The sequence below is a fragment of the Arvicanthis niloticus genome, chromosome 24, assembly GCF_011762505.2.
Source record: "Arvicanthis niloticus isolate mArvNil1 chromosome 24, mArvNil1.pat.X, whole genome shotgun sequence".
NCBI classification, from domain to species: domain Eukaryota; kingdom Metazoa; phylum Chordata; class Mammalia; order Rodentia; family Muridae; genus Arvicanthis; species Arvicanthis niloticus.
Window position 1 is genome coordinate 25,057,002 of NC_133432.1, and position 141,659 is coordinate 25,198,660.

At 49.6% G+C, this 141,659-nt stretch overlaps 6 protein-coding genes and 1 pseudogene across 11 annotated transcripts; 1 reads left to right on the forward strand and 6 right to left on the reverse strand.

The window, feature by feature from the left end:
- Nucleotides 1-50,930: 50,930 nt before the first annotated feature.
- Tmem270 (transmembrane protein 270) lies at nt 50,931-72,320 on the reverse strand. Of its 3 annotated transcripts, none has more exons than XM_076923131.1 (3): nt 72,064-72,320; nt 52,196-52,633; nt 50,931-51,353 (listed from the first exon to the last, which is right to left on the reverse strand). In XM_076923131.1, exons 1-3 carry the CDS (start codon nt 72,154-72,156, stop codon nt 51,069-51,071), a joined length of 816 nt encoding a protein of 271 aa, XP_076779246.1. In that variant the 5' UTR covers nt 72,157-72,320; the 3' UTR covers nt 50,931-51,068. The 3 variants fall into 3 exon arrangements, with proteins under 3 accessions (XP_076779246.1, XP_076779247.1, XP_076779248.1); XM_076923132.1 differs by lacking the exon at nt 72,064-72,320 and adding an exon at nt 55,793-55,895 and having other exon boundaries at nt 50,932-51,353; XM_076923133.1 differs by lacking the exon at nt 72,064-72,320 and adding an exon at nt 64,929-65,026 and having other exon boundaries at nt 50,936-51,353.
- LOC143437878 (claudin-13 pseudogene) lies at nt 65,316-66,434 on the reverse strand (annotated as a pseudogene).
- A 108-nt stretch (nt 72,321-72,428) lies between the features above and the next one.
- On the reverse strand, nt 72,429-73,728 carry LOC143437877 (claudin-13-like). Its single transcript, XM_076923134.1, has 2 exons — nt 72,764-73,728; nt 72,429-72,689 (listed from the first exon to the last, which is right to left on the reverse strand). Exons 1-2 carry the CDS (start codon nt 73,395-73,397, stop codon nt 72,682-72,684), a joined length of 642 nt encoding a protein of 213 aa, XP_076779249.1. The 5' UTR covers nt 73,398-73,728; the 3' UTR covers nt 72,429-72,681.
- A 7,143-nt stretch (nt 73,729-80,871) lies between these two features.
- Nucleotides 80,872-82,036, reverse strand: LOC143437879 (claudin-13-like). The gene is made up of 2 exons (XM_076923135.1): nt 81,208-82,036; nt 80,872-81,133 (listed from the first exon to the last, which is right to left on the reverse strand). The coding sequence occupies exons 1-2, from the start codon at nt 81,815-81,817 to the stop codon at nt 81,126-81,128; spliced, it is 618 nt and encodes a 205-aa protein (XP_076779250.1). The 5' UTR covers nt 81,818-82,036; the 3' UTR covers nt 80,872-81,125.
- A 12,732-nt stretch (nt 82,037-94,768) lies between these two features.
- LOC143437880 (claudin-13-like) lies at nt 94,769-95,960 on the reverse strand. The gene is made up of 2 exons (XM_076923136.1): nt 95,109-95,960; nt 94,769-95,034 (listed from the first exon to the last, which is right to left on the reverse strand). The coding sequence occupies exons 1-2, from the start codon at nt 95,740-95,742 to the stop codon at nt 95,027-95,029; spliced, it is 642 nt and encodes a 213-aa protein (XP_076779251.1). The 5' UTR covers nt 95,743-95,960; the 3' UTR covers nt 94,769-95,026.
- Nucleotides 95,961-116,177: 20,217 nt separating this feature from the next.
- On the forward strand, nt 116,178-124,846 carry Mettl27 (methyltransferase like 27). 4 transcript variants are annotated; one of them, XM_076923137.1, is made up of 6 exons: nt 116,178-116,247; nt 116,441-116,672; nt 117,152-117,280; nt 118,013-118,148; nt 119,328-119,420; nt 124,359-124,846. In XM_076923137.1, exons 2-6 carry the CDS (start codon nt 116,550-116,552, stop codon nt 124,631-124,633), a joined length of 756 nt encoding a protein of 251 aa, XP_076779252.1. In that variant the 5' UTR covers nt 116,178-116,247; nt 116,441-116,549; the 3' UTR covers nt 124,634-124,846. The 4 variants fall into 4 exon arrangements, with proteins under 4 accessions (XP_076779252.1, XP_076779253.1, XP_076779255.1 ...); XM_076923138.1 differs by having other exon boundaries at nt 116,187-116,247; nt 116,399-116,672; XM_076923140.1 differs by having other exon boundaries at nt 116,216-116,247; nt 116,546-116,672.
- A 7,009-nt stretch (nt 124,847-131,855) lies between these two features.
- On the reverse strand, nt 131,856-133,729 carry Cldn4 (claudin 4). The gene has a single exon (XM_076923141.1). The coding sequence runs from the start codon at nt 133,500-133,502 to the stop codon at nt 132,870-132,872; it is 633 nt and encodes a 210-aa protein (XP_076779256.1). The 5' UTR covers nt 133,503-133,729; the 3' UTR covers nt 131,856-132,869.
- Nucleotides 133,730-141,659: the final 7,930 nt, after the last annotated feature.

The following is a 141,659-nucleotide window of genomic DNA, read 5'->3' on the forward strand; positions in this document are numbered from 1 at the left end:
CAGTCTTAGGGAGGAGGGGGAGCTTGTAACTCTTTTAGGTTTCAGGAACATCCTGAAACATGTGAGTTGTCTTTACTCCCTAGTTTTATGAGCCTCCCTCCAGGAGGAATGTTTCTATCCAAAAGCAATAGCTATGCATCTAATGCCTTGGTCTTTTCTAGTCACTAACCCTGATCAGGAGATCCAGAAGCCATCTATATCCAGTCTACTAGTTGCATAATTGGTGTGTGTGGGGGGTGGGGGTGGGGGGGGCAACTTCAGGTGTTATTCATCCATTACATCCCACTTTGATTTCAAAATCAGAGTCTCTTGTGAAGTTGGTTAAGCTGGTTGCCCACAGAACCTAGGTTATCCATCTGTCTCTCCTCCACAGCACTGAAATTACAATCAGGTGCTACCATGCCCAGATTTTTTTTATATAGGTCATGGGGATCCAATTCATGTCCGCTTGCTTGCACAGAAAGAGCTTTAAAGTGAAGTTGAGCCATTACTTCATCCCCAAAATATATGTGTCTCGTTGATGCATACATGGGCCAAAAGTACGGTCTTGAGGAACCCAGGCCATTGGGTACAAAGAGATAGACATCTGCCACAAGGCACAGAGAATCCTGTTCTGAACATGTATCAAGGGGGAAAGGTCCGTTCGTCCACCAAACGATACGTGTAGGAATGTTCAGCACAGCTCCAGCCGTAACAACCCCAGACGAAAAACAACCCAAATGTCTGTCAACTGATGAACAGATAAACACACTGCGGTATGTTCGTGCAGTGGAATTGTCTCCGTAATCAACGAGGAATGAGTTTCAGCTACACGGAGTAACGTGGATGAATCCCAAACCAGAAGGTTGAGCCAAGGTTGCCTGACTGAAAAGATGCATTAAATTTATTAAAAGTCCTGTGACGAGTAGGTGGGCTGACATGACCCTATCGTCCCAGCACTGAGGAAGCAGGAAGGTGCTGGGTTTGAGACGGGCCTGGACTATGCAGGAGATACCGTCGCAAAAAAAATAAATAAATAAAGCAAAACCAAATAAAAAGTCCCTCCAATGAAACAAGCATACATTGGCAGAGACTGACTTGGTTGGCTCTTTGGGAGCTTAGGTAACAAATTTGAACTATATAGAGATAGAAAAGGGCTTGAGGAAGGAAAATAGCAGGTTGCAGGCTGTCTGACTTAGAAAATGGCTTGCTTTGCAGTCATGAGGACCTGAATTCTAGCTCCCAAACCCACATAAATTAAGAAATCTGCAGTGGTTGAGGTGCTTTGTAAACTCTGTGCTAGGGAGGTAGAGACAGGAGACCCCCTGGGGCTCGCTTGCCAGCCATTCAAGGCTACTTAGTGCAAATCCACTGAGAGACTCTGTCTCTAAAAACCAAAATAGAACACCCAAGAAATAGTTCAGTGGTTTAGAGCACTCACTGCTCTTCCAGAGGACTTGAGTTCAGTTCCTAGCACCCATATCAGGCAACTCACAACCCCCTGGAACTCCAGTTCCAAGGGATCTGATGCCCTCTTATATGGTTGCCATAGATACCTGCAATGACATGTACATATCCACACATACACATCACACACACATACACATGTGCATATTAAAAGGTTAAGTCTTCAAAGGTAAAGAGGAAGCAGCTGCAGAGATGGTTTGGCAGTTAAGAGCACTTGCTCCTCTCCCAGAGGACCCAAGTTTGCTTCATAGCACCCACACCAGGTGGCTTCAAAACCCTCTGTAACTCTAGCCCCAGGCAATCCTATGGCTTCTTCAGTATTCTACGAGTTTGTGCACTCATATGTGCGTATGCCCACCCACAGCTATACACATATATACATGATTGAAAATGACACTAATCTTTAAAAAAGCCTTTATTAAAGGAGAGAGAGAGAGAGAGAGAGAGAGAGAGAGAGAGAGAGAGCTGGGCAGTAGTGGCACATGCCTTTAATCCCAGCACTAGGAAGGCAGAGATAGGTGTATCTCTGAGATCAAAGCCAGCCTGGTCCACAGAGAAAGTTCTAGGACAGCCAGGGTCACACAGAGAAACTCTGTATCGAAAACAACAATAATAAAGTAGATGCCCCTGAGGAAAAACACCTGCAAAAAAAACCCCAAAAAACAAACAAACAAACACCTCTGGCCTTCATATGCTTGCGCGCGCGCACACACACACACCTGGCCTGAGTTTAGTCACAGAAAACCACCATTTTCAAAGACCTTTTCTTAGCATGGCAACTGCAGTAGGGACTACATTCCTGAGGTGGCTTTTTAGTGACATGAGGCTAATACAACCTTCATTAAAACCCTGTAGTACTGTGTTTTCTTACATAGCAATTTTTTTTTCTAAGTTCAAACATTCCATTCTGGAGAGAGGCTCTTTGAGACTCAGGGAGTAAATGACTGAAGCCTCAGGAAGTCCCTGAAACTGATCAGATTCACAAGGCCTTTTCCCCAAAGGTTATATAAACAGTGAGGACTGTCAGGGAGAGTAGACTCTCCCATGTGTTGAGCTCCCTGCAAGTCACACAGAGAACTCCGGGGTTCTGGCTTTCAGAATCATCACCCACACCGGGCAATCCTTTGGTGAGGTAGCTTCCTTTGAATCATCTCTGCTCCTGTAATTCATCCTTACCCACATTCCTATTATTAACTCCAATAAACTCATTGGTTCGCCAAGCTGGATTGTAGTAGTATCTGACTTTGGTGTGCAACATTTCCTTTTGGGGAACAGTGAATTTGGGATTTTTGTTCACATCTTTCCAGGAGTAGTAGCATACAGCAAATTTGGGCTATCTGGTCAACCTCTGAGGGAGGGATTCAAACACTTGATACCTAGTCCTTCTTCCTCAAGCTGAAGCAAATTTTTTTTAGCTTTATGGTTATCGGTGGAATTAATTAATAAATGTACCATCTTCTCATGATGCAACAAACAGTAGATTCAACAAGTGACAGGCAGAATCCAAAAGCCTCAAAAGGAAGAGAGCAAGAAAGAAACGGACAGAGAATTCAGAAGGGCAATTGTGCAAGCAGTGGGAGCAAGAGTCCAAGGCATGTAATCAGGTTAGGAAATGGCTTCAGAAAGATCCAAGGGGTCCCTAGCCTTCTGTGCCTGCTGGTTTTGTGAGTAGCACACAAGCAGGGAGCATAGGCTGGGGGAGGATTGAATGTGAGCTGGCTAACACTCCCAACTAAGCTATACGACAAGGACCAGGAGTGTATTACCTAGCTTTTGAGACTTGGGGAGATGGTATTGTTCATTTTGGCCTCTGATCTGCAGGGGAATCTCTATGTCATCACTGGTTGACCATTGAGATAATAGAACAGAGAGTCCTATTATTCACAAGGAGCGTAGTCTATGGAAATATTCCGAAAATTCACGGGACAAATAGATGGCTGAAGTCATCAAAAGTCAGCAAAAGGTTGATGAGGTGACTCGGTGGGTAAAGACGCTTTGCCACTAAGGCTGTTGATCTGAGTTTGACCCCTGAAACCCATATAGAATGAGTGGACTCCCACAAGCTGTCCACTGACTATCATATGCCACATGCCATGGCAACCACGCCCCCCCCCCAGAGAGAGAGAGAGAGAGAGAGAGAGCACTTACAAACAAACAAACAAACATAATAAAACAAACTAAAAGAAAATGTCTGAGCTGGATATGGTGGCTCACACCCTTAATCCTAGCACTTGGAAGATAGCTTGATAGACATAGTTCCAAACCTACCCCTCCCCCAAAACAGGAAATAAGAAAAAGAAAACAAATGTTTGGGACACAGCAAGCCTGATCTCTGATCAAGTCACCAAACTATAATATCCAAATGTCTAGCTTTCTAAATTTTGATTTGTAGAGTATCCTGTTGACATGAGAAGTTAGCATTTATACCACAAAGTTAGCATTGTTTTTTTTTTAAAAATTCAAAATATAGAATTTCCACACCACCATCCTCCCACACCTTCACTGAAATAAAAAGCACAAAGGAGATTTATTTGCCTCAGAGGGACAGAGGGCAGGGAATAAGAGACAAAGACCAGAGATAGAGGCTAGGGAACAGGAGAAGGGAACCAGGGAGAGGGGGGAGGGTATTTGTCCAGGAGGGACAAAGGACTGGCTCTATATAGAAAAGAGACAGACATGTCTATAGTCCTATGTCCTATAGGTGGGTACAAAGGTACAAAAGAAAACCTCATATTAGGATGAAGTGTTTAATTTTAATTGGCGACCTTAATTAGGTGAGCCAAAGGAGGCTTTTGATTGCTGGATTTAAATACTTTGATAGCTGAACCTTGGTAGCCTCCTGAGAAGGAGAAAGTGGCCAACACTTTGGGTTTTGGAACAGACCTTGGGGTCTAGCTTTAGGAATATAATCTAAGGATAGCTAGAATCTCTTCCATCACCATAGTATATGTGACTATCATGGTCAGTGGAGAAGAATGACAAATGTCACACCCCTGTCAAGCCATGCTCCAAAGCCATTGTTTGGTTCCTAACCATGACGATGAAGCAGGGCTACATTGACCAGTCTGAAGTCGCTGATGATCACAGAACTAGGGAAATCACTGTGAACCTCACAGGCGGGTTGAACAAGTGTGGAGGAATCAGCCTAGATTTAATGTGCAGCTCAAAAACCTGGAAAAATGGCGGAATAATCTCTTCCTGTCCCATCGGTTTGGCTACCATTCTCCCAGGTTCATCTTCGGCCCGCATCATGGACCATGAAGAAGCAGGGCAAAAACACACAGGGAAAACTCTGGGATTCCTTTTCTAGGGACATAACGCATGTGTATAAAGAAAATGTCTCTGGAGAGCTAGAGAGAAGGATGAGCAAATTCTTATAAAAGTACTACAATATAATGTAAGAGATTTGAGTACTACATTTTTTTGGTTTCTTATCCTGAAACCAAGATATTGAGGAAGGACTGAGAATCGTTCTAGGATTCCCTAGTGAGGAGTCTCAGAGATAAAGCATCTGCCCAGACCCTCCCCCCCCCAAGTAAGGAGCTGGAGGCATAGCTCAGCGGTAGAGTACTTGCCTAGGATACATGAGGGTGTGGGTTCCATCTGTAGCACACACACCCAAAAATGTCTTTCCCTCCAAACTATTATTCAGCCCAAACCCAGGGAGGAGATTGTGGTGGTTGTCGCTAGCTCCTGAGCTATTGGTCCGATGCTGTCCTCCGAAAATGAGAGTAGACAGTGGCCATGACAGGAAGGCCAAGTGGTCCTGGCAGTCAAGGAGTGCACAGGAAGATATGTCGAAGGGCAGAGCCTAGGGTGACATGGAAACACTTCCAAAACAGACAAAGACCACAAGGACTGGCAGAGTGTTTAGAAGAAAACACTGAGCCAAGATTGGCAATGAGATGCTAGAGAAATGGCTCCACAGTTAAAAGCACTTGCTGCTCTTCCAAAAGAGCAAGGTTGAATTCCCAGCCCCCACATTGGAACCATCACATCTGCTACTCACTGTATTTCCAGGGGACCTGATACCTTTGTTCAGCCTCTGTGGGCACCCGCACACATATGGGCGTACCCTACCTACAACAACCCTCCCCCCCCAACATATCTATATAATTTAAAATAAAATTAAATCTTTAATAAAACAGACTAACAGTGTGTGACACATTTCAAGGGAGTCATTTTTGGGCTACAGTTTATGTGTGAACCCTGAGTGTTCATGGTTCAGAAGCTTAATTGGCAATGTGGACATACTGGAAGATTCTAGGACCCATAAATATAGGACACGTTTCTTTCCTTCATGGCCAAGTAACTGATAAGAGAGGAAGAGTCTACTGTGGCCCTGCCCCCTGGCCACACCCAGTGCCACCATCACTAGAAAGCCTCCTGAAGGACTGGTTCACATTCCCACTCTGCTCTCTCCATGATCCATCACTTCTCCAGAGAAGACAAGCAACAATGTATGAAGAAATCACTGAGCTGTGGGTATGAGAAGCCAGCTCTTTGGGCTCTGAGTGGTGACAATCAGGGTCAGAGACTCTGTTTACCCTCTCCTCATCCTGCTCTCATGCAAATACCCTGTGCTGGTTAGTTTTAAATGTCAACTTCCTATAACCTAGAATCATCTAGAAAGGGAGTCTTAATTGAGGAATTAGCAAGTTAGCCTGTGAGCATGTCTGCCATAGAATGTCTGGTTAATTAATTTACCAAGTCCACTATGGGAGGCACCATTCCCTATGTCTAGGTCCTGAAGTGTGTAAAAGTGAAGAAAGCTAGCTGAAAGAAAGCAGGCAAGCATGATGCGCATTTCTCTCTGCTCTTGATAGTTAATGGGAAGTGATCAGATGCTTGAGTGCCTGCCTTGACTTCCTTGAAATAATGACATTAAGTTGAAAATGTAACTTTCCCTTGCTCAGGGTGCTTTCGGTCAGGATGTTTTACCACAGTCCCACACAAGTCTATTCTCAACTGCACACAGCAGTCTTTTGTCCAATGGAGCTCAAAATGTAAATCCCCTCCCCAGAGTCACCACCTCCCTAATCTCAGTGTGGTTCTCCTCACTGGGACACCTGACAGAAATGACTTAAATGTGTGTATGTGTGTGGCGAGGGGTGATTTGGTTCGAGATTTCAGAGGGTTCAGCACTCATGTGTTGGCTAATTTTATGTCAACTTGACACAAGTTAGAGCCACTGGAGAAGAGCAAGAAGACAATTTTAAAAATGCCTCCATAAGAGGCCTTAGTGATTGATGGGAGTGGGGAGCTGGCCTATTATGGGTGGGGTCATCCGCAGTCAGGTTGCCCTGAGTTTTGTAAGAGAGAAGACTGAGCAAGCCATGGGGAGCAAGCAACACTCTTTCATGGCGTCTGCATCAGCTCCTGACTCCAGGTTCCTGCCTTGTTTGAGTTTCTGTCCTGACTTTCTCCAGTGATGGACTATGATGTGGGAAGTGTAAGCCGAATAAACCCTTTCCTCCCTACGTTGCTTTGGCCATGGTGTTTCATCACAGCAAGAGTAACCCTAACTAGGACATCTCGGTTACTCTGGACATTGTGGCTGATAGGCATGGTGGATTAGGCTGCTTGCTTCTTAGCAGCCAGGAAGTAGAGAGGGGGGAAGAGGGGAGAAAGAAGGAGGGGCAAGATCTGCCTTCAAACTCGCACCTCCCGGGACCTGTTCCATCCAAAACCACTCATTCAGCATGGATGGATACATGGGAAGAGCTACCCTTCTTGTGGCCCAGTACCTTCCAGTAGCAGCAGCGGCAGCTGGGAAACAAGCCTTCAATACACACGCTCCAAGGGGACACTTCATACCCAAATCATAATATTCAGGGTTGGGGAAGGGCAGCCATTTCTGAGGAGCTGCTGGTACTACCTTTGATGTGGCCCACCAACTAACAGGCTCTAGGGTTACCATAAGGGTTGTAGAAGTTTGGGGGCCATGCCTAATGATCTCTTAGACAAGAAGGGACTAGGATGTCCCAGCTTAGAAAAGTCATGTGTGGACAGGGCATGCATTTGTGCTCATGTATGGATGTCAGAGGCCAACCTCAGGTGTCGTTCCTTGGCACTTTCATTACATTTGTTGATTGTGTAGGGGAGTGGTGGAGACAGGTGCCTTGGTGTATATATGGAAGTCAGAGGATGATGGGAATTAGTTCTCTCCTAATACCATGTGGGGCCTAGGGACCAAACTCAGGTGGTCCATGCCTTGGTGATAGGCATCTTTAACCACCGAGCCATTTGCTGGTCCTCCACACTCCAAGCCTCTATTTGTGACACAGGCACTCTCAACTGGCCTAGAGCATACTGATTAGACTAGACAGGCTGGCCAGGAAGCCCCGGGATCCACCTGGTTCTGCCTTCTCGGGCTCTGGGATGCCAAGCAGACTAGGTATCAGGCCCAACATTGCTTCACCTGAGTTCCAAGGTTCAAACTGGTGTCCTCGTGTTTACAAGGCAAGTGTTTTGATGACTGTGCTATCTCCCCAGCTCGGCAGTCACCTCCAGAGCACCAGCTGTCCTCGGGGAGATGAACTCATTGAAGCCGCTTGGGTCTCCCACCTCCCTAATGAGGTTCTTGCACATAACTAGAAGGTATGCGATTTGAGCAACAGTGAGCAGGCTGCTTGAGAGAAGGAGAACCCGGACCCAAAATCAGAGAGGAGGGGAACGTCCTGGCGCTCATGCTTGGCCCTGCACTCCCTCCCCGACTGGAGTCTGCAGAACAAGTCTGGACCGGGTGGCAAGAAGAGGGTTCATAGCATGAGCGTCCTCCCCAGGGCACCATCCAAATTAAATTAACATTTTTTCCATTTCCCCTTTATTGCAAACAGATTGAAGGCCGCTGCACAAAAATCTGTCTCCCTCATGGTTTCCACTTTCCTTGTTTCTCAGCTTGGGTTTCCAGGGTGGGCCTGGCCAAAAAATGGGGGAATGGATCTCATCCCCCCGCCCCCTTTCTGGGGCCTCAAAGACCCTGCTGCCCTGTGAGTAGAACCAAGCGCTAATCATAGGTACTGAGTGAATGATCAGCTGACCTGATTCTTTCCATCCCTGGCTCCTCAGCTTGGGTGGTGGCACATACATGTCCCTCCGGTGGCAGAGGCAGGTGGACCTCTGTGAGTTTGAGACAAGCTAGCCTGCCTCAGAGTAAAACAAAATGCTGAGAGTGGTAAATGCGCTCTGGGTTCAGACCTGCTGGGGGCTGGGAACTGAGCTGCAGCCTAGGCACTTGACATCCGCACAGAGGGGTCTCCAGAGATGATCAAGACACCTCGGGGTTGGGGGAGACACTAACTCAGCTGCTGCTCCTCACTTTCCAGATTTTTGCTCTGTTCTGTTCTGATGTGTTTGAGATAAGATCTCCCTATGAAGACCTGAATGACCTGGAGTTCACTCTATAGATCAGGCTGACCTTGAACTCATAACGATCCACCTGCCTCTGCCTCCAGAGAGCTGCCCATTTTGGGTTTTGCTGTTGTTTTGTTTTGGGAGAGGCTCTCTCACCAGTCTGGATCTCACTAAGTAGGCTAGGCTAGGCTGGCTGGCTGGCCAGTGAGACCAATAATCTATCTGCTTCTGTCTCCCCAGTGCTGGGATTATAAGCATGTGACCTGGCTATGGGGGATTGAACTCTGACCTTTATGCTTGCACAAAGTACTTTACCAACTAAGTGAATCATCTCTTCTTGTTGTCACCCAGTAGATTTTGTTGAACACTTGCTCCACTCCAGAGGCTGTGGAAGGATTTGAAGGATGGATAGACTCGCCCAGGCTTTCAGAGGTCTTTAGTCCAGTAAGGTCTCAGTGTGATAGATCAGTCTTAGTACTGAGTGTCACAGGGACAAAGGAGAAATCCTGGAGGGTTTAACCAAGGAGGTGGAGGTGGCTTGTTTTGAGACAGTCTTATGTAGGCCTGGTGGGTTTTGAAATCACAATCACCAGGTTGAGAGTGTAGTTCTGTATTGCCACCATTAGAAAAGAGTTTAAAAACATTTTGAAGGAGGGGTGTGTATGTGTGAGAGAATATGTGTGACGGATGAACCCTTGTGTACAAGGAGGGCAGGGGCATCCTGAGCTAGGGTAGGGGCATCCTGAGCTATCATTGTCCTCCTTAGTGGTTTGAGATGGGCTCTCTCATTGAACCTGGAGCTAGACGGGTAGTCAGCAAACCTCAGAACTCCTCCCGTCTTTGCCCTCTGACATCTCTGGGGTTGCAGGTGCCTGCAGTCACACCTAATGCCTTTCATGGGTGCTGGGGCTTCCGTCAGGTCCTAAGGCTTGTGCAGAGTGCTCTAACCTGGTGAACCATCTCCCAACACCAAGAGAAGACACGTGACTTGGGCAGACCGTCTCAGACAGAGCAAAGGGGAGCACCAGGTAAAAGGTGGGAGACAGTGATAGGCATGGGGTGCAGGGCACAGTGAGCACTTGGATGGCATGTGAGGGAATAGAGGTGTGGGGAGGACTGGAGGATGAGAGGCAGGGTGGGGGAGGGGGAAGGGAAGGGTGTCGGAACCAGAAATGACAGGCAGTGAAGATCTAGTACAGGATGCTAAGCTGCATATGAGGAGAAGTCAAGTTTATACTTGAGGCAATCCCTTCTGGTTCCCTGTGGAGGACCAGACTAGAAAAAGGGCAGAGCCCAGAGACAAGGAGGTAGATGGAGGTAGACGCTACAATAGCAAATGAGATGGGCTCAAGATAAAGGCGAGGGACTGGAGGTGAATCTCAGTAGCAGAGCACCTGCCCAGAATCCCCTGGTGAAGGAATATAGAAGGTGGCTCAATGGTAGAACCCCTGCCTAGAATCCCCAGTGAGGGGCTGGGGGCGTGGCTCAGTGGTAGAACACCTGCCTAGAATCTCCCAGTGAGGGGCTGGGGTCATGGCTCAGTGGTAGAGCCCCTGCCTAGAATCCCCCAGTGAGGGGCTGGGGGCGTGGCTCAGTGGTAGAGCCCTGCCTAGAATCCCCTAGTGAGGGGCTGGGGGCGTGGCTCAGTGGTAGAGCCCCTGCCTAGAATCCCCCAGTGAGGGGCTGGGGGCGTGGCTCAGTGGTAAAGCCCCTGCCTAGAATCTCCCAGTGAGGGGCTGGGGGCGTGGCTCAGTGGTAGAGCCCCTGCCTAGAATCCCCCAGTGAGGGGCTGGGGGCGTGGCTCAATGATAGAATACCATCCTGGAATCTTCCAGTTAGGGTCTTAGAGCAGAGCTCAGTGACTAGTGTGCTGGAGACCTTTGGGTTCCTCTCCAGCACTAAGAATGCAGAATAGACTCATGAGGTAGAGCCAATTGACTAAGGTTGACCAGTAGGACCAAAACTGGGGATGAGAGAGGAAGAGTGGGCTCTCTGCTTGGAACCCCACACTTGAAAGTGAACCCGAGAGAGAAGCAAGGGGCTGAGCCCAGGTCTCAAGTGTGAGGTACCGTAGCTTCTCAATTGAGTGCATCAGGCCTGGTTCCAGGCACACCAGTCTGGAGCCCTGGTAAGGACCTGGCTGGTGAGCCCAGCCTGGTGTGTTTGATACCAAGCCTAGAAGGAGAAGAAACCTGTTCATATAGAAGGACCACAAGAGAAGAGGAGGTGACCCAAAGCTATTCACATGAAAGGATGAGAAGGGAGTCAGAGGGCAGGCTGAGGCTTGGTGGGAGCATCAGCAATGAGTGGCGAGTCGGAAGGGGGTGGGAGAAGAGGAATGGTGGCCGGCATAGGCAGCCCAAGCACCATTTATCCACCTACATGTGAAGAGAGGGGAACACAGCCCCAGAGATCTGGAAGGATCTGTGGTGAGGAAGTTAGGGGTGTGAACACAGCTTTGAAGAAATTTGGTTGTTTACAATGTTCCCGTTAGAACAAGAATATACAGGTAGTGGTTTGGGGAGGGCCAGAGAACACTGGCAGTCTTGGGAGAGTGAGGGCACAGCTGCCCAGGGTGGCCACCATTTCCTGTGGACGTCCAGATGTGGGTAGATGTTTTCTGAACAAGTGACTGGGGGTCAGATAAGACCAGATATCCCTGGGTGCCCTCTAAGATCAGGGATACAGGAAGAAGAGATAGGCAGGTATAGGTATAGCTAGGGAAAGAACACAGATCAACACAATTCGTGAGATACTTATGTGCTTGGAGCAAAGCGGGGAGACAGTGGAGGTCACCCCATGCCAAGCTCTAGAGTGCACTCCACTGGGCACCTCTACAGCACTCAGTGAGTGTGTGTCACAGTCATACAGTAGCTGCAGAGGATGTGTGAGCCCAGGCTGGACCCTCTACCCTCTTGGAGCCTCTACTTCCCCACCTGTAAAGCCAGATGCTTGGCTTCCATAAGCTATATAGGTAGGAGTGTGTGTAGCATTCCACACATCTTGCATTTCATGCTTATGAGACTCAGGAGAGCCAACCGAAGGTCATTTCAGAACCCTAGGACTCTATAACATGGTCTCCATGTTCCCACCAGGGATGGGTGCCACAGACAGTCTCACCCTCTCCAAATTGCTCTGCATCCATCCCAGTTGCCAGCTCAACTTCTCCCTCCCTTCTCCCCCTCCCCTCCCCAGTCCACTCCACTCCCATGCACCCTGGGCACAGCCAGCCCCGAACATATCCCAAGTGAACATTTGGCAGGCGGGGACCCCCATGATTCATGCCCCTTTTTTTATGGCCAGCCCAGCCGGCCAGAGTATGCGAGAGACATTCTTGGCCTCTCGGTGCGCCCAGGATTAGCAGGGTGGGGGTGGCTGGGTGGGAGACTGCAGACTGTGTTCAGCTCTTTCAAGGCAGGGGGTGGTCAGGCACGAGAGCAGTGTCTGAAGTGGCCGCCAAGTTGGCCGGGGAGGGAACATGGCCCCATAAACTGAGGCCACGTCTGGGAACCAGACAGCATAGGCTGGGGTGTGGATGTGAGGGAAAGAAGTTAAACTACCTACTCCGTGTCCAGGGATGGAAAGGGAGCCAGGACACTGAGACAAATGACAAACCCCACAGCAGCTATTTGTCTTCTGTGAGCCCCCCCTTTATACCGCCATGCCGCCTCTGCCCTGACACCAGGTTTGGCTCAGGTCTCTATGCCAGTTGATGAATTAGAAGCGGGGAGTCTCAGCCACTTTCAGCCCCAGGTCCCCACATCACCACCGGGACCGTGTCTTTCCATCCACTGGAGTCTAGGTTTCTGCTCAAACTGGAGATTCCAGGAGGAGGCTGTGTCCCCACACTCTGACCATCATTTCAGAGTAAACTGTATCTCCTTTTAAATCACGTGTCTGATTAAATGCCTGCTGTGGTAGTGTGTGCCTTTAATCCCAGCACTCAGGGAGAAGAAGCAGACTCCATCTCTGTGAGTTTGAGGCCAGTCTAGTCTACACGGCACTCCAGGGCTGAAACAGGAGGATTGGCATGAATTAGGCCAGCCTGGCTGTGGGGCGAGAGCCTGTCATGAAAACAAGACAAAACAACAAAACAAAAGCCAAGTTGTGAGCTCGGGATGTGACTCAGTTGGTAAACTGCTTGTCTGCCGTGCACAGAGCCCTCAGACCTGCTCCCTCAGGACTGTGTAAGCCAGGCATGGTGGGGCACAACTGTCATTCCAGCACTTGGGAAGTGGAGGCAGGAGGACCAGAAATTCAGAGTCAACCTGGGCTACATAAGCCCTTCTCTCTCAAAAAATCAATCAATCAATCAATCAACCAATCAATCAATCAATCTCACAAGCTACAGCTGTGCACACTAATTATGCACGCCTACTTCATGGCACATGTGGCTAGGGTCCTCAGCCTGCCATCTCAGGCCAGACCTGTGCCTCCCATTCAGACCATAATCTTCAAAGCAAGTCTTCTCTTTCCCTTCCCCCCACCACCTCTGTGTGTGTGTGTGTGTGTGTGTGTGTGAGAGAGAGAGAGAGAGAGAGAAAGAGAGAGAGAGAGAGAGAGAGAGAGAGAGAGAGAACAGAAGGGTGGGCAGAAATGAAAATCGAGAGAGAAAAAGGAGATGGGTCCCCACCCACTTTGTGCTCACAAAGTCCCCAGAGAAATTTACTGGGCCAAGAGCAGATGTTAGGAGGTCCCTGTTTGTGGATGGAAAGACAGATTCATGGTTAAGAGCGCTTGCTGCTCTTCCTGACGGTGCAAGGTGAGTTTCTAGTACCCATGTCACATGACTCACAACCACTTGTCACTCTAGCGCTGAGGTCTGAAAGCATCTTCTTGATTCCATTGGTATTGTACACATACTCAAACACACACACATACAAACATACACACACACACACTCAGGCACACACACAAACACACACATATACATTCTTACACACTCACACAAACATACATACACACAAACTCACACACAAACATGCACTCTCACACACTCTCACACACACACAAACACACACATACACACTCACACAAACATACATACTCACAAACACACACACAAACACACATACACACACATGCACACTTATATACACAACACACAGAGAGAGACACGCAATCACACACAAACACACTCACATACACACTCACTCACAGAGAGAGAGAGAGAGAGAGAGAGAGAGAGCTCACTAAAGGAATGATTCAATGGGTAAGTGCAATTGCTGCTCTAACAGAGGACCCAGGCTCAGTTCCCAGTAGCCTGGAACTTTAGCTGCAGAGACCCAACAGCCCTGGCCTCCTTGAGTACCTGCACACACATATGCACACTCACAGAGACATAGACACCTGCATAACTTAATACAAACCAGCCTTTTAAGAAGTAAAACTATTTTTTTTAAAGAAGAGTTCCTTGTTTGTTGGGTGAGAAGGTACATTCCTGCTGTCCCAGGGCTTGGGAAGCTGAGGCAGGAGAACACCAAGTTGAAGGCTAAAGTGAGCTACTCTGCCTTGTTCTTTGTGCTTTGAGACTGAGACATAAAAGGACAGATTTGTGTAGCTTGTAGTGCTGGGGATTGAACCCAGGACTTTGCAAATGCTGCACAAGTGATCTATTATTAAGCCACGCCCCGAGCCCCTCACTGGGGGATTCTAGGCAGGGGCTCTACCACTGAGCCACGCCCCCAGCTCTCCTTTTACTTTTTATCTATAGTCATTGTACCACTAAGTTGTCCAGGCTAGCCTTAAATTTTCAATCTTCCTGCCCTCATCCCCCTAAGTAGCTGGGGTAATATTCCTGTATCATCCTGCCTGGCAAGGAATAGCCTTATATAGATCCAGGAGCAAAGTTTCATTATAAATCTCAGCCTGGCTCTTAACTCAAGGCAAGCCTCTTGTGGTGACTTTAGGTGCGTACTACCACACCCAGCCAGAGGCTGGTTTTTAAATCTTATCTTTCCTCCCAGCTCTAAGGCATTGGGTCCAGTATTTAATTCCTCCCACCATCAATTTCTAAGCATGAAACGGGAAAGACCGCCAGCTCCAGGGAGAGTGGGGAACAGTTTGGGTTAAGGCTGAAAAGCACTTGGCAGTGACACCTGCGCACATTTATGTCACAACCTTCAGGCCACGCTGAGAAGTACCTGGAGACCCCGAGTTCTTGGCCTGGTGCCCCTGCCATGGAAAAGCTGGGGTACTCAACCCCAAGCACACTTTAGCGAGTGGGGGAGCAAAAGATGGGACAAAGACCACCGTGAGCTAGCATACTTCCTGCCCAGACTCAGTCCTGCTGGGAGCTCTGAGACCTGTCCCCACAGGGGGCGCCCAGCCAAGTCCTCACCATGCCTGGGCCAGATCCTGATGACAGTCAGCCCAGGCCAGAGCCCAGGGACTCAGCTCTCTCCCTGTTCGCTCCTTAAAAGTCCACCGGGCAAGCTCAAGGGCTTGCGTGCACAGGACTGCATTCCCAGCATGCCACAGGAGGGGGGATCTGGCTAGAAGGCTAGAAGGAAAAAAAAAAAATGCCTGGCTCTGGAACATTCCCTGGGAAAAGGCCACCACACCAAGACCTGGAACAGGGTGACAGCTGGCCACCCAATACTCAGCGTTCTGCTATGTGGGGTTCATGGAGAAGGGGCTTCCCAAGAAGCGGGGACTCAGAAGGAGGGAGACAAAAAGAGGAAAGACATAAGAACAGCCCAACATTGACCTTTTCAATGGGGCGACTCAGGCCCTCCCTCACTCCCTGGTCTCGTGTCCTTGTTCACAGGCCCTGTCACACACACCAAACTCTACCCTCCAGCCTCCCACCCGGGGCCCAGTCAGTCTATCTTGCCCTTCTTTCCCCAGGCCTCAGTGGACTCCAGGACAAAATAATCCGAGGCTGGACCTCACTGAGGACATCTTAAACACTTCTGGATGATTGAGCCAGGTAGGTGTGAACAGTAGGCTCTGTTTGGGCTCTCACACCATGAGGCAGGGCCATGGGGTCTCCTTTGAAAAGGCGAGTTCAGAGTAGCAGTGGGCTTGTGAGAACTCTGAGTACAAACTGGCCATGTGGGGTAGTGTGAACTGGTGTGAGCTGTCCCCTCGAGACGGTAGTCAACAGTGGGTGTTCAGTCCTTGTGTGGCATGGCCCAGTGGTACAGTGGTTATTGTGCCTTTGTGCACTGGTCCATGGGACGATAGTCAACCCTGGCGCAAGCCAGCCCTTTAAGACAGTGGCCAGTTGGAGTGTAAGTCAACCTTATGGGACAGTGCTCAGCCCACGGATTAGCTGACCTGGTGGGACAGTGGTGTGAACTGGTACCATGGGGCAGTGGTGAGTCCTGGGTGTGAGCTGACCTGCCCCTCGAGACAGTGGTGTGAACTGGTATAAACTGGGTCCATTTCGAGCTCTGATGTGAACTGGATCCACCAACTTTGGTCAACTTTAGTGTGAGCTCTCCTTGTATAATGATCGCCTGTCTGTCTGTCTGTCTGTCTGTCTATCTGTCTGTCTTCTGTCCTCTGTCTGTCTGTCTGTCTGTCTGTCATCCCAAGAAGGCTTCCTGCAGGAGGAAGCATGGCACTCTCACTGGATTTAAACAGAGACCAGGCCAGGCAGTGGTGGTGCACGCCTTTAATCCCAGCACTTGGGAGGCAGAGGCAGGAGGATTTCTGAGTTCAAAGCCTGCCTGGTCTACAGAGTGAGTTCCACGACAGCCAGGGCTACACAGAGAAACCTTGTCTCAGAAAAAAAAAAAAAAAAAAAAGCAAAGACCAGAAGGGATGTAGCAATGGGGTACATGGAAGTATCTGTGTTCCGAGTAGGAGCTGTGGCAGGGTCAGGGCAAGGCGTACGTCTTCGTGGAATGCCATGATCTACAGAGTCAGTCCTGCAGGCAGAGGGAAGATATAGACAGAGGCTTGCAGTCAGGTGAGAGGCTGTCGGGGACAGGATCCCAGCATTAGTAAGAAAGGGATCCTTGGGAACTGCTCTGTCTTTCAAGCTATGGAAACTTCTAGACTAAACTCTGCTCCACCCACCACACCCAAACACATGCATACTTCATGTAGAAGGGCCAGTGGGTTCCTGAAGCCCTCTTCGGGCTCCACCCGAGTCCAACCACAAGGGTAAAGGCAGCTTGCAGACTTCACATCCCATAAACCGAGGCACTGCAGGTCTCCAGGGAGGTTCCAAGTTGGATGAGTCCCTTCCCAGCCCCCTCACTACCCACCCCTCACCCCCCCCCCAAGGAAGGCAGTGTCCCTGGGAACACTGGTTAGACACAAACACTTCCCTACAAAGTAGACCACTTTCTGGGGATTCCAGGGACACAGGAAGACCCCACTTCTCAGCTCCCAAGTATGTCGTGTCACTGAGGAAGAGAAAGGAGAGCTGACCATCAAAATGGTAGGTTTGACCCTGCAATCTGGATCCAACCTGTCTGACTTTCTTTACCCTCAATTTCCCCATCTGTACGACAGACCCCATCATCTCTATTTTTAAGATTATTTAAATTATTTTATTGCATTTTGCTTATTTGTGTGTAAGAGAGAGAAAGAGATTCAAAGAGAGGCACAGAGAGAGAGAGGGAGAGAGAGAGAGAGAGAGAGAGAGAGAGAGAGAGAGAGAGAGAACTGCAAAGCATATGTAAGGTCAGGGGACAACTTGCAGATTGTCCACTGGTTCCCCGTTTCCATTGTGTAGGTCCCGGTGATTGAACTCGGGTCTCTAGGCTTGTCTGAATCCGCCTTTACAGTCTGAGCCCTCTTGTCAGCCCAGATCCATTTTCTTAACTTATTTGATCGAAGACTTTCAACTTTCATGTTCTCCAGCATAGACAAGCCCTCTCCTAGGGAAAGGATGAGGGGTTTTGAGGTCTTTTCTGTTTGGCCCCTCAAAGAAGCCCCTCTGTGCAATCTACGTGTAAAGGAGAAGTTGATGTGTCCTACGGGGATGCCATCAGGGGTACGGTGGGGCCAAACTAAGGAGACAACTGGGAAAGGCAGGGTGGGGAGGAACTTGGAAATTTTTAGAGTCTTGACAGCCCCAGATGGAAGTGATTAGGCACTGGCGGGCGACACGGGTGGGGGTGGGGTGGAGAAAGGACGGTTGCTGTAGCTCAGAGCTCTAAGCTCCATGGTCAGACCCTGAAATGCCTGGACTTGTGACATGGGGACGTGCACAGCCTGTCTCGAGAGTCCAGAGTTGTCACAGAAGCTAAGGCAACAAAAGGCCATCTGCAGACCCTGCCCAGAGTGCCACTGGTCAGGCGTCCCTACAGTTCAGATCTGCACTGCACTAAAACATGATCTGTGCTTCCCCAGCCTTTTTCTGGCTCCACGGATCCCCCCCAGCTTCTCCTCCACATCAACTCCACTCGGTCCTTTGGCAAATTTCCGGTTTGGTTGTATTTCCTTTAGTTTGCAGTGGGAGTGATGGTCAAAGGACCTGTCCTCAGGAGCCTTCACCTCTCATTTGAGATGGGTTTTCTCATTGACCTGGAACTTCAACACATTGGCCGGGCTAGTTTCCAGGAATCCTCCTGGTGTCCCCAACTCAGGCCCCCATCCCCCATCCCCCAAGTCTGTCGCACTTGGATTGTTGGCACATGCTACTACACACCCAGTTTCTTTCTATGCTTGTGTCCTCAGTTTACCAACTAAACTGTCTCCCCAGACCTATTCACATGTTTTGATACAGGGTCTCCTGGCCTTGAACTAACTGTGTTTGCCAAAGAAAAATGTGATTTTCTGACTCTCCTGTCTCCACCTCCGAAGTACTGGGATTGCAAGCATACAATAATGCGTTACTGGTTTATGCATAGTCTAGGGTTCGAACCATTGGCCTTGTGCATGTTAGACAAGCTACCTGCAAGCCACATCCCCAGGCAGCAGAGAGGGTGTGCATCACTTTGACAGCCTGTGATTGTTTAAGCGAGGGGTTGGTGGGTAAAGAAGAAGGGACAGGTCCAGAGGGAAGGAGGAAGTAGCTTGGGTAGGATTTGACAAAGAGGAAGAGGAGGGTAAGCAGTGGGAGGGAAGCAGCTGGGATCCTGTGGAGAGAAGATGGAGGTGCTAGGAAAAGCTGTGGAGACGATAGAGACTGGGCTGGACCAGAGCAATGGCTGATCTCCCTCATACCTGACTGTACAGCAGATTTAGGACACATTGGTATAAAGGGCTTCTTGGCACAGAGCTGGCAGCTGAAGTCTTTAATAAGAATGGAGGTTTTGCCAGGAGGTGCGGGAGGGAGGGGCATGCCTTTAATCCCAACACTCAGGAGGCAGCAGCAGGGAGAGCTCTTGAGTTTGAGGCCAGCCTGATCTACAGAGCAAGTTCCAGGACAGCTCTGGAGAAAACCTGTTTTGAAATATCAAAAAAAGAAAGAAACAAACAAAAAAGAGAAGAAAGAAAAGAGAGGGGGGAGAAAGAAAGAAAGAAAGAAAGAAAGAAGAAAAAGACTAAAGACTGAGGTAGTAACAATAATTTAGGGGCTAGGGAAATAGCCCAGTTGGTCACATGCTTGCCATGCAAGTGTAAGAACCCAAGTTCAGGTCCCTAACACATGGAAGCACAGGGCACACTCGTGTATGCATTTGAATTCCCAGCCCTGGGAAATGGAGTCAGACTGATCCTAGGTGTTTTCTGGGCAGCCAGTCCAACCAAGTGGGCAAGCCCCAGGTTCAATGAGACACTGTCTCAAAGACATAGGGGCATGGGAAGATGGTTCAAGTGGGTAGGAGTGCTCACTGTGAAGAAAACCAAGGGCCTGAGCTTGAGTCCTCCACGCCCCTGTGAGAAGCCAGGGGAGAGCACACACACTTTGTAACCCCAGTGGTGGTCGAGGTGGTCGAAGAGAAGACAGGAAGATTTCTGAGGCTTGCTGGTGGCCCAGCCAGCACCAGGTTCAGTGAGACCTGTCATAGGGAATGAGGAAGAGAGAGGCAGAGGAGGACTCTAGACAGTCTCCTCTGGACTCTGTGTGTGCATGGACATACTCACCCCCCAACATATTCAATCTCTCTCTCTCTCTCTCTCTCTCTCTCTCTCTCTCTCTCTCTCTCTCTCTCTCTCTCTGTGTGTGTGTGTGTGTGTGTCTGTCTTTCTCTGTGTCTCTGTCTCTCTCTGTCTGTGTGTGTGTCTGTCTCCCTTTCTGTCTCTGTCTCTATGTGTCTGTATATTTCTGTCTGTCTGTCTGTCTGTCTGTCTGTCTGCAGACACAGAGACACAAGAAAAAAGAAGAGAAAGATGAAATTTGATAAAGGTATATACCCTCTGTTAACCTATAGCCACCATACATGTATGTGCAAATGAGTGCACCCGCCCCACACACAGACATACAGCACACATGTGTAAAGAGGCCTAGATGTTTTTCAGTTTTTCCATAGATGAGACGTGACAGCATGAGCTGCATGAAACCCTAATGTCAAAAAATATTGTACATAATTTCACAAGAAATAATTTTATTGTGACATTTTCATATTTGCAGATATTATATGCCTGATCATATTTATATCATAGGTGTGATATGTGAAGACCATAAGCCTGTCGGACCCCCACTTCCTCTCCCCAAACAGTCTCTCTTCTGCTTTCGTGCCTTGCTTTTGAGGTAACAGCGCAGGCAGCCCAGGCTCACTGTCAGCTGAGGATGATCTAGAACTTAGCAATCCTCCTGCCTCCACGTCCCAGGCACTGAGACTGCAGCCTCCACATCCTGAGACACGTGCCCCACATCCAGCATCAAAACAGGTTTGATTTACATTTCTTTGGTGACTGATGATGTCAAACATGAAATCTTGTTTTAAATTACTCAGATCAGAAGGAGAAGAAAAGGGGGGGGATGGGAAATAACTGAAAACGTTTACTTGTATTTGCATCAAAAAAAAAAAAAAAAAAAAAAAAAAAAAAAACACCTAGGGGAAAACTGAATGAATTTGTATACCAAAAACTAAGTATCACTGAAGGAATATGATGTCTAAATACATGGGAAGGTACCCTATGTTCGTGGAGAGGGAGATTGCGTACTGTCACTATGGCAACTGTGTCCAAGGCCAGTCCGTGGCCGCGCTGATGAAAATAACTTCCGCAGTCTCCAGCAAATCCAAGTGTGTTGTCTTTAGAGGTGGAAGAAGAAAGGGCTGGGGGAACCAAACCTAAAAATGATTTCTTAAAGATTGTTTTTATTTTTCTCATATGCACATGTGTGTGTACATGTATATGACAAAACCGTATTAATCAAGACAGCCTGTTAGCAGGTGTAAGAACAGACAAGCCAATTGAATAAAGTCAGAAAGCAAGTATTGCTATTGCAGTCGATGGAGTTTGCACAGGGGGTCCAAACTACTCAGTGTGGGAAAGGATGCTTTTGTTTTGTGGTTTAAACAGGTAGGCTGGGACAGCTGGATTTTCACATGTGAGGAAGAAACTTGGGACCTTGGGGCTCAGTTGGTTGAATGCTTGAGGTAGAATCCTCATCTAGCATGCACGAGGCCCCAAGCACCTCCCCAGCACCGCAGAAACTAGGCACGATAGCTCACACCTGCGGCAAGATGCAGAGGCCCATTGCTACAAGTTCAAGGTTAAGCCTGCAATAATACAGTGAGTTGCAAGCCAGCACGGGCTATGTGGCAAGACCTGGTCTTGGGAAGAGAGCAAGAGAGACGGAGAGAGAGAAAGAGAGAGAGAGAGCGAGAGAGTGAGAGAGAGAACAATGATTTGCAGATATTTCTCTCGTTCTACAGTGTCTTTTAATTTATTTTTATTTAGGCCGTGTGTGTCTGGCCGAGTGTATACATCAGTCCGTCTGTCTGTCTGTGCATGTGAGTTTGGGTGCCTGCAGAGGTTCAAACAGATCAGAAACATCCCCTGGAGCTGGAGTTACGGGTGGAGGTGAACCACGCCACACAGGCGCTATCAACATTCCTCCACAGGAGCAGCGCTTGCTCTAACCACTGAACCATCTCTCCGGCCGTTATCTCTTCGTTTTCTAGACAGAGTCCTTTAAAGATTTTAATTTGGGTAAAGCCCAGTACAGCTCGGTCAGTAAAGTGTTTGCTGAGCCCAATTACACACAAATTGTATTTTATTATGTATTTATCTTTTTATTTGTGTGTGTGTCTGTGTGTGTGTGTGTGTGTGTGTGTGTGTAAGTGGATGCTGAGGATCCAAACTCAGCTCCTCATCCTTGTACAGAAAGTACTTTACTGACTAAGCCATCTCTTCAGCCCTACAGATCATATTTGAAATGACTTAAGAGACACTGCCTCTGAGAGATTTCAGGGATGAAGGCTGCAGAGATGGCTCAGTGGTGAAAAGCACTTGCTGCTTTTGCACACGACCCTCGGGCTCCCAACATCAGCACCACATGACTCTCACCACCACTTATAATTCTAGCTCCAGAGGATCTGACACCCCTGCCTGCTTTCTACAGGCATACACACACACACACACACACACACACACACACACACACTTGTGTGTATGTGTGCACACATATGCATGCATGTAAAATAAGAGTTTTTTTTTAAAGAGAGACTTGGAAACGATAGTAGTGTGGAAGAGAGAGACCCCACTGCATATAGTTTGCCCAGTGGGGACTGAAATAATTGAGAGAAAGCAGGGACCCTGTCCCTGGGGCAGCTATAGCTGTCTGGGAACTCACTCTTGAATTCTCTAAATTCCCTCATCTTAATTTTAGAACTAGTGCTTGGCGCCAGTCAGGGCAGCTCCCAGTGAGGGGACAACATGAGGCAGAGGTTGTCAGCCTTGGCTCAATCTCCAGGCTAGCCCTTTTCCCTGGGAAGTATATAAGAAGTATGAACTGAGGCCAAGGTCTGTGCAGGGCATGGGGCCATGGGCCAGGAGGTCACAAAGCCCAAGGCTTCGGTTCCCACTGACATCCATGTAGGTGTCAGGAGACCTGAATCATCCAGGCTGTGGCCAGCCCCCTCCTGGGGGAGAAAAGACATAGCAAATGCATGAGACAGTACCCAAGCCCAGGCAAGCAGCCCCAGGCTGGGCTGAACACAGGCTGTTTTCTCAAACTGGCCAGTGGGACCCACCGCAGGGGAAGAGAAAGATGTCATCATCTTGGTTTCTAACAAGCCCCCCCCCCCCCCCATGATTCACAAAATTAATTTCAATGGCTACAGAAAGGAGTCTGTCTCGGGGCCAAGGGGTCATAAACACAGGGAATATTAACAGCCTCAGCCAGACTGCCAGGGGTATGGGGGGGTGGGGAGGGAGATAGGAAGCTTCCAGAAAGACGGACTTATTTAGGCTTCTCATTAACCAAGTGGAAAGAGGAGAGTTAGCCCAAGCCTGGGGCGGAACCTGACCTACATCTAGGCAGGAATTTCCCAAGAGGTCCGGCCACGGGACCATCCTAAGCTGTGGTCCCATCCACATTCACTACCACCCAAGGAGGTACCCTCATCCCACTACAGTTAATAAATAGACCAACTGGGACATCCCAGCCAGGTGGATACAACGCTGGCACAGGTCATCTGTCCATGCATGATAGTCAGGTAGAGAACTGGCCAGGGTAGGAGAGATTTATTCCAGAACCCACACATGTTGTGTTGGGATACCATCTATACACGCATATGTTTTTACATCTCTGACCACAATGTTGTCTCTGTCTCCCTTTTCTCCAGCCAGGTGGACCCCAAGTTGGGGTGCAGAGTCTTGCCCTACCCCATGAGGGAGTATACTAAAGGTTTAAATTGACCAGATGAGAGCGGGGTGTGCTTGGGAAGTGGAGGCAGAAGGGTCAGGAGTTCAAAGTCAGCCTTGACTACATAGTAAATTGGAAGCTAGTCTGAGCTGCCTGCGACCTTTTCACAAAGACAATAAGCAGAAAAGGTGAAAATTAAGTAGGTCTGGGGCACACACCTATCATTCTAGCACTGGGACTAGAGGCAAGAGGATCTGGAGTTCGAGGCCATCCTTAGTCACGTAGCAGGTTCAAAGGCTGGCTTGTGTTAAGTGAGACCCTGTCTCAAAAACACAATTGTAATGGACCAGGTGAGCCGAGCTGTTTCCTGATGTTCTCATAAGCTGTCCCTCCCAATACTGTGATGTCATTAGTGAGCCCCACAGGTCACCCCCAAAGTCAGGAGATATTTTAAGCTTGCAGCAGGGGCTGGGGAAGAAAGTACAAAGCACGCACGTGCAAGGATCGTTCTATGTCTTGGACACCAGTTCTGCCACACGCTGAGCAGAGGCCCCACCCTGTGCAGTCTGTCCCACTAAAGAGGACAGAAATGAGGGCATCTGGCAAAGTCTAGCCTGTCCCAAGTCTCCAAGGTCCTGAGAACATGGTTTCCCGAAGACCTCAGACCCCCAGAATGGCAGGGGTGGGGGTTGGTGGGGTGAGAGGAATGAGTTGGGGGGGGGTCACATTCGAAGGAGCTGGTGATGAAGGGCAGCTGGGAAAGGGCTGGTCCAGTTTGAAAAGGCTTGCCCAGGGCCCACGCAGCAAACCGGCTGGAGGAGGCTCCCCTGGGAAGCCCTTCTCTCCCAGCTGCAGGCTTGTGGCTGCCAGAGGCAGGACAGACACAGACGAGCTGGGCCTGGCCGAGGCTGGGAGCTGGGAGCCTGCCGAGTCCCGGAGCTGGAATGAAGGAGAAAACCTGTCCAGCAATGAGATCAAGGCGATGGCACCAGTGTCCCCCCCAGGGAGCAGAGCTCTGTGTCCCAGGACATTCCAAACTCTTCGAACAAAACATGGGGTGGGAGGCCAGCCAGGCTGGGATAGTGCCAATCAGTCTTCCCCCTAACCCCTCACACACACACACACACACACACACACACACACACACACACACACACACACATCCCATCAGTAGAGGGAGGTATTATGACCTCCTCCAAGGCTCAGGGGCTGTCCCAGCTGACAGTGGGACCGGCTGGGAACACAGCATGAACTGCTGGGAACTCTGCCACACAAGTCGCCTGGGGACGTTTGTCCAGACACCTGCCATGTTCCCTAGGCAAGACACTGCACGAGGTCAGTGGATCAAGCCTGGCGCTGTGTGTGGTACTCTGGGCAATTGTTTCAGAGCATCCACCTGGTTGGCAGCAGCCAAGACAGATTAGACTGAACAACCTCAGTGGGGGAGGCAGGTCTGGCCTGTTTCCCCGACTTGGTAGGTAACTGAGCTCATTACAGGATTTGCTTGAGACTAAATAGTTACTGTGCTCTGATGCAGGATTCTCACACAGGACTGCTGTTCCTGGTTCTTTCCATTACACTCTGTGCTGATAACTGGGGGATTACTGAGAACCTGGGCTCAGCGGGTCTGTCTGGACTCACAGTAGTACCTCAAAAGATAGTAGTACTATCAAGTTTAGCCAGATGTGGTGGCTTACATCAGGACTTGGGAGTCTGTGGCCGTGAGTTCAAGACCAGCCTGGGCTACAGAGTGAGATTCTGTCAGAAAAAAAAAAAAAAAAAAAAAAAAAACTGAAGGAAGGAAATAGGGAAGAAGAGAAGGAGGGGGAATAGGACGATGGCTCCATCGGTAAAGTGAGTTGTTGCCTTGGCAACATGAGGACCGACGTTCAGATCCTCCAAACTCATGTAACAAGCCATGTGTGGTCATGGACCCCAATAACCCCAGCACTGGGGACGCAGAGACAAAAGATCCATGGGGCTGATTCAACAGCCGGTGTGGTTGAATCTTTGAGCTGGTCCAAGTTCAGTGAGAGACTTTGTCAGAAACGAAGGTGAAGAAAATAGGTGCTGGTGGCAGTGGTAGCGCACACCTTTGATCTCAGCACTCAGGAAGCAGAGGCAGGCAGATCTCTGTGAGTTCAAGGCCAGCTTGGTCTACAGAGAGAGTTCCAGAAAAAAAAAAAACCATCATTAATAATAATAACAACAACACCAACATCAGCAACAGCAATAAGTGGACAGGGCTGGAGAGATGGCTTAGCAGGTAAGAACATTGGCTGCTCTTCCAGAAGACCTGGGTTAGATTCCCAGCACCCACGTGGTAGTTCACAATCTGTAACTCCAGTCCCAGGGGACCTTATGTCCTCTTTTGGCCTCTCCTCAGGCACTGCACACACATGATACATAGACATACATGCAGGCAAAACACCCATCACATAAAATAATAATGATAAAATCAAAGTGGCAAGCTATTGAGGAAGACATCTGATACCAACCTCTGGCCTGCACACACACACACACACACACACACACACACACACACACACACACTCACATGTGGATACAGACATACACACTGCACACACAGCAAGGAAGGAAAGGAGAGAAGGAAGGAAGGCAAGTTCAATGCATTCATAAACTGGACCCAGAATTGGCCAGGGCTCATCCACAATCCCAGAAAAGCCAGGATGGAGACAAAATTTAGCATCAGACTTCTAAGAATGGCACTCAGAAGTCCAGCTGACATCCTAACATAAGAAAGAAAGAAAGAAAGAAAGAAAGAAAGAAAGAAAGAAAGAAAGAAAGAAAAGAAAAGAAAAGAAAGAAAGAAAAGAAAGAAAAGAAAAGAAAGATAAAACCAGCAGCTGGTATTTCTGACCTGTGGGGTTTGGGGGTGGGGGTGGGGAATCCTGATTGCTTCCTGGAAGCAGTGTTCTTCCCAAGAGACAAGTCCTCTCTAACCCTAACCCTCACTGAAGAGACAGTGACTCTAGGGAGGGAGGGCACCAGATCAACAAAAGGAAAACTATAGCGACTCACACCCACCAGTCGTCACACCACCTGGGGTCTCTGTGAGACACCGCTGGGAAGTGGGCCTGGGGGCTGGAGCTGTGGCTGTGCTGGCAGAGCCTACTACTCATGATGCCCCAGGTCCCATCCTCTTGTCCATATACATGGGCCATAGAGGTACCTGCCTGTAATCCCAGCACATGAGAGGCAGAGGCAGGAGGACCAGAGGTTTCAGGTCATCCTTGATCCACATAGGAAGCTTGAGGGTATCCTGGAGCAGCAGGCACGTTGCTGCTAGCTGAGTAGGGATGTGGCATCTGCAGAGGGGCTGGGAGAAAGCTACAGACACAATTGTGCTGGGGAGGAGCCATGGATGGACAGTGGGGAAGGAGCGTGGGAGAGGGAGCAGGGGTGTGCGCGGACAGTGGTGATAGCTTGCAGAACAGTTCGTGTCAGATCGCAGTCCATAATGACAGGACATCACAGTCAGAGACATAGAGTCCAGACAGGGGGTGGTGAAGCCATGTGTCCCAGCAGAGCTTTAGAAGGCTCAAGATGAAAGGCTGAAATGTGGAGTACTTGCCTAGCATGCGTAAATACCCGTGTTCAGTCCCAACATCACACAAAAGGGACGTGGCGGCACATGCCAGTAATCCCAGCACTCTGGGAGCAGAAGCAAGGAGGATGGAGAGTCCAAAGTCACTCCCAGCTACACAGCAAGTTTGAGGCTAGCCAGGGCTACATGAGACCATCTGTAGATAGATGATAGATAGATAGATAGATAGATAGATAGATAGATAGATAGATAGATAGATAGATAGACACACATATGCATACACACACATACATACATAGGCTCTAAACAAGAAGAGTGGCTCAATCTTTTTCTCCCCATCCATTCTAGACAACTGTAGGTCCCTTGAGGGCAAGAGAGCAGGCTGGTCCTCAGAGGCAGCATCAAGAAGAAAAGCAAGGAGCTGGAGAGATGGCTCAAGGTGTTACGAGCAGCAGCCCTTGCAGAGGTCCTGAGTTCAATTCCCGGCACCCAAAAGGTGCTCACGGCCACGTAACTATAGTCCTGTGGGATCTGGTGTCCTCTTCTAGTCTGTAGACATACATGCAGACAAAACACCTATACACATAAATAAATAAATAAATAAATAAATAAATAAATAAATAAATCCTAAACATTAAAAAAAAATGGAAGGAGGAGGAGGAGGAAGTGGCAGAGGAAGAGAAGGAGGGATGAGCTGCTGACCATGTGCTGACCCTGGTCAAACCTGATGACTGCAGCCCTCTTCATGGACGAAGAGTCCATCCAACGTGGCTGGACCAGGTCATGTTGACCGAGTTCATCACCGACAGTCAGCCCGTATCCAGGAGCAGCGTCATCTGGCTTCCCTGTGCTCCTCGAAGCCTCTTCAATAGTGACGGGGGAGGGGAGCCTCACAGAAATCAGTGACTCGGTGCTGGGTGGGGATGTCTGAATCAGGAAAACGCTTGCCTTGAGTCAATCCCCTGGAACATGTGTGGAAAAAGCCAGGCTTGGTGGTTTGAGCTTGTAATCCCAGCACTGGGGCACACCGAGACACAAGCGTCCCGGGGGTTCCCCAGCCAGACAGCCTAGAAGAATCATTGAGCTCCAGGTTCATTGAGAGACTCTGTCTTCCCAAACAAGGTGAAGTCCGTCTTCTGAGGAACGACTGCCAATGTTATCTCTGGCCTCCACGTGCATATGTGTACCGGAACATACATTTGAACACATATACACATGCAAAGAAATTAGCGATTCAGATGTCCACGGGAAGTGAAGGTAATACATGAGCAACAGAGACAGAAAGACAATCCAGTCATTCTCACCCACAGATGTTTAACTGAGCATTTACTATGTGTTAGACTGTGTACTGTGTCATGGGCCACAGAGGAGAAAGGAAGGATCTGGGGGAAACCCAGGTGAGGGACTTCCAGGGCAGCAAGAAGACAGAAAAAAGGGTCTTCAAGAATGAAGGCTGGTAAGAGACCCCAGAAACCCCAGAGTGTACCCAGACAGGTTTTGTGTGTCATGGATGTCCAGGTGCATCTGGAGGCCAGAGGACACCTTGGATATTGTTCTTCAAGCACTGTGTACCTGTTTTTGAGGGACGGTCTCTTACTGGACTGGAGTTTACCAAATAGTTCTAGATGGCTGGTCGGGAAGCCCCAGGAGGCCCCAGGAAAACCCCGTCTCTGCTTTCCCGGCACTGAACTTAGAAACACACCTCCTGGGATTACACATACCACCTAGTTTAGGAATTGAACTCAGGTCTTCATGCATTCAAGGCAGGTCCTTTACCAACTGAGCCATCTCCCCAGCCCTTAACCAGGTTTAGAAACAGAATCAAGTCTGTGGCCTATTTTCACCTTTTAAAAACCACAGACATCCGACGCCTGGGCACCAGAGCCAAATTTCTGGGAGAGACCGAGGTCCTGTGGGCACTTCCCCTGACGTCAATACGGGTTTGTCTTCTGTGTCTGCGGCTTTGACAGGAGAGGGGCAGATTAGGGAGCTGAGCTGAGAGGGTGGGCAGAGAATCAGTTAAGTGCCATCAGCTCATCTGACCTAAGATGCTCCTGTTTGGGGTGGTTCATGGACCCTGAGGGTAGCACAGGTGTCAGGACAGGTTGGGAGCATCTCAAGGCTTGCACAAAGCACACAAAATGACCCCTTGCCGAGTCCCACCTCCAAGCCTCAAAAGAGAGGTCCCTTAGCTACTAAGGGACAGTAGATGTCTCTGTGACTCTTTCAGGGAGGTCTATCTCCCCTCCTCTGTACCCGCCTTCAACCAACTATCTCTAAGTCCCTGGTTCTTGTGTGGTCCCCAACTGCCCTCGAGTCTCTAATCCTCTTTTGGTTTAGGGGGCAGTTTTGTTTGTTTTCTTTTTGAGACAAGGTCTCGTTTAGCCTAGACTGGCCTGGAACTTCCTAGGTAACTGAGGATAAACTTGAATTTCTTTTTCTCTTGACTCCAACTCCAGAGTGTAGGGTTACAGGCAGGTGTCCCTATGTCCAGTTTATACAGAAGTAGGGTTGGAACTACACGCAGAGCAAACGCTGTGACAACTGAGCCACATCCCCAAGCCCCCAGTCCTCAAGCTGATGGAGCAACTATCCCAGGTTTCTAGGACACAGCCATCCCCAAAGCCTGAGACTCTCAGATGGGGAAACTGAAGCCAGGAGAGAGTGCCAAGAAGAAATCTGGTCCGCTTCTCTAGCCACCAAACCCAGTTATGTTCCTCGTCTTGCCTCTTAAGCTTTGGAAGTCAGGGAACAGGGGGTTGTGGGCTGAGGGTCAGGCACAGATGTGTGGGAGACCACAGGGACCCCCTTCAGTATGTACCCACTCTGTCAGCTCCTCACACTAAGTGCCTGTTTGGACACAGTCTGAGCCTTAACCCATACCCCGGTGAGCTCAACTCATCCACCAGACTTAACCCACGCTGAGCACCAGCCATGGGCAGTAACCTCAGGCTGCATCTGTCCTTGACTCTTGCCTGGATCTGACCTTGACCAAGACTGTCTATTGTTGACGAAGACTTAGCCTGAGCTTGACCACAGACAAAAGGCTAACACCCTGGACTGAATCCTGACTCTAATTTGCCTTAAAACCCAAAACTAAACTCCAGGCATGGCCCCACACTGAGCCCCAATCTAATCTAAGCTACCATACCAACCCCAGACCTCTAATTCTGGCCTCAAACTGTTTCTGATCTTAACCTTAGACTGAGCCTAGCTCTTGCCCTAGGTAATCCTTAAGCCTGTTTACAGACTGAATCCCAATTCTACTCCCCCCTGAAAAGATAGGCTGAACCCAGAACCCAACAGAACGGCTCTAATCCCAGGGTCAAACTGAACCCTGATTCTCATCCCAGCCCCAGACTGAATTTAACTCCAAGACACGGCCTTAACCCAGCTCACAGAGACCAAGAAAGACCTGGAAGTTATGCATGGCAGCGCCATTACTGTCATCTGGCAGGCAGGTGACTCAGTGAGTAGAGTTCACCAGCAAAGCCTGGCAGTCTCAGTTTGATCCATAGAAGAGACCTTGTAGCCAGGCTTTGGCTACTTTGTGGGTTCCTTTTTCTCCCACCCTTTCAAGCCCCTAGTACTACACAGGAGAGAAGAAAGGCTAGAGGGGAAAGAGGGAGATGTTACCGTTAGACTGCTTCCTGCTGATCAGGGGCATCAAGTTCCTCGGAGCGAGTTTGACCTTCAGTGTCGGGATATCTAATTTCTTCTTTCTTCCTTGTGCATGATTACTTAACAAACTGCAACCAACAGCAACCAATAACAACCAACCAACAACCTGCAGCAACCAACAACAACCCACACTGCCTCTAGGGGCCTCTAGCATTTATATACCTACCCTCTGAAGAGCCCCCCAGAGTCCCAAACATCACAGAATCGCAGAAACTACCTGCCACTGGCAAAATCACACCTCAGCTAGAGCACGAGGCAAATCACAGTCACCTGCTGTGGACAGTCTGAAGCAGCCACATCTCCCACACCTGGGATTAAAACAAAAATATATTATTGTAATGTTTCTGTGTTTTTATGAGGAAACCAAAATTCTTACTACAAGAACTGACTCCCACAAGTCTTCCTCTGACTTCCATGTGTGTGCTGTGGCACGCGCACTATACACACACATGTGCACACACACAAACACACACAGAGAGACAGAGGCACAGAGAGAGGCGGGGAGAGTGAATTATAACAAAAATAACTTTAAGCTGGGAGCACATCTTTAATCCCAGCACTCGAGGCAGAGGCAGGTGGATCAACATGAATTTGAGTCTAGCCTGGGCTACATAGTGAGATCCTATCTCAAAATAAATAAATTAATTAATAATTTTTTTTTAAAAAATTATAGGCCAGGTATGGTGGCACACACCTTTAACCTCAGCACTTGGGAGTCAAAGGCAGGCAGATTTCTGAGTTTGAAACTATGCTGGTCTGCATGAGTTCCAAGCCAGTCAGGGCTGTTTAGTGAGACAGTGAGACCCTGTCTCAAAAATAAACAAATAAACAAACAAATAAATAAATGATGAAGCTGAAGGGATGGCTCTGTGTTTTGTAATATATGTTGCTCTTACACAGGATCCACATCAATGACCAGCATCTCCATGACAACCCACATCAATGACCACCATTTCCATGGCAACTCACAACATCCTATCCAGTACCAGGGGATCTGATGCCCAGTTCTGACCTCCTCTGGCACTGGGCACATAGATATGTAACAGTAAAACACTCATACTCTTAAAACTAGATAAATCACTTTTAAAAGAATTTACTGGTTAACTTTATGTGAAAGAAATACACTGTTCCAATTCATTAGCTACATATCAAATTTAAGGTTAGCCTAGGCTATGTGAATTTAAGGTTAGCCTAGGCTATGTGAATTTAAGGTTAGCCTAGGCTATGTGAATTTAAGGTTAGCCTAGGCTATGTGAATTTAAGGTTAGCCTAGGCTATGTGAATTTAAGGTTAGCCTAGGCTATGTGAATTTAAGGTTAGCCTAGGCTATGTGAGACCCTATCTCAAAGGGCAGGGGGCATTGGCAATATAAGGACAAGGGACACAAATCCTGATCCCTTTGCTACTGGGTCAGTGGCTGTTCCTCAGAATGGTAGAGCCACCCAGGTCCTAGGAAGGAGAGTCAGGCCACTGACAAACTGTGTGTCCCTGGCCAGTCGCACCCCTCTCAGCCTGGGGTCAAGAAGCTGGGCATGGACGTGTATACCTACACAAGCCTTTAGGAAGTTTAACCAGGAGGATCAGAAGCTTTGAGGCAGTCTGGGCTCCATAGCAAGACCCTGTTCAGCTACCAAATAAAAACCAGGTCTGTGGGACTGGTATGCTAGCAGCCTTCCTGCTTCTGATTTAGATGACCGGAGAGGGGCCAGGCAGAGATGTCCTGGTGAGACAGTGAACACTTATGTCCCCTACATCAGCTCTTGTAGGCAAAGGGGACAGACTCAGTGCGGAGGGAAGACTCACCCAAGATTGGACCAGGAAAAACCCAACACTGGGTCAACACCTCCGTGAGGACAGGAGCAGCCCTCTGCACGTGCCTGGCTGATGTAGCCATTCATGGTCACAGAGAGGAGGAGCCCCACAGCATAAGAAACAAGCAACAAGGTGACTCCTGTTCCTCTCAAATACCCTCAAGAGTCCAGGGCCCCAGAAGCCTCACGGAGCACCCCCACTCTTGAACATCACCCCAGTCCCTGGTCCACACATCCTGCCTCACTGTGAGAATGTATGATCACAGCCACCGAGAAGAAATCAGTCTGGAGGAAAGCAGTTGTCCAGGGCCAGCAGCTGGGGATGCACGCTGGAGAGAGAGCGGGAAAGAACTTGGGAAGACAGAGCCCACATGTCCTAAGGCAGCCAGCCAGGCAGTACCGGCTTAGCCATTGTTCCCAGCCCCAGGGTCAGGTGCACTGGGCTCTGTCCCAATCCCAGCATGGCTCCAGACTTCCCGAGGCCTGCCTGCCTCCCATCTGTTCCAGACCTTCATGTCTGCCCACGCCCCCGCCCCCCAGCCTGGATCAGAAAAAAGACAACACTTAACCTCCTTGGCTCCCAACTGGCTCTGTGAACCTGGTTCTGCCTCTTGCAACATGGCCCCTCTTAACCCCACGTTCCAAGCCCTTCCACAAGCCTTACTCTGCGTAAGTTTCTCCTGTGAATCGAAGCTTTGGATTCAATGTGGTTGCTAATTGCTGAGCATAGCCAATACCTGTCATTATCAAAGTGTGGTCCCCGGGACCCACATCATCAATGTCCCCTAGATGCTCGCTTAAAAGGCACATCGACTCTGGCTGGGCATGGTGGCTCACATCTGGAATCCCAGCGCTTAGGAGACATAAGCTGGAGGCCAGCCTGAACTACATAGCAAGCCTGTGTCTCCAAAATAGAAAGCCTGGAGACTGGAGGGATGGCTTCGTGGGTAAAGTACTTGACAAAGCATGACAACCTGAGTTTGCATTCCCATCACCCACATGAAAAGTTGACTGTGAGATGGGGTGTCTGTCACCCCTGTGCTGGAACCCAGAGACATGGGAGTTACTGGCCAGCCAGACTAGCCAAAACAACGAACTTCAGATTCACTAAGAGACTCTGTCTCAAAAAAACATAAGATAGTGGGCTGGTGAGGTGACACAGCGGTTAAGAGCATATATTATTCTTGCAAAGGGTCCAAGTTTGTTCCCAGCATTGCAGTTGAGTGGCTCACAAGGGATTCTGCACCTCTGGTCCCTTGGGGCACTGCTCTCATATGCACCTCTGGACACACACACACATACACACACACACACACATACACACACACACACACACAATTTAAAGTGATGCTAATTCTTTTTTTAAGGTGAAAATGCCAGCTGAGCAAGACATTCCAGTGTCAACCTCCAGGCTTCATACGTGTCTACAAAGGCAAATGGACCCACCCAGACAGGTGACAGGTGCATATGCATGCATGTGTGCATGTACACACACACAGAGAGAGAGAGAGAGAGAGAGAGAGAGAGAGAGAGAGAGAGAGAGGAATGCAAGGGTAGGTGGATGATGTAGGTCTGTAAAGGTACCTGGGAGGTTGGACCAGGATGACAGAAAGTTTATAGACTCAAAGAAGGGAATGTAGGGACAGGGAGGGGAGGGGAGAGGAAGGGAAAGAAAATTCTTTTTTTTTTTTTTAAATTTAGAAATTGCATTATAGCCGGGCAATGGTGGCGTACACCTTTAAGCACTTGGGAGGCAGAGGCAGGCAGATTTCTGAGTTCAAGGCCAACCTGGTCTATAGAGTGAGTTCCAGGACAGCCAGGACTACACAGAGAAACCCTGTCTTGAAAAACAAAAACAAAAACAAACAAAAAAAAAGAGAGAGAGAAAGAAAAGAAATTGCATTATATTTAGGATGCTGTCTTTAAAAAAAAAAAAAAATTGAAATTAAATGTAATTACTTTATTGTGTTGGTTTGTATGAGAACAGCCCCCAGAGGCTCATTCATATATTTGAATGCTTAGTCACCTGGGAGTGGAATTGTTTGAGAAGGATTAGGATTGGGAGGTGTGAACTAGTTGGAGTAGGTGTGAGCTTTTTGGAGGATGTGTGTCACTGGAGTGAGCCCTGAGATTTCAAAAGCCTGCACCAGACCCAGTGTCCATCCCTCTCTGCCTGCACCAGACCCTGTGTCTCAGGATGTAAAGCTCTCAGCTACGCTCTAGCTCCATGCCTGCTGGCTCTCCGCAGTGACTATTATGGACTAAGCCTCCGACACTGTAAGCAAGCCCCCAGATAAGTGCCTTTTACTTTAATGAGTTGCCTTGGTCATGCTGTCTCCTCACAGCAGGGGAACAGGAGCTAAGACAGGTATTTGCCCTCTTCCAACCCCTCTCCAGTGCCCTGTGCCCTCTCTCAAATCGATGGCCTCCAGCCCCTTTTTCTTCACTTGCTGTTGTGTAAGTAGGTAACTATGAGCTGCTCAGGCTGGATGATGTCGTTCATATGTGTATGATCTCAGGATTGAGTACTTAGTCATCTAATTGAGTGTGTGTGTGTTGGGGGAGTGTCCTTAAGATCTATTCCACTCCAACTGGATCACAACCTATTGAATAAACCTTTAAGAGAATCTGATGCACGCTCAAGTTCATGTTCAGGGGTTGCTAATCTAAACACAATCTGATCAACTGAGGCAACACTGATAGAGATGCCAGGTCATTGAATGACTGACTGAGCAAGAGTGGGTACTTCCGCAGGGCCTGAGGTGGAGAGGGTGACCTCAGTTTGTAACCTGCTTGATATGGTAGCAGAAGGGCCTGAGTCTGATTCCTAACACCCACTTTATTTTGTTGTTGTTGTTGTTTTGCACCTTTTTTAAAAAAAAAACAAAGTTTCTCTGACTGTCCAAAGTAGCCCTGACTGTCCTGAAACTCACTCACTCTGATAGACCAGGCTGGCCTGGAACTCAGAGATCTGCCTGCCTCTTCCTCCTGAGTGCTGGGACTTAAAGCATGGGGTTAAAGCCACACCCAGGCTTCTTCTTGATGTTGTTTTTTAAAGCTGTGAACTTATAATCTCAGCACTAGGGAGATATAGGGCTTTGCTAGCCGGCTTAACCGACCTATTTGATGAGCTCTGGGCCAGTGAGAGACCCTGCCTTTAAAAAAAAAAAAAAAAAAAAAAAAGGTGGAGATTATCTAAGAAATGACACCCAAGATCTCTTCTACACACACACACACACACACACACACACACACACACACACACGGGGGGGGGGGGCGCTGGCTATCATCTCAGGCGCCAGTCAAATGGTTCCTACATACCCAGTTGGTGCTAAGGCGGAAGGAAGGATGGCAGGGAAGTCTTCAGAGTCCTACATGAGGCAGGAGGGTCTCTAGCACACAGGGAAGACGCTGGCCAAGGAAGAACAAACAAGAGGGGTTTGAGTGGAAAGCTGAATCTCTGTCAGTTGAACTGGGACACCAACTTGGATGGCAGTCCTATGAGCACCAAACTAACTTGTTTATAAACCCTCTGTGAAAGCTAGGCATGGTAGGGCACGACTGTAACACCAGTGGGAAGGTCAAACAGTTCAAGGCCAGCCTAAGCTGCATTTTAAAACCCTGTCTCCAGAATAAAAACAAGCAAGCAAAAATCTGTTTCAATAGAAACCCCCCCTTAATGAAACTTAGATTGTGTCCCAGAGTCTCTAAAGTGATCTTAGCACTGGGGAGGCTGAAGCAGAAGGATCTCAAGCATGGGCTACACAAGAACCAAGTCTAAAACGTAAGCAAAAAGAAAGGCAACCCATAACAATGACAAAACCAAAAAGCATCAACCTAGTTTAAAGCCATCACAGTTACTAGACACATTGTTATTTCACATCCGCAATCCTTGAGGCACCCACTCAATCTGTAGTATCCAGGGTATCTCCTGCCTGTCCTGAAAAGAGGGGGGAAACCTATGAAGGGAAAATGACTCAGATGTCAAGGACTCTTTCTCAGAAGATTAAAAGCTCTATGAACATTTAGACTCTGGGAAGTCCTGCGTGCAAGGCATGTGTCTGACACAACACTAGTTACATCTAGTGTTTTCTCCCCAGTGAAGGTTCGTGAACACACATCCAAAACATAGAGGGGCTTTCCAGAGTTCCAGGGTGAGAAAGAAGAGTCAGGGGAGCGCCTTCTTAAAATGTCTGAGGCAGGGGACTTAAAGAGACGCAAAGACTCAACATGGACACCCCGCTGTCATTCTCTTGGAGCCCCTGTCTTTGCTGACTTGAATATATAGAGCCACTAAAACCCACAGGAGATTCTCAACTCTCAACTCTGCCTGGCCGCCTTTCTTGACTCCATCTCAGTCTTTCTGCAGCCTCGAGGACCTGCAGCTGCTGGCAAGAAGGCTTTTGTCCTCCTTAGAGGTGGAGGGCAGACAAATCCACCACAGCTCCCTCCTCCCTGTGGTCTCTTGGCTGTCTTGGGAAACGGGACAATACAGGGAAATGTTTGCGCCCAAACAGCTCTGCAGCTCCAGGAACTGTGACCCTGCCCAGGAAAGCCACCTCCGGGAGCCCCACCCTGCGGCTGCCTCTGTCTGCTTGCTGGATGGGACAGCTCAGCAGAGGGTCACCAGAGCAAATGGCAGTCACGGCGCCCTAATGTGGGAGAAAGGAGAGCTCAGGAATGGCCTTTCTTGCAGTGGACCTGCCTTGTGCATCGGGACAGGGCAAAATGGAGTCCCTGTCATCTCAGCACTGGGGAGACTGAGGCCAGAGGACAAGTTCCAGGCCAGCCTGGGCTACAGAGTAAATTTAAGGTCACCCTGGCTCAGAAAACACAGAGAGAGATAGCCACAGAAAGGGAGAAACAGAGACAGAGATGGGAGAGACAGAGATGGGAGAGGCAGAGATGGGAGAGACAGAGATGGGAGAGGCAGAGACAGAGATGGGCGAGAGACACAAAGATGGAGTGAGAGAGATGAGGGAGAGAAGTCGGTTTCAATAGCAAATGTGGCCGCAGCTGAATTGCCAATATTTATCTAGAAAACCATGGCCCTGGGTTAATCTGGCCTACAAACCATAAAAATAGCACTTTGACTTGACTTGAAAAATGCATTAATTCATTCAACAAGCATTCTGCACCCTTGGACCCAGCTGGGCACTGGAGATCCTGGGTGGACCAGTCCCACCCTGTCCTGGAAAGACCTACAGTGTAAGGAGGGGGTAGCGGGGGATGGAGACAGACGTGTGTATGTGGACTCGGAGGGCTCTTGTCTGTCCCCAGCTGATTCCTCCTGAGAAATGCCAAGCTTCTATTGGCTAAGGACCCCATCGATGAACACACAGAAGGGTGGAGTAGGCTGAGAACGGGGAGTTGCCAATGTCTCCAGAGATGAAATTCAGGTCTAGCCAGTAGCTTACAAAGTTGTAGGTATCTTTCCCCATGTGTCATGTCATGTCACACACACACACGCACACATGCACACACACACACACACACACGCACACATGCACACTTACACACATTCTAATGCACATGCACACACATGTGCATATGCACACATGCATGCACACATGCACACTTGCACACACACTCATGCACACAAAGTTGTATCTGTCCTCATGTGTCATGTCATGTGCCCACCACACACACACACATGCACACATGCACACATGAACACTTGCAGACACACTCATGCACACACACATGCATACACACACGTGCATATGGACACATGCATGCATGCATGCACACACAGAGGCACACTCCACTCTATAGTGTTTTGAGCAAAAGTCTCCTATAACCCAGGCCTGAAGTACTCAACATAGCCAAGGATGCCTTGAGCTTCTGATTCTCCTCTATATCCAGTTTATATGGTGCTGAGAAGAGAACTCAGGGCTTCATGTGTGTTAGGCAAACATTCTACCTACTCAGCTCCCAACCTCATCCAGGGCTAGGAAGATGGCTCAGCAAGTAAGATCACTTGCTGTCCAAGCCTAAGGGCCTGAGTTCAAATCCCCAGCACCCATGTAAAAAGCTGGGCACAGTGCAGGGCATGCCTGTAATCCCAGTGTTGTACAAGGCAGATAATGAGGGTCTCTGGAACTCACTGGCCATTAACCTAGCTCCAGGTTTATGTGACTCAGGTGTCCATTTGACACCTGATGTCCTCAGTCATTCACACATTTGCAGACATGTAGATTACACACACACACACACACACACACCACAAATAAGTAGATTCTCATGCCTTTGGGTAGTTCTTCTTTCTTCTGCCCTTCCCATGATCCTCTCTGATTTGAGCTTTGGTAATCTTGCCCTTAGGTGACAAACATCAGGTGTAAGCCAAAAAAACATGAAAAACAGAATAATTTTGACCCTTCAGGCACCCATAATCCCAGCATTCAAGTATTGGAAGCAGAGGAATGGACCGTTCCAGGCCAGTCTGGGCTATAGTGTGAAACCTTGTCTCAATAATAATAAAAGAAAGCTGAGCGGTGGGCAGGTGCCTGCAATCACCTGAGAGACTGAGGCAGGAGGAGGTTACTGGGAATTTGAGGTCTGTCCCAGCTACAGTTTGAGACCAGGTCTCAAAAGATAAAGGACTGGGGATGTAGCTTGGTAGAGGGCTTGCCTGGCACCCACAAAGTCCGCGGTTGGGTTCCTGGGTACTATACAAACTAGACGTGATGAGGCACACCCATAACCCCAGCACTTGGGAGATGGAGGAACGAGGATTAGAAGTTGGAGGTTATGCTTAATTATCAGTCTCAAAAAAACAAAGAGAAAGAGGAGAAGGAGAGGGCTGGGTGCTCACAGCTCTTGAAGAAGATGCAGGTTTGGTTCCCAGCACTGACACGGAACAGCTCATAACCACCTGGTACTACAGTTCCAGGGGATCTGGCGCCCTCCTCTGGGCTCTGACGGTTTGAGCACACACATGATACACATAAGTAGGCACACACAGGTGCATATAAAATAACGAAGAAGTAATATTTTAAAAGGAAAGAGGGGGATGAAAATTGGAGGGGAGGGGAAAGAAGGGGAGGGGAGAGAAGGTGAGGGGAGAGAAGGAAGAAAGAGAGAAGAGGAGAGGAGAAGAGAGGAGAGGAGAAAACAGGAGAAGAGGGAGAGGGAAGGGAGGAGAAGAGAGGAGAGGAGAGGAAGGGGAGGGAGGGGAGGGGGAGGGAGGGAGGAGAAGAGAGGGGTGGAGGGGAGGGGCGAAGTAGGGGAAGGAGGAATCTTCCTTGACTTCACGATGCCAACAGGTCCATGTGTGACATGTAACACATGTGACCCCGGACATTCCCGTACACAAACCTGGGCATGTCCACTTCCCATTTCCAGGAGTCCCAAGGTAGAAAGGAAAAAGCTGGTGGCCCCAGGGTCCCTTCTCAGCCCTGCCAGGACTTGGACAGATGCCTGTTTCTTCTTGCCTTTGGGGACACAGGGACGGGAATGGAAGGAGCCAAGGAGATGGAGGGACAGCCAGCCAGGGGCCAGATGAGGTCAAGGCAGCCAGCCTGCTTGTCACAGCCCCTCACACCCACCTCGCCTGCCAGCAACTGTATGTTTTCATCTTTTCCTTGGGGCGGGGGGTCTGCACGGAGCCTTGAGTGCTGAATTAGGTGACGATGAATTTGAACCACATGCAGCCCCGGCTTAAGGGGGAAAAGTGTTCGGGTCAGACAAAGAAAGAGTTTCATCAGCCCCCACTCCCACCCCCACCCCCAGACAAAAATAGTTCCGGCCCAGGCAGGCTATGACCCACAGGCTTGGCTGCGTGTCATGGCCCCCTGTCCTGGAAAGATACTTCTGGTGGCCTCTTTCCCTGGATGTGGGTTTTGCAATCCTCCCTTATTTTGGTGGCCTCTTTTTGGACTGGCCTGGTTTGTCTGGGAGAATTAGCTGGGTCTTGAGGAGAGAAAACCCACAGGGATCCTTTCTCTCTGTTTGTTTGTTTGTTTGTTTGTTTGAGATAGGGTCTCATAGCCCAGGCTGGCTTTGAACATACTTATGTAGCCAAGGATGACCCAGAATCCATGACCTCCCTGCCTTCGTCTCCCAGAGGCTGGGGTGACAGATGTGTACTACTGTGACTGGTTTATGAAGAGCTGGGTACAGAACCCAGGTCTTTGTGCTTGCTGGGCTGCATGGGGAACCTGAGAAATTGAGGAAACACATCCTCTCATGACACCAGCCAAAGCATGGAGATGCAGAGATACCCAGTCCCAGGGACCAGAAACAGCTCAGAGCAAGCATCCCATAACCAGTGCTGGACATGCACTGGGCGTGCACTGGGACTTTGGCAAGGGACAGCAGGAGGGCTCTGGGTTTGCAGGCAACTGGATCTTGCTCACTGGGACTCAGGGAGATTCCTTGTTGATGCTGCTGCAGACACAGGGTCTCACTCGAATTTGCAGTGTGGCAGAGGCCAGCTTGGGCACTCTTTGTCCTCACCGTGCCCCCTGTTCTAGAGACCCCAGGACCCAGCCCGTCTGGGACACCATGTAGCCTGGCCTCCTTCCCCATGCTGGCTTCCTAAAGGGTTTCCGTTCTTTTCTTTCCTATTGTTCTCCCAGATGCCCGCCCGATTTTGCTTCTGCGGGCCCTGACCTACCCCCGCAGGCCAGGCTGGGAGGGGCGTAGGCCAGCCAGCTCTGCTAGAAGTGGGGGCACAAAGCTGGGCTCCAGCTTTTTTATTATTGTTGTTGATGATGTTGTTGTTTGACACAGTCTTGGGCTGTGGGTGTGGCTCAGCTGGGAGTGTGCTTGCCCAGCATGCTCCTCAGCTGTATAAACCAGGTGTGGCAGTGCTAGCCTGCAATCCCAGTGCTTGAGAGGTAGACGCAGGAGGATCAGGAGTTCAAATCCATCCTTGACTATAGAGAGAGTTCGAGGCTAGCCTCGGGTACAGGAGACCCTTAAAAAGAAAAGTTGGCCAAGGTCTTGTTACATATCACAAACTGTTGTCAAATTTTTGATCCTCCTGCCTCAGCTTCACTTCAGGTTAATAATTCCCACTACAGAAGGAACATGGGAAGGGAGAGGATATGAGGAGGAGAGGGGGCCTCCTCCCATCCCTCTTGATAGTGAGGGCTAAGTAGGAACTCTCTCAGACGGCTCGACCGGACCTGTATCTCTACCCTGGCTGGGACACTTGTCAGCCATGTGAGCAAATGATTGCTTCTCCCGAGCCTCAATTTCCTTAACCAGAAAATAGGAGTGATTAGTGACTCTCCTGCCAGAGGCGTTGGAGGCAGTGTGTGGGAGATGACGTTATAGATCCTAGTTCCTGGGTGTGGTGGCTCGTGTCTGTAATCTCAGCACTTGGCAGAGAGAATGCTAGCTAGCACTCTGGAGGCAGAAACAGGGGATGTCTCCAAGGTAAGTTGGCTAGTTAGGCTTAGCCAAACCCTTAAGATCTGGGTTCTAGTGGGATGCCCAGTTTTGTTCAAGGTATATTTGGTTTTTTTATTTTATTTTATTTTATTTTATTTTATTTTATGTGTATGGACATTTTGCTGCACGAAATTCTGTGCACCATATGTGTGCAGTACCAGTGGAGGCCAGAAGAGGGCGTCAGATGTCCTTGGAACTGGAGTTAACAACCATCAGGAGCCATCTTGTGGGTGCTGAGAATTGAACCCAGGTCCTCTGGAAGAGCAACCAGCGCTTTTAACTGGTGAGCCATCTCTCCAGCCCCCAGGGGATGATACCCCATCTTAACACACAAAGTGAAAAGCAGTTGCAGAAAAATCTTGACATCAACACACATGTACCCAACTACATGTGTGTGCCCACCATCTGCCCAAAAAAAATGCATACCATACATGCATACACATGAAAGATAGATGAATTAAAATAAAAATCTTTGCCCATGTCCGTTATTATTCACAATTGTCTCCAGCTCATGTGTTGGTTAGCTCACATTTTCCGTGGCCAGGGAGGGGCAAGAGAAGGCTTTTTGCTCTCAGCTGCTTGCTGCTCCAGGGCCCCAGGCTAGAGGCTGCAGCTGTAAAGAATTCCTTTCAATCGGAGCCAGTGATGCTGTGATAAAGCCTGGACCACAGTGTGCAGTATCACCAGGCTCGGAGAACACATCTCAGGCTGAGGATGCTGTAAGCCAGTACCAGAGCAGAGGCCGCTCAAAGCAGGCAGGCTCTGGACTCTGGGGCAGGGGGTCAGTAGGGTAGTCTTTTTTTTTTTTTTTTTTTTTTTTTTTTTTTTGCTGTCTTCCCTGTGCCTATTCACTCATCCACCCTTTACATCAAACATCTGCCCCCACCCATGGTTGCATGCACGCACAGACACACACGTGTGTGCATGAACGTGCACATGCACGCACACCCTCCCTCCTTTGACAGGACTCTCAGAATGAACGCTCCAAAGCTTGACCTTTAAAAGTTGTCTAATATCCTGGGTTCCCTGAAAGAGTAACCTTTGCCTGTTGGATGCTTGGTCCAAAATAAGACGATAGTATCAACAGGCTCAGGAGAGGATGGAAGAGCCGGAGGACAGTATACAGTGCTCTGAGATGCTGTCCTCCAGCCGTGTCGTGATTGTTACACTTCTGAACTCACCTGCACAAGACCAGGCCTTCACACCTTCCGTCAAAGGTGTGGGAGGGACCCACAAGTCCCAGCCCGCTCCAAAGATCTAAAAGCAGTGAATGGTTACTGGGGGAAGGGAGAGAGATTCTCCTAGGTGTCGCAGTCACTGGTAGTTGCCTCCACTCTGGTATCTAACCAGGCTCCTGCAAGCAACTCTAATTAAACTCACTGAGACACACACACACACACACACACACACACACACACGAGATGGGAAAAGAGAAGAGGGACCAGTTGTGATCAGAAGGGGATCACCAGGAGTGGGAGGGGGGCAAGAAACAGTGTTGGGGGTGACTTTAATCAAAATGTATTACACATACATATGAAAATGCCCTAATGAAACTTATTACTATGGATTTAATAGATGCTAATACAAAACATAACATCTGCCACATTCCTGACAGAGAAGCTTGGATCCATCCCTCTGTGATGGAAGTCACGTGACTTTGGAGTCCCAAGCACGTTAGCTCTTGATGGTTGTATATCCTGATGTCCAAAGAGTTAGGACCCAAGCACGGTGGCTCAGCAGCTAAAGTCGCCTGCTGCCAAGCCTGATAACCTGAGTTTGATCCCCGGGACCCATGTGGAGGAAGGAGAGAACTGACTCCCAAAAGCTAGCCTCTGATTCCACACGTGCATATGCATTACACACACACACACACACACACACACACACACTAAATAAATGTAATTTTTAAAAGTAGTCAGTTAAGGGGCTGGGGAGGATGCGTCTCCTTAATACACAGGAGGATCAGCTACATAAGGAATTTGAGGCCAGCCTGGGCTACATGAGAGAGACCCTTCTCATTGAAAAAAAAAAAAAAAAAATCCAGTCATGCAATGTTAGTCCCTGCTCAGGAGGTTTCTTACCTCTTGGGTAGTCATCTTTTCCACAGGCTAGCCCAGTTCCCGCTAGTTGTCTTTTTTCCCAGGCTGTCCTCATGTGAGTCTCAGGGTTCTCAGAAGACCACCTGCTCCCTCTAGCCAAGCATGGAAGTTAACATAGAGGGCTAGCCTCAGGGTTGTTCCCGTGAAGTGGGCTCCAAGGCAGAGAGCCAGGACTGTATGTACCCTTGCCTTCCTGTTGGTGTATCCCTAAGAGAGGGCAAGCAAACAGGCAATCCAGTGGTCCCAGAGGCTCTTTTAAGTGATGCCAACAGCCTCCCTCGGGTGGGCTGGTGTAGAGTGGTAGCTGTCACCAATCTGGGACAAGGGACATGTGTACAGAGTATGTTAAGATGAATCTGTTGCCAAGGTAAGCCCCTCAGGCAAAACCGAGAGATCAGAGCCTTATAGAAAGTCTGGGGAACTCTCTGAATACAGGCCCCCTAACTCAGGGCAAGGACCTCAAGCAGACAGGGGTGATGGTGGTAGACACAGCTCCTGACCCAGCTGGACACGGGCTCCAGCCCTCCAGATGTGCAGCCAGCATTCCGCTGTGGAGACGGGGCGGAGCAGCAGCAAGGGGCCCAGATGGGCCGTGTTAACCCAGAAACAGCTCTTCATGTCCAGATGCTCTGTGTTTAGCCAGCAAGCCAGCTTTGGTCTCCAGATGTGAGCCTGGGATGGGGGCGGGGTGAGGAGTACATCACCCCAGATGTGCACACTGTGAACAAGAATGGCTGCAGGATCCAGCTGCTGCATCAGGGACCTGAAGGCTGGGCTTGAATTTCTCTATTCTATTTAGACTAGGGGCATCCCTTCCAGAACCCCTAATCCCAGCATGCTGATCCTTGGTTCAAGAAAGCTTAGAGATTCACAAATACTAAGTTGCAGATGTTAACAGAACCATGTGGTGGAGATAAGACCCAAGACTGAGCTGTCCAGGGCTACATAAACCAGAGACTGGCCAAAAATGAGTCCCAGTGGAGAGGAAGGCTCTGTGGTCCCTCAGAGTGCAGGTAACTTAAACTGAGGATGTACCTCAGATGGCAGAGCGCTTGCCTGGCATGCTTGAAGCACTAGGGTTGGTCCCCAGCACTGTGTACACTATTTCTCCTCGTAGCTCATGCTTGTAATCCCAGCATTTGAGGATTGGAAGCAGGAGGGTTAGAAGTTCAAGGTCATCCTCAGCTACAGAATAAATTCAAGACCAGCTTCACACACACACACACACACACACACACACACACACACACACACGCACACGCACACACAGATTGAATGCAGTAGTGCAGTGGAAACAGAGAGGAGTGGGGAAGGTTCTAAGAAGGAACTCCAGGAAGTTTCCAAAAAGGTCTCTAAAAGGAACCCCAGGGTCAAACTGCAGAGATAACCAGGAACTGCTGCTAACAGTAGCCCTGGGGCCTGAACCTGCCTGGGGCCCTGCAGCTATTCTCTCCCCACAAGCCAGACCCCCCCCCCAACCCCCCATAGCAAGGACTGCCCCAGGGCTGGGGAGATGGCTCAGCAGGTAAAGCGCCTGCTGCCAAGACTGAAGACCAGAGTTTGAGAACCAAGGAGCCCACATGGTTCGAGGTGAGAGCTGACTCCTGAAAGTTGTAGGCTGGCCTCTGACCTTCATATGCGTGCAATGGCACTTGAGTATGTGCCCACACGCACGCGCGAGCACACACAAACACAGCCAATGAATAAATGCATGCCTGTATGTCTGTGCACCACATGTGTGCCTGCTACCAGCAAACATCAAAAAAGGGTATCTGATCCCCAGGAACTGGAGTTACAGATCATTGTGGGTTGCCATGAGGTTGCCAGGATTTGAACCCAGGTCCTCTAGAAAAGCAGTCAGTGCTCTTAACCGCAGAGCCATCTCTCCAGCCCCTCAATCTAATTTTTCTTTTTAACTTTTAAGAATCGCCCAAGCAGAGCCTCCCAGCCCCAATCTCCTACCAGGTGCAGAAATTGAAAAGCGAGGGTAAAAAGAGAAGAGGGAAACCCCATCCTCTCCTGACTCTGAGGCAGGAAGGTATGGCGGCCATAGGAGGCAGAGGTCAAAGGTCAAGCCTATTCAACCACAAGGCAATTGAGGCCAGTCCCTAAGTCTTGCTGAGGAAGAAATCTGAAGCAGAAGCTATAGGGCATACAGGGGGCTCTTTACAACCTGCTGGGGACAACAGGGTTGGCATCTTGTAGCTTAGGGTGGAGAGTCTGGCGAGGGAGCCTTCCGGCTGAGGCGTGAAGTTCTAACAGGTTGTGTCAGGCCAGAGCTCTGGGGAGGGGGCCGCGCCTCTCGGCTCTGGCAAGCCCTACCTGGGGCCAAGCCCAGAGCTGGGGCTGGAGAGGGACTGGCAGTTCTGAGTTTGGAGTATGAGGGCCCCAGGGGGTGGGGGAGGCAGTCCACAGCTGAGCCCCCCAACTTCTGCCAAGCCTAGGACAAAGGGGAGATAAGGTGGGGAGTGTTCTCGTGGGCTGAGGGTGGGGGACAGTCACAGGTGGAAAGTTACCCAGGCTTGGGTAGGCTTAATGGGAAGCTAATCTCTGGAGATCCCAGCCCCATGCTTAATAACCAAAATAACCAGGATTCCATCCCTAAACTGGGGGACCTTGGTCACTTATCCCTACCCCCCAAAAAAAAATCTATTGTTCAGGCTAGGGTGCTCATCCCCAGTCACCCATCTATATAACTCCTAAAATCGTTGCCTTATTTGGGGTCAGATGGGGTAAGGACCAGGGACACTGGGAGAAGCTAAACACCCTTCACCCAAGCTACGGCCCCAGAGAGAAGAGAAAGTTGGGAGCCGGTGCTAGCAAGGTCAGTGAAGGGCCAGAGTCTGGGGATGGGGGCCCTCTCGCAATCACGACGAGACAGCCAAGGGCCCTGTGTGTCTTGGCTGAGCGAGACCCCTAGGCCGCCAGGTATGTAACAATTCTAGCCGTTTCCTGTAGTAATAATGAGAAAGGGGTTGGTATAAATATACGCGCGGCATAAATAAATACAGGCCGGGCCGAGGCTGCATAGCAGACAGATTGCGTGGAGCTGCCGGCCAGCCTGCTCCCCCCGCCCGAGGCCTCCCCCCTTTCTTCACTGCTCCCCCACTTGCTTTCTTCCAGCAAGCCAGAGACCACTCCACACTCCCAGGCCTGAGAAAGATGAACTGGTGAACCTCGGCCACAGGGCCTCGGAATCCCTATCAGGCTGTTCCCCCCCACCCCCCCACCCCCAAGCCAGTGAGTCTGGAAGAGATAGCCAGGGGTAGTGGGGCCAGCTGAGAACATCATCGTGACACAAGCATAGACTACACAACAGCCCTGTGAAGCCGGGGGGGGGGGGGGGTGCAGGGGGAGCTGTTGCTGATCATAAATGGGGAAACTGAGGCCTGCAGAGTTAACTTTGCGCAGCCATTTCACACAGCCAAGGTTGCCTAGACTTCAGACTCCAGGGCTAAGGCTCCAATCCAAGATGGCCTCACTCCGGGGCCTCTGCTCTGTGCATTGTTATGGGGCCACTGAAGGGCTGAGGATATGGCTCGCTGGATAAAGTGCTTGCCACAAAAGCACGAGGACCTGAGTTCAAATCCCCAGGACCCACATACAGTTGGGTGCAGTGGCTCCCGGAATGAGACATGGTGGGGACGTGAGACTCTCTCGGCCAACTAAAGTGGGGAGTGTGTGTCTGTCTGGAGTGAGGGAGGAGCCAAGGATTCACACCAGAGAGTGTCCTCTGACCGTTATACATGTGCTGTGGTTCACACGCACGCCTACACTCACACACCGATGTGTGTTGCTAAAAATCCCTTCCATGGAGGAGTGTCAACATCTCTTCCTCTCTTCCTCTTCTCCTCTCCTCCCCTCCTCCCCTCCTCCCCTCCTCCCCTCCTCCCCTCCTCCCCTCTTCCCCTCTTCCCCTCTTCCCAAGGTTCCACTGACAAACCAAAGTTCCTCCCAGAGAACTAATAAGTAAGTGTATTAGGCTTTCCTACACAGTTTGAGTGAAGGATTGTGGGCTCACAAGAATGGGTGAGCGACCCCAAAGCAGCTACCCTGGAAGGTCTGCAAGCAGCATGACGATGACTCCCTTGTGGCCGAAGGGTACCTTGTGGTACCCCTTCCCAAACTGTGTACCCCAGCCCTCCCAAAGCCATGTGCTGTTAGGGTCAGACTGAAATCAAATGGCTGGAAGGGAGGGCTGGGAAATCAGGTGAGAGGACCCGCTGAGCCTTCCCTGCCCTCCCAGCAGCGAGGGAACCCAGCGTGAACCAGGCCAGCTATGAGAATCTTTTGCAAGCAGACACAAAAGATGGCTGGTTAGTAAGTCATGAGCTGGGGGAGGTATGGGGGGCGGGGAGTAGAGGTGGGAGCAGCAACAGGAAAGATACTCTAATCCTTTCTCCCAAATCCTGGCCCCAGGCCACCAGGGTCTTTAAAGGGCTGGGATATTTATCTCCAAGGCTCTAAAGCAAAAACAATATCCTGGGGCCAGAGAACCAGGGGTCAGGCAGGCTCCACGCAGCTTATGTGAAGGTCCAGTGGCCAGGGCTGTATACAGGGAGCCTACCTAACCAGTCGGCAGGTAGACTAGCTACCAGATGGGGCATTTGAGAGCAAAGACTGATGGGTCAGCCTTCATCGTGATCTATACACAGGGAAACTGAGGCTGAGACCAGGGCAAGAACTTCCTCCAAGGCCTCATGGGAAGAAGGCAAGAGCAGAGAGTCATAGGACCCAAGTACCTGTCTTCCAGGCCAGAACTATGGCCCAATCCAAGAAGGGACACACACACACCCCAAACCTGCAATTAGGTTTCTCTTGTTCAGCTCCCCAGACTGATCACTTCCTGAAGGGGCTTCCAGAGCTGGGCTTGGTGGGACAGGCCTGTTATCCCAGCTATTTGGGATAATGAGAAAGGACTGCAGTTTCAGGGCCAGCATGTACCAGTTGGTGAGACTTTATCTCAAAGTAAAAAGATCCGGGAGTGATGGCACACCCCTTTAATCCTAGTGCTGAGGAGGCTGAGGCAGGCGGGTCTCTGTCTACACTGTGGGTTCCCAACCAGCCAGGGCTATGTCTTCTTGAAAAACAAACAACAACAACAATAAAAACAGAGGTCTGGAGATGTAGATGGCCAGCCGGTCTGACACAATCAGCGACCTTCAGATGCAATGAGAGAGGTGGGAAGTAATAGAGAAGACACCCAGGTCAACCGCTTGTAGTCCCTACATGTCTGCACATGTGCACACATAATGAACTCATGCCACACAGGGGCGGGAGCTAAAAAAAAAAAAAAAAAAAAAAAAACAAAAACAAACAAACAAACAAACAAAAAAAACCGTCAGTACCACATAGACAGTCTCACCTCAGTTCAATGCCAGGGCTGATTCCTTCCCAGTCCCCAGCCCTGCCCTGCTTACATTGTGTGCCCCTGCTCAGACCTTTGTCACCTTCCTCTCCCTTCTTGGGCTTTGAACTCCTCTCCACCTGTGTTTTGCTTTGCTGCTGTCTAGATGCCCTACCCTGATCCCAGGCAGCTCAAGCTCTTCGTGGGTCTGGTCCCCAGGTTCCCCCCCCCCCCCCAGCAAGTCGTGGGTGCTCCAGAGCTCAGAAGAGGCCGCCCTTTAATCCGGAGCCTGTAGGTCATTTCACACTCTCCAGCATCGGTGCCATCTTGAGCAAAAAGAACCCACTCTGAGGTCTCTCGAAGGCGGGTGAGTTGCTTCTTGTATTTGGAGGAAGAGCATGGAAGACACATCTAGCCTCCATCATTTATAGCCCTAGGGAAGGCACGAGCTGCCCCAAAGATGAGGAACAGGGTGAGGTGGGGGACGTAGGTTCTCTGAACCTCCCCACAGGCACATGGATGCCAGGTCTTGAGCCAGGGAAAGGGGTGAGAGGTAAGGCTGACTCTTGGAAACCCAGCCCCTCCTCTTTCCTCATAAGCATCACTCACCTAAGGCCAGGGCCAGAGCCTGGGCTAGCCCGTGTCTGAAGGAGCCTGCCTTTGCCAGTGAGAGGCTGAGGAGACTGGATAAATCTTCTCATGCTGGAGGAGACTGATAGTCTGTGATGTGACATTTTTTTGGAAATAGAAAAGAACAAACTAATGGATCTGGATCTGTGAAAGAGTGAAGGGCAGGATGGGTAGATGCATCTGGGGGTGAAGAGATGAATTGGGGTGAAGGGATGGAAGAGTGAATTTGGGGGTGGATGGGTTGATGGATGGTGGATTGTGGATGGTGAGTGGGTGGCTGAAGTTTTGGATGGACAGAAGGATAGAGGGATGAATTTGAGATGTTTGGAAGGATGGATAAATGAATGAATTTTGAGTGGATGGAGGGATGGAGGGAGGGAGGGAGGGAGGGAGGGAGGGAGGGGGCTGAGGGAAGGAGGGAGAGAAAGGGGGAGGGAGGAGAAAGGGAAGGACAGATAGAAGAGAGGGAAAGGCAGAAAGGGAGGGAGGAGAGGGGGTCCTCTAGATAATTAGGGGTGTGTACATTCAATGGTGAGCATGTAGACCCATTCCTATGTGTGGGCAAGTGGATAAGTGACTTTCAGACTTTAGGAGAGCTACTCCAAAGTTTTGTCTACATCTCTAAACTGTGAGGTCCTGGCACCCCCAAGAGGCCAGAGTCTCTAACTGCCCAGCTCCCTTTAAATCCCTGGAGAGCTAAGAACCAGGGACATAGATTTAAACTCAGCAGTCTGGGAAACAAAGCCATCTGGAAACCTGAGCCAATTCTGAAACATTCCATGACCTTGGAAATGTCTGATCTCCAAGGCCCAGTTTTCTTGTGTGGAAAATGACAATCAAGCCAGATGCTAAGGTTGCTAGGAGACGGACCAAACGATGTAAAGTGTCTGAGGCACTTGATGAGTGACACCTGAGAGGCACTTGAGGAATGTGATTTCCTTCCCAGAAGTGCCTGAGCCTGGGATTTCACCCCTGTGTGATCATAAGCACGGGTACACAGATGCCACAGAATAGCCTCCCAGTCCATCGAGATAAAGATGGGGAGTCCGAAGTGCAGGTAGGGACACATTTATTCTCTGGGGGATTCAGGCTGGGGTGGGAGGGGTCCAGACTCAGTGGTGGAGGATTCTGGAACTAAGAACTCAGGTGAGGGCCCTGAGGGCTCCTGGGATTTGGCCTCTTGGGCCTGGGCTAGTTGGGCTGTGTGTTCAAAGGCAGCCTGAAGCAGGTGAAAAGCAAGGCAGGTTATCCAAGTGACAAGATAGGCCAGGTTCCAGGAAGTGATTGTGGTCCTGTGCTCCACCCACAGGTAGAGGCGCCTCAGCAGGGCCAGGGCTTCCAGCATCACAGACTTCTGCAGGAGAGTCCCAGCAGGCAATAGCGTTGGTAAGGACTGGACGGATGGCTCAGGCAAGCCGAGTTTGAGCCCCAGCCCCCATATGGTGGAAGAAAAGAAACAAACCCCATCGTTCTCTGGCACCCACTTGTGTGCAACATGCAAATTCATTTAAGTAACACTCTATGAGCCTGGTGGTGGTGGTGCACACCTTCGATTCCCAGCACTTGAGAGGCAGAGGCAGGCAGAGCTTTAAGAGTTCAAGGCCAGCCGGGCAGTGGTGGCGCATGCCTTTAATCCCAGCACTTGGGAGGCAGAGGCAGGCGGATTTCTGAGTTCAAGGCTAGCCTGGTCTACAGAGTGAGTTCCAGGACAGCCAGGGCTACACAGAGAAACCCTGTCAAAAAAAAAAAAAAAAGAGTTCAAGGTCAGCCTGGTCTACAGATCGAGTTCTGGGAAAGCCAAGGCTTCCTAGAGAGACCCTGTCTGAAAAAAAAAAAAAAAAGTTAAAAGTAATGTACAGGGCCATAGAGATGGGTTTGTGGCTAAGAGCAAGTACTGCTCTCATAGAGGATTCTAGTTTGGTCTTTATTACCCACATTAGGTAATGTAGGTACAAGCTCACTACTGCCTGTAGCTCCAGATCCAGAGGGTCTGATGCCCTCTCCTGACTTCTGAGAACACCTGCGCGCACACACACACATGGGGGGGGGTACACTTTGAAAATAAGAATAATTTGAGAGAGACAGAGAGAGAGAGTGGTCCCCAGGAACTTCCCATGGCCAGTACTGACCAGCTGTGGCGACACCCAGAGTCCCCCAGACTCATCAGCATCCCCAGCCTGCATCCCTGTCACTCACCTGGCTGGACAGCCAGCCCAGACTAAAGTGATGGGCTTTCTGCACCAGCTTCCAGGTTAGAAGCATCATCAGCAAAGCCACCAGCATGAGGCTATGCAGGCAGGAGAGAAACAGGTCCCTGAGGGTGGCTGGAGACAGACACAGAAGCTCACAGGCACAGAGGTGCCCCAAGGCCAGCCTCACAGTGTGGGTACAGCACAGCCCGACTCTGTACGCCAGCCTGGGTCCCCAGAGCAGCAGCCACATGGGGAACCACAGCAAGGCCAGTCCAGCTCGAAGGACCAAGCCCAGAGCACGGGTTATGATGACTTCTGGAAGCAGGCGGGCCTGGTCACTGCCGGACCCTCGGGCTTCCTGGGCCAGCCCCAACACCCAGTGCTGAAAGATGGCCATCTTCAGGAGCAGAAGGCGGTACAAGTGAGCGCGGTTCTGGATCAGCTGTAGGAAGATGAGGACACCAGTGTCACCAACCTGGGGTGGAACCCAACCAGTGCTTTAGAGACATGGGCTGCCCGGTCATTGGGAGCTAAGTCTCAGTTTACTTGTGATGCACTAGTCTCTCATTCATTCGTTCATTTATTTGATTTTGGTTTCTTTCGAGACATGGTCTCTCAAGGTAATCCTGACTGTTCTGGAGATCACTGTGTAGACAAGGCTGGCCTTGAACTCACAGAGATCCTCCTGCCTTTACCTCTTGAGTGCTAAAATTAAAGGCATATGCCACCATGCCCTGCCTATAATCATTTTTTCCCCTCTGTGTAGCCCTGGCTGTCCCAGAACTCGATCTATAGACCAGGCTGGCCCTGAACTCAGAGATGTGCCTGCTTCTACCTCCCAAGATTTTTTTTTAAAGAGTGACTTTTTAAAAAAAATGTATGTGAGCATGATGTCACAGATCAGATCCCATTACAGATGGTTGTGAGCCACCTTGTGGTTGCTGGGAATTGAACTCAGGACCTCTGAAAGAACAGTCAATGCTTAATCCCTGAGCCATCTCTGCAGCCCTGTAAGAGGGACCTTTAAGCATGGGGATGGAACTCAGCTGTGGTGTGCTTCCTAACATGCACGAAACCCTGGGTTCAAATCCCAGCTCTCCCTAAAACCAGGAGAGGTGGTGCATGCCTGTAATCTCAGCAGTCTGGAGGTAGGAGCAGAAGGATCTGGTGTTCAAGGTCCTCTGTCTACATAGAAAGTTCAAAACTAGTTTAATCTACATGAAACTAAATAAAAGAACAAACAGACTGTTCACTGGTTCAAGCTCTTTCCCCACAAGCCTGGTGACCCCAGTTTGATCCCAGAACCCATGGAAAGGGGAGAGGAGAGAACCAACTCCCCTAAATCATCCTCTGACTTCCACACAGGTGCTATGACAAGCAATCACCCACCACACACAACAATAATGGTTAACAAAAAATTAAAACTAATAAGTAGCGATGACCTCCCCTCTAAGTAACTCTGTGGGATTCGAACACAGGGCTGGCTGACTTCCCCCAAATACCTGGGCTTGCATAGAACCATGGGGGAAGCTGGGCATAAAGGTATCATCAGGGACAGAGAGACGTAGACATGGGAGAGGGGTGGCAGCTTTAATCAGCGACCTACTGTGAGAGGTGCAGGAGGAGAGACGGGAGATTTCCAGGTCTCTCATCTGAGTGGCAGGTTGTTCCAGGGTGTCTTCTATTCACCAGGAAGTGGGATTAATGGTGTGTGGGAGGGTAAGGTTGTAATTGGGAATTTCTCAATGAAGAGCATCCGCTCTGGTAGAGAAGCCTCCAGCCCATAGGTAACAGAGATGATCAACCTGGGCCGACCCCCTAATACCCTATATCCATGGGACTACGGGGTCTAAAAACTGTGGGTTCTGAAGGACCAGGATAGGAAGCCAGGCATGGGACTCATGCCTGCTGCTGCACAGAGTCAGGAGTTCAAGGCCAGCCTGGGCTATACAGTGAGTTTTGGAACTAGCCTGGGCTACATTGTGAGTTTGAGGCCAACCTGGACCACATAGTAAGATAGCAGGGGAGGTGAAGAGGAGGAAGAGGAGAAAGAAGAGGAAGAGGAAGAAGAGGAGGAAGAGGAGGAAGAGGAGGAAGAGGAGGAAGAGGAGGAAGAGGAGGAAGAGGAGGAAGAGGAGGAGGAGGAGGAAGAGGAGGAGAATAGAGTGTTTGCTGCTGAAGCATAAGGATTAGAGCAGAGTTGTGGTCTCAGCACCCACATAATAAGACAGAGCAGGCATGGCCCAGTGCACACATGGCCCAGTGCATGTATGATCCAGTGCATGTATGATCCAGTGCATGTATGATCCAGTGCATGTATGATCCAGTGCATGTATGGCCCAGTGCACACATGGCCCAGTGCATGTATGATCCAGTGCATGTATGATCCAGTGCATGTATGATCCAGTGCATGTATGGCCCAGTGCATGTATGATCCAGTGCATGTATGATCCAGTGCATGTATGATCCAGTGCATGTATGGCCCAGTGCATGTATGGCCCACTGCATGTATGATCCAGTGCATGTATGATCTAGTGCATGTATGGCCCAGTGCATGTATGGCCCACTGCATGTATGGCCCAGTGCATGTATGATCCAGTGCATGTATGATCCAGTGCATGTATGATCCAGTGCATGTATGATCCAGTGCATGTATGGCCCAGTGCATGTATGATCCAGTGCATGTATGATCCAGTGCATGTATGATCCAGTGCATGTATGGCCCAGTGCACGCATGGCCCAGTGCACACATGGCCCAGTGCATGCATGCAACCCCAGTACTGAAGGTATTGTTGAAGACAGGAGGATCTCTGGGACTTGCAAAGCTGCTAGACAAAATAAAATTAATAAACAAATGTATCAGCTCCAAGTTACAGGGATCAAAGAAATAAGGGGGGGGGCCTCCTCTGGCTTCCATGTGCACACACAGGCATTTGCACACATGTACATACATCATACCCACAACCACACACAAACACACTAGAAAGAAGAGAGAAAGAAAGGGAGGAGGCAGAGAAGGAGAAGGGGAAGGGAAGGGGAAAGGAAAGGGACAGTAAGCCAATGAGATGCCTCAGCAGGTAAAGGAGCTTGCTGCCAAGCCTAACGACCTGGGGTTCGATCCCCAGGACCCGCATAGTGGAAGTTGAGAACTGGCTCCCAACACACACAAACGCACACACAGAGAGAGAGAGAGAGAGAGAGAGAGAGAGAGAGAGAGAGAGAGAGAGAATATAATTTTTTAAGGGAAAAAAGGAAGGACCAGGTATAATAATGTAAGTCTTTAGTCTCAGCACAGGGGAGGTTGAGGCAGGCAGATCTCTATGAGTTCAAGGTCAGCCTGGTCTATACGTAAGTACCAGGACACCAGGGCTACATAATAGGACCTTATCTCAAACACACACACACACACACACACACACACACACACACGTATGTGGGGAAGAGAGGAAAGAAAGAAGGGGGAGGGGAGGGGAAGGAAGAAAGACTGCTGATAGCCATGCCACACTACTTTGGAGATGGGGCTTTCAGGAGTTTGCTGTTTATTCCCTGGTGACTGGAAATGGCTGAATCTCTATAGGTCCCCTCCCTGTGCCATGCTTACCAGCGCAGAGAGCCTCCCAACCTGCAGCAGAATTCTGAGAAGGCTGGATCTGACCCGGGGAGCGGCCTCCATGTCTGGCCTCCATCCATTCCTCCAGCCAGGAGAGGCAGGGTGACCTCACAGATGCCACAGGGTGGGGGTCCAGTTGCCATGGGGACCCACATGAAACACTACCTTTTTCCATAGATCCCCTTAACCTGCTCCTCTGAGCTCAAGTCTGGCTACAAGTTCCTCACAGACCAATGGCTGATTCCCTAAGATCAATTCTATATCTACTCCGGGAAAAACCTCAGAACCCACTTCAGAATCAGCTTAGTTTACCTGCCAAAAATTGGGGGGTGGAAAGGTAGGGAGCTAGGGATGTGGAGAAAAAAAGACGAAACGAAGGAGGGACGGAATGAGGAGGAGATGGAATCTGTATGGCCTTACCTTCCAGGTCGGACCCTGAGGGTAGTAGATTTGCCGTAGGAGGAACCCCAGTTTAACTTCCTCAACTGAGACCCCTCCGTCCTCATCCCCAGGCCTCCCGCCCTGTTCCTTCTCTCTCCCCATTAGTTTCAGGCTAGAGTGTGAAGTCTTGGAGTTTCTCCAGTCAGAGGACCAGGGATGAAGATATCAGTGTATACCGCCTTGCACCACGCCAGGGGGCGCCATTTCGCTTTCCTCCCTGGAGAAGCACCGCCAGAACAAGACCTAAGAGCTTCGAGCGGATGCAGTGCCGCGATGCGGTCGCGTGGGGGCAGAAGACACCACAGGGCCGAGCAGGGCGCTTGGCAGGCATGAGAAAGTTTCTCATTTTTGCAAGGCCAACTTCCTGGTAACAACCTCCTTGAGGCACCTGCGAGAACTCCTGGTGCGTTTCCTGTCAGTGCCTGGGTTACAAGAAGGGACCCACCCCGAGATAATGAGACTCAGAGTCTTCCCTTTACTCAATCCTCTCATTGTATGTGCAGAACTGGGAACTGAAGACAGGGCTTTGCAAGCTGTGCTCCCCTCCTGGCCTCCATTTCCCTGTGTATCCGAGGCTAACTTCTGAGTCTTCTGCCCCGCGTCCTGCTAGTTCAAGGTTTTTTTTAAGTGATTTTTTTTTAAATTTATGTGGCTTGGAAAGAGCCATTTTTAGCAAGAAAAAAATACAAGTTTGCATACGAATACCAACACTTGGGAGGCACGAGGCAACTTTGGGTTCGCGGCCAGCCTGGTCTACATAGTGAGTTCCAGGACAGCCAGGGCTATGCAGAGAAACCCTGTCTTGAGAAAAAAAAAAAGAGAGAGGGGGGGAGAGGGGGGGAGAGGGGGGGAGGGGGGGAGGGGGAGAGGGGGAGAGGGGAGAGGGGGGAGGGGGAGAGGGGGAGAGGGGGAGAGGGGGAGAGGGGGAGAGGGGGAGAGGGGGAGAGGGGGAGAGGGGGAGAGGGGAGAGGGGGAGAGGGGGGAGAGGGAGAGAGAGGGGGAGAGAGAGGGGGAGAGGGGGAAAGAGAGGAGGAGAGGAGAAGGAGAGGGGGAGATGGGGAGAGGGGGAGAGGGGGAGAGGGGGAGAGGGGGAGAGGGGGAGAGGGGGAGAGGGGGAGAGGGGGAGAGGGGGAGAGGGGGAGGCAGAGTCGGAGAGGCAGAGGAAGAGAGAGACCCTGTCTCAGAAAGAAAGAAAGAAAGAAAGAAAGAAAGAAAGAAAGAAAGAAAGAAAGAAAGAAAGAAAGAATCAAATAACAGGCCAGTAGGTAAAGTACTTGCTGTCAAGACTATTGACTTGCGTTTGATCCCAGACCGGATACACACACAGTATAAGGAGAGAACCAACTGCTGAAATTTGGAGGTGGTGAAGTACTGAGTTCCACTCCCAACAAGGAAAAAAGAAAAGAAAAGAAAAGAAAAGAAAAGAAAAGAAAAGAAAAGAAAAGGACCAGAGGTGGAGGTTAAAGTACTTAACACCAACCCTGATCACTTTAGCTCCACCCCCAGAACCCACATGGTAGAAAACAGAAACTACTGCCCCAAGGTGTCTTCTGACTTCCACAGGCGAGACCCTTGTCATGGGTACACCCACAACACAGGAAGAAAGAAGAAAGATGAAAAGAAAGGAGGGAGGGGAAGGGGAAGGAGGAGAAGAAAGGGGGAGGAGGGACAAAGAAAGGAAGGAAGGAAGGAAGGAAGGAAGGAAGGAAGGAAGGAAGGAAGGAAAGAGAGAAAGAAAGAAAGAAAGAAAGAAAGAAAGAAAGAAAGAAAGAAAAAGAAAGGCTTAACTTTTTTTTTAATCTAAGGACCTGATGAAGCGTGGAAACAAAGGCAATTAACAACAAAAGGAACCAAAAGAACCATGAGGTTTGTGCAGATAGTCCAGTCTCATTAGTAACCAGGGGGAAACGTGAATCAAAGACACTCTGAGATGCTATCTCCCCTTCCTTGGCAAAAACGAAAGAGTCAGGGGTACATCATGCACCAGTGACTTTATGGGGCAAATAGGAATTCATGCAGAGCCCAGAGCCTGATGCAAGATCTCAAAGATCCATACAGGAAGTGATCCTGCACAGCTGCCCATGGGCAGCGAAAACTAGAAATAAACTAGAAATAGATGGAAAGCTGAATGTTTGGCTCAGTGGTAGAGCCCTTGCCTAGAATCCCCCAGTGAGGGTCTGGGGGCGTGGCTCAGTGGTAGAGCCCCTGCCTAGAATCCCCCAGTGAGGGTCTGGGGGCGTGGCTCAGTGGTAGAGCCCCTGCTGAGAATCACCCAGTGAGGGGCTGGGGGCGTGGCTCAGTGGTAGAGCCCCTGCCTAGAATCCCTCAGTGAGTGGCTGGGGGTGTGGCTCAGTGGTAGAGCCCCTGCCTAGAATCCCCCAGTGAGGGTCTGGGGGCGTGGCTCAGTGGTAGAGCCCCTGCCCAGAATCCCCCAGTGAGGGTCTGGGGGTGTGGCTCAGTGGTAGAGCCCCTGCCTAGAATCCTCCAGTGAGGGGGACAGAAGACTCAACCTACCACTTAATGCTCTAATTTCTACTGATCCTACTTCACAACTCCCATCGGCAAAAGGAATGCTTACTGAAACATCTACTCATGAATAAAGGTGAGTGCAGAACTGCAGACTAGTCTTCCCATCAGTAAAGAGATGGATAAATAAAGTTGGAAACTCCTTGGAGGGATGACTCAAGGTTGGCTGGAATAAATGGAATCTGTATGGGCTGATGGGGTCTGGAAAAGAAGGTTAAGGGAAAAGAGAAAGCTCCAGGGAGCTATCTGTAGCATGACAGCTTTAATATATGTTTCCCAGGCCCAGGGGACACAGGAACTCCCACCCAGCCGGGGATACAATCCTTCTGGTTTGCATCTGTACCCAGGCGTGGACCCTGCTCCCCAGCCCAATCACGCCCAGAGACAGCTTGACCCCCACGAATTCTGACACACCTAGGCTCACAGAAAATACAGGGACAAAAAAATGGAGCAGAGACTGAAGGAAAGGCCATCCAGAGCCTGCCCCACCTAGGGATCCATCCTATCTGCAGACACCAAACCCCAACACTATTGTTAATGCCAAGAAGTGCTTGCTGACAGGAGCCTGGTGTGGCTGTACTCTGAGAGGCTCTGCCAAAACCTGACCAATACAGATGCAGATACTCACAGCCAACCATTGGACTGAGCCCAGGGACCCCAATGGAAGAGTTAGGGGAAGGACTGAAGGAGTTGAAGGGGTTTGCAACCCCATAGGAACAGCAACAATATCAACTAACCTGACTACCTAGAGCTCCCAGAGACCAAACCAGCAACCAAAGAGTACACATGGAGGGGACCTATGGCTCCAGCTACATATGAAGCCGAGGATGGCCTTGTCGGGTGTCAATGGGAGGAGAGGCCCTTGGTCCTGTGGAGGCTTGATACCCCAGTGTAAGGGAGTGCTGGAGTGATGAGATGGGAATTGAGGGGTGTGGAGCACCCTTATAGAGGCAAAGGGGAGGGGGATGGAATAGGGGGCTTGCAGAGAGGGAACCGGGAAGGGAGACAACATTTGAAATGTAAACAAATAAAATAACCAAATAAGTGTGTGTGTGTGTGTGTGTGTGTGTGTGTGTGTGTGTGTGTGTTTCCGAAATCGCTATGAAATACTATGTATATCGTTCTGGACATGCAATGTATATGGTAAATATATTAAAGACTTAGCCGAATGTGATGGTGTATACCTGTGATACCAGCCCCCAAGAGGCTGCGGCAAGGGGATTGGTGAGTTCCCAGCCAGACTGGGCTGCCCTGAACATCCTGTTAATATCTTTTTTTTAAATTTTTATTTATTAGGATATGTCTTAGTTACTGTTCTATTGCTTGAAGAGATGCCATGACCAAGGCAGCTTATGCCAGAAAGCTTTTAATTAGGGGTTTGCTTATAGTTTCAGAGGATTACTGTATTAACCATCATACCAGGGAGTATGGTGGGTGGTAAGCAGGCATGGTGCTAGAGTTATGTCTGACCTGCAGGCAGCAGACAGAGAGTCACACTGGGCCGGCCACAGGCTTTTGAAACTTCAGAGTCCATCTCAAGTGACACGCCCGCTCCGACAAGGCCACCTCTCCTAATCCTTCCCAAACAGTTCCACTAACTGGGAACCGACCACTGAAACCTCTTAGCTTATGGGGACCATTCTCCTCCAAACCACCAGAGTCCATTTATGTGGTCAGAAAGAGAGTGCTCAGGGGTCCACAGAGGACGCCTTTGTGGAGCTGATGTTACCCATAAGGCATCTCACTTGGCCTCCCCATCAAAATTTATTTTCAAAGATAGCTTAGTGTTAGAGCACCTGCCTGGCATATGCAGGTCTCAGTTTAGTCACTAGTACAAGAAGGGAAGAAAAGATGGAAGGAAGGAAAGAAGGGAGAGAGGAGGGAGGAAGGAAGAAGGGAAGGAGGAGGGAGGGAGAAAGGGAAAGAGGGGGAGGGAGGAAGGAAGGGAGGAATAGGGAGGAATGTGTGTGTGAGAGAGAGTGAGAGAGAGGGAAAGGGAGAGGGGGGAGGAAAGGTTAAAATTTAGACTAAGGGTGTGACTCAGTAAAATGATTGCCTAGCCTGCACAAAGCTCTGGGCTTTGGTCCTTGGGCCTGTATAAACCAGATGTTGTGGCAAAGTTTGTAATTCCTGCACACACTCAAGAGACAGAGGACAGAGAGTTCAAAGTCATCACTGACTACGCAGTGAGTCTGAGGTCAGCCTGGGCAACATGAGACCACCCAGAGGGTGAGACGAAAAGTCAGTGGGGGACGGAGGGAAAGAGACCCAGGCAGAGGGGAAACAGATCAGGAAGCAGGCAAGAGAAGACAAGCCAGAGGAAGGATGCCTGTCTCAATGCCCACCATGCCAACACCAGCCTGCACCAAGATTCCCTCTCTTCACTGCCTCCTCCCTACTCTGCTCTGGAACAGCCCTGTCCACAATGACTGCCTGGTCCGGATAAAAGCAGTTCAACATGTCCCCTACCCAGCTTCTTCTGGAACTGATCCTGTAACCTCCAAATCAGACTGTTCAACATATAACTCACTCAGGGTTCATGCTGGCCCATTTCGTGTCAACTTGACACAAGCTCGAGTTGTCTTTGGGAAGAGGGAACCTCAATTGGGAAAAATGCTCACACCGGAACGGAACTGTTCGGGAAGGATGAGGAGAGGTGGCTTTGTTGGAGTGGGCGTGTCACTTAGGATAGACTCTGAAGTTTCAAAAACCTGTGACAGGCCCAGTCTGGCTCTCTGCTGATGTGGGAGGGCCCAGCTCACTGTGGGCGGTGCCACCTCTGGGCTGGTCCTCCTGCTGTAACAAAACAGGCTGAGCACACCATAAGAGCAAGCCAATACACAAGTATTTCTCCATGGCCTCTGCATCAGCTCCTGCTTCCAGGTCCCTGTCTTGAGTTCCTGCCCTAATTGCCCTGGATGATGGACTATAAGCTGTAAACTGAAATAAACTGCCTTAGGGTTTCCATGTGTGTGAAGAGACACCATGACCATGGCAACTCTTATAAAAGAAAAGCATTTCATTGGGACTGGCTTACAGTTTCAGAGGTTTAGTCCATTAGCGTCCTGGCGGGAAGCATGGCAATGTGCAGGGACACATGATGCTGGAGAAGGAACTAAGAGTTCTACATTTTGATCGGCAAGCAATAGAAGTTACTGTGTGCAACACTGGGCATGGCTTGAGCATATGAAACCTTAAAGCCCGCCCCCAGGTGACGCACTTCCTCCAATAAGACCACGAGTCCTAATAGTGCCCCTCCCTCTGAGCCAAGCATTCAAACACATGCGTCTATGGGGGCTTTATCTATTCAGACTACCACAGAAACTCTTTTTCTCCTAGAGTTTGGTCATGGTGTTTTGTCAAAACACCAGAAACTCTAAGACAGAGTCTAAAATGGACCTGCAGCTTGGAGCCACAAAGCCTGGTGACTTTGGAACTGTTCTAAGAACAAGCCCAAGTGTCCAATACAGCAACTACAGAGGCATGGCTCCACATTGTTGCTGGACGCCACCGGATGAGTTCCTGTAATCTTTTAGTGATGTCTACTCAGGTAGCCAGCTCCTTGGCTCCACAACTGAAGAATTTTAAGCCAGGCATGGTGCAGCGAGGTAAGCTGGCAGGCTATGCTAAAGAGATAGAAGCAGGAGGATCACAAATTCTAGGCCAGCCTTTGTCTTGCTTTGTGCTGGTGAGATGGCTCAGTGAACCAAGAAGCTTGCCACCAACCTTGATGTACTAAGTTCAAATCCCCAAGGCACAGGGGAGAACAGACCCCTATGGCCTGCACACAATACACATTGAAATAAACTTTAAAACATTCTAAACTGTTTAAAGGAACTTCACAATCAAGGGTTTTTTTAATTATACACTAGATAAACAAATGAATAAAGAAATTATTTTTAAAGGGAAAATTGTGGTGAAAGGGAAAGAATCCCTTCACCTGCTGAGTATCTGGAATTCAGATACAGTTTACTCCAGCTTTAAGGCCTTTCTCCTTTTCCACATGCAAGCCTGCAGTTTTTGAAGAATCTAACAAGAGATTCCATTTAGAGCAAACACCGCATCCTAACCACTGCTTTGTGCATTCACAGGGGCTTTCTCAGATTGCTATCCAACTTGAGGACCCTCCAGAGCCATTCTATAGTCTCAGTAAGCTGAATAGAGGAGGGACATTTCTGAGCAGCTGGAAGATGTAACTCATGAGCCACCAGAATGGTGTAGGTGTTTCTGTGTCTACTGCAAAGAAACCTAGGTAGACTCTTGGGGCAGCACATTCATGCTCATGCTCGCTGCTGTATCTTAGTTTCTTCCCAAGATCCTCCATTTCCTCTTAACTCTTGTGTTTAAAAGTACATATGTGTGGTAGTTTGTATAGGAATGGTCCCCATTTGTGTGTTTGAATGCTTGGCCCAGAGGGAGTGGCACTATTAAGAGGCATGGCCTTGTTGGAGGAAATGTGTCACTAGTAGTGCCACTCCCCTGGGCCAAGCATATTCGAACCACCACAGCCCCCACATCTGTTATTGGACCAATAGTGGGTCAGAGAAGCCATGCATGATGTGTATTGTCCAGGAATCCAGCGGCAGCAGGCTGGCTCCCAGGAACAGCTAAACCACCCCATCACAATCTTGACCCTGATTCTTTAATTCTGCCTCCACTCGCTGAATTTGTCCCCAGTTCCTCACAGAAGAAAACTGGAGCCTGTTACACCTATGCAGAGGGCCATGACCTGTTACAAAGATGCAGAGGGCCATGACCTGTTACACCCATGCAGAGGACCATGACCTGTTACAATGATGCAGAGGACCATGACCTGTTACAATGATGCAGAGGACCATGAGAGCCATGAGCATCCTATGGCAGCACTGTCTGGAAGGCATGCACCTGCACTGCATCCAGCCACACCCTTGAACCTCTCAGATCTTCCACAAGCCCTCCCAAACACGGACATCTTGTCTTCCAAATGTTTCACCTCTCACTACACAAGCAGCGCACAGGATCAATTAGCCAGCCCAGTGTGGCCAGAGAGATGCTGACTAGCTACAGTTCCAGGGGAGCCATGGCTCAGAGCCCATTGGAGACAGGACAGGGAAACTGGGTGGGGGTGAGGGGCGGCCAGGAGATCAGCTCCCTGAGATGCCAGATTCTAAGAGCTGATGGTGCCCTCTAGACAGATGCTGAGAAAGCCTTCCCTGTGAGGTCAAAGCCAGTCAGAGACTCCACTAACACGAGAGTCTGTGTAAAGTCTGAGTTGACAAGTGTGGTCACAGAAGTTGACCCAGGGATCCAGTGATACTGATCTTCTATGTGGTTCTGGCAGAGGGAAGGGCAGAGAGGGAAGCTTCAGTCCCTGGCCACATATCAGATCCTCTCTCCTTCCTCCTCTCCTCTTTCTCCGCCTCCTCATGTTCCTCCTTCTCTTCCTCTTTCTCCTCCTCTTCCTCCTCCTCCTCCTCCTCCTCCTCCTCCTCCTCCTCCTCCTCCTCCTTCTTCTTGAAAGAGTTTCTCTGTGTGGCCCTGACTGTCCTGGACTCACTCTACAGACCAGGCTTACCTTGAACCAAGAAGGCTTACCTTGAACCCAGAGAGCTGCCTGCTTCTGTCTCCCTAGTGCTGGGATTAAAGGCATGGGCCACCACCTCCCCCACTATAAACCCTTCCTTAAAGAACCTTTAGTCAGGTGTCTGCTCAGAGCAACTAGAAGGATAAGAAAGGCATCTATGTTCACAAGGGTCACCAAGTCACATGAGGAACACCCACCCCTACACTTCCACACATGCAACCCTCCTCCTCTTCCTCCTCCTCCTCCTGTACAACCTCTTCCTCCACCACCCAATTCTCCTTACCATATAGCTCAAAACTTCTGAAGAAAGGGAATAAGCCTGGGGACCTGAGTTCAGAGCCCAACACCCATGTAAAGGCCGCACATGGAGGCCCACACCTGCAATCCTAGCACTGAGGAAGCACAGACAAGAGGCCCTGGAGCTTGGAGAAGGGCCAGCAAGTCTAGATGATTCCATCAGTTCAAGATTCAGTGACTGAATCTCTCTCAGAAATCTGGCAGAGAAAGGATTGACAAAGACACCTCACTCTGGCCTCCACACATGTTTTCTCACCATCACACACGTGGACAAAGCACACATACATATAAGACACATACTTGATGTTTGGGACCAGGCTGGACTCTCCTGTGAGCTGGCATATGTGCTGCCCGAGTGACTGTCAGCCAGGAGCAAGTGGTTATCAATACCAGCGATTACCTTCTGCAAGCCAGTGGCAGAGGTGCCAGGAGAAAGGTTATCAGTAATTTCAGAGTTGAGCCTGGTGACAAGACCTTCAGGAAGGTGTCACGGAGGGCCAGGATGACACCAGGCTGGCTTTGTCTCTTCTTGCCCATTCCCCAACAACCAGCAAGCCCTGGTATTACTATTCTGGGGTCCGCTGTTTCCCTTTTTCTCTATTTCCAGTCACCCAAATTGAGAGAACAACCAGAGACCAAAGAAACAGCTCCATCCAAGTCCAGCTTGAAGGAACAATGACTTTATTGGGGTCCCTTAGAGTATCACAGGTGACACGGGCAGCTTCACCACCAAGAAGCCCACCTCAGCATGGTGCCGACTCAGAGAGCTGCATCCACAGAGTCCCCTGCTCAGACCTGTCTTTTCTCCCTCCAGTTTTGTGATTCTAGAACCTGGAGAGAGGCCTCTTGAGGAAGCTTTCCAGAATTCTACCTACTCCAAGATTGAGTGTGTTGGCCATCAGACATCTGTAGAATAGGGTCATAAGATGATCTGAGGTCAGTCTAGAAATAAGCAACTCAAAAGGTAGAGAGATACCTACCTGAGGTAGTGCTGTTTGGTCCCAAAGATTTGTCTTCGGGGGGGTCACTGAATAATTTGATGTCGACACAGAGTAGGAAGCCTCCGACCAATAGCAGCACGAAGCTGGTCCAGGCCAGGTAGAGTGAAACTCCCATCTCTGCCTTCTTCGAGTCACCCAACAATGGGTTGAAGAAGCCATGCATGATGTTGTGTGTTACCCAGGACAGGGGTATCAGCATCAGAAGGCCAGCACTAAGGAACATGCCACCAGCTACATTCAAGACTATGGCTGCATGACTTAAATTTTTCAAAATATTGATGCGACCATCTCCAACCATGCACAGCAGCAATCCCAGCCAGGTTCCAATGGCGCAGAGGACCATTAAGACTCGAGACACCTTTATGTCCTGTGCTACTGGTCTCCGGGTATCATACCCTGTACATTGTATCCAATTGTTTCCCTGAACCTGGCACATGTGCCACAGACCCTCCCAAATGCCGGCATCTGGGTTTGTCTCATCATCGGTTCGTGTCACCCTCCAAACAGGCAGCACACAGCTCACGATGGCACTGAGCCAACTCAGCGTTGTCACAATGAAGCTAATGGCCTCTTGTTTCTTGAAGACCATGGCTCAGAGTCTGATAATGGCAGGACCAGGAAGAGAGTCAGGGGTCCAGCTCTAGACATGCAGGATTCCAAGTGCCAAGGATGGAATTTTCAAGTATCAGGGGCCAGCGTATCCCCTCTCATGCAGAGTGACACAGAGCAAGTATGAGATGCCACTGTCACCAACGATGATCTTGGTAGTCAAATGGCAAGCTCCAGCAAGTGTGACCACAGCAGTTGACACAGAACTTTATCTGGTGAAACAGACTGAGCTTCCAGGCTGCTCTGGCAGAGGGTGGGGCAGAGGGAGGAGCTTCTGTTTCTGCTGCTTCCCCAGACTAGATCCCTGTGTTTCTTTTTCTTTCTTCCTTTTATAATGAGTGCGTGTGCACCTGAGCATGCTTGTTAAATGCATGTTCATGTGTGCATGCATGTATGTGTGTGCACCTGTGTGTTGGGGTTGCATTAGCCTGGAGCTCACTAGTGAGGCTAGACAGGCTGGCTACTGAGCCTAGAAGTGCCTCATGTCTCCACCTCACTGACTTGGACTTACCAGCAAACACTACCTCATCCAACATTTTTATGTGGGTTCTGGGAATTGGACTTGGGTCCTCTGATCTATACCCCCAACTCTGGATCTGTGAACTTCTTAACCCAGACTCAGCAAAGTCACCTTAAAACCTCAATTCTGAGCAAGAGTTTACATCTAATACTAAGAATTCCCCTTTTCTCTCTACATGGGTACCCACAGTCACACACACATACCACATACACTCACTCATAGACATTAATAAAAATTAATTTAAATATAATTTAAAGGGAAAAAAGCTTCTTCCTGCTCTTGTTTAATTGGTCTAAGTAGGGTACCAGGCAGCAGAAATGGCAGAGTCTGGCCCCAGCTTCCCTTCTTGATTCACTGCCAGGAATCGGCTAAGCATGAATTGTCCAGGATGCCCCTCTCTGGCCAAAGGAATGAACCTAAAGGTTCAGCATGGAGGATTCCAGATAGAACAAGATTCTCTTTGTAGTGCTGTCTGTCCTTCTTAACTTTCCCATCCCTCATTAGAAAAGGGAACTCCTCCTCATTGTTTTGCTTTGTGTTTAGAGACAGAGTCTATCTGTGTAGCCCTGGCTATCATGGAACTGACTGTGTACACCAAGCTAGCATCAAACTTGGACATGCTCCTGCCTCTGTCTTCTGAGTTCTGGGGTCAAAGATGGGTGACACCACAGCCTAGTACTGGGAAGGATCTCAGACCTCAGAACTCAGAGACAAGCAGAGGTTTTGAGTTCGAGGACAGCCTAGTTGTCATTCCTGCCCCCATTAATTTATTTATTTACTTTATGTCCTCCTCATAGCCCCTCCTCCTCTCAGTCCCCTCCTCATGTGTTCCCTCCCCACATGTTTCCTTCCCCATCGCTTTTGAGAAGGGGGAAATGCCCCCTGGGTATCAACCCTCCCTTCCTCCTCAAGTCATTGCAAGACTAGGTACATCCTTTCTCACTGAGGCCACATAAGGCAGCCCAGTTAGAGGAGCAGGCTCCACAAGCTGACAACAGAGTCAGGATAAGACCCCGTTCTAGTTGTTGGGAGACCCACATGAAGACCAAGCTGCACATCTGCTCCATGTGTGCAGGGTGCCTAGGTCCAGCCCATGTAGGCTCTTTGGTTGATGGTCTAGTCTCTAGAAGCCTCCAAGAGTACAGGTTAGTTGACTCTGTTGGTCTTCTTGTGGGGTCCCTATCCTCTCTGGGTCCCTCAATCCTTCTCCTTGCTCTCCCACAAGATTCCCTGAGCTCCATCTAATATTTAGCTGTGGCTCTCTGCATCTGGTTTGGTTAGCTGCTGGGTGGAGCCTCTCAGAGGACAATTATGCAAGGCTCCTCTCTGCAAGCACAACAGAGTACCATTAATAGTGTCAGGGATTGGTGCTTGCCCATGGGATGGGTCTCTAGTTGAGCAAGGAAACATGTCCAAAGGCAACTTACACAAGAAAGACTTTAACTGGGGTTACAGCTTCAGAGGTTATACTTCATGATGGTTTCAGGGCAAAGACATGGTAGCAGGAACCGTGGGACCTCACACCTTGATCAGGGAGTGAGAAGCAGAAAGAGCACACTACAAATGGTGCCAGTCCACTCAAAGCAGAAAACCCACCAGAGGGACACATCTTCTCCAACAAGGCCACACCTGATCCTTCCCAAACAATTCCACCAATCTGGAACTAAGTCTGAGATTACATGAGCCATCCCCAATCAAACACACGCACTGGGGGCTGGAGGGCTACATAGCAAGTTCCAGGTGGGCCAGGGCCAGTGAGATATAATGAGGCCCTGTCTGAAAAAAGAAAGAAAGAAAACCAGATGCCTAGCACCTGAAGAGAAACAAGTTGATCTCTGGACTCCATATGAGTGTGCACACACCTGCCTATGTACCTGGACAATCATGCATACACCAACACACAAATACAGACACACATTGTCTTAATTACCATCCTCTTGCTGTGAAGAAACACCAGCCCAAGACAACTCTTAAGAAAGAATGCATTTTATTGGGGCTGGCTTACAGTTTCAGAGGCTTAGTCCATTACCATCATGGCAGGAGCATTAAGTTAGATCAGTAAGTACATCCTGATCCCCATGGGGAAAGAGCATGGCCCTGGCTTGGGCATTTGAAACCCCAAAGCCCATCCCCAGTGACACACTTCCTCCAACAAGGCCACACCTCCTAATCCTTCAGAAGCCCATCAGAGGAGTCTAATTCCAGGTCACATGCCTGTGACAGGATGGCAGATGTAGCCATTGCTACAGCCTGAGGACCTGAGTTCAGATGCTACACCTGTGCAGGCTCACACTCAGATAATCCAAACTCTGTAGGGAACACTCAGCTGGGTCCTGCAGCCGGTTGACTGGCCACACAGGTGATTGCTTACCAGAGCAACTGGCAGCCAGGTGGTTATCAAGACCCAGGATTATCTTCTCCAGACCAGCAGCAGAAGTGTCAGGGCCACAGACTATCAGTAACTTCAGAGTTGAGCTCAGTGACATGCAGACCTTCGGGAGTGTTTCAAGATCTGGCCAGGCTGGCACCAGGCTGGCTCAGTCCCTGCTTGTCCATTCCCCAACTGGCAGCCCCTCTGGCATTAACATCCCGGGTGTCGGCTCTGTTCCTTTCAGTCTGATCATAGTCACCCCAGATGGTAACCAGATGGTAACCATAGGATGACTCCATCCAAGTCCAGGTTAGGGGACCAGTAACTTCATTGGGGCCACAAGTTCCTAGGACACCCAGAGCTGTATCCCCGGGAATCCAACCAGAACACTGCTGATCATGACAGCTACATCCGGGGAGTTCCACGGAAGTGTTTCCCCTCTCCTGTATCCCCAGCAGTGCTTTACCAATATAGAGCCTGAGGAAGGGACCCCTAAGTTATAGGGAAACATAAAACATAAAGTCACAAGATGACCAGAGCTGCCTACAGATAAACAAATCCAAAACAGAGAGGGGCCTCCCTCATACATTTGTGTTTTCCAAGGCAGGGATGTTCATGACGCCCTCAGAGGGACTGGGCTGGTCCTTGCTAGTTGGACACTTGCACCACAACAAGGCTCCTCCCAGCAGAAGCAGAAAAAAAGCTGGTCCAGTCCAGGTTTAGAGTGAGTCACCCATCTCTGGTTTCCATGTCAAGACCAGCTAAGGTCGTTGTGCCTTGACCTTGTGTGTCAAGATGTGTCTCTGTGTCTACTGCAAAGAAACCTAGGTAGACTCTCGGGGCAGCACATTCACGCTTATGCTCTCTGCTCTATCTTAGATTCTTCCCAAGATCCTCCCTTTTCTTTTAACTCTTATGTTTAAAAGTATGTATGTGTGGTGGTTTGTATAGGAATGGCCCCCATTCATGTGTTTGAATGCTTGGCCAGAGGGAGTGGCACTATTAGGAGGCATGGCCTTGTTGGAGGAAGTGTGTCACTTATAGTGCCACTCCCCTGGGCCAAGCATATTCAAACCACCACAGCCCCCACATCTGTTATTGGACCAATAGTGGGTCAGAGAAGCCATGGATGATGTGTATTGTCCAGGACACGGGTACCAGAACCAGCAGGCTGGCTCGAGAGAGCAGCTAAACAACTCCATAATGATCCTGACCCTGATTTTCTCATTCTGCCTCCACTCACTGAACTTGTCCAAAGTTCCCCACAGAAGAAAACTGGAGCCTGTTACACCCATGCAGAGGGCCATGACCTGTTACAATGACACAGAGGGCCATGACCTGTTACAGTCATGCAGAGGACCATGACCTGTTACAATGACACAGAGGACCATGAGAGCCATGAGCATCTAAGGCAGCACTGTCTGGAAGGCATGCACCTGCACTGCATCCAGCCACACCCTTGAACCTCTCAGATCTTCCACAAGCCCTCCCAAACACAGACATCTTCTCTTCCAAATGTTTCACCTCTAACCACCTAAGCAGCGCACAGGAGCAATTAGCCAGCCCAGTGTGGGCAGAGAGATGCTGACTGGCTACAGTTCCAGGGGAGCCATGGCTCATTGGAGCCCATTGGAGCCCATTGGAGACAGGACAGGGAAACTGGGGGGGGGGGTGAGGGGTGGCTGGGAGATCAGCTCTGAGATGCTGGATTCTAAGAGCTGATGGTGCCCTCTAGACAGATGCTGAGAAAGCCTTCCCTGTGAGGTCAAAGCCAGTCAGAGACTCCACTAACACCAGTATCTGTGTAAAGTCTGAGTTGGCAAGTGTGGTCACAGAAGTTGACCCAGGGATCCAGTGATACTGATCTTCTATGTGGTTCTGGCAGAGGGTAGGGCAGAGAGGGAAGCTTCAGTCCCTGGCCACAAATCATCAGATCCTCTCTCCTTCCTCCTCTCCTCTTTCTCCCCCTCCTCCTGTTCCTGCTTCTCTTCCTCCTTCTCATCTTTTTCTTCTTCCTCCTCCTCCTCCTCCTCCTCCTCCTCCTCCTTCTCCTCTTCCTCCTCCTTCTCCTCCTCCTTCTCCTTCTCCTCCTCCTCCTCATTCTTCTTCTTCGAAAGAGTTTGTCTGTGTGGTCCTGACTGTCCTGGACTCACTCTATAGACCAGGCTTACCTTGAACCCAGAGAGCTGCCTGCTTCTGTCTCCCTAGTGCTGGGATTAAAGGCATGGGCCACCACCTCTCCCACTATAAACCCTTCCTTAAAGTGCCTTTTGTCAGGTGTTTGCTCAGAGTAACTAGAAGGATAAGAAAGACATCTAGGTTCAGAAGAGTCACCAAGCCACATGAGGAACACCCACCCCTACCCTTACACACATACAACCCTCCTCCTCCTCCTTCTCTTCTTCCAATCCCTCCTCCTCCCCCATATACAGCTCAAAACTTCTGAAGAAAGGGAATAAGCCTGGGGACCTGAGTTCAGAGCCCAACACCCATGTAAAAGGCCACATTTGGAGACACACACCTGCAATCCTAGCACTGAGGAAGCACAGACAAGAGGCCCTGGATCTTGTAGAAGGGCCAGCAAGTCTAGATGATTCCATCAGTTCAAGATTCAGTGACTGAGGCCGGACAGTGGTGATGGAGGCCTATAATCCCAGCACTTGGGAGGCAGAGGCAGGAGGATTTCTGAGTTTGAGGCCAGCCTGGTCTACAGAGTGAGTTCCAGGACATCGAGTGCTACACAGAGAAACCCTGTCTCAAAAAAAAAAAAAAAAAAAAAAAAAAAAAAAAAAAAAAAAGATTCAGTGACTAAATGAATCTCTGTCAAAGATCTGGCAGAGAAAGGATTGACAAAGACACCTCACTCTGGCTTCCACACATGTTTTCTCACCATCACACGTGTGGACAAAGCACACATACATATAAGACACATACTTGATGTTTGGGACCAGGCTGGAGTCTCCTGTGAGCTGGCATATGTGCTGCCCGAGTGACTGCCAGCCAGGAGCAGCTGGTTATCAATACCATCGATTACCTTCTGCAAGCCAGTGCAGAGGTGCCAGGAGAAAGGTTATCAGTAATTTCAGAGTTGAGCCTGGTGACAAGACCTTCAGGAAGGTGTCACAGTGGGCCAGGATGACACCAGGCTGGCTCTGTCTCTTCTTGACAATTCCCCCAACAACCAGCAATCCCTGGTATTACTATTCTGGGGTCCGCTGTTTCCCTTTTTCTCTATTTCCAGTCACCCCATATTGAGAGAGCAACCAGAGACCAAAGAACCAGCTCCATCCAAGTCCAGCTTGAAGGAACAATGACTTTATTGGGGTCCCTTAGAGTATCACAGGTGACACGGGCAGCTTCACCCCCAAGAAGCCAACCTCAGCATGGTGCCAACTCAGCTAGCTGCATCCACAGAGTCCCCTGCACAGCTTGTGGGCAGGTCCATAGACTGCCTTTTCTCCCTCCAGTTCGGTGATTCTAGATCCTGGAGAGAGGCCTCTTGAGGAAGCTTTCCAGAACTCTCTCCTACTCCAAGATTGAGTGTGTTGGCCATCAGACATCTGTAGAATAGGGTCATAAGATGATCTGAGGTCAGTCTAGAAATAAGCAACTCAAAAGGTAGAGAGATACCTACCTGAGGTATTGCTGTTTGATTCTGAAGAACTGTAATCCGGGATGTCACTGAATAATTTGATGTCGACACAGAGCAAGATGCCTCCCAACAATAGCAGCACAGAGCTGGTCCAGGCCAGGTAGAGTGAAACACCCATCTCTGCCTTCTTCAAGTCACCCAACAATGGGTTGAAGAAGCCATGCATGATGTTGTGTGTTACCCAGGACAGGGGTATCAGCATCAGAAGGCCAGCACTAAGGAACATGCCACCGGCTACATTCAAGACTTTGAAATTGAAACCACTGAAAAGATTGATGTTACAAATGGATATTCTCCACACATACATATAATCACCCCCAACCATGCACAGCAGCAGTCCCAGCCAGGTTCCAATGGCGCAGAAGACCATAAAGACTCGAGACACCTTTAGGTCCTGTGTTACTAGTATCCGGGTACCATACCAAGTACACTGTATCTGGCCGTTTCCCTGATCCTGGCACATGTGCCACAGACCCTCCCAAATGCTGGCATCTGGGTTTGTCTCATCATCTGTAAGTATCACCCTCCAAACAGGCAGCACACAGCTCATGATTGTACTCAGCCAACCCAATGTCGTTATGACGTAGCTGATGGCATCTTGTTTCTTTAAGACCATGGCTCAGAGTCTGATAATGGCAGGACCAGGAAGAGAGTCGGGGTCCAGCTCTAGAGATGCAGGATTCCAAGTGCCAAGGATAGAATTTTAAAGTATCAGGGGCCAGCCTATCCCCTGTGATGCAGAGTGACACAGAGCAAGTATGAGATGCAACTGTCACCAACGATGATCTAGGTAGTCAAATGTCAAGTTCCAGCAAGTGTGACCACAGCAGTTGACACAGAACTTTATCTGGTGAAACAGACTGAGCTTCCAGGCTGCTCTGGCAGAGGGTGGAGCAGAGGGAGGGGCTTCTGTTTCTGATGCTTTCCCAGATTAGAGCTCAGTGTTTCTTTTTCTTCCTTCCTTCCTTCCTTTCTTTCTTTCTTTCTTTCTTTCTTTCTTTCTTTCTTTATTTATTTATTTATTTATAATGAGTGTGTGTGCACCTGAGCATGCTTCTTGAATGCATGTTCATGTGTGCATGCATGTATGTGTGTGCACCTGCGTGTTGGGGATTGCATTAGGCTGGAGCTCACTAGTAAGGCTAGACTAGCTGGCTACTGAGCCTTGAAGGGCGTCATGTCTCCACTTCACTGACTTGGGCTTACCAGCAAGCACTACCACATCCAATATTTTTATGTGGGTTCTGGGAATTGAACTTGGGTCCTGTATACCCCCAAATCAGGATGTAAGGACTTCTGAACTCAGACCCAGCAAAGTCACCTTAAAACCTCAATTCTGAGCAAGAGTTTCCATCTAATACTAAGAAATCCCATTTCTCTCTACATGGGTACCCACAGTCACACACAAATACCATATACACTCACTCCTAGACATTAATAAAAAACTAATTTAAATATAATTTAAAGGGAAAGAAAGTTCCTTTCTGCTCTTGTTTAATTGGTCTAAGTAGGGTACCAGGCAGCAGAAACGGCAGAGTCTCGCCCCAGCTTCCCTTCTTGATTCACTGCCAGGAATCGGCTAAGCATGAATTGGCCAGGATGCCCCTCTCTGGCCAAAGGAATGAACCTCAAGGTTCAACATGGAGGATTCCAGATAGGACAAGATTCTCTTTGTGGTGCTGTCTGTCCTTAACTGTCCCTCCCCTCGTTAGAAAAGGGAACTCCTCACATTGTTTTGTTTTGTGTTTAGGGACAGAGTCTATGTATGTAGCCCTATCATGGAACTGACTTTGTACACCAAGCTACCATCAAACTAGGAGATGCTCCCGCCTCTGTCATCTGAGTGCTGGCATGAAAGATAGGTGCCACCACAGCCCAGTACTGGGAAGGATCCCAGACCTCAGAATACAGAGACAAGCAGATATTTTGAGTTCGAGGACAACCTAGTCATCTTTCCTGCCCCCATTGATTTATTTATTTACTTTATGTCCTCCTCATAGCCCCTCCTCCTCTCAGTCCCCTCCTCATGTGTTCCCTCCCCACCACCATGTTTCCTTCCCCATTACCTTTGAGAAGGGGGAAATGCCCCCTGGGTATCAACCCACCCTGCCTCCTCAAGTCATTGCAAGACTAGGTACATCCTTTCTCACTGAGGCCACATAAGGCAGCCCAGTTAAAGGAGCAGGCTCCACAAGCTGACAACAGAGTCAGGATAAGACCCCGTTCTAGTTGTTGGGAGACCCACATGAAGACCAAGCTGCACATCTGCTCCATGTGTGCAGGGTGCCTAGGTCCAGCCCATGTAGGCTCTTTGGTTGATCATCCAGTCTCTAGAAGCCTCCAAGAGTACAGGTTAGTTGACTCTGTTGGTCTTCTTGTGGGGTCCCTATCCCCTCTGGGTCCCTCAATCCTTTTCCTTGCTCTCCCACAAGACTCCCTGAGCTCCATCTAATGTTCAGCTGTGGCTGTCTGCATCTGTTTTGGTTAGCTGCTGGGTGGAACCTCTCAGAGGACAGTTATGCTAGGCTCCTCTCTGCAAGCACAACAGAGTACCATTAATAGTGTCAGGGATTGGTGCTTGCCCATGGGATGGGTCTCAGTTGAGCAAGGAAACATGTCCAAAGGCAACTTATACAAGAAAGACTTTAACTGGGGTTACAGCTTCAGAGGTTAGAGTTCATGATGGTTTCAGGGCAAAGACATGGTAGCAGGAACAGTGGGACCTCACACCTTGATCAGGGAGTGAGAAGCAGAAAGAGCACACTGCAAATGGTACCAGTCCACTCAAAGTGGAAAATCTACCAGAGGGACACATCTTCTCCAACAAGGCCACACTTCCTAATGCTTCCCAAACAGTTCCACCAATCTGAAACTAAGTCTGAACTTATAGGAGCCATTCCCATTCAAACACACACACTGGGAGGTGTGAGTGGGGGCGCTACATAGCAAGTTCAGGGGGGCCAGGGCCAGTGGGATATAATGAGGCCCTGTCTGAAAAAGAAAGAAAATCAGATACCTAGCACCTGAAGAGAAACAAGTTGATCTCTGGACTCCATATGAGTGTGCACACACCTGCCTATGTACCTGGACAACCATGCATACACCAACACACAAATACAGACACACATTGTCTTAATTACCATCCTCTTGCTGTGAAGAAACACCATGACCAAGGCAATTCTTAGGAAAGAATGCATTTTATTGGGGCTGGCTTACAGTTTCAGAGGCTTAGTCCATTACCACCATGGCAGGAGCATAAAGTTAGAGCAGTAACTACATCCTGATCCCCAGGGGGAAAGAGCCTGGGCCTGGCTTGGGCATTTAAAACCCCAAAGCCCATCCCCAGTGACACACTTCATCCAACAAGGCCACACCTCCTAATCCTTCTGATCCTTTCAAAGATTTCCACTCCCTGGTGACTAAGCATTCAAATGCATGAGCTGGGGGGCGGGGTGTAGTTCCTATTCAAATCACCACATATACTTACACATACAATTAAAACTCCAAAGGAGAAAAAATTACTGCTTACAACAGATCTGATAGTAATTTATTAAACCTATAACCCCAAATCTCACTGCTCACACAATGAAAGTCTGTTTTTTTTCCTTCCTGCCACAGGGGAGTGGCACTGAGGAGGAGAAGGAGGCCACCAGGAGCCATCATTCTGGGAAGAGGAGGAGGCCACCATGAGCCACCATTCTGCTTCACACAGTCAGCAGCATCTGCTCCACAATGTGACAGGTAGATGGAGATCCAGACAGCATCAGGAATGAGACCTGTAGGGTCTGGTCCCCGGGGATTGTAGTCCTGTTCTCTGGCCAAAAGCCCCAGTGGCCACGCCCACATTCTGAGCATGCTCAGAGACCATGGTCCAGGCTCTGGTTCTCTGTTCTCTTGATGGCGCCATTACAGCCTGTGGAGCCCTTAGCCTTCTACTCTGTCTTTCACACATTGTTCTTTTTACCTCTTGATAAGCTGTGTTTTTCTCCAGGACACGAGGTGCTGCACTTCCTGGCCTACTGAGCAGTTATAGGGGTCCTCGCCCTCTATCCCGAGCGTTCCTGGGCCTTTTCCATCCACTTGGCACAGGCCCATTGGATCCTGACATTAAGAGCACAGTCACACTCAGCCCCCCTCCGTCTATCCCAGGCTGACCTCTATCCTGAGTACAAGGATCAGCTCCCCAAGGGACCCACAGAGAGGTGGGGTTGTGACTCAATTGATAGTTATTAACCTAACATGAAAAGGCTGGGTCCTATCCCCAGCACCTCATAACCCAGACCCACAACCCAAGGTGGGTCACCTCTGTCATGCCAGCAGTCTAGAGGCAAGAGAAACAGAAGTTCAAGGTCATCCCCAAAGGAACTAGTTCAGGCCAGCATGAAATCCTGTCTTAAAAACTAAAACCAAAACCCCTCAGAGTGAGCAGGAGAACACCCAGCTCAGCCACCTTTCCACAGCCAGCCCTACCCTGCTCCAGAGCACCCCCAGGTGGGATCCTCTGGGGAAAGAGAGGGCCAGCACCTAGGAAAAGCATTTTTGCAGAAAAGCATTAACTGGAGGGGAGAGATAAGAGGAGGATGGGCAGAAGCCCATCAGAGGAGTCTAATTCCAGGTCACATGCCTCTGACAGGATGGCAGATGTAGCCATTGCTACAGCCTGAGGACCTGAGTTCAGATGCTACACCTGTGCAGGCTCACACTCAGATAATCCAAACTCTGTAGGGAACACACAGCTGGGTCCTGCAGCCGGTTGACTGGCCACACTGGACTAACTGGTGAGTGCTTACCAGAGCGACTGGCAGCCAGGTGGTTATCAAGACCCAGAATTATCTTCTCCAGACCAGCAGCAAAAGTGCCAGGGCCACAGACTATCAGTAACTTCAGAGTTGAGCTCAGTGACATGAAGACCTTCGGGAGTGTTTCAAGATCTGGCCATGCTGGCACCAGGCTGGCTCAGTCCCTGCTTGCCCATTCCCCAACTGGCAGAGCCTCTGGCATTAACATCCTGGGTGTCAGCTCTGTTCCTTTCAGTCTGATCCTAGTCAGTCACCCCAGATACAGGTGGTAACTGTAGACCATGGGATGACTCCATCTAAGTCCTGGTTAGGGGACCAGTGACTTCATTGGGGACCCAAGTTCCTAGGAGACTCAGAGCTGTATCCCCGGGAATCAAACAGAACACTGCTGATCATGACAGCTGTATCCGAGGAGCTTCATAAAAGTGTTTTCCCTCTCCTGTATCCCCAGCAGTGCTTTACCAATATAGAGCCTGAGGAAGGGACCCCTAAGCTATAGGGAAACATAAAACATAAAGTCACAAAATGGTCTGAGTTGCCTACAGATAAACTAATCCAAAACAGAGAGGGGCCTCCCTCATGCATTTGTGTTGTCTGAGGGAGGGTTGTGCACGAGGCCCTCAGAGGGACTGGGCTGGTCCTTGCTAGTTGGACACTTGCACCACAACAAGGCTCCTCCCAGCAGAAGGAAGCCCAGGTTTAGAGCAAGGAACCCATCTCTGGTTTCCATATCAAGACCAGCTGAGGTCGTTGTGTGTTGACCTTGTGTGTCAAGATGTGTCTCTGTGTCTACTGCAAAGAAACCTAGGTAGACTCTTGGGGCAGCACATTCATGCTCATGCTTGCGGCTGTATCTTAGTTTCTTCCCAAGATCCTCCCTTTCCTCTTAACTCTTATGTTTAAAGGTATGTATGTGTCATGGTTTGTATAGGAATGGCCCCCATTCATGTGTTTGAATGCTTGACCCAGAGAAAGTGGCACTATTAGGAGGCATGGCCTTGTTGGAGGAAGTGTGTCACTAACCACTCCACTGGGCCAAGCATATTCAAACCACCACAGCCCCCACATCTGTTATTGGACCAGTAGTGGCTCCAAGTAGCCATTGATGATGTGTATTATCTAGGACTCAGATACCAGCACCAGCAGGCTGGCTCCCGAGAGCAGCTAAACAACTCCATAATGATCCTGACCCTGATTTTCTCATTCTGCCTCCACTCACTGAACTTGTCCAAAGTTCCTCACAGAAGAAAACTAGAGCCTGTTACACCCATGCAGAGGGCCATGACCTGTTACAATGACACAGAGGGTCATGACCTGTTACAATGATGCAGAGGACCATGACCTGTTACAATGATGCAGAGGACCATGACCTGTTACAATGATGCAGAGGACCATGAGAGCCATGAGCATCTAAGGCAGCACTGTCTGGAAGGCATGCACCTGCACTGCATCCAGCCACACCCTTGAACCTCTCAGATCTTCCACAAGCCCTCCCAAACACAGACATCTTCTCTTCCAAATGTTTCACCTCTCACCACCTAAGCAGCGCACAGGAGCAATTAGCCAACCCAGTGTGGCCAGAGAGATGCTGACTGGCTACAGTTCCAGGGGAGCCATGGCTCAGAGCCCATTGGAATCAGGACAGGGAAACTGGGTGGGAGTGAGGGGTGGCCAGGAGATCAGCTCTGAGATGCCAGATTCTAGGAGCTGATGGTGTCCTCTAGACAGATGCTGACAAATACTTCCCTGTGAGTTCAAAGCCAGTCAGAGACTCCACTAACACCAGTATCTGTGTAAAGTCTGAGTTGGCAAGTGTGGTCACAGAAGTTGACCCAGGGATCCAGTGATACTGATCTTCTATGTGGTTCTGGCAGAGGGAAGGGCAGAGAGGAAAGCTTCAGTCCCTGGCCACATATCAGATCCTCTCCTCCTCCCTCTTCTCCTCCTGCTCCTCCTCCTCCTCTGGCTCTTCCTCTTTCTTTTCTCCTCTTCCTCTCCCTACTCCTGTTCCTACTTCTTTTCTTCCTTCTCATCCTCTTCTCCTCCTCTTCCTCCTCCTCCTCCTCCTCCTCCTCCTCCTCCTCCTCCTCCTCCTCCTCCTCCTCCTCCTCCTCCTCCTCCTCCTCCTCCTCCTTCTTCTTCTTCTTCTTCTTCTTCTTCTTCTTCTTCTTCTTCTTCTTCTTCTTCTTCAAGACTGAGTTTCCCTGTGTAACCCCTGAATGTCCTGGAGATACTCTGTAGACCAGGCTTACCTTGAACCAAGAAGGATTACCTTGAACCCAGAGAGCTGCCTGCTTCTGTCTCCCTAGTGCTGGGATTAAAGGCATGGGCCACCACCTCCCCCACTATAAACTCTTCCTTAAAGTACCTTTAGTCAGGTGTCTGCTCAGAGCAACTAGAAGGATAAGAAAGACATCTAGGTTCACAAGGGTCACCAAGTCACATGAGGAACACCCACCCCTACTCTTCCTACACATACAACCCTCCTCCTCCTCCTTCTCCTCCTCTTCCTCTTCCTCCTTCTTGTCCTTGTCCTCCTCTTCTTCTTCTTACTAATCCTCCTCCTCCTTCTCTTCTTCCACCCCTTCCTCCTCCACCACCCCCTCCTCTTCACCATACAGCTCAGAACGTCTGAAGAAAGGGAATAAGCCTGGGGACCTGAGTTCAGAGCCCAACATCCATGTAAACAGACACACATGGAGGCCCACACCTGCAATCCTAGCATTGAGGAAGCACAGACAAGAGGCCCTGGAGCTTGTAGAAGGGCCACCAAGTCTGGATGATTCCATCAGTTCAAGATTGAGTGACTGAATCTCTGTCAAATATCTGGCAGAGAAAGGATTGACAAAGACTCACTCTGGCCTCCACACATGTTTTCTCACCATCACACATGTGGAGAAAGCACACATACATATAAAACACATAGTTGATGTCTGAAACCAGGCTGGACTCTCCTGTGAGCTGGCATATGTGCTGCCCGAGTGACTGCCAGCCAGGAGCAGCTGGTTATCAATACCAGCGATTACCTTCTGCAAGCCAGTGGCAGAGGTGCCAGGAGAAAGGTTATCAGTAATTTCAGAGTTGAGCCTGGTGACAAGACCTTCAGGAAGGTGTCACAGTGGACCAGGATGACACCCAGCTGGCTTTGTCTCTTCTTGCCCATTCCCCAACAACCAGCAATCCCTGGTATTACTATTCTGGGGTCCGCTGTTTCCCTTTTTCTCTATTTCCAGTCACCCCAAATTGAGAGAACAACCAGAGACCAAAGAAACAGCTCCATCCAAGTCCAGCTTGAAGGAACAATGACTTTATTGGAGTCCCTTAGAGTATCATAGGTGACACGGGCAGCTTCACCATCAAGAAGCCCACCTCAGCATGGTGCCGACTCAGCTAGCTGCATCCACATAGTCCCCTGCACAGCTTGTGGGCAGGTCCATAGACCTGTCTTTTCTCCCTCCAGTTTTGTGATTCTAGATCCTGGAGAGAGGCCTCTTGAGGAAGCTTTCCAGAACTCTCTCCTACTCCAAGATTGAGTGTGTTGGCCATCAGACATCTGTAGAATAGGGTCATAAGATGATCTGAGGTCAGTCTAGAAATAAGCAACTCAAAAGGCAGAGAGATACCTACCTGAGGTATTGCTGTTTGATTCTGAAGAACTGTAACCCGAGCGGTATCTGTCTAATCGGATGTCCACACAGAGCAAGATGCCTCCCAACAATAGCAGCACGAAGCTGGTCCAGGCCAGGTAGAGTGAAACACCCATCTCTGCCTTCTTCGAGTCACCCAACAATGGGTTAGAGAAGCCATGCATGATGTTGTGTGTTACCCAGGACAGGGGTATCAGCATCAGAAGGCCAGCACTAAGGAAGATGCCACCGGCTACATTCAAAACTATGGTTCCATTACTTAAAATTTTCAAAATATTGATGCGACGATCTCCAACCATGCACAGCAGCAGTCCCAGCCAGGTTCCAATGGCGCAGAGGACCATTAAGGCTCGAGACACCTTTAGGTCCTGTGCTACTGGTATCTGGGTATCATACCCTGTACATTGTATCCAATTGTTTCTCTGAACCTGGCACATGTGCCACAGACCCTCCCAAATGCTGGCATCTGGGTTTGTCTCATCATCTGGAAATGTCATCCTCCAAACAGGCAGCACACAGCTCACTATGGCACTCAGCCAACCCAGTGTCGTCATGCAGTAGCTGATGGCCTCTTGTTTCTTGAAGACCATGGCTCAGAGTCTGATAATGGCAGAACCAGGAAGAGAGTCAGGGGTCCAGCTCTAGAAATGCAGGATTCCAAGTGCCAAGGATAGAATTTTCAAGTATCAGGGGCCAGCCTATCCCCTGTGATGCAGAGTGACACAGAGCAAGTATGAGACGCCACTGTCACCAAGGATGATCTAGGTAGTCAAATGGCAAGCTCCAGCAAGTGTGACCACAGCAGTTGACACAGAACTTTATCTGGTGAAACAGACTGAGTTTCCAGGCTGCTCTGGCAGAGGGTGGGGCAAAGGGAGGGGCTTCTGTTCCTGATGCTTCCCCATATTAGAGCCCAGTGTTTTTCTTTCTTTCTTTCTTTCTTTCTTTCTTTCTTTCTTTCTTTCTTTCTTTCTTTCTTTTCTTTCTTTTATAATGAGTGTGTGTGCACCTGAGCATGCTTCTTAAATGCATGTGCATGTTCATGTGTCCATGCATGTATGTGTGTGCACCTGCGTGTCGGGGTTGCATTAGCCTGGAGCTCACTAGTGAGGCTAGACTAGCTGGCTACTGAGCCTAGAAGTGCCTCATGTCTCCACCTCACTTTCTTGGGCTTACCAGCAAACACTACTACCACATCCAACATTTTTATGTGGGTTCTGGGGATTGAACTTGGGTCCTCCAATCTATACCTCCAACTCTGGATCTGTGGACTTCTGAACTCAAACCCAGCAAAGTCACCTTAAAACCTCAATTCTGAGCAAGAATTTCCATATAATACTAAAAAATCCCTTCTCTCTACATGGTTATCCACAGTCACACAAACATACCACATACACTCACTCATAGATATTAATAAAAAATTAATTTGTATATAATTTAAAGGGAAATAAAGCTTCTTTCTGCTCTTGTTAAATTGGTATAAGTAGGGTACCAGGCAGCAGAAATGGCAGAGTCTGGCCCCAGCTTCCCTTTCTTGGTTCACTGCCAGGAATCAGCTAGTCATGAATTGGCCAGGATGCCCCTCTCTGGCCAAAGGAGTGAACGTAAAGGTTCAGCATGGAGGATTCCAGATAGGACAAGATTCTCTTGGTAGTGTTGTCTGTCCTTCTTAACTGTCCCTCACCTCATTAGAAAAGGGAACTCTTCCCATTGTTTTGCTTTGTGTTTAGAGACAGAGTCTATGTGTGTAGCCCTGGCTATCATGGAACTGACTTTGTAGCCCAAGCTTGTCTCAAACTGGGAAATGCTCCTGCCTCTGCCTTCTGAGTTCTGGGGTCAAAGATAGATGCCACCACAGCCCAGTACTTGGAAGGATCCCAGATATCAGAATACAGAGACAAGCAGATATTTTGAGTTCGAGGACAGCCTAGTTGTCTTTCCTGACCCCATTAGTTTATTTATTTACTTTATGTCCTCCTCATAGCCCCTCCTCCTCTCAGCCCGCTACTTATCTGTTCCCTCCCCACCACCATGTTTCCTTCCCCACCACCTTTGAGAAGGGGGAAATGCCCCCTGGGTATCAACCCACCTTGCCTCCTCAAGTCATTGCAAGACTAGGTACATCGTTTCTCACTGAGGCCAGATAAGACAGCCCAGTTAGGGGCATAGGCTCCACAAGCTGACAACAGAGTCAGGATAAGACCCCGTTCAGTTGTTGAGAGACCCACATGAAGACCCAGCTGCACATCTGCTCCCTGTGTGCAGGGTGCCTAGGTCCAGCCCATGTAGGCTCTCTGGTTGATCGTCCAGTCTCTAGAAGCCTCCAAGAGTACAGGTTAGTTGACTCTGTTGGTCTTCTTATGGGGTTCTGTGAGGTCCCTATCCCCTCTGGGTCCCTCAGTCCTTCTCCTTGCTCTCCCACAAGATTCCCTGAGCTCCATCTAATGTTTAGCTGTGGCTGTCTGCATCTGTTTTGGTTAGCTGCTGGGTGGAGCCTCTCAGAGGACAGTTATGCTAGGCTCCTCTCTGCAGGCACAACAGACTACCATTAATAGTGTCAGGGATTGGTGCTTGCCCATGGGATGGGTCTCTAGTTAAGCAAGGAAACGTGTCCAAAGGCAACTTACACAAGGAAGACTTTAACTGGGGTTACAGCTTCAGAGGTTAGACTTCATGATGGTTTCAGGGCAAAGACATGGTAGCAGGAACAGTGAGACCTTACACCTTGATCAGGAAGTTAGAAGCAGAGAGAGCACAGTGCAAATGGTGCCAGTCCACTCAAAGTGGAAAACCCACCAGAGGGACACATCTTCTCCAAAAAGACCACACCTCCTAATCCTTCCCAAACAGTTCCACCAATCTGAAACTAAGTCTGAACTTATAGGAGCCATTCCCATTCAAACACACACTGGTCAGGGGGCTACATAGCAAGTTCCAGGTGGGCCAGGGCCAGTGAGATACAATGAGGCCCTGTCTGAAAAAGAAAGAAAACCAGATGCCTAGCACCTGAAGAGAAACAAGTTGATCTCTGGACTCCATATGAGTGTGCACACACCTGCCTATGTACCTGGACAACCATGCATACACAAACACACAAATACAGACACACATTGTCTTAATTACCATCCTCGTGCTGTGAAGAAACACCATGACCAAGGCAACTCTTATGAAAGAATGCATTTTATTGGGGCAGCTTACAGTTTCAGAGCTTAGTCCATTACCATCATGGCAGGAGCATAAAGTTACAGCAGTAATTACATCCTGATCCCCAGGGGGAAAGAGCCTGGGCCTGGCTTGGGCATTTGAAACAGCTAAGTCCATCCCCAGTGACACACTTCCTCCAACAAGGCCGCACCTCCTAATCCTTCTGATCTTTCAAAGATTTCCACTCCCTGGTGACTAAGCATTCAAATGCTTGAGCACCGGTGGTGGTGGGTGGGTGGGTGGGTGGGGGGTAGTCATTCCTATTCAAACCACCACATATACTTACACATACAATTAAACACACAAAGAAGAAAGGATTACTGCGTACAACAGATCTGACAGTGATTTATTAAAGAAATAAACCCAAATCTCACTGCTCACACAATAAAAGTGTTTTTTTCTTCCTGCTACAGGGCAGTGGCACTGAGGAAGAGGAGGAGGCCACCATGAGCCACCATTTGGCTTCACAGTCAGCAGGATCAGCTCCACAATTTGACAGGTAGATGGCACCATCTCCAGAGAGCATCAGGAATGAGATCTGTAGATCTGGTCCATGGGGATTGTAGTCCTGTTCTCTGTCCAAAAGCTCCAGTGGCCACGCCCACATTCTGAGCATGCTCAGAGACTATGGATCCAGGCTCTGGTTCTCTGTTCTCTTGACTGCACCCTACAGCCTGTAGAGCCCTTAGCCTTCCACTCTGTCTTTCACACATTGTTCTTTTTACCTCTTGATAAGCTGTGTTTTTCTCCAGGACACGAGGTGCTGCACTTCCTGGCCTACTGAGCAGTTATAGGGGTCCTTACCCTCTATCCTGAACCCTCCTGGGCCTTTTCCATCCACTTGGCACAGGCCCATTGGCTCCTGACATTAAGGGCACAGTCAAGCTCAGCCCCCCGATGTCTATCCCAGGCTGACCTCTATCCTGAGTACAAGGATCAGCTCTCCAAGAGACCCACAGAGAGGTGGGGTTGTGACTCAATTGGTAGTTATTAACCTAACATGAAAAGGCTGGGTCCCATCCCCAGCACCTCATAACCCAGATCCATGACGCAAGGTGGGTCACATCTGTCATGCCGGCAGTCTAGAGGCAAGAGAACCAGAAGTTCAAGGTCATCCCCAAAGGAACTAGTTCAGGGCCAACATGAGATCCTATCTTAAAAACTAAAACCAAAACCCCTCACAGTGAGCAGGGCTGGTTGCCACCCATCACTCCACCCCCAGGCTGACCTCACCTTCCAGGACAGCCTGGGATTCCATAGGATGTCCCCATCATGAAGAAAGCAAAAGAAAATGGAAGGACAGAGGATAACGTTCTGTTCCTCAACACCAGCCACGGTTCAGGTGCTCAGAGGCAGATGGCTCAAGGTGTCCCACACTGAGCAGGGCTCCCAAAAGCTCAGGGAGGCTACAACTTCTACACCTTCTCAGCCACTGTGGCCTAGGGTGTGAGCTTCTGCACAGACCTAGAAGCCCTTCCACATCCATGGAATAACCTCAGGCCACCCTTCCCCAACTTCTCACAGACAGAGTCCATTCTCTGCCCAGCTGAGCGCTCATTAATCCCTCTCTGCCCCCTGCGCAGGGCCTAGACCTCACTCTGTCTTCTGCATGGGATCAAGATACTAGAAATACAGGAGGAAGAGGCAGGTGTGGTGGGGGCTGACTTTTAGCAGAAAGTGGCTATCAGCTTTGCAGCCATCATGAGCCATATACCCTGACATGAGACTTGGATTACAATAGCCTACAACAGCTGAGTACACTCTGATAATCTTGGTTTAGATACCTTGGGTGTGTGAGATTAAAGGTGTGTGACTTAAGAGTGTGACCTAGAGATCAGATTTAGAGACAAGATCTAAGGGCGTGATTAAAGGTGTGACCAAAAGGCATGGCTTCGAAGTGAGACATATAAAAGGCGGAGGCAGACAGAAGAGAATGAGACACTTAGAGGAAATATACTCTTTAGGGAGACTCTTTAGAGAGTACAGCTAGACTTGGGACTTGGACTAGGAAGAGAGACTGAAGAATAAACGTGATTGAATCACACTCTGTCTGGTCTCCATTCTTCGAGTCCGTCCTTACTCTCTCTCTTGCTGAACCCCGAGAGCGGCAGCTTGGGCCAGGATACAATGTCCGCCAAAGGCAGGGCAGCCTGGGCCTCAACATTTTGCTCGGGGCGAGACATTTTTGGCCACCCGAACGTAGGGCTAGTGCAGTTCTCAACACAGGTGAATCTCTGTGAGCTCAGGGCCAGCATGGTCTACAAAAACATCAACCAGTGACACACAGTGAAACCTTGTCTGAATCCCACCTCTCTGCCCTCTCCCCTAGCCTCTGGCCCCTCCTCCACCCTCTGCAGAAGCCCAAGGCCCCTCCGCCCCTGACCCTGACCCTGACCCTGACCCCGCCCCTTCACCATATCCCCTAACAAGCCTCTCAGCCCCATCTGATATCAAACCCTACATGGACCCAAACCCAAACACCAAAATAGATAAATAAATAATTAAACAAACAAGCAAATAAATAAATAAAAGGAGAAGCCAGCTGAACTCCAACACCCATCCCCCTCTGCTTTCTGACTGCAGACAGAATATGACCAGCACCCAGTCTCATGCTCCTGTTCCCTGGCTGTCACTGTCCTATTCTCAATTATGAGTCACAATGAACCCTTGCTTCCCTCTTTAAGTAGCCTCTGTCAGGCATTTTGTCCCATCAGTGGGAAGAGGAACAAGCCCCACCACCCCGAGTTCACAGGAGTCACCAAACCACAGGAGGAACACCCAGCTCGGCCACCTTTCCACACCCAGCCCTCCCCTGCTCCAGAGCACACCAGCTGGGAGCCTCTGGGGAAAGGGAGAGCAACACAACACTGCCCTATCAGACCAGCACCTAAGGAAAGCATTTTTGCAGAAAAGCATTAACTGGAGGGGAGAGATAACAGGAGGATGGGCCAAAGCCAATCAGAGGAGTCTAATTCCAGGTCACATGCCTCTGACAGGATGGCAGATGTAGCCATTGCTACAGCATGAGGATCTGTGTTTCAGATGCTACACCTCCACGGGGCTCACACCCAGATAATCCAAACTCTGTAGGGAACACACAGCTGGGTCCTGCAGTCTGTTAGTTGGCCATGCAGGACTAACTGGTGAGTGCTTACCTGAGTGACTGGCAGCCAGGTGGTTATCAAGACCCAGGATTATCTTCTCCAGACCAGCTGCAGAAGTGCCAGGGCCACAGACTATCAGTAACTTCAGAGTTGAGTTCAGTGACATGAAAACCTTCAGGAGTGTTTCAAGATATGGCCAGACTGGCACCAGGCTGGCTCAGTCCCTGCTTGCCCATTCCCCAACTGGCAGCCCATCTGGCATTAACATCCCCATGTCAGCTCTGTTCCCTTCAGTCTGATCCTAGTCAGTCACCCCAGATACAGGTGGTAACTGTAGACCATGGGATGACTCCATCAAAGTCCAGGTTAGGGGACCAGTGACTTCATTGGGGCCACAAGTTCCTAGGAGACTCAGAGCTGTGTCCCCAGGAATCCAACCAGAACACTGCTGATCATGACAGCTGCATCCAGGGAGCTCCACAGAAGTGTTTTCCCTCTCCTGTATCCCAAGCAGTGCTTTACCACTTTAGAGCCTGAGGAAGGGACCCCTAAGCTATAGGGAAACATAAAACATAAAGTCACAAGCTGGCCTGAGCTGCCTACAGATAAACTAATCCAAAACAGAGAGGGGCCTCCCTCATGCATTTGTGTTGTCTGAGGCAGGGTTGTACACGAGGCCCTCAGAGGGACTGGGCTGGTCCTTGCTAGTTGGACACTTGCACCACAACAAGGCTCCTCCCAGCAGAAGCAGAAAAAAAGCTGGTCCAGTCCAGGTTTAGAGTGAGTCACCCATCTCTGGTTTCCATGTCAAGACCAGCTGAGGTCATTGTGTGTTGACCTTGTGTGTCAAGATGTGTCTCTGTGTCTACTGCAAAGAAACCTAGGTAGACTCTTGGGACAGTACATTCATGCTCATGCTCGAGGCTGTATCTTAGCTTCTTCCCAAGATCCTCCATTTCCTCTTAACTCTTATGTTTAAAAGTATGTATGTGTGGTGGTTTGTATAGGAATGGCCCCCATTCATGTGTTTGAATGATTGGCCCAGAGAGAGTGGCACTATTAGGAGGCATGGCCTTGTTGGAGGAAGTGTGTCACTAACCACTCCACTGGGCCAAGCATATTCAAACCACCACAGGCCCCACATCTGTTATTGGACCAATAGTGGGTCAGAGAGGCCATGGATGATGTGTATTATCCAGGACACGGATACCAATGGCAGCAGGCTGGCTCCCGAGAGCAGCTAAACTACTCCATAAAGATCTTGACCCTGATTTTCTCATTCTGCCTCCACTCACTAAACTTGTCACAGAGGCAAACTGGAACCTGTTACAAATGCAGAGGAATGACCTGTTACAACCATGCAGAGGGCCATGACCTGTTACAATGATGCAGAGGACCATGATCTGTTACAATGATGCAGATGCCCATGACCTGTTATAATGATGCAGAGGACCATGACCTGTTACAATGATGCAGATGCCCATGACCTGTTACAATGACACAGAGGACCATGACCTGTTACAATGATGCAGAGGACCATGAGAGCCATGAGCATCTAAGGCAGCACTGTCTGGAAGGCATGCACCTGCACTGCATCCAGCCACACCCTTGAACCTCTCAGATCTTCCACAAGCCCTCCCAAACACAGACATCTTCTCTTCCAAATGTTTCATCTTTCGCACACAGGATCAATTAGCCAGCCCAGTGTGGCCAGAGAGATGCTGACTGGCTACAGTTCCAGGGGAGCCATAGCTCAGAGCCCATTGGAGTCAGGACAGGGAAACTGGGTGGGGGTGAGGGGTGGCTGGGAGATCAGCTCTGAGATGCTAGATTCTAAGAGCTGATGGTGCCCTCTAGACAGATGCTGACAAAGCCTTCATTGTGAGGTCAAAGCCAGCCAGAGACTCCACTAACACCAGTGTCTGTGTAAAGTCTGAGTTGGCAAGTGGGGTCACAGAAGTTGACCCAGGGATCCAGTGATGCTGATCATCTATGTGGTTCTGGCACAGGGTAGGGCAGAGAGGGAAGCTTCAGTCCCTGGCCACATATCAGATCCTCCTCCTCCACTTCTTCCTCCTCCTCTTCCTCCTCCTTTTCCTTCCCCTTCTCTTTCTCCTTCTCCTTCTCCTTCTCCTTCTCCTTCTCCTTCTCCTTCTCCTTCTCCTTCTCCTTCTCCTTTACCTTCTCCTTCTCCTTCTCCTGTAGAGTGAAAAGTTATGAAGACCATTTTATGAAATATATATAGGCTTTTTCTTTACCCTAGACCTGAGCCAAAGAATGCAGGTTCCAGAAGGCAGAACTGAATGTAAGATTTCAGACCCTCAAGCCTCAGGGAAAAGAACCCTCCTGTGGGTGGGGAAGGCCCAAAGCATGAAGACACACATTCTTGACCACAAATAAAGATGCAAATCATCTGGGTGGTTCCAAGAACTAGCTAACTTTCCACTGTTCTTGGTTACCCCATCCCCCCCCCTTGAGGTCTTCCTAGTGTTACAGCCTACTGATGTTCAAAATTTGTAAAGCAACCAATCATGTGTAACTGCGTGAAAATTCCTCCTTTTCCCCACCCCATGCTATAAAAGACCCCTTAGCCCTCCACTCGGGGTCAATTCAACTCCTGCGGAGGGGAACCAAACTGACCTTGGCTAGCCAATTCTCCCCAATAAACCTCTGCTGATTGCATCCAGGTATAGTATCTGGTGATTTTGGAGTGACCATGATTTCCCGAGACTTGAGTAAGGGTCTCCCAAGTTTGGAGGTCTTCACTCCTTCCCCTTCCCCTTCCCCTTCCCCTTCCCCTTCCCCTTCCCCTTCCCCTCCCCCTCCCCCTCCCCCTCCCCCTCCCCCTCCCCCTCCCCCTCCCCCTCCCCCTCCCCCTCCCCTTCCCCCTCCCCTTCCCCTTCCCCTTCCCCTTCCCCTTCCCCTTCCCCTTCCCCTTCTCCTCCTTCTCCTTCTCCTTCTCTTCTTCCTCCTTCTCCTCCTCCTCCTGCTCCTCCTCCTCCTCCTCTTCTTCCTCCTCCTCCTTCTCCTTCTCCTTCTTCTACTTCTTCTTCTTCGACAGAGTATCTCTGTGTAGCCCTGACTGTCAGGAGTGAGATCTGTAGATCTGGTCCATGGGGATTGTAGTACTGTTCTCTGTCCAAAAGCCACAGTGGTCATGCCCACATTCTGAGCATGCTTAGAGACCACAGATCCAGGCTGAGCTTCTCTGTTCTCTTGACAGTGCCTCTACAGCCTGTGGAGCCCTTAGCCTCCCACTCTGTCTTTACACATTATTATTTTTACCTCTTGATAAGCTGTGTTTTTCTCCAGGACTCAAGGTGCTGCTCTTCCTGGCCTACTGAGCAGTTATAGGGGTCCTCGTCCTCTATCCTGAACCCTCCTGGGCCTTTTACATCCACTTGGCACAGGCCCATTGGCTCCTGACATTAAGGGCACAGTCACGCTCAGCCCCCCTCTGTCTATCCCAGGCTGACCTCTATCCTGAATACAAGGATCAGCTCCCCAAGGGACCCACGGAGAGCTGGGGTTGTAACTCAATTGGTAGACTTATTAACCTAACATAAAAAGGCTGGGTCCCATCCTCAGCACCTCATAACCCAGACGCACAACCCAAGGTGGGTCACCTCTGTCATGCCAGCAGTCTAGAGGCAGGAGAACCAGAAGTTCAAGGTCATCCCCAAAGGAACTAGTTCAAGGCCAGCATGAGATCCTGTCTTAAAAACTAAAACCTAAACCCCTCAGAGTGAGCAGGAGGAACACCCAGCTCAGCCACCTTTCCACACCCAGCCCTCCCCTGCTCCAGAGCACCCCAGCTGGGAGCCTCTGGGGAAAGGGAGAGCAACACAACACTGCCCTATCAGACCAGCACCTAAGGAAAGCATTTTTGCAGACAAGCATTAACTAGAGGGCAGAGATAAGAGGAGGATGGGCCAAAGCCAATCAGAGGAGTCTAATTCCAGGTCACATGCCTCTGCCAGGATGGCAGATGTAGCCATTGCTACAGCCTGAGGACCTGAGTTCAGATGCTACACCTCCACGGGGCTCACACCCAGATAATCCAAACTCTGTAGGGAACACACAGCTGGGTCCTGCAGTCTGTTAGTTGGCCATGCAGGACTAACTGGTGAGTGCTTACCTGAGTGACTGGCAGCCAGGTGGTTATCAAGACCCAGGATTATCTTCTCCAGACCAGCTGCAGAAGTGCCAGGGCCACAGACTATCAGTAACTTCAGAGTTGAGCTCACTGACATGAAAACCTTCGGGAGAGTTTCAAGATATGGCCATGCTGGCACCAGGCTGGCTCAGTCCCTGCTTGCCCATCCCCCAACTAGCAGCCCCTCTGGAATTAACATCCCTCCTGTTGGCTCTGTTCCTTTCAGTTTGATCCTAGTCAGTCACCCCAGATACAGGTGGTAACTGTAAACCATGGGATGACTCCATCAAAGTCCAGGTTAGGGGACCAGTAACTTCATTGGGGCCCCAAGTTCCTAGGACACCCAGAGCTATATCCCCGGGAATCCAACCAGAACACTGCTGATCATGACAGCTGCATCCAGGGAGCTTCATAAAAGTGTTTTCTCTCTCCTATATCCCCAGCAGTACTTTACCAGTATAGAGCCTGAGGAAGGGACCCCTAAGTTATAGGGAAACATAAGACATAAAGTCACAAGATGACCAGAGCTGCCTACAGATAAACTAATCCAAAACAGAGCGGGGCCTCCCTCATGCATTTGTGTTGTCTGAGGCAGGGTTGTGCATGAGGCCCTCAGAGGGACTGGGAGGGTCCTTGCTAGTTGGACACTTGCACCACAACAAGGTCCCTCCCAGCAGAAGCAGAAGGAAGCTGGGTCAGCTCAGGTTTAGAGCGAGGAACCCATCTCTGGTTTCCATGTCAAGACCAGCTGAGGTCATTGTATGTTGACCTTGTGTGTCAAGATGTGTCTCTGTGTCTACTGCAAAGAAACCTAGGTAGACTCTTGGGGCAGCACATTCACACTTATGCTTACTGTTGTATCTTAGTTTCTTCCCAAGATCCTCCCTTTCCTCTTAACTCTTATGTTTAAACGTATATATGTGTGGTGGTTTGTATAGGAATGGCCCCATTCATGTGTTTGAATGCTTAGCCCAGAGAGAGTGGCACTATTAGGAGGCATGGCCTTGTTGGAGGAAGTGTGTCACTAACCACTCCCTGGGCCAAGCATATTCAAACCACCACAGGCCCCACATCTGTTATTGGACCAATAGTGGGTCAGAGAGGCCATGGATGATGTGTATTATCCAGGACACAGATACCAGAATCAGCAGGCTGGCTCGCGAGAGCAGCTAAACTACTCCATAAGGATCCTGACCCTGATTATCTCATTCTGCCTCCACTCACTGAACTTGTGCCCAGTTCCACACAGAGGCAAACTGTAGCCTTTTACAACCATGCAGAGTGCCATGACCTGTTACAATGATGCAGAGGACCATGACCTGTTACAATGACACAGAGGACCATGACCTGTTACAATGATACAGAGGACCATGACCTGTTACAATGATGCAGAGGACCATGACCTGTTACAATGATGCAGAGGACCATGAGAGCCATGAGCATCTAAGGCAGCACTGTCTGGAAGGCATGCACCTGCACTGCATCCAGCCACACCCTTGAACCTCTCAGATCTTCCACAAGCCCTCCCAAACACAGACATCTTCTCTTCCAAATGTTTCATCTCTCACCACATAAGCAGCACACAGGATCAATTAGCCAGCCCAGTGTGGCAGAGAGATGCTGACTGGCTACAGTTCCAGGGGAGCCATAGCTCAGAGCCCATTGGAGTCAGGACAGGGAAACTGGGTGGGGGTGAGGGGTGGCTGGGAGATCAGCTCTGAGATGCTGGATTCTAAGAGCTGATGGTGCCCTCTAGACAGATGCTGAGAAAGCCTTCCCTGTGAGGTCAAAGCCAGTCAGAGACTCCACTAACACCAGTGTCTGTGTAAAGTCTGAGTTGGCAAGTGTGGTCACAGAAGTTGACAAGGGATCCAGTGATACTGATTTTCTATGTGCTTCTGGCAGAGAGTAGGGAAGATATGAAAGCTTCAGTCTCTGGACACAAATCATCAGATCCTCTCTCTCCTTCCTTCTCCTCCTCCTCCTCCCCTTAATTCCACCTTCCTCCTCCTCCTCCTCCTCCTCTATTCCTCCTCCTCTTCTTCCTCCTTCTCTTCCTCCTCCTCCTCCTTCTTTTCCTTCTTCTTCTATGAAAGAGTTTCTCAGTGTGGCCCTGACTGTCCTGGACTCACTCTATAGACCAGGCTTACCTTGACTCAGAGAACTGCCTGCTTCTGTCTCCCTAGTGCTGGGATTAAAGGCATGGGCCACCACCTCCCCCACTATAAACCCTTCCTTAAAGAACCTTTAGTCAGGTGTTTGCTCAGAGTAACTAGAAGGATAAGGAAGACATCTAGGTTCACAAGGGTCACCAAGTCACATGAGGAACACCCACCCCTACCCTTCCACTCATACAACCCTCCTCCTCCTGCTCCTTCTCTTCTTCCAACCCCTCCTCCTCCCCCACATACAGCTCAGAACTTCTGAAGAAAGAGAATAAGCCAGGGAACTTTGTTTAGAACCGAACACCCATGGAAAAGGCCACACATGAAGGCGCACACCTGCAATCCTAGCACTGAGGAAGCACAGACAAGAGGCCCTGGAGCTTGTAGAAGGGCCAGCAAGTCTAGAAGATTCCATCAGTTCAAGATTCACTGACTGAATCTCTCTCAAAGATCTGGCAGAGAAAGGATTGACAAAGACACCTCACTCTGGCCTCCACACATGTTTTCTCACCATCACACACGTGGACAAAGCACACACACATATAAGACACATATTTGATGTATGGGAACAGGCTGGACTCTCCTGTGAGCTGGCATATGTGCTGCCCGAGTGACTGCCAGCCAGGAACAGGTGGTTATCAATACCAGCGATTACCTTCTGCAAGCCAGTGCAGAGGTGCCAGGAGAAAGGTTATCAGTAATTTCAGAGTTGAGCCTGGTGACAAGACCTTCAGGAAGGTATCACGGAGGACCAGGATGACACCAGGCTGGCTCTGTCTCTTCTTGCCCGTTCCCCCAACAACCAGCAAGCCCTGGTATTACTATTCTCGGGTCTGCTGTTTCCCTTTTTCTCTATTTCCAGTCACCGCATATAGAGAGCAACCAGAGACAAAAGAACCAGCTCCATCCAAGTCCAGCTTGAAGGAACAATGATTTATTGGGGTCCCTTAGAGTATCACAGGTGACTCAGTCAGCTTCACCACCAAGAGGCCCACCTCAGCATGGTGCCAACTCAGCTAGCTGCATCCACAGAGTCCCCTGCACAGCTTGTGGGCAGGTCCATAGACTGTCTTTTCTCCCTCCAGTTCGGTGATTCTAGATCCTGGAGAGAGGCCTCTTGAGGAAGCTTTCCAGAACTCTCTCCTACTCCAAGATTGAGCGTGATGGCCATCAGACATCTGTAGAATAGGGTCATAAGATGATCTGAGGTCAGTCTAGAAATAAGCAACTCAAAAGGTAGAGAGATACCTACCTGAGGTAGTGGTGTGTGCTCCCGAAGATTTGTCTTCGGGGGGGTCACTGAATAAGTGGATGTCGACACAGAGCAGGAAGCCTCCTACCAATAGCAGCACGAAGCTGGTCCAGGCCAGGTAGAGTGAAACACCCATCTCTGCCTTCTTCAAGTCACCCAACAATGGGTTAAAGAAGCCATGCATGATGTTGTGTGTTACCCAGGACAGGGGTATCAGCATCAGAAGGCCAGCACTAAGGAACATGCCACCGGCTAACTTCAAAACTTCGAAATTGGAACCATTCAAAAGATTCATGCGACAAATATAGATTCTCCAAAAAGAGTCATAACGATCCCCAACCATGCACAGCAGCAGTCCCAGCCAGGTTCCAATGGTGCAGAGGACCATAAAGACTCGAGACACCTTTAGGTCCTGTGTTACTGGTATCTGGGTACCATACCAAGTACACTGTATCTGGTGGTTTTCCTGAACTTGGCACATGTGCCACAGACCCTCCCAAATGCTGGCGTCTGGGTTTGTCTCATCATCTGTAAGTATCACCCTCCAAATGGGCAGCACACAGCTCACAATGGCACTAAGCCAACCCAAAGTAGTCATGAAGTAGCTGATGGCCTCTTGTTTCTGTAAGTCCATGGCTCAGAGTCTGATAATGGCAGGACCAGGAAGAGAGTCGGGGTCCAGATCTAGACATGCAGGATTCCAAGTGCCAAGGACGGAATTTTCAAGTATCAGGGGCCAGCCTATCCCCTGTGTTGCAGAGTGACACAGAGCAAGTATGAGACGCCACTGTCACCAACGATGATCTAGGTAGTCAAATGGCAAGCTCCAGCAAGTGTGACCACAGCAGTTGACACAGAACTTTATCTGGTGAAACAGACTGAGCTTCCAGGCTGCTCTGGCAGAGGGTGGGGCAGAGGGAGGGGCTTCTGTTCCTGATGCTTCCCCAGATTAGAGCAAAGTGTTTCTTTTTCTTTATTTCTTTTATAATGAGTGTGTGTGCACCTGAGCATGCTTGTTAAATGCATGTTCATGTGTGCATGCATGTATGTCTATGCACCTGCGTGTCGGGGTTGCATTAGCCTGGAGCTCACTAGTGAGGCTAGACTAGCTGGCTACTGAGCCTAGAAGTGCCTCATGTCTCCACCTCACTGACTTGGACTTATCAGCAAACACTACCTCATCCAACATTTTTATGTGGGTTCTGGGAATTGAACTTGGGTCCTCCGATCTATACCCCCAACTCTGGATCTGTGGACTTCTGAACTCAAACCCAGCAAAGTCACCTTAAAACCTCAATTCTGAGCAAGAGTTTCCATATAATACTCAGAAATCCCATTTCTCTCTACATGGGTACCCACAGTCACACACACATACCACATACACTCACTCATAGACATTAATAAAAAATTAATTTAAATATAATTTCAATGAAATAAAGGTTCTTTCTGCTCTTGTTAAATTGGTATATAAGTAGGGTACCAGGCAGCAGAAATGGCAGAGTCTGGCCCCAGCTTCCCTTCTTGATTCACTGCCAGGAATCTGCTAGGCATGAATTGGCCAGGATACCCCTCTCTGTCCAAAGGAATGCACCTAAAGGTTCAGCATGGAGGTTTCCAGATAGGACAAGATTCTCTTTGTAGTGCTGTCTGTCCTTCTTAACTGTCCCTCCCCTCATTAGAAAAGGGAACTCTTCCCATTGTTTTGCTTTGTGTTTAGAGACAAAGTCTCTCTGTGTAGCCCTGGCTATCATGGAACTGACTGTGTACACCAAGCTAGTGTCAAACTAGGAGATCCTCCTGCCTCTGCCATCTGAGTGCTGGGGTCAAAGATGGGTGCCACCACAGCCCAGCACTGGGAAGGATCCCAGACCTCAGAGTGCAGAGACAAGCAGAGGTTTTGAGTTCGAGGACAGCCTAGTTGTCTTTCCTGCCCCCATTAGTTTATTTATTTACTTTATGTCCTCCTCATAGCCCCTCCTCCTCTCAGTCTCCTACTCATGTGTTCCCTCCCCCCATGTCTCCTTCCCCACAACTTTTGAGACAGGCAAATGCCCCCTGGGTATCAACCCACCCTGGCTCCTCAAGTCATTGCAAGACTAGGTACACCCTTTCCCACTGAGGCCAGATAAGACAGCCCAGTTAGAGTAGCAGGCTCCACAAGCTGACAACAGAGTCAGAATAAGACCCCGTTCTAGTTGTTGGGAGACCCACATGAAGACCAAGCTGCACATCTGCTCCATGTGTGCAGGGTGCCTAGGTCCAGCCTATGTAGGCTCTTTGGTTGATCATCCAGTCCCTGGAAGCCCCAAAGAGTTCAGGTTAGTTGACTCTGTTGGTCTTCTTGTGGGGTCCCTATCCCTTCTGGGTCCCTCAGTCCTTCTCCTTGCTCTCCCACAAGATTCCCTGAGCTCCATCTAACGTTTACCTGTGGCTCTCTGCATCTGTTTTGGTTAGATGCTGGGTGGAGCCTCTCAGAGGACAGTTATGCTATGTTCCGTGCACCTCCCAAATCCCTTTTCACCCGCGAATAAGGACAGGAGGCAATAATCGGGTATACTGCAAACGAGGATTTACTTCTTGTCACGCGGAAAGACGGAAGAAACCGGAAGCGGCCTAGCTTAAATACACCCTAGAGTGACGTATTCACTTCTGATTGGCTGTTCGCTCACCACCCAATATTATGCCTCGGGATTGGCCAGTGACTTGGCAGTCTTTCTGCCTAGCAGCTGCGCAGTTAATTGTTTACAAGTGGGAAGACACGAGGCCAGCGCCATCTTGGAATGGAAACCACTGACTCCGGCTTCCTACAATGCTAGGCTCCTCTCTGCAAGCACAACAGAGTACCATTAATAGTGTCAGGGATTGGTGCTTGCCCATGGGATGGGTCTTGAGTTGAACAAGAAAACATGTCCAAAGGCAACTTACACAAGAAAAACTAACTGGGGTTACAGCTTCAGAGGTTAGAGTTCATGATGGTTTCAGGGCAAAGACATGGTAGTGGGAGCAGTGGGACCTCACACCTTGATCAGGGAGTGAGAAGCAGAGAGAACATACTGCAAATGGTGCCAGTCCACTCAAAGGAGAAACCCCAACGGAAAGACACATCTTCTCCAACAAGGCCACACCTCCTGATCCTTCCCAAACAGTTCCACCAATCTGCAACCAAGTCTGAGCTTATAGGAACCATTCCCATTCAAACACACACTGGGGGGAGTGGGGGTACATAGCAAGTTCCAGGCGGGCCAGGGCCTGTGAGGTGTAATGAAGCCCTGTCTGAAAAAGAAAGAAAACCAGATGCCTAGCACCTGAAGAGAAACAAGTTGATCTCTGGACTCCATAAGAGTGTGCACGGCAGAGCGGTGGTGGCACACGCCTTTAATCCCAGCACTTGGGAGGCAGAGGCAGGCAGATTTCTGAGTTCGAGGCCAGCCTGGTCTACAGAGTTAGTTCCAGGACAGCCAGGGCTACACAGAGAAACCCTGTCTCAAAAAAAATCAAAAAAAAAAAAAAAAAAAGTGTGCACACACCTGCCTATCTACCTGGACAACCATGCATACACAAACACACAAATACAGACACACATTGTCTAATTACCATCCTATTGCTGTGAAGAAACACCAGCCCAAGGCAACTCTTATGAAAGAATGCATTTTATTGGGGCAGCTTACAGTTTCAGAGGCTTAGTCCATTACCATCATGGCAGGAGCATAAAGTTACAGCAGTAACTACATCCTGATCCCCAGGGGGAAAGAGCCTGGGCCTGGCTTGGGCATTTGAAACCCCAAAGCCCATCCCCAGTGACACACTTCCTCCAACAAGGCCACACCTCCTAATCCTTCTGATCCTTTCAAAGATTTCCACTCCCTGGTGACTAAGCATTCAAATGCATGAGCACCAGTGGTGGTGGGTGGGTGGGTGGGTGGGGGGTAGTCATTCCTATTCAAACCACCACATATACTTACACATACAATTAAAACTACAAAGGAGAAAGGATTACTACATACAACAGATCTGATAGTAATTTATTAAACAAATAAAGCCAAATCTCACTGGTCACACAATGAAAGGCTGTTTTTTGTTTTGTTTTTTTTTCCTACCATAGGGCAGTGGCACTGAGGAGGAGAAGGAGGCCACCAGGAGCCATCATTCTGGGAAGAGGAGGAGGCTACCATGAGCCACCATTTTGCTTCACACAGTCAGAGGCATCGGCACCACAATTTGACAGGTAGATGGAGCCATCTCCAGACAGCATCAGGAATGAGACCTGTAGGGATTGTAGTCCTGTTCTCTGTCCAAAAGCCACAGTGGCCACACCAACATTCTGAGCATGCTCAGAGACCATGGTCCAGGCTCTGGTTCTCTGTTCTCTTGATGGCGCCCCTACAGCCTATGGAGCCCTTAGCTTCCCACTCTGTCTTTCACAGATTGTTCTTTTTACCTCTTGATAAGCTGTGTTTTTCTCCAGGACACGAGGTACTACACTTCCTGGCCTACTGAGCAGTTATAGGGGTCCTTACCCTCTATCCTGAACCCTCCTGGGCCTTTTCCATGCACTTGGCACAGGCCCATTGGCTCCTGACATTAAGGGCACAGTCACGCTCAGCCCCCCTCTGTCTATCCCAGGCTGACCTCTATCCTGAGTACAAGGATCAGCTCTCCAAGAGACCCACGGAGAGGTGGGGTTGTAACTCAATTGGTAGAGTTATTAACCTAACATGAAAAGGCTGGGTCCCATCCTCAGCACCTCATAACCAAGACCCACAACCCAAGGTGGCTCACATGTGTCATGCCAGCAGTCTAGAGGCAGGAGAACCAGAAGTTCAAGGTCATCCCCAAAGGAACTAGTTCAAGGCCAGCATGAGATCCTGTCTTAAAAACTAAAACCCAAACCCCTCAGAGTGAGCAGGCCTGGTTGTCACCCATCACTCCAGCCCCAGGCTGACCTCACCTTCCAGGACAGCCTGGGATTCCATAGGATGTCTCCATCATGAAGAAAGCAAAAGAAAATGGAAGGACAGAGGATAACGTTCTGTTCCTCAACACCAGCCACGGTCCAGGTGCTCAGCAGCAGATGGCTCAAGGTGTCCCACACTGAGCAGGGCTCCCAAAAGCTCAGGGAGGCTACAACTTCTACATCTTCTCAGCCGCTGTGGCCTGGGATGTGAGCTTCTGCACAGACCTAGAAGCCCTTCCACATCCATGGAATAACCTCAGGCCACCCTTCCCCAACTTCTCACAGACAGAGTCCATTCTCTGCCCAGCTGAGCGCTCATTAATCCCTCTCTGCCCCCTGCCCAGGGCCTAGACCTCACTCTGTCTTCTGCATGGGATCAAGATACTAGAAATACAGGGGGGAGAGGCAGGTGGATCTCTGTGAGCTCAGGGCCAGCTTGGTCTACAAAAACATCAACCAGAGCCACACAGTGAAACCCTGTCTCAATCCAGCCCCTCTGTGCCCGCCCTCCAGGCATGCCTCTGCCCTCTCCCCTAGCCTCTGGCCCCTCCTCCTCCACCCTCTGTCCTTCTGCCCCTGACCCCGCCCCTTCGTCCTCATCCCAACCCCACCTCTCTGCCCCATCTGATCCCCAACCGGAACCTGACCCTCCCCCCACCAGCACAAAAAAAAAAAAAAAAAAAAAAAAAAAAAAAAAAATCAACCAAGAAGGGAGCATAACACCAGCACCCATCCCCCTCTGCTTCCTGAGTGCAGACAGAACATGACCAGCAGCCAGTCTCATGCTCCTGTTCCCTGGCTGTCACTGTCCTTGCCTCAGTTATGAGTCACAATGAACCCTTGCTTCCCTCTTTAAGTATCCTCTGTCAGGCATTTTGTCCCATCAGTGGGAAGAGGAACAAGCCCCACCACCCCGAGTTCACAGGAGTCACTGAACCACAGAAGGAACACCCAGCTAGGCCACCTTTCCACACCCAGCCCTCCCCTGCTCCAGAGCACCCCCAGCTGAGAGCACCTGGGGAAAGGGAGAGCAACACAACACTGCCCTATCAGACCAGCACCTAAGGAAAGCATTTTTGCAGAAAAGCATTAACTGGAAGGGAGAGATAACAGGAGGATTGGCCTAAGCCAATCAGAGGAGTCTAATTCCAGGTCACATGTGTCTGACAGGGTGGCAGATGTAGCCATTGCTACAGCCTGAGGACCTGAGTTCAGATGCTACACCTCTGCAGGCTCACACTCAGATAATCCAAACTCTGTAGGGAACACACAGCTGGGTCCTGCAGCTGGTTGACTGGCCACACAGGACTAACTGGTGAGTGCTTACCAGAGCAACTGGCAGCCAGGTGGTTATCAAGACCCAGGATTATCTTCTCCAGACCAGCAGCAGAAGTGTCAGGGCCACAGACTATCAGTAACTTCAGAGTTGAGCTCAGTGACATGAAGACCTTCAGGAGTGTTTCAAGATCTGGCCAGGCTGGCACCAGGCTGGCTCAGTCCCTGCTTGCCCATTCCCCAACTGGCAGCCCATCTGGCATTAACATCCCCATGTCAGCTCTGTTCCCTTCAGTCTGATCCTAGTCAGTCACCCCAGATACAGGTGGTAACTGTAGACCATGGGATGACTCCATCAAAGTCAGGTTAGGGGACCAGTGAAGTCACTGGGGCCACAAGTTCCTAGGAGACTCAGAGCTGTGTCCCTGGGAATCCAACCAGAACACTGCTGATCATGACAGCTGCATCCTGGGAGTTCCATGGAAGTGTTTTCCCTCTCCTGTATCCCCAGCAGTGCTTTACCACTTTAGAGCCTGAGGAAGGGACCCCTAAGCTATAGGGAAACATAAAACATAAAGTCCCAAGCTGGCCTGAGCTGCCTACAGATAAACTAATCCAAAACAGAGAGGGGCCTCCCTCATGCATTTGTGTTGTCTGAGGCAGGGTTGTGCCCGAGGCCCTCAGAGGGACTGGGGTGGTCCTTGCTAGTTGGACACTTGCACCACAACAAGGCCCCTCCCAGCAGAAGGAACCTGGGCCAGGCCAGGTTCAGAGTGAGGTACCCATCTCTGGTTTCCATGTCAAGACCAGCTGAGGTCATTGTGTGTTGACATTGTGTGTCACCCAGAACACAGACACTAGCAGCAGCAGGTCAACTCCCCCGAACAACCCCCTGACCACCATCACAATCATTTCTGCAGCTGTTCTATTCAGCACACGTGTGATGCGGTCATCCAGGACGGACTGTGTACAGCAGCAAACCCAGTCACGTTGTAATGACACAGATGACCACGTGAACTAGAGACACCTGCCGGTCCTGTGGTTGTACTGGACATGAGATGTCCATGCTGATGTCTTCAGAAATATTCTTCACACGGCAGATGGGCAGGCCACAGCTCACAATGGTGCCTATCCGGCCCAGCATGGCTAGAGAGAAGATGGCAGCATTCGGTTCTGGGCTAGCCATGGCTCACTGTCTGCTGGACTCAGAACAGAAGAGACTGGGTATCTGACTCACAACTGCAAGATTCTAAGGGCTGAAGATGGACTTTCAACAAGGAGACCTGAAAGCCAGCACCAGGAACAAGTGTCTCTACAGAGTCAGACATGCTGCCAGCCGGTATGACATCAGCAGCTGATACAGGGACCTGGTGAAGTAGATTAAACTTATACCCGGTTTGGCAGAGGAAGGAGTTTCAGTGTAAAGGCCTCCTGTGATCATATCTCTGTTGAAAGGAAATGTATCAGCTCAGGACCCCCAAGACCAAGTTCTCAGCACAAAGGAGATTTATTTGCCCCAGAGGGACAGAAGACAGAGAATATGAGACAAAGACAGGAAATAGAGGCTGAAGGAGAAGGAGAAGGGAACAAGGGAGGGGGGGAAGAGTATTTGTCCAGAGGGACAAAGGACTGACACTGGATAGAAAGGAGACAGCCGTGTCCCATAGGCAGGTACAAAGGTACAAAGGGAAACCTCGTGTTAGGATGAGATGTTAAATTTTAATTGGTCATGTTAATTAGGTGAGGCAAAGTGGGGGGGTTGATTGCGGGACTTAATACTTTGATAGCTGGACCTTGGTCATCAAACTCAGGAGGAGGAAGTGGCCAAAGAAGGGAACAGACCTTGGTGGCTAGCTTTAGAAATGTGATCCTGCCGGGCGGTGGTGGCGCACGCCTTTAATCCCAGCACTTGGGAGGCAGAGGCAGGCGGATTTCTGAGTTCGAGGCCAGCCTGGTCTACAGAGTGAGTTCCAGGACAGCCAAGGCTATACAGAGAAACCCTGTCTCGAAAAACCAAAACAAACCAAAACAAAACAAACAAAAAACATGTGTATATGTATGTGTGTGTGTGCATGTAATATGTGTGGCTTTATGTTTATATGTATGTTCATGTATGTATCTGCAGAGATGGCATGATACACCTCATCCCAACCCTGGTCCATCACTGGTACTAGATTCAAGGAGGATCCGAGACCACAACATCTAAAGGGACCATCCTCCTCCTCCACCCCACACATAGGGACCATGAAGTCCTGTTGGTGGGTACCTCAGGGACAGCCAGGTCACCTACAGTGCTCTACCCAGGGGGCTGTTAATTTTGTTAACTCCATAGAATTTAGAATCACTATGGACACAAACCTCTTTGTATGCCTGTAAGGGAGTTTCTGTGGTAACTTAAGTGAGGTGGGAAGACCCACCCTGACTGTGCTCCACACATAGGGCTGGGTCCCAGACTGAATACAGAGGAGACCATGAGCTGAGCCAGCATCCATCTCTCTCTGACTGTGGATGCCGTGTAACCAGCTACCTCACACTCCTGCTGCCTTGCCTTCCCCGCTATTACAGACTGTGCCCTGGAACTATGAGCTGAATAAACCCTCCCTCCCTCCCTTCCTTCCTTCCTTCCTTCCTTCCTTCCTTCCTTCCTTCCTTCCTTCCTTCCTTAAATTGCTTTGTCAAGTATTCTGTCACAGCGGAGAGAACAGTAACAAAGACACCTGCATTCATGAGAGTCACCCAGATGCCAGGGACAGTCCATCCTGCCTTCCATGAGTACCTCTCCCCTCTCCATACCAGTTGCAGCTCATGACTTTCCCAGACAAGGACTAGTAGAACTTTCCAGCTCAGCTAAACATATCAGCCAGCAAGCAATTTTGCAAATGACATTTATTTAGAGGGTAGCCCGATGTAAAGAGCAGTGCATTGAAGTTCATCAAGACCTTGGAATTCCGTTCAAGGCCAGCCTGGTCTACAGAGTGAGTTCCAGGACAGCCAGGGCTACACAGAGAAACCCTGTCTTGAAAAACCAAAAAAAAAGAAAAGAAAGAAAGAAAGACCTTGGAATTCCCAGGGTCATAGAGCACCCAAGCCATAACCAAGCAGCCCAGAGTCTCCTTGTGGGTTGAGGTTCCTGGTCCTCACATGATCAGTAACTGAATAGTTTTCTAGGACAACAGCTCTCTGTGACTTTCGGTGACAACTGAAAGCCTTAGGAAGGTGTCAAAATAAGTCAAAAAAAAAAAAAAAAAAGCAAGCCCTAGGGCTGCCATCCCAGCCAGGCCCAGTCAGTGATCTTGGCAAGACCATCCTGAAGGGTCGGCCACAGATATGCTGAGGTCGACCAAGACCCCCCAAAAGACAGAAGATGCCTGGCTTACAGATAGTTATAGGCCAGTGGTTCTCATGGGTCATGACCCCTTTGACAAACTTCTATCTCCAAAAATAGTCACATTATGGCTCATGAAACTAGCAAAACTATAGTTATGAAATAGCAACACAAATAATTTTATGGTTGGGGGGGTCACCACCACATGAGGTATTAGAGGGTCGCAGCTTTAGGAAGGTTGAAGCCACTGTTATGGACGATGCTGGAGCTGGCAACATGGTACCTGGCTGAGTGATGACAGTCAGTGAGGGGTGGGCAGTTGCAGAAGAGCAGGGGCCCTCCTAGAAGCAGTAATCCAGAGCTGGCCCAACCGACATAGCGTGCAGTACCCATCCTTCCCTTCTGCACAGAGGGTACCAGCTGGCTGGAGAGTTCTTGCATGATGTCCTGGGTTACCCAGGACACACACACCATCACTAGCAGAGCAGCCAGCAGGCACGCTGCCCCTGACCCCATCCTGATCTTGACTTCGGTGCTCTCCTTCTCCACACACTTCAAACACTTGCACCCTAACACGCGCAGAAGCAAACCCAGTCCAACCACGATGACACACATGACCATAAGGACCCGAGACTTCTGCCAAGATGCAGGAAGGCCCAGCAGGGAGTCATATGCTTTACACCGAGTCTGGTGACTATGTCAACACAGGACTGCCATAGTCCCTTCCAGAGAGTTGACACTCTGATGATATCACTGCCGGATAATTCCATCACCTGTCAGCTGGGCAGAAGACAGCTCAGTATGGCACACACCCAGCCCTTTGTGACCAGAAAGACACCCACCGCCTGCCGCCATTGGGAAGCCATAGCACAGTTTGTGCTGAGTCTCGGAAGTCCAAGTCCCTCTGAGCTGCTGCTGCCACCACGAGGAGTCTCCAGAGACTGAAATGAACAGGGCAACAAATTTCCCCACAGAACCTCCTTCCTGCCAGGCAAGTGGATCTCAGTTTGAAGCCAGCCTGATCTACAGAGTGAGTTTCAGGACAACCAGGTCTCAAAAACCAAGGAGAAAAAAAAAAGAACTTCCTTCCTGTGAGCAGGGGCCAGGATGGAGGCAGGAGTTTCATTTCTCTTGCCAACCACCAGCATGCTAACCTTTCTTTGATTATCTGAATCCAAGCCAACACAAACTTTCCAAGGTCTATTGGCAAGAGTCACTATCCAGTGTCAAGAATCGTCTCTTGGTGCCAGGGATGTGGTTCAGTGGGTAGAGCACTTTCCTAGCATGGACCTAAAGCTCTTACCTTATCCCCGGCATGCGTAACCAGCTGTGGTGGCTAAGCCCTGTCGTGCCAGCATTCAGGGGGTGAAGCTGAGGGATCCGGAGTTTAAAGTCATCCTTAGGTACATAAAGAGAGTAAGGCCACGCTGGGCCACATAACACTGTCTCAGGAGAGAGAAGACAGAAAGAGAGGGGGCTCTGTAGGAGAGGATGGCAGACAGGCTGGTAGGTTTCTTTCTCATAGTGAACTCAAACCAGGAATGAACACTCCAGACATCTCCAGATGCTCACATGTGGGGTGAAAAGTTGGGGTCAGAACATCTCAGCCAGGTTCAGGACTTAAGACAAGGGTCAGCATTCTCTCATTCCCCATCATCATAGGCTTCACTAGAAAGAAACATGGAATCAGGTGATGGTGGCGAACACCTTTAATCCCAGTGCTTGGGAGGCAGAGGCAGGTGGATCTCTGAGTTCCAAGCTAGCCTACAGAGTGAGTTCTAGGATAGCCAGGACTACACAGAGAAACCCTGTCTAAAAAAAAAAAAGAAAGAAAAGAAAGAGAGAGAGAGAGAGAGAGAGAGAGAGAGAGAGAGAGAGAGAGGAAGAAGAAGAAGAGGAGGAGGAGGAGGAGGAGGAGGAGGAGGAGGAGGAGGAGGAGAAGGAGGAGGAGGAGGAGGAGGAGGAGGAGACATAGAGCCTTGAAGACTTGCAGGAGACTCTGAGGACACAGGCTTTTGATCCTGAACAAATAGGCTCCAATATCTATCTGCTGGCAGGTAAGTGCAAGCAGGTAAAGAAGAGTGAGCCTTCCTTTTTCCATCGTCTTTATGTAGGTGTCCAGCAGAAGGCATGGCCCAGATTAAAGGTGTGCACCACCATGCCTGGACCTCAGCAATTCGTTACTTGGAACTTGCTCTGTCCCAGGCTGGCCTTGAACTAAGAGATCTGCTTGCCTCGGTCTCCTGGGGTTAAAGGCGTGTACCCCCTTGCCTGAGCCTAAGCTTTTTATGGCCACTGTGTTTCAAGATCCCAATCAAAAGCCTGTGTCCTCCAGCCTCAAGATCTGGATCACAGGTGTGCCCTCCATTTCTGGATTGTGCTTCATTCCAGACACAGTCAAGTTGACAACTAGGAATGGTCATTACAGTGACCTAAGGTCAGGAAACCACTTCCTTCTCTGTGGCAAGATGACAGGGCAACAACTTCCCAGTTTGAGACAGACATAGAGAGAGGAATTTGACAATGGTCCATGACACGCACAGTGAGAGATGAGGAAGAGAAGGAGGGAGGGGGTTTGTGGAGAAAAAAGAGCACAAGCCCTTCTCTGCCCTGCATCCATGTGTCAGGCCATGTATGGCTCAGAGGCTCACCCCAGCCTAGAATCCATGCTCACACCCTGCGTGCCTTACCCTGACCCCAACAGCCTAGCAAACAGACAGTCACAGTGTTCTTCCCGCTGAAGCATCCTTCTGTCTTGGCTTGGGAACGGTGTTCCTGGGGTCAGGGAGGCTGTGTGGGGGTAGATGAGGTCACCAAGCCATGCTGGTCACCAAGCCATGCTGATCTAGCATGGCCCTTGACATCATGTCTTCTGAGGACACAAATCCTAAAGCTGGGACAGCTATTATTCAGTTAAAGTTACTTCTCCCCAACTGAAAGGCATTTATTTATTTATTTATTTATTTATTTATTTATTTATTTATATAATTTGAGATGGTCTCATCATGTAGTTCTGGCTGTTTTGAAATTCCCTATTCAGATCAGGCTGGCCTCAAACTCACAGATATCCATATGCCTCTGTCCCCCAAATGCTGGGATTTAAGGCATATGTGCCAACATGGCCCTGCACCTGGCTGATTTTTTAATTATATTTTATTTACTCATTGATTCAGAGTGTGTGTGTGTGTGTGTGTGTGTGTGTGTGTGTGTGTGTGTGTGTAGGTCAGAAAACATCCTTCAGGAGTTAACTCCTGCCTACTATGTGAGTCCCAGGGATAGAGCTCTGGCTGTCAGGATTGGCTACAAGCACCTTCACCTCCTAAGCCACTTCAGCAACACTTTAAATTCTTGACTTTATTTTACAGACAGATCTCATGTAGCCCAGGCTGGCCTAAAACTTCCAGAGCAGCTCTGGGGATAGCATACACATCAGCCTTCTGACTTAGCCCTAATGAAACCCAGATCCCAGAGCTGCTCTGGGTGAGGTACCCTTGGGTTGTGAACTTCCTTCTTCTCCATCATTAGCCACAGAGTGAAATGTCCTGCGTGCTCCTCATCTGCTCCTCCCAGTGGAGTGTGAGACAGCAGAAGCAGCACGGGCAGGGGGCTGGGAAGATGGCTCTGTTTGTAAATGTCAACATGAGAAGTAAAATTTGGATCTCCTGGGCCCATGTAAAGGCTGGGGAAAGGTAGCCAGGCAGACCTTTGAGAGACAGAGACAGGGGAGTTGGGAAATGGGCTGGTTGGTTGGATTCACTGAATCAGTGATCTCTGGGCTCAGCCAGAGAGCCTGCCTCAGTAAAGAAGTGGAGAGTGATGGGGCAGAAAACAGATGTTAGCCTCTGGGCTCTATGCATACCTGTGTATATATGCACTTGCACACATGTGTGCCCACAGACCTACAGAGACATGTACACACACACACACACACACACACACACACACACACTACAAAACAAGAAATGAAAAAGTAAAAATCAACTGTATCATGTGGCTTTCAGCATCCTTCCCCAGCTGACTGCAGGCAACTGGCCAGGTACGGCTGAGTAAGCCCTTTCTAGCCAATGGGATAAAGCAGAAATCTCAGGGTTGCACTTCCCAGATGGGACTAGATTATACTAGACCAGGTTTTCTGTCCCTCAATGGCTCACTAACACACACACACACACCCCACATTTGTTTCATGTATTGGTTTGGGTTTGGGTTTTTGAGAGAGTCTCACTATGTAGCTCCAGCTGTCCTGGAACTCACTCTGTAGACCAGGACAATATCAAACTCACAGAGATCCACCTATCTCTGTCTCCGGGGTGACTTTTGAGACAGGGCACTGGTTGGCACAAACTTCTCTCTATGTAGACCAGGCTGGCTTCAAACTAGAGATTAAAGATTAAAAGCAAAAGCATGCAAGCATGCAAGCATGCACGGACACATCAAGATAAGTTTAGAAAGAAAGAAAGAAAGAAAGAGAGAGAGAGAGAGAAGAGAAGAGAAGAGAAGAGAAGAGAAGAGAAGAGAAGAGAAGAGAAGAGAAGAGAAGAGAGCTGGGCGGTGGTGGCGTACGCCTTCAACCCCAGCACTTGGGAGGCAGAGGCAGGCAGATTTCTGAGTTCGAGGCCAGCCTGGTCTACAGAGTGAGTTCCAGGACAGCCAGGACTACACAGAGAAACCCTGTCTCAAAAAACCAAAAAAAAAAAAAAAAAAAAAAAAAATTGTAATTGGTGGCTGGAGAGATGGCTCAGTGGTTAAGAGCACTGACTGCTCTTCCAGAGGGGCTGGGTTCAATTCCCAGCAACAACATGGCAGCTCACAACTGTCCGGAACTCCAGATTCACACAGACATTAATGCAGACAAAACACCAATGCCATTAAACAAAATATAAAATTTTTATTGTATGTATGTAGCATGTGTGTGTGGTATGTGGTGTGTGGTGTGGTGTGTGTTTGAGTGTGTGTGTGTGTGTGTGTGTGTGTGTGTGTGTGTGTGTGGTATGTGTGTGTGATGTGTATGATGTGTGTGTGATGTGTATGATGTGTGTGTGTGTGGTGTGTGGTGTGTGTGGTATGTGGTGTGTGTGTGTGTGTGGTGTGTGGTGTGTGTATGTGTGTGGTGTGTGTGTGGTGTGTGTGGTGTGGTATGTGTGTGTGTGGTGTGTGTGTGGTGTGTGTGTGGTGTGTGGTATGTGTATGTGTGTGGTGTGTGTGTGTGGTATGTGTGGTGTGTGGTGTGGTATGTGTGTGTGTGGTGTGTGTGTTGTGTGTGGTGTGTATATGTGTGTTGTGTGTGTGTGTGGTATGTGTGGTGTGTGGTGTGGTATGTGTGTGTGTGGTGTGTGTATGTGTGTATGTGTGTGTGTGATATGTGTGTATGTGTGTGTGTGTGTGCATGTGTGAGTGTGTGCATGTGCATGTTCCCCAAGGCAAATGTGTAGAGGTTGAGGACAACTTTCAGGAGTTAGTTCTTCCTTGCACCACATGGGTTGTGGGACTTCCACTCCGGTCACCAAGCATCCTTACTTACACCAAGATCCCACTGAGCCATCTTATTTTCTGCCCTCCCCCAACACACACACACACTTTTTCAAGACAGGGTTTCATGTGGCCTAGGCTAACTTGAAACTTCCGTGTAGCCAAAGATAACCTTGACCTTCTGACCCCCCTGCCCCCACTACAGAGTTCTGGGATTTTGAGTGTGCCCCACCACACAGGTGAGATTCTCAGGCTTTGACAGGCAAGTGCTCTCCCAACCGAGCCACATCCCAGCGCCAGCCCTGGAAACTCATATTGCACATAAGCCTCCCTCCTTGTTTAGGGGATTGTGGGTCTCCATGTCCTCATGGACCACGGGCCGATACAGCCCACAGGGACAGAGGGAACAGAGATGGTGAGCTGAGGGTTCAGAAGCCCTGTGAGTACGTGAATGACCACACCAGGACCGCTTGTCAGGAGGCAGATCAACTTCACTTAGGGTGATTGACGTTTATAAAGCTTTAGGGACTGAGGGCAGGGTCATCCAGGGTGAGCAGAGGTCAGTGGCTCAGGGCTTAGGGTACCTGGCAAACCTCATTAGCATGGGGAAGCATTTCAGAAATTTCAGGTGCTGGCTAAACAGGTTTTGTCAGGAGAAAGGAAATTGATCCCATAAACTAATTAAGGCTATTTGACATTCCTCAGGTAGAGGCAAGTGTGGGGGCTTAGAATTCCCGCACAAGGTCAGAGGAGAAACTCCGGTAACCAAGGGAATGCCCCATTGCACGCCAAGCCCCAGAGCCAATGGTAGAATTCGACCTTAATTAACAGAGTTCTCCCACAAGGGGTCCAACCTGCAGACATTCTGCCATCAGTAGCTGCACCAACAGTGTTCGGTGTTCGTCTCTGCTCACCTTTTGCAAGGGTTTGGGGCAGGTGGATTTGGGTTCTGAAGTCAACCTGAAAACAGATCGCCTCAAAGGTGATCAGGATAATTTTTTTTTTTCCTGGAGCCAAACATGTGTGACCATGGCCCAGGAGCACTGGTTCTTATGAAGTTTTTGTCATAACAGAACAAAAAAAAAAAAAGTTGTAAATCAAAAAGGCTTCCAAATGCATTGGTGAGAGCTGTCAAGGTGGCTCAGAAATAAGGGCTCTTCCTGCCAGGACTGACGACCTGATTTCAATCCCTGGAACAGATAGAAAGAAAGACTTGAGTCCTCTGTTCTCTACACAAATGCATGGCATGTGCATGCACACACATACAGAGAGAGAGAGAGAGAGAGAGAGAGAGAGAGAGAGAGAGAGAGAGAGAGAGAGAGATGCATAAATAAGATATGTAACTTCATTTTTTGTTTGTTTGTTTGTTTGTTTTGAGATAGGGTTTCCCTGTAGCCCTGGCTGTCCCAAAACTCACTATGTAGACTAGACTGGTCTCCAACTCAGCGATCCACCTGCCTCTGCCTCCCAAGTGCTGGGAATAAAGGCATGTGCCACCACCACTTGACTTTGTAATTTTTTTAAAGGATTTTTAAAATTTATTTTATATATGTGACTACACTGTCACTCTCTTCAGACTCACCAGAAGAGGGCAACAGACCCCATTACAGATGGTTGTGAGCCACCATGTGGTTGCTGGAAATTGAACTCAGGACCTCTGGAAGAGCAGTCAGTGCTCTTAACCACTGAGCCATCTCTCCAGCCCCTGTAAATTTTTTTTAAATATATTTGTGGGTACACCAGGTAGACAAGTTAAATCTAATCTCTGCGCCAGGCCTCTGGGAACATTCCTGCTTTGGGTTGGTAGATGATAGGGTCTGTTTATACATTCCCAGAGGTTTCATGTGGCAGTCACAAGAATGTTAGGTCACTCACAGAGATGGGCAATAAATGCCTATTTAGGAGGCTAAGACTGGATCTGCAGCATTCCAACTCTCCAAAACTTGTCAATCAGCCTTGTGGAGTGTCCAAGGTGGGTATGGCTTATTTCTGGGAATTTTCATTAAAGCACTGAAATCCGAGGTTCCCCACTACTTGTAGTTCCACATCCATTACCAAAAGCACCCAAAACATAGGGCAAGGTGTCTCTTAGAGAAAAGTACTCTCCTAGCATGAATAAATCCACAGGCTCCATCCCCAACACAACCAAAAATAACGACTATCCTAGTGGTCTATGGTGGATGTGACGGTTCTGTCAAACCCCACAGTCTAAGCCTTTACCTTATTCTAGAATGTCGCTGGTGGGTGTAGACGGCCCTGCCTCACACAAGCACTGGGGAATCCAAGCCCCTTCATCTGGTGACCCCACCGTCTTTGGAGTTTCGGGGGCCTTTCCAAGAAAGGGCACAGACATTCATGCTCTAGGTCTGCTCACAGACATCCGATTTCTGTTCTCACAGCCACGCCTACATGCAGGGAGTCTGCCATAACTCCGAACCCTTGCTCAGTTCTCAGTTCTGTAGCATTTTTTTTTTACATTGTGTGTGTGTGTGTGTGTGTGTGTGTGTGTGTGTGTGTGTGTGTGTGTGTGTGACAGAGAGGGGGGGCACTGCAGGAATCAGTTCTCCCCTCTCACCCACCCATGGATGCCAGGGGTGGCGCTCAGGCTGACACTTGGCCACAAGCGCCTTCATCCACTGAGCAGTCCCCACGACCCTCGGCTCTCAGTTTTTCCCTCTTCTGCAACATGAGGCCAGATCTGCCTCTGGATTTTTCTAAAATGTGATGTGTGCGTGCATGTGTGCACACGCGTGTGTGTGCGTGTCCTCCCTGACTTTACTTTCCACTAGCACTCCAGTTTCCCCTGTCCTTTTATTTTCCAGGCATGGCCTTAGATAGCACAGGTTATCCTCAAACTTGTTACATAGCTCAAGATAACATTGGACTTTTTGTTTTGTTTTTTTTTTTAATTTTTAATTAAAAATAAACCAGCCTGGACTTGAACTCGTGGAGATGCCTTTGCTTTTCAAGTGTTTTGCTTCCCAAGTGCTTTGATCAAAGGTGTGCACCACCACAGCCAGGCTAACGTTAAAATTCTCATCTTCTTGACGTGGTGCTGGGGATGGTCCCCGGGGCTTCACACGTGGTAAGCAAGCACTCCACACCCCAGTCCCACAATGCTCCCTTCGAATGTCCCATGAAGTACTGAGGGTCCTTGCCTGGATCCTGAGCCCCTCTGGACCCTCAGTGTGTCCCCAGCTTGGTTTCACTTCTGAGCTAAGGTCTGGATTCCAAGAGCCTCATGGTATCTGACACCTGCAATCCTACCACTCCGGTGGTTAAAGATGGAGGATTTAAAACCAGACAGGCAACGGTGGTGCACATCTTTAATCCCAGTATTTGGGAGGCAGAAACAGGAGGATCTCCATGAGTTCAAGAACAGCCTGGCTATAGAGTGAGTTTCAGGACAGTCAGGGCTACACAAAGAGGTCCAGTCAAAAAAAGGGGTGGGGGGATTTGGATGCCTGAGCCAGCCTGGGCTACAGAGTAACATGTCCCAATAATAAAACAAAACCAAAGGACCTCCCTGCCACTTTAATAGTCTCCTTGATGCAAAAGATCACAGAAACTTCAAACTTAAAAAAGAAAAAAAAAGCCGGGCGGTGGTGGCACATGCCTTTAATCCCAGCACTTGGGAGGCAGAGGCAGGTGGATTTCTGAGTTCAAGGCCAGCCTGGTCTACAGAGTGAGTTCCAGGACAGCCAGGGCTCCACAGAGAAACCCTGTCTCAAAAAACCAAAAAAAAAAAAAAAAAAAAAAAAAAAAAAAAAAAAAATTATTTTATATATGTGAGTACACTGTTGCAGTCTTCAGACACACCAGAAGAGGGCAACAGACCCCATTACAGATGGTTATGAGCCACCATGTGGTTGCTGGGAATCGAACTCAGGACCTCTGGAAGTGCTCTTAACCGCTGAGCCATCTCTCCAGTCCCAAACCCTCAAATTTAGCATCCTGAAATTATCCTCACATCCTCCTCCAACCACCCCGGCCTCACTCCTTGGTTTCCTGTGTAGAATGACCTCATCTGCAGCAGCCTGAGTTTGAGCAGAAGGCCAGGGACAGGGAATGACCATGAGCTCCTGGTTCTGCTACCCCACCTGTCAACTGTACCACAACACCCAGAGCCGTGTCCCCGTGGGACGAACACTCAACCAACTGAGCTATAGCCCCAGCCTTGGTTTCTGGTTGAAACTGTCCCATCCAAGAAGGTAGCCACTACCCAAGATAGCTATGTAAATTATGAATACTGCTGGGCACAGTGGCTCATGCCTTTAGTCCCAGCATTTGGGAGGCAGAGGCATGAGAATCTGAGTGAGTTTGAGACCAGCCTGATCTACATAGTGAGTTCTAGGACAGCCAGCTGTTCTAGGACAGATCTATACAGAGAGATCCTATCTAAAGAAGATACATTAATTAATTAATTAATTATACAAAATTATGAATACAAGTTAACATTAAAGTTCAGTTTTTCCCATGCATTAAACAATTTGGGATTCTCAATACCCATGCGTGGCTATATCTAACCTCTGATGAACAGTACAGATTATAAATATTTCCTGCAAAAAAACAATTAAGAATTAATTCATTAAGCCGGCCAGTGGTGGCGCATGCCTTTAATCCCAGCCAAAAAAAAAAAAAAAGGAATTAATTAATTAAAAAATTAAAAAAATAAAAAAATAATTAATTAATTAAAATGAAATACTTCTGAGAACTGGGGATATAGTTCAGTCCAGAGAGTGTTTGTCTAGCATACATTAAATCCTGAGTTCAATGCCCAGAACCACATAAATCAGGCATGCATGGTGGTACACACGTGGACTCTCAACACTTGGGATGTAGAGGCAGGAGAATGAGAGGTTGAGGGACATCCTTGGCTATATAAAACGTTTAAAGCCAACTTGAGCTATGTGAAACTGATGGGATCAAACAAATGAGTCTTATCCTAAGTACTGTCATTTTGTTTTCAGACTCCATTTTGATCATAAGGAGAAATGAAGATCAAGTTCCCAGGCTCTAGGGGAGCTGAGGACTTCCTGGATGGCTAGCCAACTTCCTCATTTTTTTTGTCCCCCAAAACATAATGATTGTTCCTAATTATGAAAGAATGAATGATTCTGAACTGTGACTGATATTTGTACAGGTTTTTGAGGTTAAGACCTCAGTACCATTCTGGCTCTGAAGGGGAGTCCAATTTCCAAGTCTGTTCTTCGGCCCTGATCCATCAGCAACAGTCTTGAGTACAATTAAATTTTGCCAGCTGCTCAAACATGAAAACGAACGTTGGAAGACACAGTCCCAAGTCGGTGCTGTCGTTCCTGCCTGGTCACTCTCCGTGTCTGAAACAAATAAAGCTCTTGCTCCGCATGGACTCTTGTGTCTGCATGGGATTTTCAGACCCTAACAAACTGTACAAATATTAAAAATCGGGACCAATGAGATGGCTCAGCAGCTAAAATCACTTGCTGCCAAGCTTGAGAGTCTGAGTCCCATGCCTGGAAATCACATGGTAGAAGGAAAGATAAGACTCCACAAACTCCACAAAGTGGTTCTCCGGCTGCTACATATGATCCCCAAATATTTTTTTTTTTTTTTTAATATTGTAGCCGGGCGCAGTAGCACAGGGCTTAAATCCCAGTTCCTGGGAGGCAGGGGTCCACCTGTCTATATTCAGGAGTTCCAAGTCATCCAGGGCTACATAGTAAGACCTTGTCTCTCTCTCTCTCTCTCTCTCTCTCTCTCTCTCTCTCTCTCTCTCTCTCTCTCTCTCTCTCTCTCTCTCTCTCTCTCTCTCTCACACACACACACAGACACACCACACACACACACAGACACACACACACACACACAAGAAAAGAAACTTTTTTATGTGGGGAAAAAACAAAAACAAATCCTCCTAGGAGTGTTTGAGATCTCAGGCAATAGGATTACAGCATTACGCTGATTGGCTCGTAGTAAGGGGCGGACTGTCATTTTTAATTTTGATTGGCTGTTTTTCTTTGATTGGCTGTTTTCTCTCAATTGTTCCCAATTGTCTCTTTGTGCTGGAGGCGGGGCCAGGCTCTCAGAGACGCCCCTCCACTTCCCGCACGTCTGCCTGCAGAAGGGGGTTCCTTGTGGTGAGTTCTGAGCCTTCACCTCCTTGGGGACCCTTGTGGTGAGGAAGAACCCCTGCCCCTGATCCACCTCCGGGAATGATGGGCTGAGGCGTAGTGCTCCCTCCCTGCGCGGGAGTACCCCCTCTCTACCAACCCCTCCCCCTACAAACAGTGCCACGATGTAGACGGCAGCTCCTTCCATCTCCCACGCAAGGTCTTGTTTGTGACTTGGGACGGCATTGGAGCACTGATAACCTCCTCCACCGGGTGAGGGAAGACTGTGGCGGACCTCATCACTGGGTGGACCCTGTCCCCACAGGAGGATGACTCGGGAGGAGGCTGGGAGGCTGCCCCAAGTACTGGCCCGGGTCGGGGCCTCCCACGGTATCACCGACCTGGCCCGCAAGCTCCGCTTCTATGACGACTGGGCTCCGGAGTATGACCAGGTGAAAGAAAGCACGTGGGTCCTCGATTTTTGTGTTTTTATGAGCAAGGCGAGAATAGTACCCATGCATCTCAGAGAAGCTGGGTGTTAAAGAGACCTGGGAGACTTGCTCCTTAGCGACCTGCCCCCTACTGACCTGTAAGCACCCCTCTAACTCTGGATTAGACCTATTTGAGCTAAGAATGATTCCCTTTAATAAATCCTGCAACCCAGACAGAGAGATTGCCTGCAGGGGGCGCTATTGAGACATCACTCGATATAGACAGACCAGCTAAGAGCTGCCACAGGCAGTAGCCAGCCAGCTTGATCCCCACTAGTGTTGGGTACCTTGACAGTAAGACACCTCAAGTCCGGGTCTTCTGTTACTGGGGTCCCAGAAAGATCCAAACTCTAACACACACCAGCTCAAACTGGCAGATCTTGAGGACCCCACAAAGGGGTCGTTCAAACACTATGTTGGGCTAAGTGCTATCTCCTCAGGATGTGGCTGCTTTGAAGTACCGAGCCCCACGCCTTGCTGTGGATTGTCTCAGTCGAGCTCTTCGGGACCCACCCCACGATGCCCTCATCCTGGATGTGGCCTGTGGCACTGGCCTGGTAGCTGTGGAGGTAAGATCTGATAAGATGCCCTGCCTTCCCTTCAGCACCCAGGACCTCCAACAGGCTACTGCTCAATCAACCCTCAGGCCCTGGATAGTAAATTCTAGGCAGGTGCTCTACCACTGAGCCACGCCCCCAGCCCCTCACTGGGGGATTCTAGGCAGGGGCTCTACCACTGAGCCACGCCCCCAGCCCCTCACTGGGGGATTCTAGGCAGGGGCTCTACCACTGAGCCACGCCCCCAGCCCCTCCCTGGGGGATTCTAGACAGGGGCTCTACCACTGAGCCACGCCCCAGCCCCTCACTGGGGGATTCTAGGCAAGGGCTCTACCACTGAGCCACGCCCCCAGCCCCTCACTGGGGGATTCTAGACAGGGGCTCTACCACTGAGCCACGCCCCCAGCCCCTCACTGGGGGATTCTAGGCAAGGGCTCTACCACTGAGCCACACCTTCAGCCCTTCAGCTTGCTTTTTATTTAAAAACACAGTCAATCTCAAGGCTGGCCTTGAACTCACTCTATAACCCAGGCAAGCTTTGACCTTGGGATTTTTCAGCCTCCAGAGTAGCTAAGAAGACAGGTCTACGCCACCACACCTAGCTCCCGGCTGCTCAAATTCCCCACCAATCCTAGACCAGAACCTCATCCTCTGCCTCAGGCTCACTGACCCCAAGATCCAAGGGAGGATCCAGCTGAACCACAGCAGGGGATGAACCCTGACTGATGCCACCTTCTCTCCCAGCTGCAGGCTCAGGGCTTCCTCCGGGTGCAGGGGGTGGATGGAAGCCCAGAAATGCTGAAGCAGGCCCAGGCACGTGGTCTGTACCACCATCTTAGCCTCTGTACCCTGGGCCAGGAGCCACTGCCCAACCCTGAAGGTACTTCCCGTTCCACTCCACCCTCACCCACCTTCCCAAGAATAGCTTCCCCTACCAGTCCTGTGTGAGCCCTCTTACTGTGTCCTCTCCTCCAATCTAGAGTCTGACGTCACCTCATCTCATGCACAAGGTTGGGGTCCTACTACATACACCCCATATAGGACAACTTTGCTTGACCAGGCTGGCCTCCCGAACAAGTTCTAGGACAGCCAAAGCTACACAGAGAAACATTCAGAAAACAAACACATTATCTTCATGCATCTTAAGAGGGTTGGAAAAATGGCTCCCTGGGTAAAAGCACATGCCATTCTTACAGAGGACCTGAGTTTGGATCTCAGCACCCAAATCAAGTGATTCACAACTCCCTGTAACTCCAATCCCAGGGAGATAGGATGCCTCTGGCCTCTGTGGCATCTGCACCCACAGAGAGACACACGTGCATACACTGGGCTGGGGAAGTGACCCAGGAGTTAAAATTCAAGCTCTGATCCCAGCACCTTCTGATCAGGCAACTTCAAGGGATCCAGTGCCCTCTTCTGGATCCCAAGGGCATTACAGGCATGCACACGTATCCATACATATATACACATATACACATACACACATAATTAAAAATAAAATGAGGTAGAGATAGCTCGACAATTAAGAACACTTGGTGACTTTGCAGAGGACCTGGATTCACTTCCCAGCACCCACATAGCAGCTCACAGCCTTCTGTAACTCCAGTTCTAAGGGATGTCTGGTGCCCTCCTCTGGCCTCCTTGGGTACTGCATGCAGGTGATGCACAAACACACATGGAGACAAAACACCCTTACACATAAAATAAAAAAATAAATTAAAATTAATTAATTAAAAATAAAATCATTTAAAAGTGACTTACGGGACGAAGGGTGTATTATGGCTCACAATTTGAAGGTACAATCCATCCTGGTGGGGTCTTCACGGCGGCAGAAGTAGTGGAGAGATAGATGCTAGTATTCAACCCGCTTTCTCCGTTTTCTTTAGTCTAGGATCTGAGCCATGGGATGGTGCCATCCGCCATCAGCGCAGGTCTTCCCTCCTAAATGAGCTCAGTCTAGAGACTCCCTTACAGACAAGCTCAGAGATTTGTCTCCCAGATCCTGTGAAGTTAACAAACAATAGTAACCATTACACATCTCCACCCGCCCCACACGCAGGGACCTTTGATGCAGTGATCATCGTGGGTGCCCTCAGTGAGGGACAGGTGCCCTGCAGTGCCATACCTGAGTTATTAAGAGTCACCAAGCCGGGTGAGTCACAACCCACCCCACCCCTCAGGCACCCTTTCCCCTCTCCACATCACTCAGGCTGAAGAAGGGCGGGACATTGCATAGGGGTACCCGCCCCAGACCAGTGTCCCAGTTCACCATCTGCCACTTCAGTGCTCCACCCTGGCTGGCCAGCTCAGCTGCTAGCCATGGCAACCAGGAGCATCTCCACCCTTCTGCCCTTTGTCCTCTATCTTATAATAAATGGCTTTGTCCCTAGGGTCCCTTCCCCATCAGACTACAGTGACAGTTGGGTACAGTCATGTCTGTGAGGCTTTTGCTTCAGCCCTGGTACCGGATAGAGGTCAGCTGAGCCCCATTTTCCCATCTTCCTTATTGACCTGGGACTGCCCTTCCTTAAATATTTTTGATAGTTCTCTTTTCCTGACATGGGTCCAGGTCTGTTCATTCAAGATGACAATGGGATCAGCTTGGGCCAACTCCACACACTGAGGGGTGGAGCAGACTAGGGCTTTCCTTTTCCCATGGTGCTGAAATGGAACTCAGAGCCTCAGGCAGGCTATGTACCCCCAAACCACTCACTCTGCACTCCTAGGAAGAAGCTCGCTCTGGACCATGCTCCCAGCCCCCATTGAGATTCTATACAGGAGCTCTACCACTGAGCCACGCCCCCAGCCCCTCACTGGGGGATTCTAGGCAGGGGCTCTACCACTGAGCCACGCCCCCAGCCCCTCACTGGGAGATTCTAGGCAAGGGCTCTACCACTGAGCCACGCCCCCAGCTCCTCTCTGGAGGATTCTAGGCAGGGGCTCTACCACTGAGCCACGCCCCCAGCCCCTCACTGGGGGATTCTAGGCAGGGGCTCTACCACTGAGCCACGCCCCCAGCCCCTCACTGGGAGATTCTAGGCAAGGGCTCTACCACTGAGCCACGCCCCCAGCCCTTCTCTGGTAGGATTTCATGGAAGGCAGGGAAGATCAGTACTCTCAGAATGAAGTTGCATTTTCAAGGGTTAGGAGCAAGGCAATCACAGAAGATGAGGTAGGGAGTTGCCTGGAAGAAGTCAGAACCTCAGGAGACTAGAATGATCCAGAAGAGGGTCTACCCTGCCTAAGGACAGAATGAGGAAGTTGGAAGATAAAAATACTTCCTCTCCCAAGTCCTACTCCTGGAGCTAAGCCTCCGCATGTCTGGGCAGGATTCTGTTCCAGAGAGGCCAGCAGAAGCTAGGGCATCGGTAGGGTCATCAGCAGTGGCATGGGTTGGGCTCAGAACCACCTGAAATGCCCGTTGCATGAACCTAAACAAAACAGACTCTCCAGTTCCAGCCTGAGCCCCTCACCTTCCTCACCCCATCTGCCAGAAACCAGCCATACTGGCTACACTAAAGCTACTTGGACAGAGTCTGTCATCCCCCGCAGCCAGGGCTTCTTGACTTGGCCAGGCTTTATTTTATATTTTAGGCAAGGATTGTGGAACCCTCGTTGATCTTAGACTCAGCGATCTACCTACCTCTGCCTCAGCCTCCTGGGTGCTAGAATTAAAATTTCTGCATTGGGTTGGAGAGATGGCTCAGACTTGATAAGTTATTTCTCTGCTGGTGAAATGAGACAGTTCAAGCCATATTAAATTATTAAATGCAGGTTTACTGGAAAGTTGCTCTCATGCAAGTTCACTGGCCCCAGGGAAGGAGGCCAGGGAAGTCATCATGGGAAAGGAGAAAGAGAAGGAGTGCGTGCATGCAGAGAAAGAGAAGAAGGAGAGAGAGGGGAGACCAAAATGTCTACGTTATATAGGAAAGAACCTCTGGGGAAGAGACTCCAGAGTGGAGGATGGTTGGGGTCAGGGCATGCCAGGGTCAGGACTGAGGGGTGCTGGGAGAACCTGGAGGCCAGGTCTGCTTTGGTATGTAAAATATGCACCTCAGTCCCTTGGGGTCTGAACCCAAACAAGGGTTAAGATCACTTGCTGCTGTTGCAAAGGATCCAGGTTCAATTCCCAGGTAAGCACCCACATGGTAGCTTACAACTATGTGTAACTCGAATTCCAGGGGATCCAATACCCTTTTCAGATGCCCACCTGCACCAGGCATGCACAAGGTACACATACATACCGGCAGGCGAACACTCATGCACATAAAAAAAAAAAAAATGAGCATAAAATTGTGTCATCTTATCCAGCTTTTTCTCCACCCCTTACTCCCACGAAGAAAGTGAGGGTCAAAGCTTGGCTCCTGACAGCGCCAAGAAATTAGGCCCAGCCACTGTCTCCAATTGATCAATTAAAATCAAATTGCCAGGTGGTGGCGGCACTCTCCTTTAGCCCCATGCTGGGAGGCAGAGACAGTCAGATCTCTGAGTTTGAGGCCAGCCTGTAAAAAGAGAGTTCCAGGACAGCCAGGGCTACGTAGAGAAACCCTGTCCCAGAACATATATACATATATACATATATATCAATATGAAAAGCAATGAAAGGTTTGTTCAGTGTGGCCTCTTTGGAAAGGGGAACACAGATATCTAATGATACACACATGTACCCCAAACCCCTCTTCCCAGTCCTGACATGGAATTTAGGTTTAAAGATGGGGCAGGAGTTTGCATAGGTCAGTGGCCCTGGTCAGGGTGTCACACACACCACCTTACCAGTGACCCACCATTATCTGGGCTGCAGTGTTTTCTAGTGGGCTGTCAAGTTTCAGAGCTGTGTGAAGAACCTTCAGAGAAACAAGTTCCTCCTCTGGATGGCACAGGCTCCTGCCTTTTCCTCCTTCTACCATGAGACTCCTGGGGAAATCCTAATTTGGAGGCAAGCATTGTTTCAATAGTCTGACAGCCCAAGGAAGGAGCACAGGCGTGTCTTTAGCATGTCTTTATAGCCATGTAGCCCACCATAGCCTGCAAACCACCGTGTAGCCCAGATCCAAAGTCTGAGCTTCCTTAGGACCACAGAGATGGCTCACTGATTAAGAAGACCTGGGTCTGATTTCCAGCACCCACAGAGTGGCTCACAGCCTTCTGTAACCTTAGTTCCAGGAGACCCAACACCTTTACCTGGCCTAGGTGTTCACGACACAATCATGGCACACAGACATACAGGCAGGCAAAACTAAACATAAATTTTTGTTTTGTTTTGTTTTGTTTTTTTCAAGACAGGGTTTCTCTGTGTAGTCCTGGCTGTCCTGGAACTCACTCTGTAGACCAGGCTGGCCTCTAACTCAGAAATCCACCTGCCCCTGCCTCCCAAGTGCTGGGGGATTAAAGGCGTGTGCCACCACCGCCCGGCCATAAAAATTTTTAAATAAGCTCTCCACGTTTTTTATTTTTATTTATTTATTTATTTATTTATTTATTTTGTTCTTTCTGCCTGAGTGTGCTAAACGCTGGGAGATTAGACTTGAACCACCATGCTTGGCTCTGCCAGGGATTTTGCACCCATGTATGCACAATGCACACACGTGTCCTTCTTCCCGTAAAGAGGAGTCACCACACACACACACACACCCATGCCTGCAAGAAACTTAGCAAAAAGAAATGGAGGATCTTACAAGAGCCAACACTTACGTGCTTTCCAGCTGGTCCATAAGACCTAGACTTGACTTTCAATGGGACTGAGTTACAGACAGCATGCAGCTCCCTGCCCCCATCAGGGTGAAGAATTCCCAGAGTAAAGGACACATGGCTGTTAAGGGATTGCATAGGAACCTGACCTAGTAAAATAGACCTGTCATCTCGACTACTAAGAAACGGAAGCAGCTGAATCTCAAACCAAGACCTGCCCTGTGCTACACAGTGGTTTCAAAGACAGCCTGGGCAATTTGGCAAGATTCTGTCTCAAAAGCAAAAATTTTAAAAAATGGGCATATAGCTCAGGGGTAGAGTACTCACCTAGGAACCCCCATGGCAGCTAGGGGGCCTTGCTCAATGGAAGAACACCTGCCTGAATAGAATCCCCCAGTGAGGGGCTGGGGACGTGGCTCAGTGGTAGAGCCCCTGCCTAGAATCCCCCAGTGAGGGGCTGGAGGCGTGGTTTAACGGTAGTGTCATTTTTAGCATATTTGAGGCCCATGTTCCTATCTACAGCCCCATACAAAAATTTTTTTTTAGATGGAGACCATGAGAAAACATCAGGTTAAGGAAATCAAAGGGGATTCCTGGGGCAGGCAACTCTAGGCAGCAAACCCTGTGAAGACCCCCATACTCGGGAGACCCTTCCTCAAATCTCAGGAGATCACGACCACCCAAAGATCACAAGAACCATACCTGGATGCAATCAGCAGAGGCTTTATTAGGGAAGTTAGCCAGCGGTCAAAACTACAAGCCCTTTAGCTCCTTTGGCCCAGAGTGGTGGGTTAAAGGGTCTTTTATAGCATGGGGTGGGGGAAGGAAGGTATTTTCGCGCGCTTACACATGATTGGTTGTTTTACAAATTTTGAACATAGCACTGGGAAGACCAAGGGAGGAGTAACCAAGAACAGTGGAACATTTCAGAGAATCTAGCCCAAATGATCTAGAGTCATGTGAGATCACTCTGCACACTCATTCTTCTAAAAAATGTGGTTTTTACCATGCTATTGTGTCCTATTCTGCCATTTACCAACTATTTCAGATGAACTATCTTCCGGCTATAGCCCCACCTAGGTGGCAGCATCTTTATCTGTAGTCAGGAATACCTTCCTGCCTTGGGCCTCTCCCACCCATAGGTGGGTCTATTGTTTGAGGTTTGATTCACATTCACCTGGAATGTGTCCTGGGGTGGTGAAAATCTTACATTCAGTTCCTCTTTCTGGAACTTACATTCTTGTTCAGGTATAGGATAAAGGAAAAGCCTGTATATATAATTTTTCACTCTACACCTGGAAGTAGAAATCTGGTCCCCCACCCCCAACCCCCAACTGAAGTCTTGAGCAGGGACTTTCATGCATTCATCCTGCTCATCTGCCCCTCCCCCAACCCTCCCCAGGTGGACTGGTTTGTCTAACCACCAGGACCAATCAGTCCAACCTTCCATACAAGGAGGCGCTGGAGGCGACCTTAGACTCCCTGGAGCAGGCTGGAGCCTGGGAACGCCTGGTGACCCAGCCTGTGGACCGCTGGGAGCTAGCAACTTCAGAACAGGAGATGGGGCTGAGCAGCTGTGCCAACGACGGCTTCATCTCTGGCATCATCTACCTTTACCGGAAGCAAGAGACAGCGCGGAGTGAGAGAGGGAGGCTCAGTATCCAACCCCTTAGTTGACCACCGATCCTCTATGTATGGTCTTAGCCCAGTGTGTTTTCTTGGCCTTGCCTGCTCTTGTCTGTAAAATGGGTCATCTTCCCAGCCATACCCATGATTCCCAGAATTCAAGGCCACAGGGCTGGAATGATCATTTACAGCGCTTCCTTCTCGAACCATGAGAAACTGAACCGCCGTCCTCAGCATCCACATAAAAATCACACGTTACAAGCATGCCTGTGTGTCGTACCACCAGTGGGGTAGCGAGATGGGTGGATCCCTCAGCAGGTAACCGAACCGAAACAGGCCGCTTTCCACTCAGTGGCATCCTGTCTTAAAGTAATAAGGCAGACAGCAGAGTGACAGAGAGGAAGACTTTCAGCACCGCTTTAGCCTGTGCACGTGCGAGCATGTGCACACCCAAACACTCAGGTGCACGAACTACACATATACCAGATAGAAAAAAAAAAAAAAACAATAAAGGGACCACTGAGTACTGTACACACTAAGCGCCATCCCATCCCCATTTTGCAAAAGATGTTGAATTAGGACCAGCAAGATGGCTCGGCAGATAAAGCCCACGCTTACCACCAAGCCTTTACCAGGAGCCTCAGGAGCCACGTGGAGAATGGAGAGAAATGACTCCTACAAGTTGTCCTTTGCTGTCTACATAGCACACGTGTGCACGCGCACGCAAACACACACATGCACGCACGAGATAAGTAAATGAAGAACTAAATAAGGACGGCACTCAAACACACGCTAAGGGCAGTAGTGGTGCACACTTTTACTCCTTCCAGGACTCAGGAGCAGAGGCAGGCAGATCTCAGAGTTCAAGCCCAGCCTGGCCCACAGAGTGAGTTCCAGAACAGCCAGGGCTACAATGGAGAAACCCTGTCTTGGGGAGGGGAGGGGAGGGGAGCGGAGGGGAGGGGAGGGGAGGGGAGGGGAGGGGAGGGGAGGGGAGGGGAGGGGAGAACAGAAAAGACAAACGTTAAGGTATTGGTTTAACCAGCCATCACGGGTTTTTGCAGCCTTTGGGTGGCAGGTGTAAGGCTCCATGAGTTAAAGGCCAACCTGGGCTACCTTGTCTCAAAAATAAATAAATAAGTAAATAAATAAATAAATAAATAAATAAGGGGGCTGAAGAGTTTGCTCAGCGGTTAAGATTATTCACTGTGCCAGGCATGGTGGCCCACAGCTTTAATCCCAACGTTGGGGAGAGGGGGGAGGGAGGAGGGGGCTGGGAGGATTGCAGGGAGATGGGGGAGGCAGGCAAATCTTTGAGTTCAAGGCCAACCTGGTCTACAGAATGAGTTCCACGACAGCCCCCCCCCCCACTACATGGAGAAAGAAACCTTGTTTCAAAAAACAACAAATGGCACCTGTTGTTCTTGCAGAGGACCAGGGTTCAATTCCCAGCACCCATGTTGCAGCTTATAAGTGTCTGTAACTCCTGTTCTTGGCAGGCCCCAGACGTTCACATGATGCACAAACATACGTGCAGACCAGACACTCAAATCATAAAATTATAAAGTGCTTTTTAAAATGAGAACAAAACAAGAAAGCTTTAAATGACTAGATAAAATGAATTTTAAGAGATGTTTATTTTAAAACCTCAGCTCTGGTATGATGGCGCATACCTATATAACCCTGGCACTCAGGAAGTAGAGAAGAGGATATTGAGAATTCAAGACCAGTCTCGTCTACATAGGCAGTTCAAAACCAGCCCAGGCTGCATGAGATCCTGTCTCAAAGAAACAAACCATGTGGCTGACAAAGATGGCTCAGCAGGTCCGGGCACTTACTTTGAAGCTGAGTTCAATCGTCAGGATCCACACTGTAAAGGGAGAAAGAAAACCAACTCCACAAGTTTCACCTCTGACCTCCACGCAAGTAATATGGAGGGCATATGCTCGCTTATGCACGCACACATTATAAACAAGTAAATAAAGGCAATTAGCGGTTTTTTAAAACAAATGACGGGACTTGTGAGATGAGTCTGTAGGTCTGGTGGCCAGGTGTAACGATATGTATGGTGAAGCCTTTGTATCTGGCGGTTCAGCAAAGCCTCTGCTGTGTTTGGTATATCAGTAGAAGCTGGGAAATTGTTCCGAGACTGTTTGAACCTTGAAGAAATGCTGTCTCTCAGGAAGGTCCAAACATAGGTGCTACGTGAGAGCTCACAGCTGCACCAACCTTGTCCTAAGACGCTGCTGCTGGTGAACCTGGAGTTCTTACTTTTGCTTAGGGCTAGCCATGGTCAGAAGGGACTGAGATTTGTGTGGCTCGTCTGCTGTCGGGGCAGCAAGGACAAGATAACTTGGGTGGTTGGAGCCTTTCCCGGCCCCAGTTAACTTCGTAAAGTGATTGACTAAAAGTAACCGAAGTGAGCTCTTGGGGGGTCAGTCTTTTGTTCTAAGACGGCTGCACCCCTCTGCTCCTTTGGGTTTTTTTTTGGTTTTTGGTTTTGTTTGTTTGTTTGTTTGTTTGTTTGTTTGTTTGTTTTTCGAGACAGGGTTTCTCTGTGTAGCCCTGGCTGTCCTGGAACTCACTCTATAGACCAGGCTGGCCTCGAACTCAGAAATCCACCTGCCTCTGCCTCCCAAGCGCTGGGATTAAAGGCGTGCGCCACCACTGCCCAGCCAAGAGTACTTCTTGATCTCCCAGAGGAACCAGTAATCCCAACACCCACATGGGGTGACTCACAACTGCCTATAACTCCAGCCCCAGAGTATCTGACACCCCTGGCCTCCTGGCAGGCACCTGCATTCACACCCATATACGACACACATACACACATAATTAAAAAATAATAAACATACATGCCAGGCATTAGTGGTACAAATGCTTAATCCCAGCACCGGGGAGGCAAAGGCAGGAGGCTCTCTGAGTTCCACACCAGCCTGGTCTACAGAACAAAAATAAATAAATAATTTGAAAAGTACATGTAAAAACCAGGCTGGAGCCAGGCGGTGGTGGCGCACGCCTTTAATCCCAGCACTTGGGAGGCAGAGGCAGGCGGATTTCTGAGTTCGAGGCCAGCCTGGTCTTCAGAGTGAGTTCTAGGACAGCCAGGGGCTATACAGAGAAACCCTGTCTCGAAAAACAAAAAAAAAAAAAAAAAAAAAAAAAAACCAGGCCGGGAAGCCGGCAGAGCCTGTAAAGTTCTTTACTATGGAAGTGTGGGTCCCCAGCATTCAGTTTTTAAGGTTCTCAGGGTGGAGAACCCCAGTGCTGGGGTTGCAGAGACAGGAGAATCCCTGAAGCTCGCTGGCGAGCCAGGCTAGCCAAATCCATTAGCTCTGGGTTTAGTGAGGGATCCTGTCTCAAATACCAAGGTGGAGAGTGGCTAAGAATACCTCATATGTTCATATCTACATGTGTACATGTACACACACATACACACACACACACACACACGCGCGCGCACAGGATCGGGGGAGGTTAGGGGTGGCAGAGGGAGACTGACTCAAATGTGCCTCCATAAAGAGAATTTCAAGGTATTTAGGAGACAAGACAGGCTGAGGAGATGGCTCAGAGTGTGACTTGAATTCACTCTCCAGGACTCATGTGACAGAACCAGCTCCAGCAAGTTGTACTCTGACCTCCACAAAACACACGTGTGCACACAGCAACAGGAGAAAATAAATAGATGTAAAAATAAATAAATTCAAATGACAAAGAAATGGGGTGATCTGATTTGGGGGAGAAGGTGTCCACCGGGAAAGCACATTCAGAAAATTGTACTTTAGCCTGAGCTGAGATCTTAGCCTGGGGCCCCATGATGTCAAAATCACATTTCCTGGATACTTGTGCAGCCCTAAAGCAAAGAACCTGGCTTCAACCAGTCTGAGCCAGGCAAGGCTACAACCAAACCCACATAGAATAAAGCAAAGTAAATATCTGTCAACCATCCAACATCTGGTCCCATCCAGTCCTGCCTCTTCACACAACCCCCACCCCCTTCAGAGATGTTATCTGTGGTTAAGCTAACAGGAGGTAGACTGGGCTTTCCTGAGTCACATGGGAAGCTGAGGCCAGGAGATAGGTCGTTTAGACCTGCCCAGAACACAGAGCTATGCCTAGGTTGGCCTGGTTGTACAAACCTAACACCAGAGCCACCTGAGAAGCTGAGGCAGGAAGATAGAACGTCCCAGGTCTGCCTGGGCTACGGAGTGAAATCCAGGCCAGCCTGGACCATTTGCCCATACTCTATTTCAAAAAGTAAGACAAGATCTAGAGAGGCTGGAGAAATGGCTTTGATGTTAAGAACACTGGCTGCTCTTCCAGACAACACAGGTTCGATTCCCAGCACCCACACGGTGGCTCACAACTTTCTGTAATTCCATTTCCAGGGGATCTGGCAAAACACTGATGCATGTAAAATAAAACTAACTTAAAAAATAAGAATTTTGAAAGATCTAGAAATGTAGAGCACTTTAGGACCCCCAGAGAGGGGCTAACGGGTATGTTTTAGCAGTAGTACAGAACCCCGCCTAGAAGCCTGGATTCCATTTCTAGCACAGGTGAGAAAAATAGATTAACAATAAAAAAAAGTTTAATTTTTTTCATCTTTATTTACATTTATATATTTCTCCCCTGCCCCCCCAAGGTTTTTCAGTGTAGCTAGCTCTGGCTGTCCTAGACTTGCTTTGTAGACCAGGCTGGCCTCAAGCTCAGAGACCCGCCTGTCTCTGCTTCCCCAGGACTACTGTGACTAAAGGCGTGCTCCACCAGACCTGGTTTGTATTTCTTTAAGATGTGTGTGTTCATGTGCCATGGAATACCTGCTTATGGAGGTCAGAAGGCAGCTTGTAGAACCATTCCAGGGAATGCAATTTAGGTCATCAGACTTGGCAGCAAGCACCATGACCAGCTGAGCCGTCTCATAGGCCCAAGAAAGGAAAATGATGTAATGTCTCTCGTTATTCTGACTCATCTTTTTTGATACAGGGTCAGAGGGAGGCCTGGTGGCCTCTAACTGGCTAAGGCCAAGCAGGAGCCTCAAGCCCTGATCTTTCAGCAGCCTTCTCTGGAGCATCTAGGACGGGCCTGTGTGCCTGTGTTGCTTAATTTTATACAGTGCTGGGACTTGAACTCAGGACCCCTGGTATGCTAGGCTAACCCTCCACCCAGGAAGGTATATCCCCACACCTTGTCGGAAGGACAGTGTTGTTTGTTTTGTTTTGTTGGTATTAAAGAGGGTTGAACTATGTAGCCCCTGCAAGCCTAGAACTATATAGACCAGGATGGACTCAAACTCACAGAGATCTGCCCGCCTCTCAGCCACCTGGTTTTTCAATGTTTAACAAAGAGGAGATGGGGGTGCACAACAATAAAGCCCTCGATTAGCATGGGAGCCCCTGGATTAAATTTCCAGGACCACAGGGAATAAAAAAGTAACTATGAAGAGAAAATAGAACAGCTTGAGTCTATATATAGTCTCAGGTAGGTCAGCCTGGCCTCAACCTGGCTATATAATGAAGGATGGTCTTGAACTCATGATCTTCCCACCTCTACCTCCTGAGTGCTGGGATTCTACCACAAGCCCACTCACCTGCAACTGGTAGCCCAGCCAGTTAAGGTGTGAGCTGTGGCCTGGCAGTGGTGGCGCACGCCTTTAATCCTAGCACTTGGGAGGCAGAGGCAGGTGGATTTCTGAGTTCGAGGCCAGCCTGCTCTAGAGTGAGTTCCAGGACAGCCAGGGATACACAGAGAAACCCTGTCTCGAACAAAAAAACAAAAACAAACAAAACAAAGGCGTGAGCTGTGTTATCTCAATGGTGTGATTCGCCCCAAACCCACGTAAAGATGGAGGGAGAGAGCCGACTCCACAAAGTTGTCTTCTGATCTCAGCTTTGGAGCTGAGCCACAGTTGTATGTGAACAGGGAAGGGTTTAGATTTCTTCTCCACCAAGGGACTGTGTAAACTGGAGCTCAGAGCTAGAAAGCTAGAGTACTTGAAGCCCTGGGTTCCATCCCAGCTCTGAATAAATCTACATGTAGTTTCCCTGCCCATAATCCCAGCACAAGGTAGGGGAGTGTAGGAGAATCCAGAACCATCCTTTGCAATGAATCAAGTTTGAGTTCTGCCAGAATAGGAGACCCTGTCTCAACAAGCAGAGTAGGGATCCAGGCCTAGTAGCAATGTCTCCCAAATTCTTCAGCCTCAGAACCACATAAAACAGGCAGGGTGGTAAATATCTCTAATCCCAACACTGGAGAAATGGAAGCAGGATGATCAGGAGTTCAAGGTCATCTTTAGCTGTGTAACTGTTTTGTTTTTTGTTGTTGTTGTTGTTTTTTGAGACAGGGTTTCTCTGTGTAGCCCTGGCTGTCCTGGAACTCACTCTGTAGACCAAGCTGGCCTCGAACTCAGAAATCCGCCTGCCTCTGCCTCCCAAGCGCTGGGATTAAAGGCGTGCGCCACCACCGCCCGGCACATTAAGATCTTCTATCAAAACAATAAAAATCCCCAGAGGAGTGGATAGGAAAGTCAGGGTGTGGCCAGGCTGCCCTATGGTGGTGCAGGTGTGGGTTTAAGGACACTCAGTACCTTGGGCATTCCAGGGCTGTGGGAGGACTCCCTAGGGAGGAGGCTACAGCCCAGACCAGTAAGACCAGCAAGTCCAAGAACAGGTGAAAGGACATTCCTTAGGGAAGGTGACTCCTGTAGGGTGGGCTGTGGAAGATAAGCAGGCCAGCCTGGTTGTTCAGAAAAAGGAAGACCAGGGAATTAGTTCCTGTCATCTGTTGTCCCTCCTGAGGTCGCCAGCTCCCCCTACCCCCACCCCTCAGTCCTGGACATACACTGGGCCCTAAATACAGGGTTTCCCCTTTAACAAATGAAGAGCTTGCCATCAAAACTGAGGCAGGAGGATTGCTTTGAGTTTGATGATAGTCTGGGCTTTATATTGTGACTGTCTCAAAAAATAAAATAAAAATAAATAAATAAATAAATAAATAAATAAAGGGCTCAAACACCGAACTTATCCAGGTTAGAAGCAATTCTCATTTTTACAATTCTAATTGCTTTGAGACAGGGTCTCCTGTAGACCAGGCTAGCTTTGAACCTACTATGTAGTGGGAGATGAGTATGGGACATGGGGCCTCTGGCATGACAGGGACACTCTCTACCAACCGATTGCCACCATTTCATCTTTTAACATCAAGGTCTCCTGTGGACCCTGAGCCACCCCTCCAGTCCCGTCCCATCCACAGATAGAGACCAGCCCAAACCTTTCCTGTATGCAGGTGCCATTTATTGTAGAAAATAATAATTACAGCTGTGAACAGACCTTAAATTACAAAACAAGAAACCACAGAGAAGGCAGGGGAGTCCAGGAGGCTCCCTGGTGCAAGGCCATCGTCACCCCTGTACCTTCAGCAGACTGGCCGGCGTCCTTGAAATGGACAAAGGGGAGGGAATTCAGAGGGGCCCACTCAAGAGACACAGGGTCCTTCTGAGGAGGGAGTGGGAGCACATAGATCAGAGAGCATTTAGCAAGACAGTAGGGGAAAGGGGTGGGGACACCCTGGGCTGCTTCTAGGTCCCCAGGCCCAGCCCTCCCCAAACCAGTTTAATCCACCTCCGCCCTTCCTTCAAACCCGTCCATCCACTCCACAGAACTTCATTACCAGGGTAGGTGGGTGGGTAAGGCCCCAGTCATTGCTAATCACTGGGAGGATTCCATGGCGGAACCCACCGGCTCTCAGTGGCCCTTCAGTCAGTCATTTGGCACACCAAGACTCCAGGAGAGACCAGGTGTGCTCGGAAACGCCGGGCGTCATGGCAAGACTGGCGCTGCAGCGACGTGTAGGCTGAGAGTGGGGGATAGAGAAAGGACAGTGGACGTGGTCCTGCTAACACGAGCAGGACACCCACTCCAAGTCCAAAGTCACAGCTGAGCTATCCCGGCCAGCAGGACCCAGCTCCCCCCCTCCACTGCTGTACCCAGCTGCCTCTGCCATCAGCCCCGATTCCACGAGCAATTTGGATATAGGCAGCAAGGGACTATTTTTTCCATCCATCCTTGCGGGAGTAAGGAACCTTGAGATGTGTCCGAGTGGGGCAGGTGGGTCCCCAAGGGCTACGGGCTAGTAGTAACTTGGCACAGTCCGGGTTTGCCCGTACCCAGCAAACAGTCCGTGGCCCAGAGCAGGGCGAGTCCTGGAGAATGTGAGGGGCCACAAGCTGTTATTAGCTCAATCCAAGAAAGCTATCAAAGGCGGTGTGGACACAAAGCGGCACACCTTACACGTAGTTGCTGGCGGGGACAGAGCGGGCGGCGGAGTACTTGGCCGAGTAGGGCTTGTCGTTGCTGCGAGGTGGGCAACTGCAACAGAGGAGACCTCCTCCCAGAGCCAGCAGCCCAGAGGCCGCCCAGCCGATGTAAAGCGAGGCCCCCATCTCCCTTTTCTGTCCGGAAGCCACCAGAGGGTTGTAGAAGTCGCGGATGACGTTGTGAGCGGTCCAGGACACAGGCACCATAATCAGCAAGCTTGCCACGATGAACACGGCCCCGGCTGTGATCATGACCTTGGCCTTGACGGTCTCGTCCTCCATGCAGTTGGTGCACTTGCCCCCTACCACTGAGAGAAGCATCCCGAGAGCGCCCACGATGATGCTGATGACCATAAGGGCTCGGGCGGCCTGCAGGTCCTGAGGCAGGGCTAGCATCGAGTCGTACACCTTGCACTGCATCTGGCCGGTGCTCTGCACCACGCAGTTCATCCACAGGCCCTCCCAGCTGGTCTGGGCCGTGACGATGTTGCTGCCGATGAAGGCGGTCACCCGCCACATGGGGAGCGCACAACTCAGGATGACTCCCAACCAGCCCAGGACTGCCAAGAAGATTCCCAGCACCTGAAGTCCCATGGACGCCATCGCTCAGCCTCTGCAGGGTTCAAGGTCGGTGGTCACAAAAAGTCTCTCTCTGGAGTCCGAGGGCTGGAAAGGCTTTTCTGATGAGTCTCGGGGACACAAAGCCAGCCGGAGGTGCCCGAGTCCGATACACCAGCTACCAAGCGTGAACACTGCACCTCTTTCCTGCCCGCACCTGTAACCAGGACGGGAGGCCACAGGTGCTGCAGTTAAAGCCCCGTGGAGGAGGGGCGGAGGCAGAGGGAGGGGTTTCAGTCCCCAAGGCCTCCCTCGCGACCAGTTTCTCCGGATTCCTGAGCCTGGGCCAACAAAGGCGTTCTGAGGCCCCAATCCTGGGCCCCTGAGTCACCTGCCAGTATCACAAGAAACTACCATCTCCAGCCCCCCAGGCTCACGCTGAGGTCAGCTGGAGACAGACATTGAGTCACCAGCCAAGAGCACCTGGATGCTTGCCGGGTGGGGACAACGAGGCGGGAAAGGGAGCCAAGCCTAGCCAGGGTTCACAGCCTAAAGCAAAGGTCCCCCAAGACTCACTCCAGGCTCCTATGAGACAAAAGAATTGGAAAACCCTTCACAGAAGAATTGAGGCTCGTATCTGGGGATGTCCGAGAGAACCCCCACCTTAATTAGTGTTGCTATTACCATATAAATTTTATCACCACCATCATGGCTATTATTGTCATTAATATGCCAACATCCACACTTTGCCTCCACAGCAACTTTCCTACCGTTGGCCAGAGGAAGTTGGTATGGGGAAATGAGGACCTGGGGTGGGGACAGTGGGAGCCAGGTCACCTGCTGTCCTCATGTGATTTCCCCACCCAGCCATAGTGCCTCAGGGGGCACAGGCGAGGCACTTTGGGGACAGAACAAGAGACTTGGAAACACAGAAAGGCTGGTAGGATTATTCAGTGGGTGGAGCTGCTTTGCCACCAAGCCCCAAGGACCTGGGACCTATGTGATAGGAGGCACACAAGTTCTTTGAAGCACAAATTCGATCAATAACTAAATGCAATTTAAAATTGAGGGTGGTGGTGGTGACAGGATTCTGTTCTCTTCCTTCCTAGGGCTGAGCCTTGCTTGGCCAGAACTGGGTGAAGACGAATTAAAAACCCAGCCAGGCCCCAGAGGCAGGATTTACTTCATATACTGATGTCTCACTCTTCAGAGACACAGGAGCCGTTCCCATAAAGCCAAAGTCCTTGGAGACATCGAAGAGAAAGGGGGTCCTCCATCAGAGGTGCAGACAGGAGGATCAGGAGATGGTGGATTCCTGGCACAATTTTAGGGGCTTCTAGGGGCCACTACATTTCGAGATTATGGTAGAAACACCAGTACTGAGAGACAAACACCCTCTCAGGGTGACTGGGCAATGCAGCGGGAGACTGGGTCAAAGAGGACATCTCAGGGAGGGGACAGCAAGGAGACAGGGGTGGTCAGAGAGATGTTTCACAAGACAAGGAATCTAGTTTGACCAGACACTGGCCTTGGGGAAGTGGGGGGAGGGGATATAGAGGGAAAGGTCGTCTCCGATGTTGCCTCACCTCCCGCCCCATCCTTCACCCCACCTGGTACAAAGGACAAATCCATCTGAGAGCAGGCTGAGAAGGAACCTGGAATGCATGTAAGGAGAACCTTAGGTTCACAGTAGAGGCAGAGGGGATCTAGAAGGAATCACTGATATCACTCCCTGTAATCATAGCGCCATATGGAATCAGGCCTCTATCTGTCCTGGGCTAGTGTGTGTCTTTCTTCCCCCCCCCCCCCCCTTTTTTTTTTTTAAAGACATGGTTTTCTATATAGTTCTGACTGACTCAGACTCCCTATGTAGCAAAGGATGACCTTGAACATCTGAACTTCTAGGAATGGAACCCAGGGCTTTGTGGGAGCCGGGCCAGCACTCTCCTGAACTTAGCCTCACTTCCAGCTCCAACCCTGAGTTTCTGTCCCTGCCCCTACTTCACAAGTGCTGGGATTCCCGGTGTGCCCAGCACCAAGTCCAGCTTAGTCTCTGGTTTTGTTAGTGGTAGTATCGTTTGTTTGTTTTGTGGTTTTCAAGACATGGTTTCTCTGTGTAGTGGCTATCCTGAAACTCACTCTGTAGACCAGGCTGGCCTTGAACTCAAGAGATCTGCCCGCCTCTGCCTCCAGAATGCTAGGATTAAAGGCGTGGCTTTGTTTTGTTTTCTAGGACAGCATCTTGGTGTGTCTAAGCTAGCCTGGAGCTCTATGTAACACAAACTGGCCTTGAACACATGGTAATGCTCCTGCCTCAGTCTCCAATCTGCTAGGGTTATGGGTGTGCACCCCACTCTCTCCTATTTCTCTTTGTGCCACTTCTGTGAGTAAATACCACGAAGACCACAGCTGCCATAGATCCCTGAACACAGGTCGCTGCCCTGGGCTGCCTGCCTACCTGTCCAATTCCAACCCTAACAGATGCATTCTCTTTAAACTAGTTCCTCTCTCCCTCCCTTCTCCTCCCTCCCCCTCCACTGTATTTGAAACTGGAATCTCAGTAAGTAGCCCAAGCTATCCTCAGAGCCTCAGTTTTCTTCCTCATCCTCCTGGGTGCTGGGATTACAGGTGCTGAGATACGATACTGTATATAACTGGTGCATAATCTCAGAATTATTACGGAGGACGATCTTCCACCAACCCACGTGGTCTGTGAGTGCTTGGGATTTGGAGTTCGTTGGAGCCTGAATCTGGGCCAATAATGAGTTCCAGGGTTAGAACCAGTGGGGCAGGGATTCCCTTCCATGTTACAAGGGGAAGGGGAAGCCCGTGGAGACACACTTCCATGCCTCTTTCTGGGGAGGGGGGTAGGCTCATAAAGCCTAGAGCAACGTCTTATCAAGTTAGGTGTGGCAGCAAACGCCTGTAATCTCTGCACTCAGAGAGGGAGGCAGAGAACTATCACAAATTCAAGGCCAGCCTGGGCTACCTGTCTAAACTCTATTCCAAAAAATAAAGTTATCTGGACCAAGGTAATTCCAGCCCTGGGTAGGCTGAAGCAAGTTGAGACCAGGCTGTGGGGCATACCGCCTTCGCCAAGGCGGCACATTTCCACGGTCTCCATATTTTGCCAATGCGCATGCTCCTTACCTCCCCATAAGGCCCTCGTGGCTTGGCCACCAAACGACTAGATACTGTTTCACCAGCTACAAGCCTGAGACTGGCTTGGGTTCATAGCAGGACTTCGTATCACGGCACCACACAGACTAACTAGACATGTGGGGCACAACTGTAACCCCAGAACCTAAAGGTAGAAGCAACGAAATTAGAAGTTCAAGGCCAGTCTGGGGACCACATGAGATGCCTTAAAAAAAAAAAAGACTGGGCATGTGGCACATGCCTTTAATCCTAGCACTTGGGAGGTAGAGGCAGAAACATGAAAGGGAAGGGGGAAAAAGAGAGGGAAAAGAGAAGAGAAAGGAAAGAAAGGATGGGTGTGTCCACGCACGCCTGTAATCCCCGCACTCAGGAGGCAGCGTGCAGGCAGACAGGTCTCCATTAGGGACTGGACCTGCGCAAACCAGAGGCAAGACCCTATCTCAAAAGCAAACATACAAAAGCAGGTTCAGTGTTCAGCACGGGGGGGGGGGGAGCGGGGGCGGGGCGTGTTTGCACTTAGTAGGTGTGTGGGGGACGTGTGATTCAGGGTTCACCGGGGCCTCTAGCTGCCTTCCTGCTCCTCCCCCAGGCGGGAACACCTCAGCAACAGAAACAGGGACAGTTTCTGCCTGGACCACACCTCCCCTGGACTTTCCTTACAAGGCTCTGAAGACTGTCGGAAGACTGCAGCCTCAATAATAACCCAGATAAGCAACAGTCCAAACCGGAAGTGCTTCCCTGCCCATGAATGACCTCATGCCAGACTCCCAGTCATTCTGCAAGACTCCAGGGGCACTGGCGCTAATGAGTAAACTGAGGCCCAAGGAGAAGCAAGCGCTTGCCTTGGATGAGTGGGGTAGCCTTAGCCAGGTTTTTCTTCCCTGTTGCCCTTGCCCAGATTGCCTTAAAGGAAGCAGTGGTCCAGACAACCCCACCCCCTCCCCACCATCTTTCCCTCCATTTCCGGCTCTCACCAAACGGCACTGAGAGAGCAGGGGTGGAGAAGGAGAAATACACAAGCCCTAAAACTTTCCACCTGTATCCTAAGTGACTAAGAGGTTCAGCCATCCACACGGGAACAGGAAATAGGAAGGGCGGGTGGGGGATGGGGGAACAGGTGTTCACCGGTCCCACAGGCAGAGGTGGTCAGCCAGGGGAGGTGAGGCTATGGAGACAGCCAGCTAGAGGTTAGACAAACAAAGCAGTATCCTGGGAGAACATCCAGATCCGGACAGGCCAGACTGGAGGACATTTGATGGATATCAGAGTCAGGTGGTCGTCCATGTTCCCCACACCCCGCCTGCCATAGAGCAAAGCACCTGCAGGCCCAGGGAACCTCTCTGCGGCCTCCACAGCTCCCTAAACAGTAAAGTGGAGAAGACAAAAAAAAAAAAAAAATCACCTCCACCCCTGTGCCTGGCCTTGATGCAGATGGCATGCAAACTCCTGCCTCGAGTCTTCCGAGTGTCTGAGTGTCTGCAATTTGTTTTTGGGCTATGGGATGCAGATTGGTGTGTGTGTGTGTGTGTGTGTGTGTGTGTGTGTGTGTGTGTGTGTGTGTGTTAGGCTATATTTGTGGTGTGTATGTGTGTATGTATTGTGTGTGTGATGTGTGTATGTGGTGTGTGTGTGGTATATGTATAGTGTATATGTGTTGTGTGTGTGGTGTGTGTATAGTGTGTATGTGTTGTGTGTGGTGTGTGTGGTATGTGTATAGTGTGTTTGTATGTTGTGTGTGTGATGTGTGTATAGTGTGTATGTGTTGTGTATATGATGTATGTATAGTGTGTGTTGTGTATGTGATGTGTGTATGGTGTGTATGTGGTGTGTGTGTGGTATGTGTATAGTGTGTTTGTGTTGTGTGTGTGGTGTGTGTATAAGGTGTATGTGTTGTGTGTGTAATGTGTGTATAGTGTGTATGTGTTGTGTGTGTGGTGTGTGTATAGTGTGATGTGTGGTATGTGTGGGGTGTGTGTGTGTGTTTGGGGGAGACTGACAGACTCCTGCTGATCTTTGAGCCCACCAGTTGGTCAGGCTGGCTGAACAACAAGCCCCAAATCCTCCTGCCTCCACCTTCCCAGTGCTGGAACTACAGGTGCCTCAAACTCAGCTCTTTCTGCTCTCGCAGCAAGCACTTTACCCTCTGAGTCTCCTCAGCCCAAGAGCCACACTTGGTTCCCAGCCTGGGCGCTGGCAGCCCTAACTAGAGAGTCACATCATCAAAACCCCAAGGGAAAGGACAACAGTGAATAGCAGAGAAAGGAGAAGTCCTTAATATAGCCACACTGTGAAGAGTAACAAAGAGATCTGGTGACACCCTGAAAGTTCACCCTTGGGGTCCAGACAAGAGGTTTAGCTTTGAATACAGGGCAAGAGACAGGCAATGCTCTAAAGGGTACATACTCTGCAACACAGGGGCAAGCAGTTCTAGTCAGGCATGGGCCCACCCATCACCCACCCATCAACTCCAGCAAGTTGTCAGAACTGTGTGAAGTCTCTTTCCAGGGGAGGCGAACTCTCTCTCTGGCTAGAGCCAAGCTTCAGCCTTTTTCTTCCCCCAACAGGAGACTCATGGGGAATTCCATTGTTCTAACACACATACACACCTGTGTCCCACCCTTTGAAGGACAAGGGGTGGGACACAGGTGTGTGTGTGTTTATGATGCCCTCATTCCTGCCCTGACGGTTACAGGTTCACTGTCTTTTTCCCAGAAGAGACTGTAATGCCCATGCTGGTGGATACACAGCATCCAAGCTGGCTTTTCTCAGGGGCAGCACTCTCCTCCCCTCCCCCACCCCCCCCCCCCCCCCCCCCCCACACACACCACAGCCATCCCGGAGGATATGGTGAACCATTGGCTAGCTCAGGAGTCTTGCTGTGCCATCAAACTCTGTGGAAACAGATGCTGTCGCGCGATACAGATGTGAGCCTGAAAGAGAGTTCAAACCACTCCAGGCTCTCTTCTCAACCATGCATCCCAATGTGTGGCAGGTGGGGGAGGGTAAAAAGCAGAGAAAAGAGATTTAACCCTGTCAAGTTCATCTCTTCAAAGCAGTGACCTGAGCATCAAATTCAGAAAATGGGAAAATGGGGTACAGGTGGTGAGAGCTACGCATAACTGAACAGTCCAGGTCAAAGTGGGGTCTCATTGATTTCCACCAGTGGTTCTCAACCTTCCAAACGCTGTGACCCTTTAATACAGTTCCTCATGGTGGCTGGCCCCAAACCATACAATTTTTTCGTTTTTTCTCTGTTTTGTTTGGTGTGTGTGTGTGCGCGCGCACGCGTGCACAGGAGTCAAGGTAGGCTTCTAAAAGTCAGTTCTCTCCTTCCACCTAGTGGATCCCAGGAATTGAACTCAAGCTCCTTTACCCATCAAGCCATCTTGCCAGCCTCACAAACTGCTTAGAAGGCAGAAAGGCTCTCTTGTTCCTGGAGTCCAAGGTGATGATGGCTGTACTCTCCCCTCCATGAGCAGGACTGAGAGACCTTGGTTGCCACAAGCAAGGTCAAGTGGAGTTACCCACCTTGGCTGCCCGGAACACAGCAGAACTGCCCCTGGGCTTGCCCTGGGGCATCTCCGGCCGTGACCTGGAATGGACTATGGATTATCCCACCCATCTGAAACCAGGAGGGGTTGTGGGTTGGGTCTTCCCCTTTAAATTGAGAGCTGAACATTAAAGCTTTGGGCCTTGATCAGAGAACTTTGTCTTGGCCTCATCTCTTCTCGCCCTCCTTCCCCCTTCATTCCCAGCCCCCCTTTCAGGTGAATCCAGTTGACTTGTGGCCGCGGGTGGCTACAGATGGCAGGTTCGGGACAATGACTGGACACCAGAAGGTGTTTTGTGGGAAACCTGGAACAGAATATTGTAAAAGCCTGCAGCAGGATGCCTGTTCCTCTTATCTCTGGACCTTCCCAGCTTGAAGGTTAGTTAGATAATCTAGTTGTCACCGAACTCTAGAAAGCAAAGGCATTCCTTGAATGATTAACATGCCTACAAGCAGAGGCAGCAGCTGACCCAAAATCAAGAAGGCAGAACCAAAATGGAAGTGGAGACGCTAAACTTCGATCTACTTTTAGTCACCTACTGGGCCCAGGAGAAGAGAGTCAGGATATGGGGAACAAGGAAAAGCATTTTCTTCTGTTTTTGAGACAGAGTCCCTTATAGCCCAGGTTAGACTCAAACTTGCCATTTAGCTGAGAGTAACCTTGAACTCCTGATCTTCCTGGAATTACAGATATGCAGCACCAAACCTGGCTCCAGTTATACAGAAATAGTGTCAGATACCCACCCATACATGGGCTGAAGAAATGACTCAGTGGTTAAGAGCACTGACTGGCTCTTTTTCCAGAGGTCCTGAGTTTAATCCTCAGCAACCATCTGTAATAGGATCCGATGCCCTCCTCTGGTGTGTCTGAGGAGAATGACACTGAACTCACACACACACATATGTCCGTATGTGGCATACAATACGCATATGTTTGTGTAAATCCATGTTCATGAACATGTATGGTACATAGAGGCCAGGGGTTGGTGTCAGGTGTTCTCTCAATCAGCCTCCACCTTACTATTGTATGTTCGTTTATTTTGGAAGGGGTTTATACACATGTGGTGATCAGGGGAAAACCTACAGGAGTCAGTTCTCTCCTTCCACCACATGGATCCCAGGAATTGAACTTGGGCCATCCAGCTCCTTTGTCCATCTGAACAGCCCCTCTTCTTTGTCTCGGTTGTTTTGTTTTTTGTTTGTTTATTTTTGTTTTTGAGATAGAGTCTCTCATTGAACCGGAAGCTGACCAATTTAGCTGGCTAGCTTCAGGGATCCTCCTGTCTCCAACCTCAGCATGTCCGGCTTTTTACAGTAGTGCTGGTTAAGAATGGAACTTGGTGGTGACGCAGGCCTTTAGCCCCAGGACTCTAGAGGCAAGGCAGGCAGATCTCTGAGTTCAAGGCCAACCTGGTTTACAGATCGAGTTCCAGGACAGCCGGGGCTACAGAGAGAAACCCTGTCTAGAAAGAAAAGAAAGAAAAACATAACAA

What these genes read in the sequence shown, in the direction of transcription:
- Tmem270 (XM_076923131.1), bottom strand. Translation starts at nt 72,156, where the DNA reads ATGGTATTGATAACCAGCTGCTCCTGGCTGGCAGTCACTCGGGCAGCA. An exon ending in AGCCTGGTCCCAAACATCAA is followed by an intron (nt 52,634 to 72,063) that starts GTATGTGTCTTA and finishes ATCTTCCTACAG; the next exon opens with CTGATCCAGAACCGCGCTCA. An exon ending in TGGGCTGGCTGTCCAGCCAG is followed by an intron (nt 51,354 to 52,195) that starts GTGAGTGACAGG and finishes ACTCTCCTGCAG; the next exon opens with AAGTCTGTGATGCTGGAAGC.
- LOC143437877 (XM_076923134.1), bottom strand. Translation starts at nt 73,397, where the DNA reads ATGGTCTTAAAGAAACAAGATGCCATCAGCTACGTCATAACGACATTG.
- LOC143437879 (XM_076923135.1), bottom strand. Translation starts at nt 81,817, where the DNA reads ATGGTCTTCAAGAAACAAGAGGCCATCAGCTACTGCATGACGACACTG.
- LOC143437880 (XM_076923136.1), bottom strand. Translation starts at nt 95,742, where the DNA reads ATGGACTTACAGAAACAAGAGGCCATCAGCTACTTCATGACTACTTTG.
- Mettl27 (XM_076923137.1), top strand. Translation starts at nt 116,550, where the DNA reads ATGACTCGGGAGGAGGCTGGGAGGCTGCCCCAAGTACTGGCCCGGGTC. An exon ending in GGGCTCCGGAGTATGACCAG is followed by an intron (nt 116,673 to 117,151) that starts GTGAAAGAAAGC and finishes CTATCTCCTCAG; the next exon opens with GATGTGGCTGCTTTGAAGTA. An exon ending in ATTAAGAGTCACCAAGCCGG is followed by an intron (nt 119,421 to 124,358) that starts GTGAGTCACAAC and finishes AACCCTCCCCAG; the next exon opens with GTGGACTGGTTTGTCTAACC.
- Cldn4 (XM_076923141.1), bottom strand. Translation starts at nt 133,502, where the DNA reads ATGGCGTCCATGGGACTTCAGGTGCTGGGAATCTTCTTGGCAGTCCTG.